The sequence below is a fragment of the Vanellus vanellus genome (assembly GCF_965231255.1).
Source record: "Vanellus vanellus genome assembly, chromosome: 12".
NCBI lineage: Eukaryota > Metazoa > Chordata > Aves > Charadriiformes > Charadriidae > Vanellus > Vanellus vanellus.
The window spans coordinates 9464022-9608200 of NC_138917.1; the positions used below are offsets into that span (position 1 = coordinate 9464022).

Here is a 144179-nt window from a genome sequence, read left to right on the forward strand (position 1 = left end):
AGACACAACGGAAGAGCTGGAGGGAATGAGCCCCTCTCTGACCTCCAGCTTGGCCCAGTAAATCACAGCTGGGATCTGGGTTACGAAACAAGCCCCAAAACACAGCAATTTGGGGCATTATTCACGCCGAGCAGAAGATGCCAGAGCACACGCTCCCCACCGCAGCTCGGCTGGGGTGATGCTCTGCCCTACCCAGGGCCACCTCACAGCTGGATCCCACATCAGGGGGACACGACGGCACCGCCAACTGCCACTTACCTCTCCACTGAGCAAAGCGGAGCTTGCCACAGGCTGTCAAAGACACACACCTCCTCGATGCTAACTTCTTTAGGGAGGAAAAAGCCTCCCCGGGGTTGTCTCGGTTAGCAAACATCTGCCACAGCACGTGCGCTCGAGGAGCTCGGCGAGGGAGGCGGGCGTCAGCGAGTTGGGACGATGGTGTTGTAATTACCCTCAGCCTCCCTGTAAGCTGCAGAGCGCCGAAAAGTTACGCCATGGGAAAAGAAAGCAGCCCAACCTATTTATAACGCCTTGCTGGGGAGATGCAGATGGCCGGGCTGACACGCGCTCCAGCACCGGGAGCGGGGGATGCTCTCCCTGCGGACGCGCCCGCACCGCGTTCGGCTCCATCAAACCCTAAATACAGCGACCCCCGGGGCCCGCGCGGGCGTTGCGTACACACCATTGCTGGCTGCGTGGCGGGACGGCCCCGGGGAAGAGCTCCCGCTGCACCTGCAGTTTAAATAATTCCCCTCAGCGCCGCTCTTCGTCCTCTCCCTTCCCGGTAAACCAGCCCACGGGAGCACGGCAAACCAGCCAGGGAGTGCCGGCAGCGGCGGAGCTGAGCAAAAGGAAGGTGGTTTTAATCCTTCCCGCCCGTGCAAGGCAGCCGGGACGGGCGAGGAGCAAACGCGGGGTTGCCGGGAGAGCAAAGGTTGCACCAGGGAGCGAGGGCTCAGCTTTCGGCTCCGGCGGTGTCACGGGGCCGGGGCGGTGGCGAGGACCTTGCCAGCATCACGGGGCGGCTCCCAAAGCGGCAGAAGGGGCCTCGGCGTGGCAGGATACGCCTCAGCCTGTGCAAACCGCCGGCTTTCCCGGGGAAAGGCGGTGCGGACAACCCGGCACTGCAGGGCAACGCTGGGCAAAACCCCGCGGTGTCCCCACCGGCCTCCCCAAAACACGCTGACACCCGCAGCGCTTGCCCTGCGCAGCTCCCATGCTTCCGTTTTCTGGCTCAGTTTCTAGAAAAGAGTGACAAGTCACAGTTATCACCTCCAACTGTGCCGTCTTACCCAGGCAGAGCGTGGTCCTCCATCGCCGCCCCACGCACGGCAAGAGAGGAGCCCGTGGCAGCTCCGTGGTCCTCGGGGCTTTCAGACATGAGCAGCTCAGGACGAGAGATGCTCGGGAGATGCTGGTGGCCACAGCACCAAAGGGAAGGTCACCAGCAAGATGGTGCAGGTGACTCAAGCCCAGCGACGGGGATGCTAAGGGCACAACACGCTGGCAGGAGACCGAATGCCATTTTCCTGCATTTATTTCCAAATCCTCATGAAGAAGCGGATTCCCGAGCAGGCCACCTCACCCACCCTCTCCTGCCTCGGTGTCACCTCCCCGCAGACCTCCCTGCTCTCCTAATCTTCTTTCCCGAGGGTTGGCTGATTTAACTTTAACATCTCCAGCATCCTCTGCAATCCTCCATGTGCAGCCTGGCACGTCGGGCATCACCACCGACCTTCCCCATCCCACGCACGGTGCCCAGCAGCGAGCGGGCAGGGACAGGGAGGACAAAAGACCCGTTGCATTTCCAGACAGGAAATCATTCCATCCCTAGGGAACCCCATCCCTAATTATTTTGCATTAAGAGCTTCCAAATTCACGAACACGATAACCAAGAAGAGAAGAAAAGCAACTAAATTAACTCCAGGAGCCATGGAAGGCAGCTTGGCCTCATGGTGCTCCTGGGATGGGATGGGATGGGATGGGATGGGATGGGATGGGATGCCAGCCAGCTGGTGCCAGTCACCCCCAGGTGACTATTTCTTAACATGTACCGAATCTAAGCAAACAAAACTCATTTTGCACACCCCCACCAAAGCTGCTTCCCCGGCAAAACCCGTCACGCTCTCTCGAAGGGCTTTGTGCAACAGAATTTCCTTTCCAGTTACAACAGCCAGCAGTGACTCTCGGCTCTCTGTTTGTGTAAAGCTCTATCACATGCCGGATAACAGCCCAACAAGGAATTTATAAATATAGTCTTTTGAGGCAGTAATTGTCACTCCAGCCATCTGTTAAAATGAAGAGAGCTCGGCGGCAGCAGCCCGGCAGAGGTAAAAATACAGGGGACAGCATCCCAGCGGTGCCGTGGATGAGCCTCCGAGGGGGAGCAGGGGAGATGCCGTGATTTGGGACCTCATGGGACTTGCCCTTGGACCACTGGCCGTTGATCCTAGGGCTCATCCTGCTCACACTCTGACAAAACGCCCCATCTCCAAACAACATCAAATTTGCCAGCTTTTGCCATTTCACGCCGCCTTCTTGCCGTGTAAGGTGCAGGCCAGCACCTACTAGACTCCAGCGGCTTTTCCAGGCAGGATCAACCTCCAGGAGCCCCGAGGGGCTGCTCCGGCCCCAGCACGCTCCCCAGGGAACCCCACAGCACCAATTTGCTTTTTACCTTCATCCGTGGGCGCCGGCACCCGGGGCTGCTCCTTCCAGCGGGCGAAAAGCGTCTGGCAGGAGGCGATGCCCTGCGTGCCCCGGCGAGCTCGGTGCCGGCGAGGACACAGCCTGGCGTTACAGGGACAGTTTTGCAAGCCTTTACCGGTGCGCGACGATTAATTAAAGCTACGGCGGTCGAAATGAAAGATAAACAAGGCGAGCCAGTGACGCACCCGGGGATTTTCCCTCTCCCCGGGTGCCGCCCCGCTGCCAATGTGCTCCGAGAGTCGGGATGGGAGCCCTGAAGGGACTGCCTGCCGAAATGCCACCCGGGGCAGGACTGGAAAGACCTGTTGCTACTCACACTGCCGGAGCCATGAGGGCACGGGGCTGGGAGGAGAGGTGGGGTGGAGGCCAGCGGAGCCGGCGTCACCGCCTCCCGCGCCGTCACCGACACCCCTGCGTGTGGCAAAGGGTCGGGGCAAACGTTAGCAGCCGGTGACGGAGGCGGCTGGATGCATCCCGCAGCCCAGAGCGTCAGCCCAAACCCAAGCAACCCCCTGCGAGGCTGCGAAGGGAATACACCCGTTTCGTTCTGCGCTTGTGTAAGGCCGGGTCCGCAGGTCCCTGACCCGCGGCCAGGATCCCCAAATGCTCGAGGAGTAACCCCCCATCCCAAATCCAGAGTCGATGGGATGCCCCGAGGCAGCCGCTCTAGTGCCCCGGTCCCCATCTCCCACTGCTCCAACTGCTGCACAAACCAGTTCAGCCAGATGGGGTGGAAAAAAAAAAAAAAAAAAAAGAAAAAAGGCAAAAAAAAGGTGGCTTTATTTCTCCCTGACATTTAATAACCTTTATTGTCCTCTAAGCGGCAGTTTCCCATCCCGAGGGCCAGCAACACGGCTGATCTTCCTCTGGGCTGGAAACGCTTTAAAGCCCAGCAGCCGCCCCCGTCTCTCTGCCCTCCGCCAACAGCGAGAAACCCCGAAAGATTCAAAAGGCACAAAACAGAAGGAAACGCCACAGGAAGCGGCAGCCCTGGATGCCGGGGTCGGGCTGGCTCCTCCGGAGCTGGCTGCAAACCTTGCATCCCTGCCGCCTCCCGGGCTCCCGGCTTCGCCCCGCGGCATTTCCCGGGCTGCTCCGGTTATTTTTCAGCACTGAGCTCGTACAAAAAGGTGCCGGGGCCGCAGCGGAGCATCCGACCCATCGGATGCCGTAGTTACAAGACGAGGAGGAGAGCTGCTGACGACTCGCAGGAGGCAAAAGGAGAAATTAATGGTGCTGCAATTCCCACTGCCTCCGTCATTAGGAAAAGCAAACGCATTCGAGCATCCTCACTCGAATGCACAATGTAATTTGTTTCAAGTTTTATATCATCCTGCTTCCTGGAGGTGGGCTGGAGCTGGGAAAAGTCTTTGGTTTTGTCAGCCGCGCTTCAGGGCAGATGCAAAGCAAAGGAGGGGATTTGCAAAGACTTGTATAAAGAGGGGAAAAAAACCATCTAAACCTCGGCGATGGTGCTGCAAGAGGCAATCGGCCACTAAACTGTTATAGACGTTATCACCCGGAGCTGCTTGCTAATAAAATAGCTAATTAGCTTAATGTTTAACTTCAGTCTTTTATGGAGGGTGTCGGTGAGGTTTTCTCCCACCCACCCACCCACCCAACTCTGCACCACCTTGGCGTCACCGTGCTCCCGCGCGAAGCGGTTGGCACCGCCTCCCCCGAAAGCACGAGTTTTGGGGCAGCGGAAGGATGGGAGAACCCCGGTCTTAGCCGGGATTTAATCCTCTCCTCGAGCCGCGGGCTTTGCACGAGGAGGTTGGGATTTTCCCCAGCCCGGCTCGCGGCGTTTCCTCCTCGGGGCCTCTTGTTTGCGCAGGCGGTGGTCACCGCCGGCGTTTCCTCCTCCTCCCGGTGCCACGGAAAGGGCCGCGCTCGCCCCTCGCAGCGCCTCCGGGGGAGCAGCCTGGCCGGGCATCGCCACCCGCGACTCCCCAAACTCACAAACCAGCTCTAATTGAGGCAGCGGATCTGCTCATCCCATCCCACCCCCCCCCCCCCCAAAAAAAAAAAAAAAAAAAGCTGCAGAGCTCCCCCCGCGCTTTCTGCTTCTGGTTTTTAATCTGAGACCACAGCCAGACCGTCACCCGTGTCACGCTACGTAATTCAAATCAGGTCTCTGGGTGCTGCCGCAATAGAAAAATAATAAAATACAGACCTGGTGGTCCCACGGTAGCAAAATCGCTGGGCTTTTTCTCCGGGGCTGGAACAAGGAAGAGATAAAACACGCTTGCTCCGGAGCACAGGCAAACAACAGCTTATCACCCCACGTTAGCAGCCTCAAGGCTATCGCACGGCTTCAGGAAAAGTATTATTCCTCTCCGCTCGCGGTAAAGTTTCTATTTTTGGCCCCTCCGTCACACCGAGCCGCTGCCTTCACCCGCACCGGGCTGGGAAACCGGCCAGCCCCGCGGCCCCCAGGGATCCCTGCAAAGCCCCTTTCCTCCGCGGCTGCCAAACTCACCGGCAAACGGCTAAACTTTCGGCAAAACGGAGGTAGTTTTTGTCAAAGCTGCAGATCCCTTGCAGTTCACCTCGGTTTGGGGTTGGGGTTTTCTTCCACCCACCCCCCCCCCTCAAAATGGGTGATTTCTTGGAAGGTCTCCCCAGCGGAGACCAAACGCGCCAGCCCGCAGTGGGCACCGCACGGCATCGCCGCCGGCAGCCCAAATTTGCAGAGGGAGTTAAATGGGGGTGGCTGGAATGCATCTGCCTGCAGATGCCGGCGGGCATCGGCCGGGGGAAGGCTGCGAGCCCGGGCGGGCTGCTGGGGAGGCTGTCCCGGGAGAGCAGGCACCAGTTTGGAGAGGTTTTGATGCTGAGGAGGGTCCAGCCAGGGCTACCAGAGGGTGTGGGGCCGGAGCCGGTATCCCAGGGGATGGCTCGCCTGGCTCGGGGGGGAGATACCCAAAGGGCAGCTGCAAGCGGGCAGAGCCAGACTTCGTGTGCTGGACTTCGCAACGACACTTTGTGGGGTTCAGGGTGGGAAACGGTGGATCCTCTGTCCTCGTGGGGCCAGAAAAAGCCACAGATGATCTGACCCAGCGCTGGTGACAGCCCTGCGTGGTGGGCAAGGGACCGCCAGGTCCTTCTGCCAACACATCTGTGATGCTCTCCTCCCAGCACCACGTCTTCTTTGGCCAGAAAGAACAAATACGTTCATTTTACCTCTTCGCTGGTTCCCTTTCCCAGACCTCATCAGCTCGCCTTGGTCGCAGAGCTGCCACCACGCCACTGCCGTGCCCACATCCAAACACTAAACGCATTGAAAAAAAAAAAAAAAGAACATTTCTGAGAATGACGTTCTGTAGAACTGCGGGATCTGTAATTGAGGGTGAAATTATGTCCGGGGTGCATTTCAGTACTGAAAATAGCATGATAAATTAGCTCAGCTTTTTCCTGGTTGACTCAGCTAATCCTTCAGACGCCGACAGACAGATTTGATTGTATCATCTCTCCTTGGGCTCAGTAAATACCAAGGCCAAGTCGTGGCAGCCGCAGCAGATATATACGGAGCTGCTGCCTGCAATGTCTAATCTGCCCTTATTTCTGAATGCGCCACAGCTCGGCAGCGGAGCTGAACAGAGGTCGCTCACGCTCCTGCTTTGATTTATGAATATGGATTTTGTTGGTTAAGCCATTAGGAGCGGTGATGAAGCAATTCAGCGTACATCCTGAACTGCAGCTCGCCTCATTTGAAGCCCGCTCTGCAGAACGTTCCCCGTGTCTTCCCCCTGCAACGCCGTTCGTGCAGAGAAGATTATATCAAGGCTTTGTCTGTAACGCTGTAATTCCACCTTGCCGCCCTGAGCCCTCTCCTATGCGAAACAACCCAGCCGCAGGCAAGGAAACGGTTGCAAAATGAGATTGCAGAGGACTCACACCCGTGACCAGCAGGAGAAGCTGATATCCCACCCAAGAAGCTTTTAAAGAGAAGCGTTAAATCCGCTGAGACCCCAGCAGGGACTCCGCTCTGGCTGTCTGCGGTGCTGCCCCAACGCCTCCATCCGCCCCGGGGGAGGCGGGGATGCTCCCGGCTGGGGTAGCTGGGGTGGGGGTCACCCACCCCGCTCTGCTCACCGACCTCCCCCCGGGGCTAAGCACTCGAGAAGAGAGTTACCATCATGGCCACGGCTCGCTGAGCAGCCGAGCATCGCTCCCCGCCGAAAGCCCAAACCGGTTAGATCCCTCTTCCAAGGTCGTATTCCCTGTTCCCGGGTCAGCACGTCCCAGCCCCATTCCACAGGGCTTTGTACCAGCACCGGGTAAGAAACAGGCTGTGCCCGGGAGGCCTCCCTGTGCAATTAGAGAAAACAAAGAGGGAGATGGGAATTGTCCGTACAGCGCGGCGAGGGCCGGAGTACAGCCTCTGCCGCCTGGCTCCCAGCTGGCTGCTGGCTCTGAGACTTGTTCCCCCCCCCCCCGGTATCTGCTTGTGTTGGAGAGGAGAAGGCTCCCCCCCGGCTGGTGATTGCCTCCAGCTGCCCCCGTGTCAGGCACCACGCGGTAGAAGGCCAATTTGGCACCTTCTCCCTAACGAACTAGCACGAGCCAACATGTGGTCGTGGATGAAACAAATGGGTTATGGATGCAGGAGCCTTTGGGAAGGGTCCCAGCGAGGGCAGGTTTCCCCTTTCCAGCAAGCAAGATGCTCAGAAAGGAGCAGGAATAATATCCTGGAGCTCTCCCTTCCAGAGTGGCAGAAAATTAAATTTCCACATTTATTTATTCGAGCAACTCACAGAACTCCTAAACGGAGTGGATCAGCCGCAGCCATCTAGCGCATCACTTGCCAGCCGTCCCCTCCTCGTTTGTTTTTAATTAGCAGCAACACGTAGGGGGGCTGAGCCAGGCAGTGCGAGCGCTGCTGATACAGTGAGAGATAACGGAGCTCGCCTTCTCCATCTGGGATTAGAGGACATCAGGCAGTTGGCTGCAAATCACCCCCTAATAGGCCGGGAGCAAGGGTGGGATAAACGCACTGGAGCAGGTAACAAGGTCACTGCCAAAAGGACACTCGCTCTGTGTCTCAGGTATTACAGTAACGAGGATTGAGGGACAGGGGGTCAAACGAGGCTCCGCGGGAAGAGAGGTGGACTGCACGAAGCAGGGTGAGCTACAAGACCTGCCCCAGCCGGTGGCTAATTTGGGTTCCCAGAGGTGAGGCGAGGGACGAGAAGGTGAGAAAAAGCCACAGGGAGAAGGCAGCCACGAGAAAACCACCCAGAAAAACACGGGGGAGAGAGGCGAGAGAGAGGAAGGCTGAAACGGGGAGAGGGAGGGGAGTGAATTTACATATAAATTTGAAGCAGTTGCGTCCTCCCGGGCTCAGGGGAAGCACAAAACAGTCACAGTGGCTAAGGTGGGTTCGGGCTGTGCCCTGGGTAGGAGCGACAGACCGCGAGAGCTGATGGGAACCGGTTCGCTTAGGACCAGGTGGAGAAGGGTGGGTGGTGGGAGCAGGAAAGATGCTCCAGTTTGCACCTCTCCCAGTGTGACCCCAGAGCAGCCCACGAGCCCCGACGGAAGACCCAGCCCCAGCGGGAACAACACTGTCCCTCCAGCCTGGACCCGGCTTGCACCGGGGGGATGCCAGGGCCACCAGCAGCCTGGAGCGACGGATGGCGAGGCAGAGCACGCGGTGACGGAGCAGGAAGCAGGGAAGGAAGTGCGTCAGGTCAGCTAACGAGCTGCTTATTGAATAATTCAGAGGGAGCTGATCACCGGTGGCCACAGACTCCCATTGCCCTCCCTGCCCTTTGCACGGGTGTTTCGTTTCACCAGCGCCTCCTTACCTGGTTCAGCCCTCCCCACTCATTTTTGGTGGGAGAAAGCACCGTCCCCCCATCTCCCTGGGCCAGGCATCCTCCAGGCGTGGCTGCTGGCAAACCCACACGCCGGGGTCCCCCCTGTCAGCCCCCCCCCCCCCCCCCACTGTGGCAGTGCCACAGGGAGGGGGCACAAGGCTGCCCGTCAGCAGGCAGCTGCAGCCACGGAGGGCAGCGGTAGAGCATCCTGGGGCTGCTGCCACCCAGTCCCCTGGGGTGCCTGGGTCCCATAGGTGCTCCCGAGGGTCCCCACCTCATCCTGGGGGATGTCCCAGGGGTCTTGAGTCCCATAGGTGCTGATCCCAAGAGTCTCAGGTTGTCGGGGTGCCAGTCCCATGTGAATGACCGCAGTGAACGACCACAAGAACGCGTGGAAGGGGAGGGCGGCGTGCAAGCCAGAGGGTGACAACTCCATGGAACCAAAGAAAGGGCTCACACCTCTGTAATTAGCCACGTTGAGAGTCCACGTCCACGGGAGTACCGGTTGTATGAGTGTCTGTGGCTCCATGAGTGCCCGTGCCCACGGGGGTGCCGGTCCCATGAGTGTCTGTGGTCCCATGAGTGCCGGTCCTACACATGCCTATGCCCATGGGGGTGCTGCTCCCACGAGCATCCATGACCATGGGGGTGCCGGTCCCACAAGTGTCCATGGTCCCCCGCCTGTCCGTGCCCGCGGGGGTGCCGGTCCCACGCGTGTCCTGCTCCCACGCGCGCGCCCGTGCCCGGTCTCCGGGCGCCCCCTGGCGGTGGCGACGCGCCACAGCACCGCCCCGCAGCGACCTCTCCCGGCAGCGGCTGCCGCGGGTCCCCCCCGGGGGCGGGGGGGGGCACATGCCGCGGAGAGAGTGACTGCCAAGAGCGGGGTTTAAAAGGGCCGTTGCGACATTAAGTCCCGGGTCCCAAAGGCACAGCCACTGGCGTCGGGGAGCGGGGAAGAGGGAGCGCACACACGTGAACGCGTGGCGGGGAGGGCAGCGCGCAAGCCGGAGGGTGACGACTCCACGGAACCAAAGAAAGAGCTCACGCCTCTTTAATTAGCCACGTTGAGCTTGCCACTAATTAACCTTCTGCCCTGGGAAGAGGAGGAAGACACAAAGCCCTGCTGGGGAGAGGGGTGAGCAAAGCACACACCCGATTACTCATCCTCCTCCCAGCAGAGGCCCCCGGGGAGGGATGCTGAGGGGACAGAGCCAAGTTTGCACAGCCCATCATTTCCCCGTTTAGGTGCCCCCAAAGGTTGGGAAACTGGGAAACACCACCCCTTGGATCAAGAATCACCCTCTCTCTTCCCCTGGTCTCCAGACTCAACACAGTGGCTCCCAGCCTCTAACGCAGCTCACGGGGGGGGTGGACCCTGGGGGTCTGTCCCCCTCCATTCCCTCCCGCACCAGGAGGGAGGGCAGGCCATGATCACCTCTCCCAGGAGGGAAAGAGCTCAGGGTAAAACAGACGGCAGACAATCAGAAAACAGTGAAAAATTCCAAACCGCCCAAGCAGCACTGAATAAAAGCCTCTGTTCCAGCCCGTTCCCGAAGGAGCACGGAGATCAGGACCGAGACGAAGTGTTTCACACGTGCCCTGAATAAGCTCACACAACGCCCGCACCACACTGGCTTCTGGGCCGGTTGGTCAGCGTGAGGCTCCAGCCGTGCCCAGCGGCACGTGTCTCCCAACAGCCAAAAATAAAGTAAGAATTAAGCAGAAAGGCCGCAGTATTGCACCGAGAGGGAATGGCAAAACCTGATGTTGCTTTCACATCCCGTCCTTACCCCAGGGTAAGGTCTCCAGCTGCTGCCAGGAGTTGGGCTCACACAGGGAACTGGTTTTCAGGCACGTAGGTGCAGCGTTAAGAAGGGAGACCCACCTTCCTTCCTGGCTGGAACCAACAGACCTCTGACTCCACGATAAGGCACCAAAACCTTGTGGATTTTAGAAACAAGTCAAGTAGGAAGAAGCAGCATCACCACAAACAGCAGCGGTGGCCTCTTTGGCAGAGCACAAACACAGCCCTGCGAGGAGACGAAGATGCAGCTGCAAACACAGTCCCTGAGCCAGTGCGGGACGTGCCTGTTCACAGCAAGTGTCTTCCCAGAGAAGGAAAAATTCCCCCTTGCACGGCCTCAGTGTCTAAGTTAACAACTGCAGGGACAACCCACTGCCTGTTCCACAGTTAACAGCCCATAACTGGCCGTGACGCTCGGGACTTTACCCCGAGCAGATGGAAAAAGCAGTTCATCCATCACCAAGCCGGCAGGAGGAACGTCTCTGCCAGGTCACAGATACCTCCTCACTCCTCGCCCAGGGGCTGCGGCAAAGGAGGTGAGCGAGGCTTAGCCCTGTGCCGCCCCGCTCCTCTCCAGGAGGCGTTCAGCTGCCCAACACCTTCTTCTCATCTCCGAGTTTCTTTGGAAGGAGAGGGAGGGTTGCAAGCCAGCGTTGGGGAGGTGCACGTGGTTGGTATTCAGAAATGCCGCCACTTGAGAAACTACATTTGTGCTCTGCAAAGGCCAAACATATGGTGAGAGTTATTGCATGCTTATTAGACATGTTTTACTATTTTCTCTTGCTAAGGCTTGAACCACTGCGTGATCGTTTATAGAACACCTCACATGAAGGAGTGGGGTCGGATATGCCTTTAGCACCAGAAAATTAATGCATGGGATTGGTGGTTAAAAAAAGGGGGAAACGGAAGAGGTCACACATTGACAGAGGACTGCCCTGGAGGAGCTGTAATAGCACACTCTGCCCTTGATTAACCACTGCCATTAAGGCAAAGGCATTTCCAGATTAAAAGTTCGTGAATGAGCTTTGGTAGTTTGGTGCTCCATGGCCAAGGTTTGTTCTCAAAAATAATAATCTGCCAAGAAACCTACTGGCAGAATTGGGTTGCACAACTGGAAGCCCAACACCCACCCCAGCAGAGGCAGGACTGGGGCCATTCATACCGAACTGGGGACTCCGCCGTACGTCCTGGCGCACGACCGGGCACAAGACCCGCTGCACAAGGATAAATGACTCCTCAGTGGCAGCTGAGCTCACGCAACAAACTCTCCCATTTCAGCATAATCGCTCTTTTGGGAAAGCTGTGAGAGCAGTTCAGCCGTGAGGCGGGTGTGAATTTGAAGGTGGAGGGGGGAACGTGAAAAAAGGCGTAAGAAATACAGACGACGTCTTTTAGCCTGATTCCATAAAGAATGATCACGCTGCTTCCCCCTCCTCATCCCTTGTGTTGGTTTTGGGCCAGCTGATCTCTTTCAGACTAAGTGGAAAGAAGAATAAAATAAAATAAAATAAAAACATCAGGATTATCATATGCTTCCTTTCAGAGAGGGAGAGCTGTGGCTGGGAGGGCAGAAAGACTTCTTCAGGGCGCAGGTTGTTACTTCTGCCAGCCCCACATCTGCGGCAGGAGGGAGCCCGGCCCCCAAAGCAGGAGCTGTGCGGGGGGAAACACCAGAAAACAGGGACAAGGGAAGAGCTGGGAGCATGAGGTGTGGGGGTGTGTGCCTCGCATCTTCAGGAAATCTGTTTAACTGCTCACCGAGTACCCAAACAAGGGAAAACGAATTCTTATCGTGGGGTGGAAGACAGGCTGCTGCATGTCAGAAGGGTGGAACTCACCTGCTGCTTTCCTGTGGAACAGAAAGGGGAAAAAAAAAAAAGAAGCAAACAGAAGTAAGTTCACAAAACTTTCCTTTTTATTATTTGAAATTGGAAAAGGCTCCTTGGGTAACAATGATCAGGTGTAAAAGTAACACACGCATTTTGCTCAGCTTTCTGATACCTGGGATGAAGGAGGCCAAGTGCTGCAAAGTCACGTCTGGCTTTTAGACAGCCCGTTCCTCTCAAACCCACCAAGAAAAGGACAAGCAAAACCCAACCCTCAGACAGGGGAGCAGACTGGGCAGGTGAGTTCTTTAAACTACATTTCTCACGTTCCACATGGATATTTGTGGCATGAAACCGAAGTGTTTTGATATCAAATGGCATTTTAGAAAGAAAAGCTCACCTTTTCCCGCTGCGTTACCCTCTGTACGAACCAGGGATCTGATGTTTCACTGTCATTTTTATTAAGTACCGCAGGACACTTTATAGAGACTTATTTACACTCAAAGCCTACAGGAGATGCCCAGATTAATCCATCGGTGTCATGTTAAAGTGGTGAGTGCAAAATACATACGGAAACAGGGTACACCTGCTTAGGGGAAGTAGGACTATTAATCAATGAAAAAAAAGTGCAGATTGCTTTAATTAAGCTAACGAACAGTCAATCCCAGTGCTCTTTTCCTCAAAAATTTCCTCAAAAACGACTGCAATCCAAACAAAAACCAGAATCATCCGTTTTAATTTAGCACACGATAAAAAGTCAGTGGCACTCACAGTTTGGTAACTTATTTTCCACTCCACCGCCCGATCACACATCTCAAATATTTCACTGCCCAACTGGTAAGTTACGCCGTCCGTCTGGCCCGCGGCGCAAAGGCCAGCGTGCCAATCCTTTGGCAGCTGAACGCAACAGAAGATTATTGGCCACGTGAGCAACCAGCTACGAGACAGAGTTAATATATTATCATTTCCTAAACTAGCAAGTTGAGATTATACAACCCATTTCCACACAACACCCAACACTCCCATTAAGTTCCACTAGTTTTAAATTAATAAAAAGCAATAAAAAGTCATCCTCGCTTAAAAGTAAACACTGAGCCAGCTGCATTTTGGGTTTTTTCCTGGTAGCTTACACCTCCAAGCACGCTTAAACAAGACTTTGCTTTCTCTCCAGTACAAATTTCCTAAACAACTGCCATCCGACCTCTGCTGTCCCATTCCAGAGTAGCCGTGGCTACTGTTCACTCCAGAGGGAAGCTGACAGCCAAAATTACCAGTAACTCCATTCTTTTTCCTCCTCCTCAATAAAAAAAAAAAAAAAGCCTGACAAGTCCACGTGGACTGCAGTGAGTCTCCTACAACCACAACGCCTGATCACAGCATATTTATAGCTATGAAATCAGGCCCAACACAAACAAACCGGCTGGATGAGGATCTTTGATGCTTCTGTTTTCCAGCTGGCCAAACCCGCGTGTTTTGACAACACTGAAAGCGTGATCCAGGAGCACAACACAGCCCGAACATGTAAGCCAGTCACTTGCTATTGCTCCCGAGCTAGAATTAAGCCCCAGTTCTTGCTGCGGCTACTGGGGCAATACTCATCTGCAACCTAATTGCAAGCGCTTTGTTTATTCCGAAAGGCTTCTGCCAAGAGAGTATTCCTGCCCTTGACGTGTTGTTTTCCATCCTCCCCAGCACTTTCCACCCATCTGGGATAAAGCAGTAAAGCCAATTGTCCCCGAGATTTTCCACAGAGCGAACAGGACGAGGACACGTCAGCACCAGAAATTTACCACCATCTGCAAAGCACCACCACACATTATCCCTGTCAACAGCTCACAGAAATATCCCAACGAGCTGGACAACCGGGGTTCCGCGAAGAAGCAGGGTACGCGCTGAGACATACTGCGCAAGGGAGTGGTACAGACCGTACCAAACATGAACAAGTACAACAAGATACTGTACTGTCAGCACCGCTTCCCACAGGTACCACGAGGGAAGATGGGACCGGCGCTGCAGTCGCATCCCCCTCGGCCACAGACGATGCTCAGATCCAAACTGCCTGCCGCTAAGTCTGGCTGTGCTTCTCTTCTTCCTCCCCCTCTCCCAAAGCTTTCAGAGCTGCAAGTTATAACTCCTCGTCGTGCTATTCTGCTTTTCTCTGAAAGCACTGATGTAGCCATGCACAAAGGAACCAGCAAAGGCGCAGGAGCGCCCAGCGCATTTCTGCCAGCCTCTCCAGATCTGCCGTCTTGACAGCTTTTCTCGCCCAAAGCCAAATCAGAGGGAATTTTCTTCTGAAATGCCACAAAAGCCTGCCAGGCTTTGAGGAGCAGAAGGTGAGAAGGCAGAGGAGGAGTATTAATACAAAATTTGATATTTTCATTGCCTTTGCTCTAGCCAGAATAAGGCCACGGTGTATCAGCACATTTTGCCTTTAATCGGGACTAGCACATTTGACATTTTGAGGCCAATCAGGTACACTACAAATAAAAAGATGCTACTACAGTGGCAAAGCTGAGCTGTGAAAAGTTCTTGCAGGGCACCAAGCCTCTGCAAAGCCTTCTCTCCAGCCAGCCAAGCAGGTCTCGCCTTCGGAAGTGAGACCCTTAGGACTGCTACTGAAAGGATTAGGAAAGGACAAGCTACAAGAAGAACTGTCTTAGCCTGGAGAAGAGCAGATGCACAACCTGTGCCAACAGCCAACCAACAGGTCCTCACCCAAGTGACAAAGCAGACCTGTATTCAGCACCGAGCACAACACTCCTGCCATCTGCTATCCGTGGGTTTGCGCTCCCCAGCAGGCTCCTGATACCATGGGGAATTTAAGCTGCAGGTAACAACTACTAAAAGCATTTTATGCCACAGCAGGGGAACATACCTACACCGCCTTCACACACTCAGCCAACCCAACACAGCAGGTTACAGGGAGGAGACCGGCGTCAGAGTCAGCATCTGGACTAAGGAGACAGTGACTCAGGTCTCGGGCCAAATGCTTGTAGTGCATTCAATGCAGTCTGGATTTTCAATCTTACTTTAAAAACAAAAAGCAAAAACTATTAAGTCAGTCATGTAAAACTTCAGAATTTTTATTTTTTTCAGGTGAGTGGGAACATTGAAGGAAGGAGTTATGGATCCATTTGCAGCTGAAGCAGAGCTGGTTTTAGGGACAAGCGATTAACACAGCTGCCCAAGGGACCTCTCTCATCCCTTTGGGCTGCTAGGGAGAATACAAAGCAGCCAACATACTGGCTGCACCAGCCTCACAGCGAGCTCCAAGACAAACTGGCTACCCAGATGTCAAACAGACTCCTCATGTCTTTAGGTATCCCAGAAATCTGCATCATCAAGCTGGAAAACTCTGTCTGTAAGATTAAGCACACGCTCTCCCTCTGCACACAGCTCAGCAGCTGCAGCAAAAGGCCGAGATGCCCGATTTTAGCTGCGGCTCACCTCTCTGCCCACACAGCAAGGCTCAGAGAACTGCCACCCTTCCCCTCTCCCAGCCCCGCGTGATGGGGTGAGATCCAAATCAACTCTTCCTTCTGCTGATGCTGACAGGAACACCTCTAACAGGCTGCTCGGAAACAACCTACTTTTTATAGCTTATTCACTAGAGCAGTAATAGCACTTCAGATGCTCACCTCTAACACCGAGGCAGGTTTTCCACTACTGACAAAGCAGTAGGAAACAAAGAAAAAAGTGCCCCAAATCACCTTCAAATTCCCAGAGGCTTGTGCAACTATATCCAAAGAGACAGGAATTAATCCTGTGAGTGACGTGACCTTCTGCTCAAAGTCTCTGCTGGAGACTCGGTTCTCACGCAGCTTGAGGGAACACTCAAGAGCCAGAAATGGCAAAAAGCCCTTGTGAGTGTGAAAATAAAAGCTGCTCGCAGTCAGGGTAAGTAGGCAGGGACCGAAACTTCTCCACTGAAGGGGTTTGAATCCTCTCACCGCAACACATGTACAGACACATTTACAAACCAAAACCTGCAGAAGATGTAAAGGCAGAGTTTTGTTAGACACCGATTCCACTGGTAGCAGAAAGAGACGAAACGTGTTTATCACAGCCAGAGAGCAACTGCAACAAAGGATGTATTTTGCCTGTAACCAAAAGCTTCCTTACAAATAGCTCTCCTCTCTGCACAAGGATCCCTATCATCTCTTCCTACACAGGATTAACATGTGCTGATGCAAATGCTGATGGTTTATAGCACTACTCACAGTCTGTGTATTCGCACTGGCCAGGATTTCCCTGCATAGGACAGACAGGGAGTCTGCTTCCCCACCTGCAGCCCATGCTTCCCAGTGGATCTCAGATCTGCCACACAGAATGCAGGTATCATGGAAAGAAATTAAGCCCAGGAGCTTTCTGTGCAAGCAGCAATCATGTGGGATGAAACAAGTGTGACAAGAAAGGGAACAGAAGGGTCCTGTGAGTGGAGCAGCAGCACCCACCTGTCAGCACCAACCGTAAAAGGCGCCAGAACAAGCCACAGCAATATTAGGAGAATCCCTCACCGCTCCTTCAGACTGCACAGGGCAACCTGATACAAGAATGACACATAACTGGGGTCACATCAGTACCAGTGACACATGGCGCCTACTGCTGCCCACCACAGACAGGAGTCAGCAGGTTGCATTTGGGTTTATTTCACAGTTAGTTTTCTTTTTTCTCCTTCCTTTACATTTTCAGGCCCACTTTAAAAGATCCAAGGTAAACCTTTCAGGTACACAACCAGTTCTGAATGCACCAGCTTCTGCAGTTTACACTTATTTCCAGTCCCGTACCCAGCTCCTATAAGAAAAAAAGAATCATCTCCTCTACGCTCGCTAACACCCAGACCTGGAGCCCCAGGGACAGCACATCCACCAAGCTCCAAAAGCCAGGGCAACACTACACACGCTGTCATTTACAGTGGGGAATCCTCCCCTTGCTGCCAAGCTGAGGGAATTTCTCAAAAAGAAACCGCCCACGCCAATTACTAAGCCAAGGATGCAGGTATTACACCAGTCTCTCTTGATGATGCTGCACCCAAAGAAAGGTTTCTGGAGAGGAGGACGTGCTTCGTTACTGCTGACGCAATTTATCATTAAGCAGCCAGATAGTCTGCGGCGGGGGACCACACAGGTTTTCAGGAGGGTAAAGCAAGTCTCCCAGGGGGACAGATGGGCCTAGAGTGCAGCAAAGGCTTAAACGAGTCCCTTCTGTGAAGAAGAGCTCTTTCCACGGGAGATTGCTAATGGTCAGAGCAGGCAGCTTGTGTCTATCCAGTCAATTAGATCTTCTTCTGATCCAGCTCTGACCTTGAGTCATTTTTGTTCCAATACATTCTTTTTGCAATAAGAAAGGTCTAATTCCTCCTCTGCAGGATCCCTTCAGCTCTACAAAGCTATGTTACAGACTGGGTAACGAGGACTGCTAAGGGAACAGTGTAGGGTGGCAGGGAGGAAAGGGCAGTCATGGATATTTTAACCGGGATGTGTACATTTGGGGTAAAAAGGCTTTATTAAAAGTGCATGCTTTGATTCAGAGGTACCGAGAGCAAGGAATCCCCATCCCAGCCCTGGTTGGGGAGTGCAGCAGCCTTTGCAACCCCTAGCCCTGTCCATCACAAATCACCCATCAAGTAGCCAGTGACTGAATGTTCTTCAGCATTTCATCAAAAGCCTCACGGGAAGGCGCTTCGGCGTTCTGGAAGGAGACCTTGATCCGGCTGTAGAGACTGAAGGACTTCAGCTCCAGCCAGATGAATCCAAAGCGATCGTCATCAAAGAGAACAAAGACACCTGGTGTTCGCTCAGGGCTGGTGAAGCCATGGCCAGCAATAAGCCCCGTCCCATAAAAACTGCAGGGAGAGAAAAATAGCAAAAAAGATGTGAGAACAGCCATAATTATCCAACGTTTAATAAAATAAAACTAAAAAAAAACCCAAACGCGCACACAAAACTACGATCAAGCCATTGTCTCACTGCCAGGTGCTACAGAACGGGGAGTTTTACAGTCAGTCAGTTCTTATCACATAGTACAAAACACTGTTGATACCATTTTAAGAAAAGAAACCCTCCATTGCTCTTTGGAGGTTGCTGCTTTTAGCTATTCTAATTAGCACCTGCACACCAAGGCTCAATTTCTCTGTAGTTCAGCCCAGTAATCCATCAGAGATTTACTGCTGCAACTCCAGGATCAACCCAGGCCCAGACAATCCTCACAGAAAAGGAGAGGCATGTTGAGAGGGTGACCAGAGAGGCAAACCTTGCGACAAAACCCAGGGGAAGAAAGAGAAAGAAAAACCTGAAAAAAGAAAAAACTAACTGGAGCTGGGGAGGAGTAAAGGTCAGCCTAACCTCCAAGCAAGCAGCAGGTGGAGCAGGGCTTTATTCAAACACAACTGGGTTGTGACAGCAGGGGCCTTCTGGGATTAACCAGCTATTGGTAGGTTTTTCCATGAGCACAGATGTTTGGCTGAAGGTCACCTTCCTAAGCCTCAGCTTTTGGGCTCTTTTTCCACACTTCATTTAGTATGCTGCTTCACTGATTCCAGGTCTCATTCAACAAGGCTCTCTCCATACTTGCACCTACTGCCTGGGGTGCTCAGCACCTTCCAGAGCTGGCCCCAAGGCACCAGAGGCCAGGGAGGGGTGGGAGAGAGCACTGTGTTCCCACAGCCAAGGAACACAAATGACACACAGAAACGGGAAGCGGTTTGAACAGATCGCCAAATATATGAGCTGGGTAGCTCTGGGAAACAAAACACAAGAAAAAGGTGGGGGGTGGAATACAGGAGAGTTGCCAGCTTCAGAAGTAGCAGGATAAAATCTAGCAAGGAAGCAGGATGGCAGATGACAGTGCAGTAAGAAAGAGAGGGAGCAAACGAGCGTGGGAGATGGGGCAGCAGCGGCAGAAAACCTGAGCACGAGGTGCTGAGAGATCCATGTGCAGGTAAAGGGCAAGGAAATGCAGAACATGCCTCTAAGGCTCCCCCTCTTCCGTTTCAAAAAGTGACTGGCACAACTAGGCTATAAAACCACTAGTCCCCGTTACCAAATTCGGCAGGTCCGGGGATAGTCTTCATTCCTCGATATGACTCCCATGGGCAGCATGAAGGGCTGGGAAGCTGGTGCCTTGTTCTGGGCAGTCCCCTCCGCCCCAGCTGCAGTCTCTTCCCCCACAGCACCTTCCCCTCCCAGGGGCTTGGCAGCAGGCTGAGAGGCAGCCTGCTGGGAGCGGTCCTCTTCCTCCTGCCGGTGTTCCTCCTCCTGCTCCTCCCGACGCACCTGCTCCTGGACCTCCAGGACAATGCGAGAGAGCTCACTGAAATCGCGAAGGTTCTCAATGTCGGGTAGCTGCAGAGGATGCGCCAGGTCAATCTCCACAGTCTGCTGCCCAGCTGGGATGTTGGGATCTCCCTAGAGACAGGAAGCCAGAGCACGGTTGCAGAGCCAGGGTGCTACAGCATTCAGACCTGTATCCTCCCCACATTCATCATCTGACTTCTACATAGTTCACCCTGTTCTACAGTCACCAAGTTGGCAACAAAAAAACCCTCCTCTGACTTTGTTCATTGTACCCTGAGCTGCCTACGCCACCTCTGCTTTCCCCCTGCCAGAAATAGTATTTTAAATAAAAAGCTGTGAGCCAGGCTGTACTTGCAAGGGTGAAGGAATGGCAAAGCTGCAGCTGCATTTTGTCAGAATCCCTGCCTGCAGAGAAGAAGGAGCTCACTAGCCTGGCTTCAGTGAAGAGCTGACAACATTTGGTACCTGCTCCTCAGATACAAGCGAGTGATCTCCAGTGACCTACTACCAGCTGCTCACAGAAAGCAGCTGGAAGGGAGAGGAAAGGAAGAGGGAACCAGGTGGTGTCGTGAGAAACTTTGCAGAGGGGGTTCTGCTACTCTGCACATGTTAAAATTCACTCGATACCACCAATCCCCGTGAGGAACAGGGTGTGGGGTGGCAACAACTGACTGCCTCCCAGACAGAGATATCTCCTATGAATCCATGGCATCAAGAAGAGAATGCTTTAACAAGCATCTGAGAGAAAGGAAAATGCACTCACGGTGATTTTAGTCCCCTTTGCTTTCTTTCCGTGAAAGCTCAACATGACAATCTCCAGCCCGTGGCTCCCATACGTTCCCTTGAAGAGACCTGGCTTTATAAGGTCATCAGGGCTGCTAGGAGGGAGGTAGATGCGTCGGTATGTCAAGCAGTTGCTGTGCAAAAAACAAAAGGTTAGAGAAGTTAAGAGAATCCTCCTTGACACAAGGAACGTGTTTGCAGTCTGCTCCTCCAGGCAGCTTTGGGCTGTCAGCAGGAAAGAGGTGGGATTTGTGTTTTCAGCAATACCAACAAGCTTAATAGATTTCACTGTAGACACATAGAAGCACTCCTTCCCTTCACCTCTCTGGTTAGCACACCAGGAGGCTCCTACAGCACGGTCACAGTAAACCTCCTCACTCGCTGGGATTTCTGGAGAACCTGAGTGTGAAGCATATTTAAACATCTACAACAGCGAGGTGGCTGCTATTAGAAGTTTGGGGTGATGGTTAAAAAACCCCCAAGTTCTCAGGGACTGTGTGATTTCTACCTAGTGCACTACAAAGCATATTGCTTACTAACATGGATAATAAGCAGATAGCTGTGATCCCAAGGAGCTATTTGCTCTGTCTTCAAATTAAGCACAGGTAAATGACTCAAAACCATCTTATTGTGAAGAACTTGGAACCTTATTATTACCACTGTCATTACACCACATCTCTGTAAAACGGGAAAGCACTGTGCTTCATATCTTTGCACAGAGCCTGCAGAGATGGAACATTGCCCCAGCTGTTAAAGCCCGTTGCAAGCACCCCATCTTCAGAACAAAGGATCCAATGTGCTCTTGAAGTTGCAGCAGCCTCAATACCTAGAAAGAGCTGGTGCCCTTACTCATATTGGCTGGTGTAGATGAACTTCATCAAGATGAGCTCTTGCATGTGTTCATGGAAGATGTCTTCCAGAGTCCGACCCCACTCTTCCCTTAGCCATGTCCGGAATTCCTGAAGCACAAAGAGAAAAGGGGGAATATAAAGGCATTCCATTTGCAACAGTGACTTACCGCAACATGACTTCACCTTGTCAGCACGATTCACTGGCGGAGCCACAGAGAGGGCACATGCTCTGCCAAAGACAGAGAATCATGGCTGGATTTGGGAACAAGTACATGTTGCTATACAGCTGGCTTGGAAATACACTTAACAAGTAGTGATAACAATAACTGCCCTATACCTGCCAGACACCACACAATAAACATGGCTCCCCTTCAAATAAATCACAGGTAGAACCAATATGCCTCCTCAGAATAAGAGCATAAGCATCATCTGTTACCATAAAGTGGTTGATCTACTACTTCTTTAAGTCCTGACTTACCTTGCAATAACTCATTTGTGTGCCCATAAGCTGACTCCTGTGCCCTATCCTGGCATGTTAAACATGAAAGGGGAAGCTTTTGAAAAGCACTGAAGATTTAGGAGGTTAAATCCTGCTGATCTAATATGATGCATCTAAATCCAAAGAGTGCTTTGAAAACATCTCCTGAAGTACCTCTACACCAGCTCTGACAAGTTAATACCCTACCATGAGTTAGCACGATAACAGCTTACACTAAGATAGCAGCCTACCAAGTGATATTCCAAACCTGCTTGCTTTATCTTCTAAAGCCAGATCCTCCAATTACCATACCACGCACACTTAACACAGTGCTTTGAAAGTATTAAAGCATTTCTCATCTGCTACAGAACCAGAAAACACTTAACTAAACCTTTCACCCAGCTGTTTCCCATTAGTAGACAGACATTTTAAAGCATTTGTTAGAAGCAAGTGAAGTATCAGATTTGTCACATTTAACTAGCTGGCAAAAACTACCTGGAACAGCTGAAGGTTTTCATCCTGACATTTATACCTGCACCTTAAAACACGTAGTTTGAGTCAGGAATCTGCCTCGCTGGGTATAGCTGGTACAGACACGGGATAAACAACCAAATGAAGCTTTTAATCCCTCAACCAAAACGACAAGCAGTAGAAAGATGCTTCACTGACAAGCAGGTATTCAAATGCAGCTGGGACTCAGTATTAGGCCTGTGTCTGAAAGATCTTATACAGAAGATTATACAGACAGCAATCGCACAGAGATCAGTGTCTGGCGAGTGCTGCATGGAGTACAGTGCACGTTGCTGCTTTTCTTTGGACAGGCCTGCTATCAAACAGGAATGGTGTCACTGCACAGGATGAAAAAGGGTGCTGGGGCTCAAAAAGCACCTTGCCACAGAGGACCACCTAAAGCAGCTTTTTGCTCAACAGGGTGAGTGTTAACAGCCTGCTCCAACACTCTGCTACACGCTGAGGTAAGGCACGGGGTCTCCAGCCAGACATTCTGCAGGTCTAACACTGAATCGATCCCATATACTGGATCCTTAAACCACACTGGTAAGCACAGAAGAGGTTCCCCAAGTTCCTGCAGTTCTTCAAATGTGGCCACTTTAAGTTTTGGTCCCAGTGACAGATCAATTCTACTCACTTCAAAAAGATAATAGTAAATCAGCCAGAGGCTACCAGCCTGGGTTTTCATGTATGTTCAGATATATAGAAAGTCAGAAGCAGAAGACCACCTCCCAGACTTGGACACTACCTAAGACCTTAGGTAAGGCAGCCATGCTTTATCTTCAGAAAAGGGACATACAGCCAGCCTTAATCCAGATTCTTGGCAAAGCACTCTTACCTCTTGCCTTCCCCCCGACATCCGATGGTGATCTGTCTGGTTGCATTTCGTGGAGAACTCATCCTTCTTTACAATCTGTAGTTACCATGGAGGAGAATTTAACAGGTTACAGGCCTGATTAGAGATGCCTAGGACGATGTAACTAAGATCGCTTAGAGTAAATGCTTTACACAACAAGTCTTGCTGAATCTGCTACAACAGAGAAATTATTAAATGATACCAAGTGCATCAGCTACACAATAGAGGAATAAAAGCAATAAACTCACAATGCATTCTAATGAAAGATACTCATTTTAAGTTGCTTCTCTATTTGAGCTTTCCTCTTCAAAGAAAAGGAATAACCTCTCAGGAAACTTTTCAAAGCATCCAATGTACCGAATAGATGCTACGTCACCTCCTCAAGGAGAGTGCGCTGTAAAACAGAATAGGTCTGTGTGTCTGCTTGGACACATTCACCAGCTGCACAAGGCCATTTTGTGTATTATTTCCCCCAGCCTGTACACATACTGCTGCTCCCACCCTGTTCCCGCCCAACAGAAGACTGTAACAGCCCTGCTGTACTATTGCCAGTGAACAAATTCTGAGTGGGGAACAGCCCACACAACTTGTCAGACACATAATGAGCATAAAGCTGGCATCCACACATACAACAAGGTGGTGAAAGCCACATCCCTTAAGTAAAATTCTCCTACAGTTAGCTGATGAATCCATTTCCAGAGCGAATGTGCATGCACGCTCGCACACACTGCACCTAGGACAGATGTTTGAAGTGCTAGAGGAGCTCACCTGGATATGGCCATTATGAGGTCCCTTATGACCATACATACACTCAACCGTTGCACATTTCCTCTCCATGAGATGAATCCTGAAGAGAGGTTTGAATCTCATGGGATCATCAACATGAGGGTCATGAGGGGGCAAGTACATCCACCCGATGATGAACAAACCGTCTACCTGCAGAAAGACGGGAGACAAAGCGTACAAGATCAGCCTTGCACACTTTCTGTTGAGTTTGCAGCAAACACCACCAGGGCCTATTCTGCAAGAGGGCAGGAGCTGTAGAACAGCTTGCTGCATTTCCAAACTGCTTTCCGGCAATTAAACCAGACCATATGCACTCACAGCACACCCTCGGTGAAGAGGAAGAGGGTTTCTTTACAAGGCTTTCTGCACCGCTGGAAAATGATCCGGCCTTTATTACTGCAAACGACTTTGTGACGGATGCTTGGTGCGCAGGATCCAGAGGGAGAGACTGCACTGAAGAGACCACACAGCTAGTCAAACTCTAATTGGTTTGAGAGCTCATGCTGGCAGATACTCGAATAGACGAATTCTGCTTCTCATGATTATCCGCGCCTTTTGGACAAGAAATTATTTGGCTCTATTACTTGCAGACAGCACAGGAAGCAACAATCTCCTCTGCTGAGAGGTACAAGTGCCAGCCCTCTTCCTGCATGCCTAACAGAATCCTTCCCCTCAAGCCCTGTAATTCCAGAGAAGGGATATTTTCTCAACAGAGAGATCTGAGACAAAAGCAGAGCAGTGCCACAGAGGCACACTTGTCTTTATAAGGTCACACTATCATGTAAGTATTGGTGCACTTGGATGCACTCTTATACCAGTTCATGGAACAGAATCTTGCAAAACCCAAAGGCCTCATAATTTGTTATGCTTCGACCTGTCAGCTATTGAACCGTGGTGCAAAGAACAAGGGCTTCTGGCTTAGCTCTCACCAATACAGAGTCAAGCGTTCTTCATTAACTGCCCTCCCCAGCAGCGTAAGACCTGCCAGACTCCCCGGGTCTTGCACCCATATCCCTACAACTGATGCATTAGTCTTGGACACAGCTAGTGAAGAGTATTGCAAACTACAGGAAGGAGAGATGCGTGAACTCCAGTGCAAAACCCTCTGCAGGCCAAGATAAAGCAGTAAAGAGATGGGCCAGTGCTGAAACCTCTGTTGTACTCGATGCACAAGGAATGGACTCCTGTGCCAGCCAGTGGAATGTCAGCATGAAACTCTAAATCAAGCCTTTCCCTGAAACATTGCTCATGTTTTCTGTGTGCTCCTGTGGCTGTCTGGCTGAAAAACAAAAGGACTGTCTGGAGAAAGGTGGTGAGGATTAAAAGATCCAAAAACGAAAAAACGATCCAAAACCAACATCATCTGGGTCCCAATTGCTTGCTTGAGGGTTGACCGTTCAGACATCTCAATAGCACGGAGATGGCAACCAGGTGTAGAAAGCAGTACACAAAAGACTCATCGGTCCTTGAAACCACAGCCCCCAGAATGAGGTACTCACTCACCACCACGTTCAGCAGTCCCCCATAGGGCCCGATGTCTGGCTGCCATAATCCCAGGATGTGTCGGTATCGGTGCAGCACTAAGGAACAGGGAGACACTGAAGTGAGCACATCAGGCTAAGGAATCGCGAAAGAAAATAAAAGGAAGACTGCTACCAGACTGCACACAACACTGACCAATACCACCCACAACTGCCTTTACTAAAGAGAACTGGTTACATCCAACCACAGCCAGGCAGTTCTGAACTGAGGCCTTCCACAAGTTCACACAGATTTATGTTTGTCTCTGCAGCCCTGCTCCTGGCCTGGTGCAGGGGGCAGGAGCTAGTTTCCAGGACTTTACACAACCAGACACCTCACCAGGAATTCTCAGAAAACTTTTGCAACACGGTCCCGTTAATGCAAATCACATGATTTACCCAGAGCTAAAACCAAATAAAGTATCTGCCATCTCCAGTTACCAAAAATGTACTTGATGCCTCAGACTGCAAAGCAACAGGAAAAAAAAAAAAAAAGGCACAAAGGCAATAAGCAAAGGGAAATTTGAATATTTTGAAATAATTTCCCCACCTTGTAGAGACCAACTTGTCTCCAGAGTTAAGCGTCCTTAAAAATAGCCACTGAGAGAGCACAGGCAAAGCGCAGACCATGCCAGCTCAGGAGATCTGGTGATGTTACCAGGTCAGTAATGGCCTTAAAAATTCTAAATAAGCGGCTACATTTCAGCAGTGCCCAAAAGCTGCTTCCAAGTCCCTCTCAAAGCCTACTGCAGCAGGCAAGGCTTCCTCATTTCTCCTCTCCGAGCTGGGTACACTGTCAATCCCACCAAAACTGAATGACAAAGTAGGAACATTTTCAGCAAGCAGGAGAAAATGCCTATTACAGAATGATCTTAACAAACCTCCTCTCTTGAGGAAAGCCGAGAGATGCTATTTGTCTCCAGTCCTTACACGTTCAGTCATGAATTCTGTCCATACAATTTCCTGACAGGACCAGTTACCTTCACGTGAAGGCATTCCACACAATCTGGCATTTTGGGCAGGAAGAACAGGACGGAGATTATTTCTAAGATGGCTCTTATGCTTGCCTTACAATGACATTCACGGCCAACTCAGAAGGCCACAGGACTACTTGAGTAATGGTTTTTGCTTTGCATCAATTTATAGGAAGAATTGTGTTTCAGTGCAGCTGTTACAACATCTTTGTTTCATTAACTACTTAAGATAGCAAGAACTATAGGAGTGTTTTTATTACACAAAAGAAGAGGACTTCCACAGAAGTTTAGGACAGCAGGGAGGGCTGTCCAGAGCTGCTGCCAACTGGCCAGGAGGAGCCTTTTTCCTGTGCAGTAAACAATTTCAGATTGATGGCCTGGTTTCACCCAGTGAACGGAGTGCAGCACAAACAGCACTAAGGCAAGCAAGCAAACCACATTCCCAGTCTTCTCATCTCAGTGCAGTAATTACATATTAATAAATGGTATGTGCATAAGCTGCTCCACCCGCCACAATCTGCCTTCTACGCTGCCTGGCATGGAGCTGATAAAACCCAGTTTTTTTTTATTTTTAGGACAGAAAACTTGATGGTAAGCTATCCAAGACTGATGAGGATGTCTCTCCTCCCCCAGCTCCTCTCTGAAGCACTCTCAGAGCTGTAGCTACAATCAATGGACTTTTCAACAGCAGGGAAAGTATCTGCTTGATGAGGCAAGCCCTTCCACACCTAGACACACACTTACTGAGGGCAGCTTTTGTGCTCACTTTGAGTAAACAGCCAGCTCCAGCTGCAGCTCAGCTCGCCAGGAGCCGTGGCGGTTCAGGAAACACGGCTGAGTCACAGACAGAGCCTGCTTCACCATCTGCCCCAACCGCCCGGGGTCCTGGGGCTGCAAAGGAGGGAGGAGGCCAAAAAAAAAATCCCATTCACCTCCAGAAGAATCCTACTCACTGGATAGCAGCTTCTGTGAGCAGCTCTTATTTTTTAATTTTTTAAAAACCCAGCTGTTTGGCACTGCCAAAGTCTCCAGATGAGCTGATGGGGAGGGAACAGGTTGCAGTGTGAGCTCTACCCATCCTGACCCCCCCTACGCACCATCACCCACAGCAGGGACACCCTTGCACACCAGTCGTCTCTCTCACTTGCTTAGGGTGCTGTGGCCTCCTTTTCCTCCTGTTCTTTCAGGAAAGGATGTTACTGGGGAAAATGCTGGTACTTGGCCAAAGGCCCAAACAAGTCTAAAACCAAAAGCACAGCTCCATTTTCAGGCCTGGGCTCTCTCTGGGCTCCAGCGAGCCAGCAGCTATATTCATTGCAGGGAAAACCTGATGAATTCCAGCTCTGGCTCTCCCTTGTGGGAGACTGGATGGATCTGACAGTTGTTTCCCTCCCTGCTCCTCGAAAGAAAACAGCACTTGGGTCTTTCTCCAAGGTTCTCCTTTGCTACGCACACTGCCTATTTTTCTCAACCCTGAAGAAGCCTCTGAATTTCTGAGCCCACATCCTGCCAAATGGAGCAAAAAATACATCCGCTGGACACTTCAGTTCAACCCACACCCGCCTGAGTATTACCCATGTTGCCACAAGCCGCCCTGCACACTCTTCCGCTGGAAAGGCGGCTTGAATCCAGCTGGGGATGGGCTAGGAAAAGCAGCGAATGCCCAAGCTCCCATCAACAGAAGGCTGCCTGGGAAAGAATGGGTTATTAAAACAGGAGGAGAGCAGATGCTTTCAGATGTTACTGTTTTAACTAAATCTCATTTCATTACCTGTGTCCAGCTTGGACAGCACAGAGAGAGAAATGCAAAAACCTAACATGGGAGTTTTCAGTGAAATCTGCATCCTTTAAAGCAGCAGTAGCTCACTTTGAGTGGAGAAAACCTGATCCACTACAACTCTCTTGGACTCTCAGGATGCAGCAAGATATCTGTAAGCAAAATGAGCTGGAACAATGTAAGCAGTTACTGCCCCCCAGCTGGTGATAACTGACCTGCTAGTGGAAAGAGCTAAGTGACAGCCAGGATAGCTTAAAACCCTGGGGAAAGTGATCTCAGCTGACCTGGCAAACACTGCATGAATATGAATTAGGGAGCACTCACAAGGTACATCCTGGCAACACAGTCTCAATACACAGGAAGGGGAAAAAGGGGGAAACGGGTAATTGTATCTTAAACCACACCGGCTTTTCCCCAAGTAATACAGCATGCCCCTAGAGAAATGGGGCACGAGACATCAGAAGTCTGGGGCTGCAGCTAAAGAATTAACAACTGAGGGAACAGCACAAAATGCCATTTCAGAGTCACCACAAATAGCACGTTTGGAGCAAACACCCAGGTAGCGACCTACAAAGGAATCCCTCCTCCTGAGGGGCAGCTTGGACATGCCTCTCCTTCCCATCCAGCTTCAGAACAAGGCTGGTGTTGACAGGCAGAACTGTGAAACCTAAAACTTTCTACCAATTCCTGCTGTAGCACTGCTGCTGCTTGTCTGTCATGACTCACATTAAAGACACCATCTTCTCTGCGTGGCCCATGCTCGATAGTGAAGTCTGCAGCATTCACTCTGCTCATTAGAATGTGCGAAAAACTACATTCCCAAGCACCAGTGAGTTAGTAACTTGAGTCTGCGAAACTCTGCAGACCCAAAGGAGCATTAGAGACAGCTTAACACCCCCACTAAATACCAAGCAGTACTGGCTTCCTTAATTGATATAAACTAATCAGTGCTTTGCCCCAACTCCTGCAGAACAGTGAGCGTTGAACTCTGATGTTTTACTATTCTTCCCTCAACACAACATCAGGAGGGAAAGAACAGTTTACCCAGAGCAGCTATTAGACTGAAGAAGGCAAATCACAATCTCTGAAACACCAGCAGAACATTTCCTAGAGAGGGTGATGGTGGTTAAAAGGATTCAATGTACAGGGAGGGAATTAGTATGGAAACCCTCGGCATTTTTCACTGGGAAAGGCTGTGGATCTGAATGCAGCTCATCTGGATCAAGACAAAGCTTTTTGCCACTCCAGAGCTTATTTAAACATGCTTTTGGGAGCCCTCACCACGGTATAGGAGTAATTCCTTCTAAGAGAGGAGCAATCCATAAAAAGCAGGGAGAGTGCTCCCCCGCTGTGAAGAGAGACCCTCCATTTTGCACCCAATCAGGACAATTTTCTAACTCAAAGCACTTCACAAGGAGACCAACACACCTCGCTGCCTGCCCTAGTCACATTCTCACTCTAAAGGGTCAGAATACTCCACTAACACACAACAGAAAGAACTAACTGGCACCCTCCGTACTGTCCCAAGGTCCACCCCAAAATAATTTGCTTAAAGCAACGTCACACTCCATGCAGCATCTTGTGTGTGCTTAGTGCAGGAAGCATCAACCAGCAGGAGGTACGTACGGCAGGTGTAAACATCTCTGTACTCCATGTGCTCGTAGTCGGGAAGGATTTTCATAAAACGCCCCGACTTCACTCGTGGGTTTATACCTGAACAGACACAGCAGGGTAAGTACCAGCGAACTCTGCTCCACTGTAACCAGCACGTAACAGTACGATGAATGTGGACTAGCCACGCAGGAAAGTCAAACTCTCTTTCGACTTTACTTCCAGTTGTGGTGCACCATTTGCTTCCATCAGCCCCAGTCTGAGGTACGCTCGGTGAGCAGGATTACTCACACCGAACTTGGCACTTTCAAGATTCCCACAGACAATATTTACAAATGGCATCCAGTGAATTCAAAGCAGAATCAGGGTCCTCCTCAAACTCTGTAGTGTGCCTGTAACGAGCACCACTGTCTCAGTAAGACCACACGGTCGGTAGCCCAGGCCTTGGATTGGTTGTGCTTTCTAGCACTTAGGCTCAGTTCCCCATTTCTCACACTACTTCGTACAAAAGCACATTCAGTGGACAGAAAAGTGCACGTGAGTCCTGCCAGTAGCCTCAAATTAACTCTTCTGCAACTAAAGACGTTCATGGGACAGTCGAGAAAATGGGGTCCCACCACCAGGAAACTGTTCCACTAAGTGTCTGTACCAGGGCACTGTTGAATCTGAGCAGGAGAGCTGAGATGGTGCATCCCTGAAAACCAGAAACAGCTGTGGAACATTCTGACTTTAGAGCAACTATTGCTCGTTAGGACTGCTGAATGGATACGGACACAGTCCTTATTCAGAAATACAATAAAGTCTATCACAGAGGTGGTTCTCACACGGCAAGTGTGACTTTGCCAATGGATGCTGTGGATGCAGAAACTACTTTGGGGCAAAGGAAGACTGGAAACATACATATAGGACACATCTACTGAGGGCTATTAAATCAACAAACTGCATTAGACTCTGGAAATCCCCCAACACGAAAACAGTCCAAAGCTGGAAGAGTACTTAGGAAAGTATCGCATAGGCTTGCCCTCTTCTTGGTCTTCCGTGGGCAACAGCCACGGCCGTGAGATACACTACTGGTCTAGAGAGAAACCATTGTTCTGAGCCAGTAAGGCCATTTTTTGCATAGAACTTGTGTATAAAAAAAGCACTAAATATCACTTTAATATATCTGAACCATAGAATTATTGTAGTGAAAAAGACTACAGGTCATGAAGAGATGTTCAGCCATCCGATATGGTATGTGCTGTATGGCTGCTACCACACCAGTGTCATACAGAGATACTGGACTGAATGGGAAGTAAGAGAGGCCCCAAGTGCTAATGAGACTTCTCTGTGGATGTCTAAGTGCTGGCTCAGCACCACTCAGGCCTCCTACCAAGGAAAATTAGGCAGTTCCAGTCCTAGTGCACAAATAGGTAAAGAGGGACACTAGGTGATTAAATGATTTTCCTGTGGATGCTCAGCAAGTCTACTGAAGATGGGATTAAGATCAATGCTTGAGGTCATCACTGCTTCAAAGTTCAGCAAATACATGTAGAAGCTGATGCAGATTTTGGGTCTGCAAAGCCTGCAGAGACCTCTCATGATTGACCTCTCTGCTTTTGTTTCATAAAGCAGGACCTTCTTTGAACAGCCACAAGCCATAGTTCAAGGGCTGCAGGTTTTTTTATCCTAAGGACCACAGGTCCTTACAAAATTTGTGGTGGGGAACTGAAACAACAATGCCTGGCAGTGCTGCTATGGGAGCTCTCCGGGGCTCTGCAAGGCTCTCGGAGCAACCAGTGCAGCTTCTGACTGCAAAGGCCAAGATTTGGTGACGGGGGAGACAGCCTCACCATGGACCCAGGCCTCCATTCAGCCCTTAGCCTGCCTGGGTTTCTCTCATCCAAGGATGCCCCCCCCCATGTAAGACAGAAGATGTGCATCTACCTTGCAGAAGGCACAGTGGGTATAACGGGCTGGGGTCCCACTCCCACAGACATTCCCAAAACGCAATGACACCTCGGCAGAGGTGCAGCCCTTCCAGGCTCTCCTCCTTCAGGAGCAGCCCGGAGGAAGGCTCATCCCTTTACCCACAGCCTTTTCCCACCGGCAGCGTATTACAGCGCCCTTTCACTGAGATTGTGACGTGGCTACATTAGGCCTATGCAAAAATATTAGTCAATTCCTTAGCAAGGTATGAAAATGACAAAACAGGAAAGGATGAAAAACCCCCAATACACTTTATTATAAAGTTAAATTACACGCTCTTTTCCCACCAAAGGATTGGGGAGCACAGACATCCCAATTCTTGGCATCTGCTTAGTATTAAATGAAACTCCAAACATGTCAACTTCACAGATGTAACCTCTGCCATTAGCAAGTAAGTCTGAATAACTTATGCCGTCAAAGTTTAATAAATATTCAACATGTATACACTTTCAAAATTGGTACTAAGCAGGGACATACAGATCTGTATCAGCTTTATCACTTACGTTTGGCATAAACATCTCGACAGGACACGCCTGTGATCTCCAATTTCCGCAAGTTTTCACAGACGCCATATTCTGCAATGACACAGATAATAATGTCAGCTCTGGCACAAAGGTGTTTGCTACCCAGGATCTTGCTATCTACTGTTTGAGCAAAAATGAGATCTTATTAGGTGCATTCTTGCAAGCTGCCACATTAGTTCAAGAATCTTATTTCTGCTTTGAAGAGAAAACAGAAAACTAGATGTAATCTCATTGCAGTTTGGGAATCTAACACATTTTACAAGCAATGCCTGCAACGAACACACCATAAGGTACACACAAACACAGCAAAGTTACAGATGCTTACTCCTAGACCAGAGAGAGTGTGAAACGTGGAAGACGTACTCGTTCCAGCTGGGGCTGTGTGCCCATTTAGATCAAATCATGATTGTGTGTAGTAATTATCTACTCCCACTGAGGTATCCAACAGGGAAAACTGCTTATTAGGATCCTAAAGAAAAGGTCACAGACTTTAAAAAGAATGAAATGGAGACATAAAACAGGCATCAGCATGTACAAATATGGTTACACTTGAAAGCAGATCAGATTGAGATGGGTCTGTTGTACACTCAAATGCCTTTGATTGCTTACAGAACACCCTGAAAACAAAGCAATCCAGAGATCTTAGAGGCACCTTTGAAGCAGAAAATGAGATTCTCTGTTTTCATTTTCAGGAAGTCAACGCTGAACTTCTAAGAAACTTTAAAAAAATAAAAGCGAGTACTAACATCTCAACGCAAGAAATCCTTAGAAGACCAGAGGGAGGAAATGAGAGGAGGGAGATCCCAACAATTCATCAGCAACAAAAACCACCCTGCTGCAATGACCCCGATAGATCTCAGTATGGAAAACTACCCTCCTTGACATCAAAGACAGCCATACCACAGATCAAACACCAGCTTTCCTTAGCAATACCAAACGCCAGCCAGATATTTGACGCAAAGGTTTATCTGTGAAGACCCTCATCCATTAAATATGACCATTAAATATGAAGCTTATCCTCAGTCGAGCTTCCTCGAATTAACAATCTACTGCGGCTGCAAAATACCACTACCTAACACTGGTAACCTGCTACAAACTGAGAATTCATTTTTTATATACGAGAAAAGCAGACGTTTCCCTGAATGAATTCAACCTCCTCCTGTCTATAAATACACTTGTGGTACACGTACATGACGATAAAGCACGCAGAAAGCTTACTGCCAGTCCACCTACAGGGAATACACGTTCCGCATAACATCACTTTGGATAAGCAGCAAGTTCAGTAAAGATAAGACTGGGCAGAAGGTACAACAAACACACTGCCCTTCATTAAAAGATGCAAAGGTCAGTGGCAAAGTTCCTGCTCAATTCTGTAGCAAAAGCCAGAGGAAGCTCTAAGCATTATCAAAACACAAGGTGCGATGAGAAAGCACAATTATCCAGAGAGCAGACAGACAAGCTTGCAGGAAAGTACATCCAGCCCAGCACAAACAAGCTATTTAGTGCTGGGCTACAGCCAGCTGACCCGTCACAGCCGTCCTGCAGATCTGTGGAACCAGAGCTCTGCCGGAGGCTGGAAATTCAGACCCACCCTGCAGGTCACCCCCCCCGTCTATCCCTCCTGGCAGAGCTTTCAAGCACTGGTCTGCATATGTACACAAGTGGGTATGTGTTTGGCAATTACAGCAAAGGGACTGAGGGAACGCTATGTTTCTTCAGCTGATCAGAAAGTTAGAGATCTGAACAAGATGACAGAAACAGTGTGGTCATAGCCTGCTGTTTGAAAACAGCCAACTCTTTCCATGTAAACAAATACTCACCTGGCCACAGAATCGGTAAGATGCACACTTTGCACAGCAGGCATTGCAGCTAGATTAAATTCAGTGTCATTGAAGATATCTATACTGCATCAGAAAGGGAGGAGACATGCAGAGGATCCTGCCCAAATGGCATTTCTCCATGGTGCTCTCTAACAGCAGTACCAGCACAGTGACGTTCTCTCTTCCTCCAGAAGGTGCTGATTTTTCGCAAAGCATTTTCCCTAGTAGATCTGTAAATCATTTCAAGTGCAGTCTCAGTGCAGTGCCACAATAGAGCCACTACCAGCAGCTATCTTGAAACAACAGGGTGGGGTGGCAAGTGATTTGATATTAAAGCTCTATCCCAGATTCATGCAAGTGCCCTTGATAACCTGCAGGGAAATTTTATGAAACCGAAACTGCTATTAAAGGTGCATTTCCTAAGTTTTGTAGTTCAAATCTTTCCTAGAAAGACTCATTTCTCCCAAGTAATCGCAAGCTCCTTTAGAAAACAAAAAAAAAAAAGACAAAAATTTAGAATTTTTCAATTGCTACACACTATTTGACATTAGGTATCCAAGGCTTATAAGCAAGTACTATCAAGAGAAAAAAATAATCTCATTTTTGTGTGCTTTAACACTCATTTTACAATAACTAGCCCTTATCCTGTTTTGTTCAGCAAACAACTACAAAGAGTCAAAATCACAGTGATGGCTGAACTCCAGGTAAGTGCATCACTTAAGCTCTTTTGACCCATGAGCTGTTAACACTGTGACAGCCGCTTGATGGGAAAAATCAGTCTCTGGTCTCACAGTGCCTACAAAAACTCCAAACATCATAAGCAAGAAAGCTGGCCATCTCTTTTTAATCCAGAGGACAAGAGGGACATAATATTAACAGTAAGTAGAGCTTCAAGATAGTTACAGAAAATTAAAACTGATAAGGTTTTCTTTACATAGAATAGAAAGCCTTTTCCAAGAAAGCTTCGAAGGGCTCAAGCTTCCTGGGAAATTCAACCTCGTTGCAATTGAGTCTATTTTAGGGAAACATATCTCAGTGCAACAGTTCACAGAGTAAAGTATTTTAAGGAGTTAATAGTCACAAAAATTCACACATGAAATTTATACCGTTAGAAAATGGCTACTTAATCCTGCTTCAAAAGCAAGGATGGAAATTGGTTTTAAAGTTCTTACTTGACCAGCTGGAAAGCCCGTTTTATTAGTTTTTTTAAGGAGCGCTTGAAAGATTTACCAAACACACAGTGACACAGTGCTGTTTCCATGGTCACATGCACTGGAATTTAAAGGACTTTGAAAATCAGTCTCCATTTATTATGAACTGCACTAATACTTTTGCAAGTGTAATGTACTCCCTGTCCTGCTCTCACCATATCCTCTTCTCAGCCTCAGGGTCCCTTCTCCTTTGTACAAGAAGCCATGCCACACACCTCCCTCTGTGCAGCCTACACAATTTATAAAACAAACAAACAAAACAAACAAGGGTCTTCAAACTCAGGTAGGGCAGAGCCCCTGTACTCATATCAAAGACCAAATTACTGTTTTTTTCTTTCTCAGCACGGCAATGCCAGTAAGCAGCTGCAAGCACTGTATGTGGACATCCGCAATTCAGAGGAAATTAGGATGGCTGGTAGAGCTTAACACCCTTGCCATTGCTAAGTTTCCACTGTGCTCTGACTAATCAAGTTCTCCAATTATTTCTGGATAAATGCATGTTTACAAAGCCGTACACAGAACAGAAAGCATAGAAACTTACTGGATTATTTCAGAGGCCACAAAAATGGGAGATTCTCAGGCTAGCATCTCCAAAATACCGGGCAGACACATTTGGAACTGCCTTCTTGTTTCCAAAGGCTGAACTATCAGATTAAGATACACCAAGTACTTTCCCCAACATTTCTCCCAGGGGAAGGCTTGTAATTACCACCAAGATATTTTGCAGCCACGGGTAAGAAGCTGAGCAAAAGGACATTTGATCTGCAACAAACGAAAGCGTTTGTGGAAACCCTAAAGCAAAAGACGGGTAGCTTCAGATCTACAGCTTACAAACAGATCTATGGAAGACCCTCTGAAGGATGGCTGTGGCTACTGAGCACCTGCCATGAGCAGTGAGAAACAGCACAGCGCTGCCAAGTTGTAGTCTAAAAGCCAAAGAACGTGGTCAGAGATGAAGAAAAGCCCATGATGGTTCACTAAAGAAACACACTATACAATTCTTTAACCTCATATAGATTAGAGTCTTGTGACTTATTAAAACCACCTTCGCATTTACTAGGGTGTGACACTACAAGGAACTGTCCCCATTGTGGGAGCAGTAATACATCGAACTCCTGCATGGATTCTCCCGAGTCTTGTAAAAGCTGAACTCCATACAACAGTCCCCTCACTGAGTGTATAAACCAAATTTCCTATTCTCCACCACAGGCATCTCTTTCTATAAAACTTGCTGAAGGTTAGCATCTTTAATACCTTGGCTGACGTTTTGCAGCAGGTCCAAAAGTTGTTGGAGGTTGTTTTCACAAACAAAAGCCTTTTCATCCAAGATCTGGTTATTCTGAATTACTGGCCTCTTTCCAGGTGTTCTGCTGCACTTGTGCCGTTTTATTTTACAATGAAAGTGGCTACCATTTAAAATGGACTATCAGGTGTTAATCAAGTTAGGTCAGGCCACCAGCCAGAGTGAAACAGGCTTTAATTCTGCTCCCACTGCAGAGATCAGCAATCTCCTATTTATAGAAAACATGGAAGTGGCTGCAATCCTCTTCTTGCCAAACAAGCAATTCAGGGACATTATTTACCCCAAACAGTTGCAATGATAAAAGGACAGCAGCCCAAACAGCCATGCCGGTGCTACACAACTACTTCTGGTTAATCCCAGTTCACAATCACCAGCAAAAGCCACTCCACTTTCAGGACAGGCCCTCTGGATGCTTGCACTAATCACAACACATTCTCAAAACTAATCTACACCTGAGTCGGCCCACAGCCGCGCAAGAGCAAGATACCAACACTCAACGGATTGAGTGCCTCATCTGACTTGGGCAATGGCTTTTGCTTACATTCAGTGCTGCTCCTGTCCCAAGATGAAAGTAGAAAATGGCTAAAACAAAGCACTGCAACAACCCGCTTCTCTCAGAGAAGAACTGTTCTGTTTAATTTTAGGATTGTCTTTCTTGTCTCTTTACTGTTGTACATTTCTGAAAACACAAAGTTTTGTGTATGCAACCAACACAAAGTTGAAGTTTACCAGTTACTTCCTCAAAGACCTCAGCTCCGGACCATCATCAGTAGGCTTCAGAGTGAATAAGCTATCTGTACAAGGAGTATGCTGGTAGAGGCACACATGTTCTTGCTCTGTTTCTAAGACATGCAGCTTCACAACAAGACTCAGGCAGATATAAGCACACACTTAAGAACCATCCTCAGGTGCGAAGTGGCTTGTTTTTGAAAAAGATTACAGAAAGTAATTATGTTTTATGTTTGACTATCATACAGTCACCAATGTACAGCTATACAGAAATACAATACAGGATATTCTAAATTTTATATGTGTATTTATATACTAAAATCTGACGTCCATACGATAAAGAGGAATGGCTTCAAACTGGAAGAAGGTAGATTTAGATTAGATATTAGGAAGAAATTTTTCACTTTGAGGGTGGTAAGACACTGGAATCTGTTGCTCAGAGAAGCTGTGGAGTGCCCATCCCTGGAGGTGTTTAAGGCCAGGCTGGATGGGGCTTTGAGCAACCTGGTCTAGTGGCAGGTGTCCCTGCCTATGGTCTATTCCAACTCTAACCATTCTATGATTCTATGTATGTGCTCAAGTAGTTGCATTCATCACATAGGTGCGTGCTCGCATTTGAACACACTCAGTAGCTGAGCATGTGCAACATGTCACTGCAATATATGCAGAGAAATTAACTGCAAAGTAGCTCCATAAAACTGTGACCAATTTTATACTCACATGTACAAATACTCAAAGTTACAGTACTACCACAATGGTAATTACTGACACTGCTGTGTAGAGCAATGCAAAACACTATAAGCAGCGCAAGAAGTCCAGATTAGGAACCGCCTGGAGGATCATGACTGGTTAAAAGACTGCAGTAACAGCCTCATAGAAGTAGTAAGTTTTTCAGCCAGGAACCTGACCTTTATCTGTTCACAGCTTGCACACCATGCCTTTGGTACAAGATCTACCTCAACCACACCAGCAGTCCACCAATACGCTGTCTAACACTGGTTGGAATGGTTACATTGGGGAAACGTAAGAAACAATGTGCAAAAAGAGAATAAAAATTTGTTTTATGCACCTCACACCTTGTAGCTAGCTAAGGGCCTTGAGACAAAATTGTAGTCTTAATACTTTCCCTTCCTGTCCTGTTTAGTTTTAGCTACACAAAGCCCACTGTTAAAATTTCAGACAAAGCAATGTTCAAAAACTTATCTACTGGCAAGAAAATCCAAGAACCAGTCATGAATTTAATAAATAGATCTACTTCCCCATCAGGCCTAGTTAAGTCGTTCCCTTACAAGACAATCTAGCCTATATTTAAAAGTTATATACATTTCTATATAAACATTTTGCCCGGATTATAACTTATCAAACTAATTAACCAGTGAAGTTTTGCAAACCATTCATGAAATACAGAAACATCCATGAGGACTCTATGTCAGTAGAAGAGTATAATGAAATAATGAATAGCATTTCATTAGCCTGTCTCCAAAAAACAATGTTAAGTTATTGGGACAATGGGATCATCCCATGCTGAACTAACACATAAGAATGCTTTGGTATACATTTTCTAGGTACAGCTTTTGTACTGTCCAAGGGTTCTTGGATAGCGCTGATAAGGCACAAATTCATTCCCGCAAGGTTTAACGCATTTGAACCGATCCCACCGCCTATGGCAGGCAGCCACTGCACCATACCGAAATTCTTCATCCCGATGCCCTCACTGGTATTAAAAACAGAAAACAAACAACAACAACAAAATATACATGACTTCATGTGCTGGCAGCAGACGCATCTGGCAGGATCACACTATTTAGAGAGATGATGAGCACAGTAAGACAGCCCTTGGAGGGTGGGACAGTCGCTGGATTAACAAACAGGACAGAGAGCCATGCTGAGGTGAGGAAAAGGACGAGAAGAGTAAGAATTGCAGCCTAACAGAACAGGGCCAGAGCAACACAGAACTGAGGCACTACTAGAAAAAAAATGCCCCCGAGCCTTTGCATTAATGCAGCACAGCATCCTTGCAACAGACACTCCCCAGGAAATGCACACGCAAACCAGGAACCCCCCTCCAAACCTGGCCCTGTTCCTCCCAAGATGGGACTGGAATGGATGACCTTACCCAGGCCTGTCCTTCTCCACCCACTCACTAGACCCCAGAGGGTTCCCTGGTCCCACTTTACCTGCTGTGCCTCCATGGCCCCAGGACCCCCAGCTACACACCCAAGGACTCCTTTCTTCCCCAGCGCAGCCCCATTCTGCTGGGACTGATCATTCCCTTTCCTCGCTGCCTGAAATACCCCATCCACAGGATTCACCCAAGGACACCCTACAAGGAGGCATCACCTGCCAGGGCCTGGGCCTCGTACCATCCCCATTCCTCCCCTCCAGCTGCCACCCCGGGGAACAACCCCAGCTTGATGCTTTCTGCTAGAGCTGCTCACACAGCGCCCCTCTTGCAGCAAGTGCCACCAAGAAGAGACTGTGCCCCAGAGGTCCCAAGATGTGCCCTCTTCTCCACCCTCCACACATGGAGCCCTGCAGGCACCCGTCGTGGCCCCACAGCCCGCAGCCCCTCAGGCCCCAACTCCTTCCTGCACCCCCAGACCCTCCACACCATCTCCTTTCTGCACCCCTTTAGGGACCCCAATCCACACCCCACCACCTACCCGCACCCTCCGGGTCCTCCCGCATCCTCGGGGACCCTGGCCTTGCACCCCCGGCCCCATCTCCTCTCTGCACCCTCCCGGGACCCCCACCCTGCACCCCCCCGGGGCCATCTCCTGAGGGCATCCCCGGCCCCCCACCTCGGGGCGGACGGTACCTTCGCGGCAGCGCCGCCGCCAGATCGTGTCGGTGCGGAGGATGCGGCGGAAGGTGGTACAGACGCGGGCCAAGCTAGGCAGGTCGGTACCGGGCAGGGAACCGAAGATCTGCACCAGGAGCTCGGGGGGCAGCTCCAGGAGGGACAGCGGGGCCCGCCCGGCCGGGCTGGCCTCGGCGGGGTGCGGCGCGGGCCGCCCGCCCTCGATTCGCTCCGCCGCCTCCTCGTCCTCCGTACCGCCGCCGCCCGCCTCCTCGGGGTCGGTATCGGTGTCGGGTTCGCTGTCGCCGGCACCACCGCGCCGCTGCTCCCGCGCTGCCCCCCGCCGGCGGCAGCCGCGGGCCGGGCCCACCCCGCACAACCGGGCGCACACCGCCATGGCCGCGGACGCTCTGCCCGACGGGGCGGTGCGAGGCGCCGCGCGACGCCGCCGGGCCCGCCCACCGCGCGGCGCCGCCAATCAGCGCCCCCTCCCGCTGCTTCGCCACGCCCCCGCGGGCGACGGACGTTCCGCTGGCGTTATCCTCTCTCTCTTATGCGAGATCGCCCCCTAGTGTGCGGGAGGACCCAGCGCCTGGCTGGTGGGCCGATGGAGGGCGAGCCATGCCCGGTAACGGCCTGCGGCCCCCGCCGCCTCGGTCCCGCCCCACCGCCGCGCCTCCCGCTGCAATTCGCTTAAAAAAAAAATAAAAATATATATACCCACATTTCCTTGGTGGAAAAGGAGGAAACCACTTTTGCCCCGTGTGAGGATCGAACTCACGACCTTCAGATTATGAGACTGACGCGCTACCTACTGCGCTAACGAGGCTCCTCGATATTTGGCCCCCAGCGCAGCGCCCTTCTCCTGAGATGGATTTTTTTCCTTTTGCCGTTCTTGCAAAGCAGCCGCATTCCTGAAGGAGATTCCTTGACATCCCCATCCGGGAATGGGCTGTGAGGGCTGCATTGACAACACGCTCGCAAGGAAATCAAGTTGTCTCCATGTCATTACAAAAATTAAAGCCAACCTCGTTTGCCTCTCTGCAGTGAAGAGTCACTGTTCAACTGGGGCTCCTGCAGTGAAATGAACTCCATGCACTCGCTGAAGAGCTTAGCAGATGAGGGTCCCCTGTGATGCCAGGAGAAGTGCTGCCCTGAATCTGAATCGATGGGCCTCACCCTCGGTGCGGGTCTCAAGGCAGCGGTCGCCATGGCAATCAAGCTACAGACATCTAAACTGGAAGAAGATGGGAAAACAGGCTTTTGATACAGAAAGTCTCCAAACCTCGCCCACAAGAATCACTGTCAGGTGGCTGTTCGCCTGCAGAGTGAGCAACTGGCAGAAGATGAAGGAGGAACAGACATCAGTCCCACCAGGCAAGAAGAGATGTTTGGGACAAGATGTTGGGACAAGAGAAGTGATGTTGGACAGCCCAAGGATTCTCCCAAGGGCCTAGCAAGCAGCTCTTCTTGTCAGGGGGACAATACCCCGATTTCCAAGGTTATCTGGCTGGCCATGCATTCGGGACGATGGGATGATGGGTCCAGGCTGCAAGGTTTGGGGTATGAACAGAGCTGCTGCAACCGCAGGACAGGTAAACGCAGGGCTGCTTACAGCCTGAGTCGCTGCATCCCTCCCTCCAACGCTGCCTGCCTGCAGAATGTCATTGAATGAGGATGTCATTTTTGATAGTGTGCTAACCCTTCGGGGCTTCAGGGATGGGTGAGTTCAGCGCCCACCATTCCAATTAAATGAAGAAAAGCTGCTCCAAGCATCTAAAACAAGGCACATGGGCAATGAGTCACCTAAACCAAACACCAGCTGTTTGGAAACATGTCTGTAGCTGTTTTCCACCTGTACTGAATCACATGGGGTTTTTTCCCACACATTACACTCAGCTGGTACTCAAAGTTTCTGACACGGCTCTAGAAGGCATTGTCACGTCTGTTTAGGAACTGATGGATTCATGGAGAGGACAGGAAAAGTACTGATGGCAAGGATTTTCGTGTGAATGAAACAAAAGCTGTCCTCGGTGACATTGCCTCGAGCAGAAACTCAGCAGTCTACAGCACACACATGCTTTTCCCTCTTTTGCATTTTCTATTTTTATCTGGATTTTCTTCTTTCTCCTTTTCCTCTGAATGCTCCTGCTGTGCCTGATCACCCCATAACCTCCTCTCCCTTTCCCTCACCCACCTGACCCCTACAACCTTGTCCCACAGCCTTGGCTTCACAGATGCTGAGCCACTGCATTCTTCTCCATCCCTCAGTGATCAGACTTTCCCCCTGGCCCACTGACCCCCTTTCCAGTCCAACCCAGCAGAAGGCAGGACAGCCCATTGTAGATCCATGCCAATTCCCATAGAGCTCCATCGCCCCACGCCCATCTCCTCCAGATTAAGAGGAAGAAGGGGAAAAGTCTGTCTGGCTGAAAGGCAGCAATGCCCCAATGCCTCCATGATGCCCCAACGTCACCTGGCAGGGAGCAAATCCCAGCAAAGTCAGAAGCAATGTGACAAGCCCCGTGGGCTCTCAGTGCTCGGGGTGACCACATTTCCCCTTCCCGTGGAGCAGGGTGGGGGAATCCCCGGCTATCATCATATTCGAGAAACTATCACCGCCGCCCCTCCAAGCCTCAAGACCCAGACAGAAAAGGTTCCCAGGGCTCTTCTTGCGGAGCATCACACAATATTTACAAGCAGACAGTTTGGAGGCTGGGCACAGCAAAGCTCCAGAAAGCAGAGAGCCGGTGCAGAACGGAGTGCTTATAACTGAATATAACTTACAACTTCAGCATTTACCACCCTGTCATCAGACTATAAAACCGGAGCTTTCTCCTCTACGTTACTGAATCCGTTATCTGAATCTACCGGCTTTATTTGTGACGATAGGGAAAGCGGGAAAATTGTGTTAGCATCATCCGCCATCCTCTGTGGTGCGACCAAGCGTCTGAGCACCTTTCTTTGTAAATGTCGCCAGAGTAATAGCCCAGAGCTTTCCAGTCCTACCGTTTCAGGCAGGGAGATTGCAGCCATTAACACAGGGCTCTTAAAAAAAGATATACCGAAAGGGGAGACTTTATTGTTTTATTTTCCTTCAGCAATTAAGGAGCTGATGCAGCTCCCACTGTAGTCAATTAGTCTTCACGCTCCCTCTAAAGGGCTTTGGATTGGTCCCAAAGTTAGTGTCCTCATTTTCTGTAATCCTGGAAGCATTTACGCCTTCCCAGCCTCTGAGCAGGGATGAGCCAGCTGATGGCGTATCCAACCAATTATAACCTGAACAGCTAGGAGAGAATTATTTATTTTCCATTTGGCAAGAGGGACAGAAAAGTATGGCAAGGCAAGCCAAGACAGATGAACAAACCCTCTTTGCGAGCCCTGTTTGCCACACAAAGTATTTGCAGCACATTTTTTTGGCATAAGCCTGCAGTGCGATTTCTGCTTTGTCATAAGCATCCTTGAACACAGGACACTTTGAAGAGAGGATATTTCAATAGAAAGACCAAAGAATTTTGCTTTGGTTTTTGTGATGTACACGTTTTCATCTCAGATATCCTTTCCTTGCTATTTTAAGCTGGAAAATAGCTCTCCTGATTTTAGTATTTCCCACCTTCCTCCTTTCTGCCTGGACATTGATATCACCAGATTTTGCAGGATAAACTAATCAGTGGACAGACTGGGCTCTTCAGGGAAAATCCAGTGCACTGCAGAAAATGCTGCTGATGACTCAGAAAGGGTTTGGCATCCTCCTGCTTTCAAGCTGAGCTCTGTGCCCTCTCTTTATGAAAGAAGGTATGGTCTTTCCTCAACATACTGGCCTTGTAATGAGGTATTTGTTGATCTGATGATCAGCTGTGGTCATGCGTGCTTGGAGTCACCGAAGACTTTACAGCACTTCTAGTAGATGCAGTTGTTGTTCTTTCTGCTTTGGCCACGCTCCAACCTGAACAATTTCATTGTGCCCAGCACCTCTGGGCAGCTCAGTTCGCAGAAGCATTATCCTGTCCAGGACAGATCACGGGACAGGCAGTCAGGTGTTCGAGATGCTATTACTGGGTCGGCTGCTGAGCAATGGTTGTGCAATCGCATGCAGCTCGCTGAAACTCTGCGCGCCTCAGTTTCTCACGACATAAATAAGGAGGGTGTTTACTGAAGCCACAGGCTACGTAGTACTCAGTTAATATTTGAATATGTGTGGAATTGCTTAAATACTAGGAGTATTAAAAATCAGAGGAAAACTTTGTTGCATGCTCTATGACTCCACAATTTCCCTGCTATGCCTCCTGCACTCACACTGTCATTACTGCTTGCCAAGGGGTTATGGATCTTTTTGAGTGAAAGGTAGTACATAAACATGTTATTGTTGCTTACACCGACTGATTTACTGTGTTTCCTTGTGAAACCAATGGCTCCCATTTAAAACTGGATCCCAAAGCCAAGAAATGTTTGCTGTAACAGCAGTAGCAGCAGTAACTGATGTCAGTGTTACAGTACACGGCAATGGTGTCTTGCAATACTTCTTGCAGGGGGAGTGCAATGAGTTTTCAGCTAAACATTCTAAGAAAATGATGGTTTTGTGACGACATTGCATACGTCTGTGTGTTAGTTTGGATTTACCATCCAGAAAAGCGTCTGTCTAATAATCTCAAAAGCGTTATATTCCAGAAGACTTGTGAAATAGGTGGCCAGATAGAAGAGAGAGATGGTGTCAGCGTTTCCACTGAGGGATAGGCACATCTGTGGGCAGACCTCAGAGAAAACCCACCCATGGAAAATGTTTCTTTAGTTTCACTTTTCTCAAATTACACTTTTATATCACCACAAAAGAGAGATATGTGGTCATTCTCATCACTTCTTGCTAGAGTTCTCCTAACTCAGAAGGTGACTTCTGCAGAGAAATTTGAAGTTTGGGCATTTGTTCATAGGGTAATGACCATCTTAAGACAAATTTAAGACTAAAACTTCTCAGAAGAGTTATTTTAAGTCATTGCAAACAATTCACTACAATCTGATTCTATCTGAAAATCTCCGATAATGGCTGCACGCTGTATTAAAAAAAATCAAGGCCCACATTGATCTTTAGCTGAGCTAGATCAATAAGAACAATTCATGATAAAATAACTGAGGGAGGGCATTTTGATTCAGGTTTAAATGCAAGTTACTCTCAACACAGTGTCCTTCCTTTTATTGTATGGGGATTTTCTCTCCATGTTTCTGGTGAATTTAATACTGCTGACAGCTGCTGAGCTAATAGCCCTAGACACTAATGTGCTGTCTTCCAGCAAGGGTGTAGCACTGCAGAGGAAGAGCTTTGTCTATATGCTGTAAAAAGCCTTTTCCGTAATGTTGTACCAAAGAAATTAGAGGACGGTTTATAATTCTGATTGTGAAATACATTCACTCAACTGTGAGGCAGCTCATATGGAAAAGATAGGAAAAGGGGGAGTTTTTCCCCAGGGAAATGCTGTAAATATCAGCTGGGGTTGGGAATCACCTTTCATACTGGGTTTTTAACAAAAAAAAAACAAACAAACAAACAAACAAACCACAACCTTCTGGAAGATACAACAGTTTGGAAAGCTTGGCTTTTCTTTACTTCAGACTCCTGCTGCATAGGGTGCAGACAGGAGGATCTGAGCTGGAATCCAAACCCAGCTTGTGCCCTAACCTGCTTTGTAAGTTTGGGCAAATCCCATCTCTTTTGCTTCATGAAAAATTAGGGCTGACAGGTATTGTAAGAGATTATTTACCCCATCCTTCTCCCTGAGAAAAGAACAATTCTCCCTAAACTGTTCAGAACAGATGTTCTATTAATTTCTTGTTAAATAAAAATATCCGATGGTGACTATTCCACTGCTTCCCTAGGAAATTTGTTGCGGTGCTCAACTATTCTTACCCTTAACCCAACCTCTAATTTCTATCTTCTTTTCCAAGATGTAAGCTCATTATTTCTTGTCCTAGACTCACTGCATGCAGAGAAGAGCTAATTCCCTCCTGCTCTGCAGCAACCTTTTGCATATTTGAAGATGATATAATGCCTCCTTTCAGTTATGTCTTCTCTTCTTCAGACTAAATGCTTTGTAAAGTATTCTAAGATGAGAATAAAAACGCTCTGCGGGCTAGATTTTTGAAGGGCTCTGTTCCAGTGTAGCCACCAAGTTTGAAGCAAAAGCATTTTCAAAAGCAGCATTTTCTCACTAGGGATGGAGAATTGTGCTTAGGCGGTGCTGGTCCCAAAGGCTATGTCCATGCTGTCATTCCAACTGCGCCTAACACCTTTCTCAAATCCAGACTCACCAACTGTCTGTGCTGTCGACACGCAGACGTCGGTGAAGGCTGAGATGAGGAGGGAAAGGTCAAGCGAGTCTCGGTGTGGATCTAAGTTTTCCTTCTCACAGTCTCTGCAGATTATTCATGAGCGGAACACGCGATAGCCCAGCCTGTCAGCAGATACTCTGATTGTGGCTCTTCCGAAGCACCATATGGATGCTTTCAGCCTGAGCTGCAGCCCTGCTAACAGTTGGTAGCGTGGATGAAAACCGCATGACGCGTCAGTGCTGGGTATTGTCGGCCCTGCCATGGGGACTGACCTGTACACCCCAAAACCAACGCTAGACGCTTTCACCGGGGCTTGTCCTCCTGCCCGCAGCCACACAGCCTGCGGCAGCCCCTGACAGACAGCTCTGAGAGCGTGGCAGGATTTCCCCAGCCCAGAAAATGGGATTTTAAAAGGCAGGCATTTAAATAAGAAAGAATTCAGTTGAAACAGAATTTTGGGCTTGCTAGTTTAAGTTTCAGATGTACCAGCCTTCTGATGATCAGCCACTATGTCTCACCTGCTCTCCCTGGACAGTGATGTGATGGATAGAACATTCATAGACCTTAGGGCTGTTTTTCTTTCCTTGGTTAGTCATATCTTTAATAGTCTCATCCTATAATTATACAGCCACCGGAACTGTATGACCCTGAATCACAAAATTAGGTAACGAACCCTCATTCCAGCGTGCGAGCGCAGCATCACTCTAACTTCAATACATCGTTCCCCCTCCAAAAAATGTAAAAACCCTGATAATCTCTAAGATGGTTAGAAAACAGTACTTTTCCCTCTACTCATAAGGACACCACTGGCTGCAACTCCCCGCTGTCCCTTCAGCCGCTGGAGTGTACAGCAAGATTGTGTAGTCCTATTGCTATAAAACCGTTTCTATATTTCAAAACACGGTGCTGGGAACATATGTGAGAGAAGGAGAAAGAAAGGCAGCTGAAAGTCCACAGCCAACAGCTTGTGTCAGAAAGCTGCTACAGGAGGAAACAGTTGGGCATTTTTAATCGCGATGCGGTGTCTGCAGGACGAATGCCAGCAAACTTGGCTTGTGACTGAAATTGTTTGCGATCTAATCAATTCCTGACAAACTGCCCCAGCCTGGGGGGTGGGCTTCAAAGTGCATTGGAACACCTGCCCCTAAAATTTTCTTCCCCAAGTGTAAACTTTGCCACGGCCTCCTCTTACTTATGTCTATCTGTGCTGAAGGCAAACGGAAGGCAAATTGCTAAAATTGCACCTCTGCATGGAGGCAAAGTCGCTTAAGAGCACATGTTGTTGAGGGGCGACGTGGTGGGCCACTCTGAGGTGGCTGTGTGTGGCTGAGAGGGAACATGGCAGGGCTCTCTGAGGCGGCCATGGCTGTGTGTTGCTGAGAGGGGGGCATGTCAGGGTGCCCCAAAATGGCCATGGTTGTGTGTCGCTGGTGGGGGACGCTGGCAAGGCACTCTGAGGCGGCCATGGCCATGTGTCCCTGAGGGAGGACAGGTTGGGGTACTCTGAGGTGGCCATGGCTGTGCGTTGCTGAGGATGGACGCTGGCAGGGTTCTCTGAGGCAGCCATGGCTGTGTGTCGCTGAGGATGGACGCTGGCAGGGTTCTCTGAGGCGGCCATGGCTGTGTGTCGCCGAGGAAGAATACAGCAGGGCACCGAGGCGGCCATGGCCGCGACCCCCGCGGGACCAGGCATCGGGGCGCGGCGGGCAGTGGCGGGGCGGAGGCGGGCGGCCCTCCCCGCCACACTCAAGATGTCGGCGCCGCCGCGGCGGTGCCCGCCCCGCCGTGACGCGCGGCGTCAGCTGACGGCGGAGCCGCCGGTGGCGGCGGCGGGGGGCGGGCGCCGGCACTCGCAGTTGTCCGCCGCCGCCGCGCAGAGCCTTCGCCGGGCCTGAGGCCGAGCCGCCGTCGCCATGCCCTCGGAGAAGAGCTTCAAGCAGCGCCGCACCTTCGGTGAGCTCCCCGGGAAGGGACGCGGCGGGGCAGGGTCGTTGACAGGGACCGGTCGCTGACGGGGCCCCGCCGGTTGCCCCGGCCCCCTCCGGGCCTCGTCGCTCGGCGGGCGGGCCGCGGGAGCGGCGGCCGGGGGATCGGCGAGGCGGGGAGGGGACAGATCTCGTTAGGAGCGGCGGAGATCCCCGGGCCGGCTAGGCTGGGGCCGGCTCCTGCTGACGGCGGGGGTCCGCGGCCGCAGCGGGCCCGGCCGCCCTGGCCCGGCCAGCGGGACGGCCGAGGGCTGCGCGGGTGTCGCCGGCTGTTGGGGCCGAAGGGGAGTCGCCGCCCGCTCGGGGCTGACATGGAAACAAACCCCGGCCCGGCCTTCGCTCCCCGGCGCGGCCGCGGGGCTCGTTCCGCCCCGGCAGGGCGGGCCCAGCCTCTCCGCGGTGGGGGGGAGAGCCTGGGAGTTTGGGCCGGGGGGTCCTTTTTAGGGTGTCTGGGGGGTCGGGGGGGTGAGCGAGGTGTGGAGGTGGGTGGCAAGTGGTGCGCTGGGCTGAGCTCTGCGCTGCCTTGGGAAGAGGGGCTTGGGGTGGGGAGATGGGCTCTCCACATCATCCATTATCGGCTGCAGAATTCCCAGGAGCCTGGAAACATCACCGCGCGTTGTGTGCCAGGAGCTGGGCCTGCCCGTCCCTCCCGACGTGTCTGCTCAGTGTCCGGCTTGGTCCATGCTATTGACAGGAGAATTAAGCTCCACTCGCAGTTTGGTACTTGGTGCGGTGTGAGGAATTCTCTACCTGAGGAGTTGTGAGCGGACTGGGATGCACACCTCCCGTCTCCATTTAGTTGTTGAAAAGTAGGAAAGGCATCGAAAAGAGCTGTGTAATGATGGCTGGGGAAATGAGATTAGTCTCTTTCTAGAAGGAACAGCCTTGATAGAGCAGTGCCAACACTTCTTTCTGTGCTTAGGATGGGACCAAAGCAATCAGAGAGTTCAGTATCTGTTCATATGTGTCGGTGAGGTAGGCTGAAATGCTCTGAGGGTAACTGGCAGCGTAACCTATTTCTGCGTGAACTATAAAATCCCATACATAAAATGGAATTGGTGGAAGTAATTGATCCAGATTTTCTTTTCCTTCTGCCTTTGGGTTAGAGTCAAGCTGCTTAAGAGAGCTTTCTGGTGTGCCCACCCTTGTCTTTGCTGTTCTGTTAAACATAAGCTGTTCTCTGCATTGAAGCGGAGAGAATTTTGATCTAACAGAGTCTGTGTTTTAGCTGCCCCTTTTCTTGGAGTCTTCCAAAACTGTTGTTGACCCCACTGCCTGTCAGCAGCCTCTGTTGCAGGTATTAAGTTCAGCTAGGATGGCAGCCAAGCAGTTGCCACTGCAACTAATGTCGTCAGAGAACAGTGTTTATCTGTGGCTGACTGAAGCCTGACTTTGAACATGCCGTATACAATAATCTCAATGATTTGTCCAGTTTATGTTCTTTCTACTCCAGGGAGTTTTGCTGAATAACATTGCTGTGAACAAACCCATTTCTGTTGAAAAGTTCGTCAAACCCCTCTTGTGCTTGCTGGGTTGACAGCTGGTCTCATTCACTCCCCGTCTCTCTTGTGTTTCTGGTTAATCTTAAAAAGTATTTTAATTAGCTAGTATCTCTTCCCTTGAAGTGTTAATGCTGGTCTGTAAGAGCGTGGCTTGGGCTGTGAGATGTGAAGCAGGATGGCTTTTGGGTTCTAGGTCTCGCAGTCAGGTGAAGGCTTTGCATACTCCTTGCCTGAGTTCTGCTTGATTCACCTCCAGCTTAAAACCGTGATTCACGTGAGTTGCATTTCCTTACTGGGCTCATAAAAAGGCGCAGAGATGTATTTCATGCATGCAAACTTAATATGGAGTAATGGAGAGCTGAGTGATGTTATTGATGAGTGACGGGACAGGTAGTATGTCCTGTGCATTAGCATACCAGCAAGGAGTTGGGTTGACGGGTGCTGATCTAAGCTCTTCCTCTCCCGTGAGCAGCACCTCTCTCTGTTAAAGCTGTGATGCAACACTAAATCTTCTCTCTGAGAGGTGTTTATAAGATGGAGATGGCCTGGAAAGCCCCGGGCCGCTGAAAAGAGCTGGAGAGGTTAAAATTGAGTTCACTGAATCTGAAAGTAGGCAGGGTATAAGCAGATGCAACTGCCTCTAAAAGCAACTGTGCCTGTTTACTTTGGCTTGGATGTGTACTTTAGCCTGGTTTATAATATCTGTGCTATTAATATTTATGTCTGAGGGAGAAGTGAACTTTATTCTGAAAACTGGCACAGAAAGTGGTGGAATGTCTAGGTACACAAGAACCTACCAACAGCTTCTGCAACAATGGGTGTGGCATAATCAAAATAGAAAACTGTAATTCGGTAACAGTAGAACGCACGGCGTAAACTGATGCTGCCAGGCTTCGGCTGGTCTTAGGTCTCAAATAATTGTTGACAACTTCCTCTTCTGGGTTCTCGCAGAAATAGTACAGGATATTTTGTCATTAACTTGGGTGGTGTAATTTGATGCCGTAAATTTATGAGATTAAATGTCTGCTTTAGTGGGCAGAAAATTAGTGGGGGGGGAGCTAGCTTCTTTAGCACTTTCTAGGAGTCCCAGGCGGTGTGCATGCAGTACTTGTCACCTTGGGTTAAAGAGCAAAGTATCATCTGTCAAAAGAGAGGTTTTACTTATGACAGTGCTGTCCTATCTGAAAACTGCTTTGCTTTTGTGGCTTTTACTAACATGCAGTCCCTCTTTTTCAGGGGTGGAGAAATAAGGTGATAACAGCATTAACTGTGGATGTTTGAACAGACTTTTTTTTAATCTTTTGCAGAGCAAAGAGTGGAAGATGTACGACTGATTCGAGATCAGCATCCAACTAAAATACCAGTAAGTCTGGTTGTTTTCACTTCAATTTCCAATCTCATGTTCTTTTTAGTAGTTAGAAACCTGTAAAAGAGCTGTCCCGATGAGACCAAATTACAGTTTGTCTGTTCAGGGTCTTTAAGCCTGGATTTCAGAAACATTCTCAAACTAGTAACGGCAGTCAGCGTGGCAGAGCAAGGTGCTAGCTGGGGACTGGAGGAAATGGGGTTTCCTGTGTACTGAAGTTGTGTGTTGTAACTTCAAAGAAAACCACACCCTGGCTGAGCTCTGAGATTCTCCTGAGTGTTGAGCTCTCCTCATCTCCGTGTTTATCTTCCCCAAAAGAAGAGTCTGCAGAGACTAACCAAGAAAAATACACAGTAACGTAAAGATGGTTATGGCTTCCATCACCAATCTGTACTGAGAAAGACCAAAATGTTTGCCTTCTGGGAAATGGGCCTTTGCTTGAGGTCTCCAGAAACCCTGTTTGGCCCTCAACCCCCTCCACCTAGTGTTGAGCCACCTCAAAGCATTCTGGAAAGCAAAAGGCATGGATGATGATCTATTACTGATGAGTTCTGCGCAGCTGGTGGGCTTTCGTGAGATGGCTGTCACTGCAGTAAGCAATAAATGCAGCTATCCTTATGGGCATTTGGTGGAACAGGGAAGGTCTCAAGAGATCTTGGGGGGCAGAAGAGAGACCTTAATGGGACACCTCAGCCTTTGGTGCTCAGTGGTGAGAGCTGGCGATCCCTGTGAGTGGAAATTCTTCTGTGAACAAACTGCTTGCAAACTGTCTGCGATTCCAGTGCAGGTTCATTAACAGAAGCAGTTGTTGCCTCCGTGTCAAATAGAAACCAAAAGGTTTTCAGTTTTCCTTTAGCTTTAAATTATTTCATCTCAAAGCTATTGCTGCTGTTTTACTGTGCTGTTGGTCATGAGAACAAGTAATATTTTATAGCAGAGATTTTCTGACTTTTCTGGAATGTGCCATTTTCCCCAAAAGGCCCTTTCCAAACAAATCTGTTTCCTGATAGAAGATTGCTTTTTCACCCACCTTTCACAGACCACTTAGCCATAGCCCCCAAGCTCTGTGACCACAGATTGAAAGCCATTGATTTATAGCAAAGCCCTCGTTTTAAGTCAGCCATGGACATATTACTAGCAAAAATTCAGAGGTACCTCAGCAAATTGCTGAAGATGCAGTGATGCAAACTCACAACTATGGCTGAGGCCTGCTGGGACCCCTGGAGGCTTGCTGTGGTTGCCTGTCCATGTCCTAGCTTGAGTCACTGCCTTGTTATTATCATTAGCAGTTCTGGATGAGATAAGATGGCAATGACACGCTAGATGGTAAATTCCTACTGTCCTGTCAACATCCTTCATTTTGCTGTTGGAAATATTATCTATTGGTTATGGTCTACCTTTTTAAAAATAATGTTGGGTTTTTTCCAGAATGAGCCAGTGTTTATTTAAACTGGTGTAAGGAAGTCTTTCTCTGATATAATTAAATTGGCTCAATATCACTTCACCTGTGCAACTTTTGAATATCAACACAGCCAGACCCCGTGAGCATGGAAGTGATCCAAGTGAATGGTGTCACATAGCTACCGTTGATTTAAAAACAACAAAACCCACATGGCTGTGGAAACGGGAGTGCACGAATTCTGAGATCATTTCTTAAAAGCAGGAGCTAAATACAGTTGCTGGGCAGGGTGCTACTTAAATTGGCAAATCTGCGATTTCCTTGTGAATTAAGTAGTTACTACATAACAATCTTGACGGAATTACTGGTTCCTAAATATGCTGCCTTCAGATTAAGGAGGAGGACATTCTCTCCTTTGAGGCTTTATACCTTTTGGAAGTACCTTTCTCTTATGCATTAGAGTAACGGTGGAAGGTGAATGGAATAGCATACTAGTCTGGAGGTGTAGTTTTTGGAAAGAGATGGCCCAAAGCTGGAGAAATTCTAATGAAAACTGGTTGTTTGCAGACTTCCATAGTAGCCCAGGCCCCTACTCAGCCACTGTAATGTGTTTGAGGGAAGTGTGCTTTATCTTTTCTTGAGTTTCCTTGTTGCTGGGTAGTTTGTTGCTAGATTAAATGATTCCGGCAAATGAACTGTTCTAAAACAGCACCGAAGCTGTGGATGTTTCCTGTTAAATCCCTGTTTGTTACCCCTTCATACAGTGACTCTTGCAAACAGAACAAGAGGGGCACGTCAAGATAATTGTTCCTTTTCAGAAGATTCGAGATACTTCATTCGCAAATGAAGGGAAATGGAGTTTAGCGTAAATGCTTGTACTTTGCTGTGTGTAAAATGGAAGGGGGAGAGGAGGGCAGCAGACACCGTTTCTGCATTTCACATCTTCTGCTCCTTTCTTTTTGTTTCTTTTTAGGTGATTATTGAACGGTACAAGGGAGAGAAGCAGCTTCCAGTTTTGGATAAGACCAAGTTCCTGGTGCCAGATCATGTCAACATGAGCGAGCTAATCAAAATTATCAGGTAGTATGCTGTGATTTCAGTGTAAGCTGCATCAACCTAAGACTATGATTCGTTGTTAATTCCCCAGCTGGTGTATGCATTTGGTAACTCTTTAAATGGAAAATTCATCTAATGAGCACTTGGTATCATCACTAGGACAGATTCATGAGAAGGTGCTTTTTCCTTTGGCTTTGCTGGGAAAAGGACTCTGAAAAGAGCTGAGCTGGTAGTCTGCTTTCAAGAGAAATAACTGGTTCCCAGAGATGTAGGAGGGAGTCTGGGGCTGTGAATCCCTGTCTAACATGGGTGCTTCTCGCCCAGGGCTCTGGTGCTTCCTGCTTGGCTATTTTAGGATGCCTTCTTGGTGTTCTGCCTGGGAGTCCCTCTCTGGAGTGCCTGCCTCTTCCCACCCACTGGAGGGGGAGTTTGGGCTCATAGCCAGAGCTCTGAGCTGTTGCTTAGGGTTGATGTTGGCATCCTTTGATTGTGAAATGATGTTTCACTCAATGACAGTGTTGAGGCCTATAAAACACACGTTCAGACCACTGTCTTTTTGTTCCAGCTGTTTGCACAGGCTGTGGCTTGAGTACTGCTCCGCTCTGGTGCTTGAGCTTTGCTTACAAGAAAAGGCAAAGGGGAAGTAGCCATGGAGTGGAAGTTGTGTGGTCTGAAATTGTGGTCAGAAATTCTGCTAGAAGTGCATTTCTCCTGGCTTAATGTCAAGAAGGAATATCTGATTAGTAAGAGTTCTCAAGCGGTAAACTTGGAAGTTAGCAGCAAACCAGAATTTGCTTTTTGTTGGTCACAGTGTAGCAGAGAGCTGCTTCTTGGAGGCCACAAGCTGTAAAAACTGAGAGTTGTCCTGCGTGTCCAAACAATTCCCTGCCTCGGAGGCTTGTACAAAACTGTCTGTCGCAAGCAAATCCCAGCTCTTCCTTGAGTAAGAAAGCGAGATAGGGTTTTGGAAGCAGGAACCAGATTGCTCAAGTCTTCCAGAATTTCTCATGAACTTTAAAGGCCCTGGGCAAAAAAGTTAACAGCAGGCTGAAGGATTTTCCCCACCTTTTTCTTTGGCATCATTGTTAATAGGTGACTTTGTACCAGCTGGACTTGATCCTCAGCCAGCTCCTCTTGTGCTTAGCAAAGCCTGTCTGTCCCAGCCCTCAGAGAGCCGCTGCCTTCTCTCGGCCTGCTGTCTCTGGAGTGATTAGAGCTTGGTTTTGGAAGGGTCCCTTTCCAGGGCTGTGGCTGGAAGGCTGAATACATCCTTTTTTTTCCAGCTGCTTCTGCCCCTCTGCAGTGAGCAGAAGCGGCAGGAAGCTTCTGATCTCTTGTTCTTTCTTTCTTTCGTTGCATCTCCACGTATCTGAGTTCCTCTTGCTTACTTGGTTTATGAAGTAGTAAGAGAGCTCCTCTTTGCAAACCTGCTTTCCAGTAGGCAGTTTAGCGGAAATACCTATTTCCCCCAACTGGAGCGAATGATCAAAGGGAAACACCAAAGTTAGATGTTTACTCTGCCGCGCATCCTGTGAAGTCTGTCGCTCTCTGCCTTTCCCATGGTGCTTCTCCTAGGAGGGAGGGGAAGAGGGGGCAAGATGCTCCAAAGGTTAAACGCAGGCTGTTACAGAGCTGGTGACAAAGTGAGTTTAAAAGCTCCAGGGCCTTCGCATGGAAGCTCTGCCCGTCCTCCCTCCCCGTCTTCACGCGGATCTCTCAAGGTCAGCCTGGGTTTACATTTCCAGCGAGAAGCTGTTGAGCGAAGCTGCAAGCCAAAGGCCCCGCAGGCCTTGCGTGTTTGCTGCTCGTACAGGGATGATGCCACTGCCCCGGCATCATTCTGGCAAGTAGTACCTCTTTCTTTTCGCTTCAGTGTAATGCCCTTCTGAAGTGTAGCTTTTCCAGTGAAATAGCGGCTTCCATCAGTAGATGTATTTGACTGGAGTTAGCAGATGAATTTAATACAACTTCGAGGTGGGAAGCGAATGCCTTCTGCAGTGGCAGGGCTGCTTTGGGTGGGGACATCTTAACTGCTGTCGTGGTGGAGGACTTTGTTTTGCCATCTGTCCTTTGTTAATGTGAGTGGAAATGCATAGTCATCACTGTCAAACTCCTTCCCCTCTCTGCTCCCCCGACCTCCCCCCAACAGGCGACGCCTGCAGCTGAACTCCAACCAGGCCTTCTTCCTCCTGGTGAACGGACACAGCATGGTGAGCGTTTCCACACCCATATCCGAGGTGTATGAGAGCGAGAAGGACGAGGATGGGTTCCTGTACATGGTGTACGCCTCTCAGGAGACTTTTGGAGTGCAATCTTCTGTCTAAGACACGCAAGCGGCTTCTAGCCTAGGATTTTGGTTTACCCTTGGCTGTCACCCCCACTCTTCCCCACACACACCCCAGGGAAAGAAACGGATGTCACCTACGCTCTCAGTACCTTAGCATAGTCTTGCTTTAGCAGGTGTCTCATCTTACCTTGCCTTGTTTGTGACTATTAAACAGTACAGACGAGCACCTCCAGCTTTGAAACCTGCTGTAATATTCCACACAGGCACATTTACATTTCTGGACTTTATGAACGGAACCCAATTGTGCATGTGACAATTGCAAATAAAGGGACACTCGATTGACTTTAACAAGCAAACAGGCACCAGAGAGGAGCTAAAGTGTTTCCTGTGACAGTTTTCTGGAAAAATCTCCCTATGATTCCTTAAATCTTTTTTTTTTTTTTTTTTTTTTTTTTTTTTTAAATGGGAAGGCTTCTCATGAGAGCAAATGTTTTAATGTTCCAAAGCGGAGCTTTGTCTTCTGCAGCAAAATGAGACTTGTGTCAGTGCTGCAGTGAGTTAAGGCAAAGGCAAGTGCTTGGGGTGAGCTGGGGGAGTACAACTCTCTTTTGTCTCTGTTTTTTATGGCACCGCCAACTTAGGAGCGGTGCCAGTTTCTGAAATACTCATACCAAACACCACAGCTTTATTGTAGTTTTAGGAAGTGTTTAACTGTAAAATACACACCTGGACAGGTAACACTGAAATAAACTCCAGTCCATTACGAATTTCCAATCCCTGTGTGTCCAGTGAAACACTGATGTTCATATGGGCTCGCTTCCAAAAGATGATTTCCCCCCTAGCCCGGAGGTTTGCCGTTCCCTTGCCCGGCACAGAGTCTGCTGGGAGAAGGTAATGGAGGGACCCGCTGCCAGCGCCCGGGGCGGTCCCGCTGCACGCAGCCGGCGGCCGAGCGGGCTAGTGCAATCTGAGACACGAGCAGCGCCCATGTCACTGGCACTCCGGGGAGCGCCGCCTGTCCTCCATGTCTCCATCTGCTCGGCAGGGTGGGTGCCCTCAAGGCCTCTGACGCAAGCAGGCCAACGGCTTTGTTGTACACACCTCCGTACCGAACATTGGACTGGGACGTGCCACTGGAGTTACCAACCCACACTGCCTAACCAGTCTGTCACTTGTTTTGCATGTTACCACTGGGGGGGGTGTCAGGGAGAACCGCTTTTTAGAAGCAGCTCACGCCCAGGAGTTGCTGAGAGTTGACGAACAAATGCGCTTTTTGTTTTCCATCACTGAAGTCTCCTGCCACTCGCATGGGGTTTGGAAGATCTCGGTGTTACTACTGTCCTGAGCAGGGAGGCAGCCTGTGCAGAGGAAAGGTATCTCGTAGGACCTGTGTTTTTCCTCTAGAGTTGTTGTCAAGTGAAGTGTAGCAGGATGAGATTACTCTTGTATATTATGTGTCTGTGAACTAACTACATCTGTTACTGGAAGCTAACTTACTATAACGGGGGGGAAAAAGAAGCAATACTACTGCGTCTTGGCACTCTAGCTCAATAAGGTGTACAATTTGTACCTACCTACACCTCTTTGCATGCATCTCGTTCACAATGCTTACTTCCGATTTTTTATTGTTCTTTGTGTTTTTACTCCAAGGTAAACTTTTAAATGCAGCTTGTTCTATGTTTAGTTTTGTTCGTGTAAGAAATTGTTTAACTCATAACTGACAACCATACTTGTAATTACGTGATTGACTGATATTCCTGTACAAATGTTGCTTTTTTAAAATTAATACAGTGCTGATATGGATGGATTACATCCCAACTTAAATATGGCTTGCGTGGTTATTTCTAGACAGCTTTCTTAAATCGAATCTCTGTAGGGAAGGGCATGGAGGGGTGTGTTCCACCTGCTTCGGGACGCGTGAGGTGGTGAACTGGGTCCTGCTGACAATGACTTGTACTGAAACTTTTGATACTGAGCATCATTAACAAGTTGGAGCGGGAGCTACCACCCACCCTCCAGGAGGAATTTCAGGTGTAATCGCCCTGTAAAAGTTCTGCTTTGTAGATGGGTATGGACCAGGGCACACGGATGGGTTTCTGTATCCCCATTGTGTTTCTGTTCCCACTCAACCAGCCTCTCACGGCCTCAGACTCCTGGTGCTTGAATCTGCTACTCAGGCACCAACCCCAGGCCCGGGCCACAAGAGGTTTAAGGACACAGCTTCCCTGCTCGTCCTCATGGTCCCACAGTTTCCCCTTCCCTGGGAAATGGGGGCTGGGCTGGGGTGGGGTAACAAGCAGCAAGCACAAACCCCTTCAGAGCCAGGAGCTGAGTGGAGCAGAGGAGAGCGAGCGCGGGTGCTGTAACAGCTGTGATTCACACGCAGATGTCTGTGGGTGGAGAGACAGCAAAAGTAATAAAGGGAATTAACCAAAGAAAAAAAAAAAAAGTCCCTGGTTACTGCCAAGCTGGAAAGCTGGAGAAGCCCCCCCACAGATGAAGCCCCTTTAAATTAAAAAAAAAATACAAAGGGATTCTGTTTAACTCTTTATTTTCCATACATTAAATTTACTCAGATAAAAACATTCTAAAAATGTACAATTTTACTTTTAACAAAGTATAATAAAACATAAAAATCCCAATACCAGAATACTTGACATTTACAATTCAAAATCAAATTAGCTGAATATTAAATATTTACAAAACTATTTAAAATATTTATAAAGTTACATGCACAATTTGTAATACTAGAATTGACCGAAGTAAAAGAAATGGCTCAAATGGGAGCAGGAGTTTCCTTCATTCCTAGTGGAAAGTTATGTCCAAGAGAAGCTGTTAATCTGCACTTGAAAACACACAGGATCTGCTTTCTGCTTCAGTACCAACACATTTCTTGCTCATGTACAACAAATTTAAGAGAGCAAAGGGGTAGTTCAAGGGTTTACTCCAAGAGATGGTGGTGGGCAGTTACCTCAACCAGCAAAAGCCGTCTCGACTCTTGCAAGTGCTCTGTTACGTGGACTCCTGTCCAGATTTGCCCACATCCATCTCATTTTAGAGGTGTTCTAGACTACCCCGAATCCACAGCTCCGAGCGTCCGTGACCTCCAATAAACAGACAGACAGCTAACCCCCACGCGGGGGTTTCAGATAACGTCATTTTTATTTTGGGGAGGAGTGTTACTCTGCCGAATACCACCTGCTACATTAAATTTTTGAGTACCTTCACCCTGAAGCTTGCCAGTAAGAAATAGTACAAAACAGAATTTTGGGTAACGGTAAAAGTTTAGTGTTAGGCCGTTATTTTTGGAAGTCTGGCGCTTAATTTGCCAAGATTTAATGACCGTGGTATGAAAAAGTTTCACAAAAAGTGGAGTGTGACGTGTTATCTTAAGGAAAAGTATTGTGGAACACTGATCGATACCTCGCTTGCTAAAATGAGGCTTCCCTCTTGGCTCTCCTGCTGTTTAGCGTTGAGCCTGGCGTATTTATTAATGCTTAATTTGCAGACTGCCAGCGCGAGGAGGAGTTTGCTGGAAATTCCATCCTATTTCGAGCGTTTCCATCACCAACACTCCCAAATGGAAAACACTGCTGCAACTGCATCGCACATCGCTCACTCCCCCGAGGGACGACTCATTGCTAACTTCTCTGTGCCCCTGCAGAGGGATGACTTGGGATTCCCTTCCGTCTTACAGTTAAAAATCATTTCTATTCCACAGTGAAATCCATTTTGAGAACTAATTCTTTTTATACTTTCAGGACAAAGATAGGAATAAATAGCATTCTTTGAAATCTCCATCTTTCAATGTATAAAAATAGGTTTAAAGAACTGGTTCTTTCAGCCAGTGAAGCTGGAACTGCTATTCTAAAAGAAGCTGCCTTACTTTTCGGGGGGGAAAGATGGATTTGTGCCTTTTAAAAACAGAGTAAGGATTATTTTATGGAACTAAAGTGCTGTGTTCGGACTTACCAACTTTGGTTGTTCTTGGTACAAAGTGGACAGCGTGCGCTAGCAGATCTGAAGCCGCGACTCACTCTGATTTAGGGGAGGCTCTGCCATTGCTGTTGGCTCATCAATCATTTCTCTGTTACACTCACGTTGCAGTACTCAAGACTTCTGAGTTTGAACTTACTCTAAAACCAGACTTCACCATTTAAAAATGTTACTTAAAAGTACACATAAGCCACTTTAAGAAACATCAACCTTAACTTTACACAAAGGAAACAATCCCAAAGAAAGCTCTAAAGAAAGGAATGAAACAGTTTGCTGGACAGAAGTTCAGTTTTACAGTCCTTTTGTTATGGTTTCGACTCTGGATGAATATTAGACGAGACTGTGTGCCCAACCCTGGGCATTCAAACAAAATGCAACTGGTACAGAAATTATTTTTTTTTTTTTTTGCTGTTGATTTTTGCTATTTTGAGAGGGTTTTTAACACTTGCATGTGTGTTGAAATACAGTTTATTTAAATACGATTCAGTTTTAAAATAGTGTTTAAAAAAAGTGGAAAAACAAAAGTTAAAGTTTGGCTTTCAGCACATGTTCCAGGCCACTGGAGAGACCCTCAAAGCTGTGAATAGTAAACATCGTCACCGAAAACTGCACGTTTCCTTCAGCATAATACAGTATGACAGATTGTTCCTACCATTGTCTCAAGCTCATTAAGGCAAAGTAAATTGCATTGTCAGTTTTCATCACTTTAGTGTTGTAGGTCTGAAGGTTGTTCATTAGAATACGGGTAACCTCCTGGAGCACGGGCAGAGCGAACAGAAGCATTTCAGCAGTGTGTGTGCAATGCTGCGGGTACTGTCAGCTGGGCTGCGAATACACAAATCGCATATTTTTTTTTTCATTGCATAGGAATAAAAATCATCTTTTTTTTTTTTTTTTTTTTTTTGTTAAACCAAAAGTTAGGCAAATTTAGATTTTGGGTTCCACGAAGCCAAATGCGCTATGAGCTGCAGATCGCTCCCTGGACCGAGTTTGGTTTCTGGCCATCTCATCGTCACCGTGCCTCTCCGGTGATGTTCCTTTACCCTGCCCGCCTTCCCGGCAAGGCTGCCGAGCGCCCGCTGAGAAGGCGGGACTGAAGGATGGCCCAGAATATTTCTTTCCTATGAAAGTGGTCCAGGAAGGTCTCAACTGTCAATCTGCTGCGTTACCCCTCACACTGATGTTCCATCGCTAAGGCCCCATCTTGGGGCAGCTCTGCACCACCACCACCACCACCATCAAACCTCCTTCTCGGGTATGACTGCCCTCACCTCCCAGCAAAAGTCAGCTGCGTCACTACAAATGCTATTATTCATCCTGGTGTGGTTTAAACTGGTGTAAGAAATACCTCCAAGTGTAAAGAAGGCTTCAGACTTTAAAGGTGTCTTCCAAATTACAGTTTGCAAATATCCCTATGTCAGACGTTTTAAAGAGAAGGCCTCACCCATTTAATGCTGTCAAGTTCCTCGGGTGAGCCATGAGGATCAGCATCTTCTTTCAACCAGACAGGACCAAACTATTTCAAATTAGCAGTTCAAAATTTGTTTGGCTTCCTCTCAAGTCCTAATTTAGATTTGTCACCCACAAATTATGTACGCTAAGTAGTTAACACCAAAGCTAGTCATCTACAATCTATTGCAACGAAGGAGGCTGACAATAAATCCTTCAAAGTCGTGATAATAATGAAGTTTACTACCTTTTACATGTTTGACTTCTACCACTTCTGAATCCTGTAGCAAAAGCCTTGGGGTAGGAGTCAAAGGGGTTTTTTTTATATAAAGTAAAGCAAAAGCTTACAAACTCTGCTGCCAGAGTTCTTTTTTTTTTTTTTTTTTTTTTAGGATGGTTTAAAATTCATTTACAAAAGCAGAATAATAAGGTTTCTGTGAAAGAGACCTATATACAGTAACAGGACGTAAAGGTTGTTTTGCGTATTACAGGAAAATATCCTTGAAGCCTTTATGACTCTGGAGTCTCTGGGACTTGGACCCTTGGAACCTAAGTTTATTCCACTGCTGGGAACCCAGCACTATCTAGCAATAAGTGAGACAATGAAGCATAAGTTTGTTTCCAGAAGGAACCGAAACTGCCGTGTGTGTTCTTTTGGAAGGGAATGGAGAGACTGACTTAAGATTTGTATTGTGTCGTTAAGTCCCATAGCCTGCTGGTGCCAATTTTTTTAAAAGTTGGAACTTCTTTGCCTCTTGCACTGGTCTCAGAGTGACACTGTCTGCTAAAAGTGCAGAAAACTTGAAGAGTTTTACATTCTTCTGTAGTGCAATCCTTAAAAATCCCAGAGATTAGTGCCTGATCACTTTTGAAAAAAAGTAGACGTTTTACCTAGCCCAGGGGTGCCAAAGTCCTTCTGGCGAATGGCCGCTCCTACCTTCAGCCTCCAGCTTCCACTTCAGAATGTAGCTGCCCTGGAGTTAGACCTTTCACCTTAGAAAGTCCACATATGGCAACATTCTCCAGCAAAATAAAAGTACATTGTGGTTGTATTTGCAACAGAAAATGCAGCTGGCCAGCTCCACCACCCATCCAGTACGCATCGGTCCTATGACACGTAGTCAGAAGTTCCAACAGCGAGATCCAAGCTTGAATTTGGCAATCAAAAATGGGTTTGATGCACCCCTAAGCTAGATTTTCTACCTAGTCTAATAAAGTAAAGCACCTTTGGATTAAAAAATACATTAAGCTTAACAGCAACTGGACGTCTCAGTTTTGTATTTCAATCTCCTTATATCTCCATGGCTTACAGTATTTTCTTGCCAGATGATAAAATATCAGTCTGTGGAGTCCAGACTTTCAGAGGGAGGAGCGTATTTCAGCCTGAACGTACCTGGGGGAGAGGAAACAGAGGAATTAAACACCACCAACCTTTTCACACCCGTTACGTCTCAGAACTTTCTAAGAGAACCTGCTGCTTATCGGGCAAGTAAGGCGATATTACAGCATACCACCAGCTTGCAGAAGAGGCTGACAAGCATGTGTCTGCAGCTAGCGGAGATGAAAATCAAAGCATAGTTTCACACAGTAAAAGTCACCGGATTAGATGTAGCTTTAGGGCTGGCAAAAACTTGTTTGGGATAGTTTAAATGGAAATTTAATTAATGAAATGAAATCATGAAATTCAGCTTAAAAAGACACCAGACTACGTTTCTGAAGTCCTCCGGATTAGTTAATTTATAGTGGTCAAATACTTCAGATCTTGTCTGCACTGTATAAAAACATATACCGATATACACTATAGACAAGACAGAATGTAAAATATAAGACCTCAGTGCTGTTTGCTCCAGTCAAAAGTTTGTAAATTTTTAAGTCCACACCATATGCAAATTATCTCAACACAATATATCAATTAAAATAAAAAAGAAAAATGGGACTAAAAGGTGCTCTTGGTAACGTAACATTTCTCTCCGAGTTGTTTCCCTCCTGGAATTAAGGATTTCAGCTCTCTCCTGGAGAAGCCCGTGCCGTAGCCACATAAGCAACATGCCCTACAAAATAAGTACAGCAGCAAACACGGGACCTTCAAAAACATTTGAACAGTAATTCTTAATTTAGGTTACTATTTTGGGGAGGAAGGGAAAGGGGGAACAGAGATGTTCAGTTTGTAGACTTCCAGGGGAACTTGCAATTATCCCCGACAATGACCTGGATGACAAGGTAAGCAGCAACAGCAATTCCTCTGTGATCTGTGCACAGAAGCTCCCTCCTTCCCGCAGTGTGTACTTCTCCCCTTCCCAGAAACCAGCACAAGCCCCACGGAGCACCCGGGTCTGCCCCAGAGCCCTGCTCGGGCCCCGTCCTCGTGTTGCGTCTGCACAGAAGTAAGTTTCAACTTCTGTAAATACAGCTCAAAAGCACCAGCTTTCAAGAAAAAGATCTTTTGTGCAAGTCAGAAATTAAAAGATACGGCACTGTCATCAGACTCCCTCCAGCCCTCGGGTACGCAGCCCTTCCCCCTGGCTAAGGTCAACGCTCTGCGTGTCAACCACGTCCCGCATCCGTCCCTCCACCTGCTTTTACCTTGGCGATTGAAATCCATCGGAGGCTGTTTGCAGTCCTGAGCTCTGTGCCCACTGGCCCCGCAGTTGTAACAGGAGAGATTCCCATTTTTTTTGTGAGTGGAACCATTGCTGTTTCCCATCATTCCCTGTGCCTGATACACCCCTGCTGTCCCTGCCATAAAGTTCTGCATTGGCGGTACCGCAAACGTCGACTGCCCAGTCATTACGGAGTCCGGTGCTATACCGCTGTTGTAGGCGGTGTGGACCACGGGGAAAGTCGTGCTGCTGTTGTACTGCTGCGTGTTGATGTAGCCGTTACTACACAAAGGGTTGAAGGGCAGAAATGGAAAAGTAAACATGGAAGGTCCTGAAAACGGGTGCTGAAAATAGTTAGCGTAGCTGACGGTCATACCGCTTGAACCACAGTTCCCGCTACACCCGCAGGAGCTGCACACCATGCAGCCAGGCGGCTGCGGTTGCTGCTGCTGGTGGTGATGGTGGTGATGGTTCTGGTTTGGTACTGGGATGCTCCCTGCGGATCCGCTGCTGCTGCTGCTGCTGCTGCTACTGCTGCTGCTGCTGCTGCTGCTGTAGAAGTTGTTCTCAGCAACAGATGAGAGCGTGGGGCTGGAGCTGGGTGCGGGGCAGCTGGGCAAATTCGCCATGGTTGCAAATGACGTGGAGGGGTGGCTGCTGGAGGAGGCTGCATTACTGTTTGCGCAGAAGCTGCCTTGCATTGGCGCCACTGGCACGCTGCTCATTGCAGAAAAGGCAACTTTGGTGTTGGCTGTGTACAGAGCAGTCCGGGGATTTATTATTGCAGGGGACACCGTTATTTGCATATTACTGGAGCAGGAAGTCTGTCCGGCAATGGCAGAATCAGTAGGAAGAGACGAAGACACCAGGAGTTTGATGGGTGGACGAGCCACGTGGAAGACTGTGCTGGATGTTACGGTGGCAGCAGTACTCGTTTCTACTATTAATCCTGGCTGCTGAGCTGTTTTTATCACTCTGTCCAGAGTCGAGGCATGTACGACTTTGGTTCGAGGACCAAAGTTAATGGTAGATGTGGGTGAGCTGTTCTCAGCAGCCCCTGACAGCACTTGCAAGGGCTGGTGGGGAGAAGAGGCAGACATCACATCCACCACGGTATTTCCAAAACTCTTTTCCATTTTTATGCTGCCCCTAGGTCCAGGAGAAACTTTATTTCTTTCTTCTAAAGATAAAAGTGAATGCATAGACGATGAAAGTAGCTTCATGTCTGCATTGCCACGGTCTGATTTATGCACTGAATTTAGCATCCGAATGGGGGTGATGTGAGTAGAGGCCGCTGACATCATTTGCATTGGCAGAGCGTGGTGGCTGGACGGATTGGAGCCTGCGTCGTTTTGCACTGGTAAGACCTGAGCCGTGGGTCTGGCAGAGCTCGAAGTGAAATGATTCAGTAACATTACTGGCTTCTCCTTTTCTGAACCGTCTAAGTGAATCTCTAAACCTACGGACAGAAACATCTATAAGTACAACTGCGTCACTACACAAAGCTGGGCAACGCGGGCACCCTCTCTGGTTGTTTGTGCTTACGTCTCTCGTTCTCCTCGGCGCTGTCTGAGCTCTCTTCCCTCGTCTGGATCCCCATGGGGCTGGAAGAAGAGCTGGAGTACTCGGAAGAGCTGCCCTCCCGGGGCAGCGGGTGGGCTGGCTGATCCACATCTACTCGCAGCTCTGCGGATAAAGGGTGTGTGAGCAATCAGGGAACGCAAACAAGAGTAGTAACACCTACTTGACGGGACCCAATTACAACCGTTTCATGACATCACCTGTCATACAGTGATGCTTGAGATTTACAGAGATTCAAGAGTCTAGAGGCGTAAGAGTCACTGACTAGCGCAGCTAGCCATTCACGTGGAAGCTGTCAAGAGGAAACTACTTTTTATTGCACTCCATATACACAGGAATAGGACTTTTTGATTGCTCCCTATTAAGCCGATGGCATTTTGGAAGATAAAGCTTATGACAGGTTGGCAGGAAAGCAGAACAAGAATGAGCCTGCTCTTGTGGCAGGACATATTCAGCTCTGAGAGCACATCAGTGTCCTCTGCTCCTCCTCCTTACCTGCAGCATGATTGCCACGAATACTCTGGATAGGTCCTACGTGCGTAGTAGGGGGAACCCTTGCCACACCGCTGCTGGTAACCGACGAAGGTGTTGTGGGGTTTAGGCACCGTTTCTCCGATTTTTCTCTACAGGGTGATGGAAAAAGGTATGAAGGAACAAAAACTGGCTAAAGCACAACAACAGATGAATCAATTTCTGAATGAAACTGAAGCAAACAAAGCCCACTAAAATGTTAGGTTAATTTCAAATGGAAACATTCGGAAATTACATCAAGCTTGACCATAGCTTCTTGCCAGCAGTTACATTTGGACTACTTGCCATCTGATTACAATACTAATGCTCTTATTTGTAAAAGGTAAAACGTTGCCAAATGGTGACTAAATTCTATCACACATTACATAAGCGTGTCCCAAACCTAGCCATGCACACCAAAACCAAAGAGAAGCCAAATGCAGTCCAAAGTTTTCATTTTGCAAACACCTTCTGGAAAAACTAAGACTGATGAAAAATCCTGTCAGGGAGCTGTGATAAATGGGTATGGATTTGGATTTTTAATTGCTTTTTAAGTAACTGCAGTAGCTTCAGAATACACATTTCCCTCTAAGTGGAGATGTAAAAAATAGGACAATCCGTTGCACCCATTTCCCCAAAGGACTATTAATATTACACAGAGCAGTGTCCTTCTTTATAGCACCTTCACCACATACAGCTGTGATCTTCCTGAGACCAGGAGGACCTGCAACAGCCCTGATTTTCAGTGGTTTGTCCCCATACAAAGTTAGAAGTCCAGATCCAGTAGGGGTATCATCGGGCAGCGCGCACCCCAGCTCCGGCAGTCAGCAGAAGCCTGAGCGGCTGCAGCTGCCACAGCTGGCTCGGGTCACCGCAGGACACCACGGAGGCTCTCAAAGTAGCTGTGCTCCATCCGCACTGACTGGAAGCCCAAAAAACTGTCAGGTCTTACGAAGAAAAAGTCCTGCTGGGCATCCTGACTTTCTGTGTTCATCAACTGAACTTGCAAACCCTACAGCTCAGCGGTTCGCTTGCCTGATCCCCTCGTACCCCATGAATCTCAGGTAGGTGGTAAGCCCAAATCCTAAATGGGCTTTTACGTTACAACTGGGTTGCCGTATCCTTTTAAAATGGAGTTCACAAATTCTTTACATTTGGTTATCCCTACCACCCCGAACAGGCAACAGTAAACCCCTAAGTACTAAATATTATCTAGTAAACCCCGTTTCAAGAGCTTTTCAAAGTAACTGACACAAGTGCAGAGGAAGGGAGATAAGCATTATCCATATCCATTCCAGGTGGGAATCCTGGTAGGTTTATGGTCTGGAAAGCAAAGACCATTGTAACACTTGCATTAAATATCTTATGACCCTAAAAAGACAGTTTTCCCCTGCCACTTACTTCTCCAACTCTAGCTGGGTCTTGAGCTTCTTCTTTGCTCCCATGGTGAGGGATTCAAACTTATTCAGATCTTCCTCAGTAAGACTCAGAAACTTGTAAAGAAAAAACGTGTGCTTAGTTTTACAGCCCGAAACATTCTTATTTACAATTTTCAGTAAAGATCAATTCTGAAAGGCAACTTTAGAGCCATTTTTTTTAACATATGTTAAGTCAAAGAAAGTCTCTACTCCAGTTTTAAATCATAGAATCAGTGTAGAATAAGTGTGGGGGACTGGCATGAAAGAACATCTGTAGATTAATTAGGTGTGTGCTTATATTAACTATTCACAATAAAGACAAAGTAATTCGTGTACATATTAAAATAGAACTTTGTGCTATAAATGAGTTTAAGGATCTGTTTTCTTAAAAAATCACTCTACTTTTCCTAGGTGTGTCATTTAACACAAATCAATGCGCAGTCATCTCATCAGTTTAACTGGAAAATATACTCCAAAATTAAATTTTATAATAAAATACAAACCTAGCATGTGAAAATAAAGTATATACATTTATACTATAATGCAATGAAAATTAAAGCCAGCAAAGTATGCATAATAATACCTGCTTTTTTAAAGCACACTATAATATGCAAGGTTTTGCTACTTCATTAAAGGAAAAAACACTATATATTTCCCCTCACATAATGAAGAAAATCAAATAGAAGACTCGGGTAACAGATTGTAATTAAATACATACAACATATTATAACCCGCACAAAGCCATCCCAATTTAGACCTGGCTCAACCTAAGCACTTAGTCCACTGGAGGGCGTTCAAGGCTAGAAGACAGTAGAGGACATGAATTTTACAGATGGAGCTGAGTAAATACTGTAGAAGTATTCTATTTAGATAAAATCCAGCACACACAGGTATCATTTGTGACTCTTACTATGCAAATACATAAGTGCAGAAATTCCACAAGAATTTCTGCAGAAAACAAAAACCTCACATGCACTTGCAGGTATGCGCACACGCAAACGTTCATGTCAGAAGTCTCTGAATCTATGTTTTTAAATAAGGATAACCAAATATTTTGGGAGAAAAGTCAATCTAGAGGCAGAAATGAAAAAAAAAAATCAACAAATTTCAGTTATCTACTGCACATCAAAGAGATGAGCAGGGAGCCAAAGAAGAGCTCCTAAGACAGCATCCAAGTTGGATCTTCAAGCATCGGATGAAGATTTCTGAAACGGGCGGCAGCTGTTGAACAGCCTGGGTGCCGGACACAACACAGATCGAAAATAGGAAGCAGGTTTTCATCAAAACGTTACTGTTTCAAGAGAGTGCAAACCTTCATAGCGTTTGCCAGTAACTTCTGCAATTCTCAATGCAGATGTTTGCAGCCTCTCTCTCCGCACCAGAGAACAGCGGGATAATTTAAAAGCCGGCTCCCTTTTCGTAATCTACTGCCCTACCTTCTCCATTGTGAGCTGTTTGAAGACAGGGTAGTATTTGTGCAACCGCAGTTTCCTGAGCCAGTCCAAGATCCCGTTTTGCTCCTGTGTCTGAGGGGTCTGTGGACTGGAAGACATTAACATGGGTGAAGAAGAGGTGTCCATCTGGGTGCGATAGGCCAGCGATGAGCCAGTACCTCCTGCGTGGGAGCAATGGGGTAGTGCAACGGGAGCAGCAGCCGAGTGCTGAACATGATTCTGAGAAGACTGAATGCCAGCCACTCCACATATAGGTCTGCAAAATAACAACAGTATTTGATTTAGCACATTGAAGCTGTCAGCCAAGTTCAGCTACTACCGCCATATAAAACTACCTCTTCCAGGAGTTCTGGTAAAACCCGCACCGATTCGTACCTGTGCTGTTCAATAGCACAATAAAAGCAGTGCCATTTATGGCAAATAGTAAGCCTTATCTTCAGCTTAAGCAGAGGTTTCCTTCTATAATCACAGATAATATATGTTCTACTACCTCTCCGTGATTAAAAAAAAGGTGTATAGAGAATGGGCATGGCTCAGCTTTGCATTATTAAAAAGAAGCCCAAACATAACCCTGTGGAGTCTTTTTTTTTTTTTTACACGTGGAAGTGGCAAAATAACCCACAATATTGGCTCCCTGGAGGGTTCTGTTTTTTGTTGGAGAAAAGGAAAATTGCCTCTTAAAGAGAATGAGTTCTGAGTTTGTTAAATCCTAACAAAAGGCAAGAGAATTTCTTTCTTTCTTTTCCCAGGGCTGACTTGTACCTCCCTTAGAAGAGGTTTCCTTCCTCCCTCTGAAAGGAAATCCCTGCTGTATAAGGAAACATTCAAATATGCTGTAGAGAGAAAAAAAAAAACTTTCAGAGACGCTCTAGTCTCCCTTTGCTCACAAAGACTAGGGATGACCAGATCTGTGCCTACAATTCGGATGATCATTATTCCTTTTAAATATGCGATTGAGACCATTACAGCTGATCACAGAGAAACCATCCATCACTGCAGCTCAACATTGAAGTGTTGATGCCAATTAGTAGTTACAGCTTTAAACATTTTGAGAAACACTGCTTAGAATGGGTGTTCATAGGTTTTACAACCAGCAGGAACACCGCAATCGTCTGATCTCATCTCCCATATAACCCTGGTCAAAAGGTTTCCCTAAATTCTTCCCTGAACATACACATTTCTTAGGACAAGAGAGCCACCGCTGATTTCATAACCGCCTATGACGACAGGTTCTGTCACAACTGTAGAAAATTTGGTCCCATCGTAGTTACATTTTATATCCTTTATTTTTGAAGCTGAAGTTGAATTCTATCTTCTACTTCCAGTAATTATATCATGTTATATTTCGACTTGCAAACTGTGTGTTACCTAAGTTTTGTTGCCTTTGAGATCAACTCACTGCAAAACTGTTCTTCAAGCCATTACCCATACTGAGCTCTTGCAGTTGTTATTATTATATGATGTGTCTTCTCAAGACATTTAAAGAACACCCAAATGAGAACGCTAGGAATGCTAGTACCTTACACCAATATTCTCACCATTTGTCTGGTTTGGGCAGACCACACACTAAGGCTAGAATTTCTTAACATCTTCTGCAGATGAATATGAAAGTGCAGACGCAAATAAATCCCCAAGGAGAGACAGATAATTACCTATGTAATGGGTTTTTACAGCTAACCAGAACAAATGTAAACAAAATAAGTATTTCACCTTCCAGATGTTCCCAGCGTAGTTCCCACTTTATAAAGGGAAGGGTTGCCAGGATCTAAACACAGGGAACAGAAGTTACAAATGGCATCAGTTTGTGAAACGTACATCAGTACAAAAAACAAATTCATTTTTATGCTTAATTTAAACTTACTTGAACTCTGAAGTTGCTGTGAAGGAGAGGAAGTGCTGAAGAACTTTCTAACATGGTCATTTTTCACCACGTGGGAAGGTAATGGTGCCAAATACCTGCATGGTCATCAAAAGCAAACAAAGCCCCCCCTTCTGTTATATCTGATTTGCAGACGCCTATGCGATCATGATTGTAGACTGCATATGAAATTTTGAAATTGGATTTGAAATTTTGAAACTAAAACATGAAAGACATAACCCCACGCAAATCTGATTCAAAGTAGAATTGAAACACATGGATATTCTTATCCTTAATACTACTTAAACACATGTTACCGTTGTGTTGCTTTCACTCTGTTTAGTGTTTCAGTAAAGATGCTTATTTTAGGAACACTGAACACTTCTAAGGCAGAACATGTTCAAATATAAACTTGAAAATTTCCTTTCAGATTCATGCACCTGAAAACCATAAAATATAGATATATCTGTTATTTAATTTTCTCCTCTTTGATATAAACAGCAGATGCAGAGTCTGGCAGCGTAGGGAAAAAGGCTGTAAAACTTACGTCACATTTTCCCTGGGATTGCTGTGCCTCTTTTGGGCGGAAAAATGGCAATCTCCTAAAACTTTGCAATGTTTAAAGTGTGTTCTATCAACATGACTAGACTTCTTGTTGTTATGCAAACTTGACTGCCTTTTGCCAAATCTGAAAAGGTATAAAAAGTTGGTAAAAAAAGAGAGCATTTTGACGATATATTTCTATTTGTCACTTTTAAAAAGTCTTTGAGTAAAAAGTAATTCAACTATACACACACATGAACTTGCTTTCCACCTTGAAAAAAATCACAGTTCCTTTCTGAATTTTTCAAATATGTGGCACTTAACAGTTTCTTTCTCTGCTCCAGAGATACAACCGTTGCTGTGTAAACGCAGATTGCTGCTCTATTAACCTAGATTTGTAGAGACTGTTGCTAGCTAAACAGCAGCAGCAGCAGCAACACGCGCTCTCTCTCACCCTCCCTAATTCTCATCAATAGGCTGTGATCCTCAAAGCACAGAAGGAACTGGTTGAAATGTTAACGCTGTTTGCCATGAAAAATAATCTAGGCACGCACCTGCTGGCTCTGACTGTGGAAAAACAGCATCCACTGTGGCTCTGCCAATGGTGGACACAAGTCTGTCTTGACTTAGGGAAAATAGGTGTTTAGCAGAAGCTCTATCAAAAGTTAATTAGTATTCTAAAATGTCATTTAATGCTTTGCATACATATAGACAGTAGTAGCTGAAAATAATTGAAGTCCCTCAAATTTTCCGAGTATATTTCAGTATTTAGAAAGTGAGAACTGACACGACCTGCCACATATGATAGTTTTTTAAATCGTGTTTTAGATTAGATAATGTCCCGGTGATTTGTGATAACGTGAGGAGGTATTATCTAAGGCTTCAAAATTTTCTTGGCTGTTAAATTTAATGGCTATACTATATACATACATACCTACCTTTTCTAAATTAAAGTAAAATAAACATCACAACAACCTAAAACAACAGAGACAAAATCCCCACAACTCATCCCTCAATACAGAAGGATGACTATTCAGGCAACTACTTTTTCCTGAGTTTGGGTTTTTTTTTTTAAATCAGTTTCGGCTATTTTTTGAGTGCAAACCAAGTTTCTGCAAAGCCAATGATCCTCTATTTGTTTTTAACAAGGAATGAGGAAATGTCAGTTCTCCAGGAAGCTTAATACAGAATATTATTACCATCTGTATTTCTGAAGAAAGAATTCCTGAAAAATTCTTATGCACTGCAATTGCTGGAACATCAAGAAATAATGCTTATGATCAGGCTCTAATTTCCTGAAGTAATTTATAATGTGACCATAATATTTTTATTTCATTTTTCTTTCTTCTGCTTGGCGAAAAAAACCCCAAGTGTCAAGACAAAAAAAACCCACAAGAACAAAAAACCCAGCATACCTAAGGTCTGATTCCAGGTCCACGTGGTTCCGTTCTAGGTAAAATGAATCTGGACCAGCTAGGCAAGGAATGAATTTCTCCAAGTTTTCTTCTGGATACAGCTGAGATAGCTAAAGGTGGATGATATTACAAATAATAAGTGAAAAGAAGGCTTGTAACTCATATGAAATGCAAGGCACAGCAATTTAAAAGTCAAAATTCTTATGAAATTCAATCCGTCTGTATTATCTCAGTACATTTTGAAAAATACATTTTTGTCATTAAACAAAATTACAGGGACAAAACTGCGCTCCATTTTCAAAGGATTTTTCATATCGCCTTTACCTTTGAAATAAATTCAGTCACTTCAGTGGAAGATTTGGTTACCAACGTCACTGAAGAATCAGACCACAGGACCTTAGGAAGTAAGAAGTATTCAGTTTAGTAACTAGCAGTCAGGGATTTAAGTTAGGTTCCAAAAGATCAATGATAGGTATCAAATATCCCCCACAGACTGCGAGAAAGTTTGTAACATGTGACATCAATAAGGAAAAACTTTTTTTGTGCACAAGTAACTATTACTCAGTCCTCCCTCGCTGCCCGGTTCTTGCTGTTATTATACTTAACGACTATCCTGAATGCTTAAAAAAGCACTTCATAGTTTACACAGCCATTGCACACTGCAGACATCCAGTATTAAGAAACAGACCGCTAAGTAATGGAAATTTTTTATTATTACTATTGTTATTCTTAAAGAAAACAGCTGGTTTGTAGAATCTGATGTACAGTATGAACAACTCGCCACAGCACAACAGTGCCTATTTATAATTAATCAACTCCACATGCCATGCAAAGTTGAAGATGGCAGCAAATCACCCCACTGCAAAAAAAGGCAAAACCTTAGAAGTGAAACCTGCGGTTACTGCTCTAGCTACGCTCTTGAGACACCATCTTGGATACGCCCTCGAAAAGGGAAATCGTTCAGTATCTCTTCCCATACGCTTTCTGCATTAAGTCATTACATTCTTAGATGCAGCGGCATTTATTGGTTGGTAGATGATTAGTTTAACTGAGCCAAAAGTCAGGATTTCTTGGCACGAAGACTATCAGCGTGAGGCTGGCCAGCTAAGTCCCTTCAGACTTGGGGCATCTATTCGAGGCGTTTGAAGGCATATGGATCTTCAGCAGTTCTAGAGGGGAAGAAGCTGGGTTTATGCGTTAAAGAATCAGGAGGCCGTCTTCTCGCCTGACACGAGTTTCAATGACAACTGAAAACATACACAAAGTTTTTCCAGCCATCAGAACACTGCCAAAAAGACTGGTGAGAGGAGAGTATTTCAAAATATATTACATAATGGAGGAATTTCCTCTCTGTAGAGCTGTTACACAAAAAGGGGAAAAAAAAAAAAAAGAAAAAAAAGAAAAGAAGAAAGAAAACTGTTTCTGGTTTTACAAAGCCTGTGGGGTTTTTTGCTTGTTTTTCAAAGTTCACGATATATTAATACTTGTTTAAATTCATGAGAAAATTCAGAAAATATAGAAGTTTCTCTCTCTTTCGAGTTTTGTAATAACCCGACATTTGCAACAACTTATGTTTTGCTAACTTGTTATAATTTTCAATGCTTATAAAACAATAATGTGAGCTGTAAACGCAGGGAACAATAGCATTGCCAAGTGATGCTGAAAACACTGAACTGCTCTATCTATTGACCTTCTATTCCCAAGCTACTAAACAAAACATTCAATAGCTGGGTTTCTAAGCCAGCAAACAGTAATTTATTAGCTCATCTAAACTATGTACTGTTCTTTCAGTTACAAGCTGTCAAGCGAAATACTGGTAAAAGTAATTTCGGGTATTTATAGAAAAATTTATAATAGGAAAAGATGTTTCACAAGCTAGTAATATGTAACTGGAGTCCAGACTACTGCATACTTCATAAAGATTTTTAAAACCCCTTGGAAAAATCCTTTCTAATACTGATGACATTTGGAAGAATCATGGGATTCAGAAAATTCAGAACATTATCCATGAATCGAGTCATGAAGAGGTTAACGCTCTCAACATCACAAGAAGATGCTGAGCTGACGCTCTATCTTGGGTGGTAGTTTTAAAGAAAAACTTTTTTTTTTTTTTTTCTGTAAAAGTTGCAGATAATTGAAATTCTACTGTCCATTTTCTTTTGGGTTCTCCTTTTCTCAGCAACTGTTTGGCTCCGTTGCCTCATTAAGCAAACCAAAGACATTTTCTGGGCTTTGCATTCTAAATGTTGGAATACGCCGTTCCAACTAGATGGGAGAAAAGCAGTTTGTCATTCTTTCTCGCCAGCACCCGGAATCCAGTCTCCGCTGTTAACACAAGGTTTCACAGAATGAAGTCATCCCTCCACTGAAATTGTGAGCAATGACTGAACCTCCAAAAGCTGCATCAAAATGGAGGGGGAAGCCACTTCTCCTAGGAGCTTGTGGCTAACCACTCTCATTCCAAAGAAACTATTCTCACTTCCAGTTTGAATTTGTCTGGCTTCAATTTTCAGACAACAGTTCCTGTTATGCCTTTTTCTGCTAGATTAACACCCCTTTTACCATAAAATATTTTCTTCCCTTTGAAAATGCTTTTATATGATACTGAAAGTCATCCTTCAGTCAAGTTCTTTTAGGTGTCTCACTACACGGCATCTTCCTCAACCTTGAATAATTTCCATACTTATTTTATGTACTCTTCAACACCCCTTTTAAAACCAGTAATGCCTGAACCCTATGCCAGTCTCACATTCCCCTCAATGCTGAATGCAAAGATAAATGACTGTCCTATACCTCTTTTCCCACATGTGCAGCACAGCCCTAAGAGCCTAAATCTCTTCTTTGTCAAGATGAAGACTTAAATTCTTCCTAGCTTCTGCTCTCCAGCACATTGAGATCCATTCTGTAAGCGTGGCATGATATTTTCCCCTAAATATATACTTTGTCACAACCTGCTGCATTAGAGTGAATATTTTTATTTTGCCTGCGTCCCGTACTGCATCATCCACAAATACTCATCAATAGCAATTTCTGACTACTTCCAAATCATTGATTAAAAAATATGACTACCACCTATCCCCAAGGAGCTCCACTAGACCCGTTTCTGGGATCTAAAAATAAGGTTTGAAAATTTAACTCCTCCTTAAATATTATCCTCCCCCTTCTTTCATAGAAGAAGAAAACCCCAATCACCAAAACTTACCTCAAAGGAATATTCAACATTTCTTTCATTTTTCTTGTGTGCCAATCCCTTTAATTCCACTTTTTCAACACTCACTGTGAAAAAAACAAAGAGATAAGAAAAATGAGGAGGATATTCTTAAATGCACGCAAAAGCCATGACTCTTCGGTAGTGCCAGGACTTGCGTCGAGAGCTTGAGGCGCACAGCTCGGGCTTGCCTGGCTCGGCAGACAGGCAGGTCGACAGCGCTGCTCCGCAAGGCTTCCAGGTCCAGCCTTACTTAGCAAGGCTTCCTTTCAACCTGTACCCAAAACAAGACCCTAAATGCAAAGTCCTTTATTTCCTCATGGCCTTATCATACCACTCAGCAGCGTAATAACGGAACGCTACACAGAGAGGCACGGATTTATCTTAATGATATCAAGAAGCAAACACCATCCCTTCGAGGGAAAACCGGCACACGGAGAAACGAAGACAGGCAAAAGGCTCCACGTTTTCAGGGGCTGATTTTGCAAGGAGTTCAGTGTGGTTTTTTTGCTGTATTGACATCACGATTCCTCCTTGACTGCAGTTTCATGGAAAATTTCAGCCTCGATCACTGCAATTTGACAAAGTTGTAAGTAAAAACGGGATCTTACTGTGGAAAGGGTTGAGTAACAGTACAGGTCACTGCTTTCATCTCCACATATGATATGCAGCCTCTAAAGACACGATCTTACGCGTCGGATATTTGATATGCTACATTCTTGGAGACTCTCATTTCCCAATGCACACAGATCAGAAATTCCACCGTGCTAAAGTTTATGAAGATTATTTTACTGACTTTCTATTGCTCTTGCAAATTTCTCCTGCCTTTTGACTGCACGCTTGGGGATACGCACAGAGAATTTTTCTTATAAACAGCCAATTTACATCACCTTAAAAATTCAAAAGCAATTATACTAAAACAAAGTCACTAGAATTTTACTTCCAAGAGACAGGTGCTTGAAGGGATGCACGCTGTGTATATTGTGTTTTCACTTAGCGGTTCTAATAAGCAAAACCCAGAGTCCTACCGCTTTGTTTCTGGGGAATCACCATTTACAAAACGATTACCTGTTTTCAAGACTATTTATACACTCTATTACCCACAAGACTCAAACCTACGTTTATCACATATAACTTCCTCGTAAGATAACTGCCTGACGAAACAACTGCAGCGCTAAAGTCTCAGCGACAACATTACACCGGGCAACCTGTTTCATCAGCCTCACGTCTATTCCCCACGGTGAGACTTCAGCCAAAGCCACCCTATTGCCTGTCTGGAGCGTAATTTTCCTCTACCTTAAAGCAATCACGACCTGAAGGCTTTATGGTGGCCATTTAAAAATTTTCCTTGTGTCCTGTTCATTTAAAAATGTTACAACCTAGGTCTAGGCTGTTTTAAAGACCTTCTCTTTGAGTCTTATTTATTTGCAGGTGAAAGTTTTAGAACTGGCAAGTTTTTAATAGATCTACAGATGTTCATGCCTGTCTTTAAAACACAGAATTAACATTCCCTTTATGACCATGTCAACTGTTCCTTCTCCATGTAATTCCCAATTACAATAACATAAATCCCTGAGCTTAGCGATAATGTCAATTCATTACTTACTACTTTCTCCTGCATATTATGCTTTTTGTAGAGACTTGCTCCTCTTAAAATTTTCAGTGGATTCCTCTCTTGCTTCTGAAATTATTTTACAGTATTACCGCGCTGCTACACCGCATGCTGAGCACCACAGGAATAATCTTCTGCATGCCAGATACTGATGAGCTACCTAGACAGTACGTAGCGGCATAAAGATTAAAACATGCACACGGTTCTGAGGTTTTCTTGCCATTTTAAGAAAAATCTACCTCAGTACGCTTATTTAAGAGAACTCAGGGCACCCCCAATTGCGATCACAGTTAAAATATACTGAATATTGATTGGAATTATATGTACTTCAGCATTATAATCAGAAAGTACTTGTGAAGTGGATATTGAGAGGGGGTATCACCGTACTGTTGGTGAAACAGCTGAAGGATGAGCAAATAACATGTAGAAAACCTACTGTCAACTGCCGCAGCATCTGTTTGTGGAGTAGGACAAAGAAAACCAGAAAGACATAGCAAGTGTTACTTAACATTTGCTGCAAATCCACTGTCACTTTACTCAAACTGTTCTTATCATTGGCATTTCTACAGTATTCAAATACCATCTCTTCTGTCTATTCCTTTACAGTAATTCAAGCAAAATAGGATCACCTATCAATATAAAATAAAGTCATTTCTGGTTTACCGTGTGGGTTAATAACAAACTTTAAATCACCTGGTGGATTTTGTTGTGCTGACAGTTACATGACCTTTTCAAGCTAAAGTTCTGATCTGAACTTGCCCAGTTAATACAGCCTGCTGCAGGGAATTTATCCTCTGGAAAATGATTGCAATTAGCAAAGTGAACCATTAGGTAGATATTTCTGCACTGACTGCAGTGATCCTAAACTGAGCCTTGTAAGATTAGGTTTGTCCTAAAGCATGAAATATAGTTCATTGTGCAGCAGCAATATGCTTCTAGGGACAATTGACTAGATAATTTCTAACATTATACAAAGTGCTCCAGGAATTTTCTCCCAGCTAGCTAATACTGTAAAAATATCATCCATCTAAAAAATTCTAGAGTTCTTGTTTAATTTGTCAAGTTGTATGTTTCTGTTACGTGGCCTCTCACATACTCTTCGTATTATTTAACTTGTGGTTTATTTTATTAGAATACCCTTCCTAAACCTACCATAAAGCTTACCTTTATTCAGAACAATCCATCATACAAAACTCAGGAAGAAGAAGGTGCCATCTACCAAGCAGGACTCAGTGGATATTAAATTTTGACTAAAAAAAGGGTTTTTTTACTGTATTTACTCTCAAAAGCATGGGAAATTGCTCAGAGCTGACTCTACCCAATATCACTATAAATGATTCTATGACCAGAAAAACCTTTGTACGGAATTAAGGACACATGATACTGTTGTCTTTTCAGGATGCTGAATTCAGCAAAACTCAAGCTTCCCAACCCAAGGGATTTAAAAAAAAAAAAAAAAAGTTAATGTTTCTAATTCAGGAGATAGCCAGAGCAAGTATATTTGCACTACTTTAAATCTGAGCTTTACACCTGGTACTAATCAATGGGAACTCATCCACAAGTAGTCCAGCTACGCTCTCCACATTAGGCTTCGTAGCTGTGCATGGGGCAGGACCCAACCAGAGCAGCTTGGCGGGGTATCAGTCATGATACGAGATCTCAGAGATGTACCTGTCTGCCTGCTCCTCTCTCCCAGCACTTCCCTGTAAAATGATCCAAGAAAAGTGCTCGTGCACGTACATGTACATGCCTCCCTCCCTGCTAGGCTTTCGAAGCTGCACTGGCAGAGGGGCACGGGGGACTTTCCGTCATGGAGATTTATCCATAATTATCTGGGAAATTACGGCAGGCAAGTGAAACAGTGGGATGAGATAAAAAATGACATATGGAACTGGTACAGAAATACAAAGGAGGTTTGTGGAACTTCAGTGCTGTAGAAGCTCCCATTGAAGCTGTGGCACCCTCTGTTACAACTGTCCCGTGGCATTATTCAGAGAAGGGCAGAGTACTGGGACATAGAATCACAGAACGGTCAGAGTTGCAAGGGACCTCATCTCCTTCCAGCCCCACTGCCATGGGCAGGGATCACCTCCCACCAGACCAGGTTGCTCAAAGACCCATCCAGCCTGGCCTTGAACACCTCCAGGGCTGGGGCAGCCACAGCTTCTCTGGGCAACACATTCCAGTGTCTCACCACCCTCAGAGTAAAGAATTTCTTCCTAATATCTCATCTAAATCTCCCTTCTTTCAGTTTAAAACTGTTACCCCTTGTCCTGTCGCTCCCCTCCCCGATCAAGAGTCCTTCGCCAGCTTTCCTGTAGCCCTTTTAGGTACTAGAAAGGGGTATAAGGTTTCCCCAGAGCCTTCTCTTCTCCAGGCTGAACAACCCCAATTCCCTCAGCCTGTCCTCATAGGAGAGGTGCTCCAGCCTTCTGCTCAGCTTCACAGCCCTCCTCTGGACCCGCTCCAACAGGTCCATGTCCTTCTTACATCGGGGGCTCTAGAGCTGGACACAGCATTCCAGGTGAGGTCTTACCAGAGTGGAGTAGAGGGGCAGAATCACCTCCCTCGACACATCCACACAACCCTAAGCATACATTCGTAGTTACTAGGTATCAGATTTTTAAATTGCTGAACCTTTGTCTTTTGCTGAACTCTACTTTGAAAGGCCACCAGACAGTACAAAGACATCTTCATTCACTCAAATTTTCTTTAATCTAATTTCCTAAGGCTTTTTTTTATTACTTTATTTGCTACTTTCCCTTAAACACAAAAGAAGCATTCTTCATGTAGTTTTCAACTGTACATAGAATTGTATTAAGCAGGGAAACTTGCATTTGAAACGCTACAGCACAGAGGCAGAATCAGTTCCTCACATGGGTGTGATTTCTAAGTTTTATTTTCTCCTTTTCAAATAGTGCTTTTTTGTTTTCCCCGCTGTTCCAAAATGATCAGGTAAGGCAGATCCAGTGAGTCTGAAGACGTTTTATTCAGTTCTGTTTTCCCATTCTATTTACCCATTTGGATAATATTAGTGCATTTGTCACCTGATCAGTAGATGTTTCTCTGAAGGCACAGACAACTCCTTTCCTCTCCTCCCAACAAGGTATTAAACCCTCTGGCTTTCTTGATGCCAGCCACTGACCAGCCTCTCCCTCTCGAAGTACAGGATCTTGGACCTCCTCCTTCTAAAACATCAGCAGCTACATAAAGCGAGAGACCAATTCAAACTCTTTAGGACTAGCTGCTCCTGTCAGGTCAAGGTCAGGGTAGAACATGCAGTGGATGTGGGCAAGAGCAGAAAAGACATCATTTTTGGAAGCCACCTTAATATCCCATTGTAGGTTGTGTTTCTTATAATTCCCATTTTTTAAACTTCTGGATCAAGCCACTGTTAACCAGTAAAAGGACTAGATAGATTAATGTCTCAATCCGCACTGCGAATGTGTGTTCCTTCTGAAAAAGTAAAGAATAAGATAATCACAAGAGTTGACTGAAGGCTAGCCCCTTTTAATAATATCCAATATTTCAGCACTAACACAAGCACTCTAGAATTAAATCAAACATCCATTGCACCAGTTGTACTGTGTTTTTCCTTTGATTTCATTAATAGCTTTATATAGTGACTTTTTTTTTTTTACTATTTTTCTTTACCAAAAGAAAACATACATGGGAGTCGAGAGCTTTTTTTGTGCAACACTAGATGAAAACTACAGATAAGACTGCAAGCCTGGAGCACATCACAAGAGCTGGGTTAAAGTGAACGACATTGAAAGTACCAGGAAAAACTTATTTACCACACAGTCTGAAAGAGTAATTTCTACTCCATGCCTAGCAAGTTATTTTCCTTTTTATTAAGTCACTGCATGTAGGTTCAGTTTGCATGGCATGTAGCAGGGAAATACTGTTCTCCAGCATTCAGGTGGTAAAATTTGAGCGTCATGAGACTGGGCCGAACCTGTGCAGCTCTTGAGACATGGAACAAAAAAAAAAGCAGAAATGCTACACTTTATTTTTAAGCAGGAAAAAGATCATAAGCAAAATTTTTTACTTTGTGTTATACAGGAGACCACGTACATAATCACAATTGATGCTTCTGGATTTAAAGATTTATTAATTTTCATTCATGAAGTTGCACCTTCATGGAAATAATCACTCAAACACAAATACAGTGATCGAGATTTTGCTGAAAAGGTCTACCTAACAAAAAAGGAACTAATAAAGTACTTTCCACATCCTTGTTTACACAGAAGTGGTAACCAGAAATGCAACACCAAGACTTTCACATGCCATCTCCTCTTGTTTTTCTAAAAGAAATACTTCAAAAGCAGCATTACTCAATTACAGTTGTCCATTAGACATCAGAAGGTAATCCCAAGTGACTGCACAAAAACTGGAAACAAAAACCCACAAAATCTCCTCACTCAACCCCCAAACCCACCAGTATTTATATTCCCATACATACGGACAAATGTCAGGGAGACCAGGGGAAAGTTTATTTGCTAGTTTCAAACCATATTTATGGCAACAAAGCACATGAAATTACAGTTTGGTGGCTGTATTTTTTTAAACAGAAAGATCAACTGAATTGAAGCTGAGAAACTGCTTGTAAGTAGCAGCTTAAGAGGGTTTTTTGCTTCCTGCTTTCACATTTCTCATCTTTTTAAAGCTTTTTATCTAGCTTATGATGGAGAACGAAAAAAAAAGAAACCTAAGCAACTAAGATGCACTCTTCTTACCAGCAAATACATTAATCCTTTTCTGCCACAAACATGCTAAGTTTTCTGATCAAGTATATCTATTTTATTTCCCTACCCTCCTACTTCTTAACTTAAATTATTCATTAACTGTAATACTGGAAGCCTGAAGAAAACTTGCAGAATCAAATATTAATTTTTCTTTTTCAAAGCACATACAGAAATGGTTGGCCGGAGTCTGTAAAATACACGGATTAGTGAGAACTGAGATCTAAACAACTCAGGTATTGATGAGCATCTTTTGGGTTGCCGAGAGCTTGGTGTTAATGATAAGTCCCAGGACCTCAAATCAAGTCAATTTCATGTTTATTTACTGCAGATCCTTTCAACAAATCAGAGAACTACAATATTAGTTTGTAATGGTTTTGTCATTAAAGCCAAAAGAGAGCTGGCACTATTGATCTGTCCCTGAGACTTCTTCAGAGGAAGACTTCACTGGAAGAGCATCTCCAAGGCCTCACTTTCATCAAAGGCTCAGACAAACTTTCAAACTTGGACCTAACAGCCTCTGAATCACTAAATACTTCGAGGATGACACAGAAACCGTTCAACTTGAACTTTGCTCTATTCAACCACCAGCCAAAGCACACCTTAGATTCTTCCATGACACATTAACTCGCACATAAACTACTCGAGCGTTACCCAATCCGCATCAAAATATTGACAGGCCAGAGTCCAAGTAATATAATAATAAGAGATCCTCACTGGTATGCAATGGTCATACTTACAGAAACTGTGCTTCTGGGGAGGGAAAGAACATGAAAAAGCGGGACATGTATTCTTAAAGTGTAAGTGTATTAAACAATTGAAAAAGTATCAGAGGTAAATTTAACTTATGTGACAAGTACATATCACTCAGCTACGAGCTTGTCTGTCTATAGCTATCCTAGAGGGGAAAAAATGCTTCCACTCGAGAGCATCAAGAACTATGTTTAGAATATCTCCTTAAAGGCGAGGGGAAATAGGGAAGGAAATAAGTGTTTCTTTTTGAAAATGTTATTTTGCTTCTTCTAGAAAAAGTCAAATAGAGGAAAGGATGAAGCCATTCTCTCTACTGTTCACTACATTGAGTTGTCATGTAAGAATGACCTTTCATTATTGTATTAGAATGAGATGTCATTTCTCTTCATTACTCAGAACTCTCCAGACACAGCAGGATAATTTATTAAGATATTAACCTGTTTTCACATAATATGGATTGAGAAAACATCCTGTGAAGAAGTGTAATTGGGACACTGAAGTGATCCCAAAACCTTTATGCAAATAGAAAGCAGCTGCCTGCTACGAAATAATTGAATTGAACCATAAGTTATACAGCATTTACTCCCTCCTTCCAAAAGAGGGCAGAAAAATTGTCATTGATATGAAAGCACAGTAAGATCTTTGCTTATTCTCCCCACGTCAAGTATCTTCAAAGTACTCCATGAAGCCTGACCCATCCAGGAATCAACATCTGCGTTCCAGGGAGAAGACTACTACCTTTACTGTATCTTTGAAACTCAGTAATGACCACAGCAATAAAAAAAAAAAAAAAAATTAAAAAATAAATCATTGAAACTCTCTTGAAGAGTTACCCATTCACTTGAGACTCCAAATGGAGCAGTCATGTTCTGATTACCAAATTCTTTAAACCAAGTATCCTGCAGGAACCAATTCTGCCTGGCTAACACAAATTCAGGAGACAGGACTAATTACCATCGCAGTTTTCATTTAGAAAAAAAAAAAACAAGAGGGAAAATTTAGCACAGGACAAGAAGAAGCCTCTATTTCTCCCCCATTCCTGCGACTGAAGCTGATGCAGCGGGGTCTGTGACAGTGCGTGACCCAAGAAGTACGGGCTAGCAGTTATTGAGCACGTCCCACCACCTGCTGCTTCCTGCATTTCCACTTTTTGGCCTTTACTTCTCTTAAGATTAAGAGTTTGTGGTTTCTCAAAAGTCAATGCTAAGGTCATCTTTTTCTCTTCATAAGACAAATGGTTTTGTGGAAAAAAAATGGAACTCAAGTTTAAAGTATGTTGGATTTGTTAGGACCCAATTCAGCCTCCTAACAGGGTCCACCGGCCAGTTTTCTGCTGGTATCTCAAGACTAAAAGTAGAAGAGCAGACAGCAGCTTTTCCATAGCGTCTGCTTAAAGAGGAAGCTACAGCTAGGAAAAAACTCATAACCAAATCTAACAGCTTTACTAGTTTGCAGGAAAGTCTTCTGGCTGGCTTATTGCCTCTACAAAAACACACAGGAAGACACTGGAAATTAAAGCTTCATGGACATAATGAAAAATTTCTTTTAGCAGCAACATCAGAAGAAGAGACATTCTAAGAACTGTCATTTTTCTTTGTAAGAAATTCTCTAAATTGGAAGAACTCTTATATTTAAGATCAAGAACAACACATACTTATAACATGAGTTTAGGCGACAAGTTAATCCTACTTTAAATTAAAAGCCAGACGACTATGAACTGCAATATTCCGCAGGAAATAATTACACAGCTTTTCTTTTTTTTTTTTTTTTTTTTTAAAATCAAGGACATTAGCTTATTTTTGGCAGCATATAGGAAGCAATAATACGCTGGGATTGTATCACTCCGCCCCAATCAAACATGCAGTTTTCATGTTCCTGCTATTTCCTCGGCTTGGCTTATTTAACTTGCCAACTAAGTGACCTTGTTTCTCTAAAAAAGACAGATATTAAAAAAATGTCTGTATATCTTAGCTTCTAAGATTTTAATTGAACTCATACATTGTTTTGAGTAATACTGAATTATACTGTCAGCACTTCAGCCAACCACAAAAGCCAATCAACCTAAAGAACGGTTTCGTAACTTCATTGGATTCAAAAGCTTAAATAAAACAAAAAGCTGGCTGTACTGAAGGCGAGAGAAGACTCCCATCTGGACAGGAAGATGTAAAACCCAGAAGAATCAGCCAGCTGCTTTCAAAATCAAGATGCAGCTTCAAACGTTAATTTGAAGGTTTTTCTTACCAAATATTTCAGGCCAAGAGTACTAACTTTGCATTACTGTTGCTGAACTGCCTGCCATTGCCACGGAATAGACAACTGCCTTAGAAGTCGCCTTTTTTCTTTTCTAATGCCAGAAAAAGCTTTTACAGAATAAATTATCCAGAAAGGGCTGCTGTATTGGACATATTTGTGTAACAGCTCCACTGCCTTACTAAATCTGAGCACCAACATATGTCACTAAACAGGTGCTGTGCCTTGAAACGTATACTTAACCAAGGATATGCTGTTGAAATATATACAATAATGCTCTGGGCAGAAATAGAGCTATGATACAGAGCCAAGAAAGGCTGCAGGAGTTTGACATTAGTTAGGGACAATTGAGCAACAGGTAAACATAGTCCTCAATTCAGTTTTGAACAAGCAGCTCTCATCAAGTGAAGACGTCTCTCTTTACCATGTCAGCCAGAACGGATCCAAAAAGGAATCCTTAGCTATGTTTTTTTAATACCATGGAAACACTTTGGCATTTTCAAGCACGATTTTAGGTAAACAATTGCAACACTGAAGGCTTAAAGGTATCCCACAACAAATTCAGAGACAGTAGTCACAGTGTTTAAGATTAAGCATGCGCTCAGATTTTGTTGCCTGGGGGCTGGGGAACTGCTTGTTTTTTAAAGCACTTTAGAATTTAATTTGTAAAATATATTTACTGCCTAATTCCCCAAGCTGGCTAATTCTACATGTAACTGCATCTAATTAACTATTTTCATACAACTGAGAAAAGCATGTGGAAGTTATGAATGCAGCTGTGTGCTTAATTTTCGTAGAAGTCTGGCCCAATGACTCATCCTCCTTCTCCGATTTAACAAGAGTAGACTTCTCAGGAGGAATGCACAACTCATTTTAAAAAGTACTCCTGCAAAAGTGACCAAAAGACCAAATGCTCAGTTTGAAAGCAGCCTCAGTAACCGCTAACATACATTGTTGTATAGGCAATTAAAATAAACAGGCTACCCGTCTCTAATTACACAGCCCATGCTAGTAAAAATATCTCTGCAATCAACAGAGATGTTCAGCTTTGTATATAAATACTTTAACTTACCCAGTAAGTAACATGCAGTTGTATATGTAGTCTAGTTTTATCCGATCAAGTGATTATTTTATTTACTGTTCTCAGATCACTTTTAAACAAAATCTTGGCTTTGTTTCTTATTTTTAAAAGAAGGTTAGCTCATCTTAGAGAAGTCTTATGCTTCCCTAGAAAGGATTTTCTCTGGCAGATAATACACTGAACCCCCGCAAACCCAAGGCGAGCCAGATTATTAGTTGTAATCTGAATGCTATATTCACCTACAAAACTAAAATAGCAAAGTCGGTTTTCCATGGAAAACACTCTTGGTAGCATAGGCCCTTTCCCTAATCACAGTTTTTGTGCTCAAGCGTACCAAAGCCCAGGAAACCCAGGCTTCACTAAACCCCAAACATCACCAGAGGAAACAAACCCCGTTCAGCTGAAGCCTTTGAAGTTCATCTGTCTGCATGGAACAGACACTTACCCTGAGCTCAGAAACAGAATAAAAACCTCGCCAATGCACCCTGAAAGGAAAGCAGATGGGGAGAGAAAACATGACACATTCAGGTAGTCAACCCAGCTGGGAATCTGAGCTGGCATTTGCTTTGAAGTTTTGAGCAATGTCCTAAATACAGATGGACAGAGTGAGTCTCACATCAACACGCCAAACCCACCACTCAAAGCAAGATGCCCCCTTCGAGTGCAGTTTGAACTAACAACAAACCACCTTTTTTTTTTGGGGGGGGGGGGGGGAGAATGAGGACAATGGAAACTGAGTTAAGGTTGCCTACCACCCGTTAGTTTTTCCTCATCACACAAGATTTTATTTAAGTCTTCTGGGTCCCACTTAGATAACCATAATCTGCTGTTACTCTTTATTAAAAAGACACAGTCCCCACTACATAAAAACAATTACAACCATAATCAATCACAACTGCATCCGATGAGGATTTGCCCAGCAACACTTTAAGCTTGAAAGTCACCGAGTCAGGACCTGAACATTACATGTATATATATTACACATAAACATATGGTTGGGTGTTTTTCCCCCCCCTACAGCACAGTCAAATACAGCTTGTGGGCTACAGCATGTAACCATATATCGGCATAGAAGGACCCCTGTCAGTGAGATTATAGGGCAGCAGCTGCTCAGCCAGCATGCCCTGGCTTGAAGGGCAATCTGGTGATAAAACACCAGAGCGCTGAGATCAGATGGCCGGCTGCTCCAGCCTTGGCCGAAGGATTTCTTCGGCCACCTAAAGGAGTTCAGAGTTTCCAACTCCGAAGCAAAAATACAACAGAAATGTGCGTTTCCAACTCAAAGGCACATGAGTACGCACAGCTAGTCTTTCAAGTAAGACAGCTACTCCAGAGCAGCATAGTTTAATGCTCATGTAAATAAGCACGTGCTGTTTTCTGCATTTTTGAGAACAGTATCAGCATCTTGAAGCTCATGACTAAGGCTGCAATAACAAGCAAGCACGAGCAACAAGGACAAAGGAATTTTATACCAGCTTAATTTTTTTTTTTTCCAAAGAATTATAGCACGAAAACCTGGTTAACAATGAAAACATATTCTGTTAGCATACTACGTAAAAACACCAGACTGAGGGACTAACGTACAATAGGCAAAACCTTGAGTACATACAGTCTTGCCAAGAGCCACAAACGCATTCAAGTGCTTAGTTCAGTGAGAAACAAATATCCCTCTGCACAACCACTTCTGTGAGGTTCTCCTTTTGTTGGCAATTACGTCCTTGTACATTTTCAGGTCTCTGGTCTCAGGCTTTAATATTCTTGTTCCCTTTTATACTTTTGTATAAATCATTGTTCCTTCGTTCTGGATGCCAGACAAGATTCGACCAGTAATTCAAAGAGACAGAAAAAAGTTCTAATTCAGCATTTAAGCTTATTTTGAGATACCGTACAACTATTAGACAACTGTTTCTGTAACACATCTATGAAACAAATACAAGAGGGAAGAGAAGACCAAAGGAGATTTTATTAGTGTTTGCCAAGGCAGTGAGAATGTCCAGGAACTGAAGTGGAAAGAACAGAAACAAAACAAAATCCCATCCACTGAAAACCTCAAAGTCTTGAGGCTTTGAATCGCCACGCTGGCCACTAGATTCTTCAGCATGCAGTACAGAAGGAAACAAACACACTTCTAGCAAAACTAGTTTAAAGCTCTAATTCCCGACCATCTTTTGCAATAGTACAATATCTAGCAAATCCCTGAACTTTTTAACAACAAGGACGGGAAGAAACACAAACTTTGACCTCCCCAAGCCACTAATGCCTGTTTCATACCTACTGTTTTTGCAGATAAAGTTCACTTACTACACTCTCCCACAGGACTGTTTACAGGAAAACAAAGTCTGAATGCTTTGCAAATATGGTGGTCCAACTGTATCTCTGCTTGAATGATACACATTGAATAATTCATCCACAGAAGTGGAAAACACAATAGAGATAATCTTGCAAAGCACTGTTGTACTCTATGCCATTTCCTTTCAGCTGTGTATATTAATGATGTAATTTTAGCAGGGCTACCCCTTTGAGTTACTGTTAAAAATAGCATCCGCACCATACCCTGATGAAATGCATCCACTCCAGGCAGTGAAGTAATGCAGCAAGTCCACTGTGGGTTTTTTTTTTCCAGGGAGATAAAAGAACAAGTCACAAAGCAAATGAAACGTTAACCTTTTAGCTTAGCATTTCCGTGCACCTGAGAAATAAAATTTACTTTAATCAAAAGCATTGTTTTGCATAATTACAGCCTATGACTTTCCAGCATAAAAGAGGAAGAGAAAATGAAATTAGAAATTAAATCTGACAAAGCCCCTCAACAATGCCAAAGCTGACTATTTGTCTCCCCCTCTACTTGTGTGGCACATGGTAACAGATACACCATATGGATCAGAGCCACAATTCCTCTATTGCAGGAACATGCCTGACAGCACTAGCATCAAATGCTTAAGGGAAGGACAAGATACCCTGCTATGTGCAGGTTTGGGGTAGTATAACCCCTTAAACTTCCCCCACTTTCCACAATCTGCAATCCCCAAATGAGATTTTATCCCAAACTTAGTTCTTAGCATCAACCCGTGAACAACTCCAGAGGCTTTCATTACCCATACAGCTGTCAAAACTCTTAATCCAGGTCTCAATATCTGCCTCTGCTCTGGCATTTTTCAACAGATGCAGTTTATGAAAACTACATTAAGCCTGCATTAAACAGAAGAATCCAGCTTTATTTATAATACACAAACTTTCACTGCTTTGACTGTTCTCAGCTTCATTCTTTCCTCATTTTGCTTCTATTTATAATGAACCCAATGTTAATAGAACCACTTTCCTGTTTGGTTATTAGCAAAAGGAGATATAAGTTAGTGAAGGCACATACAATTTAAGAAATAACAGCAAAACAAAGGAGAGGAACTTGCTTCTGTCTACAAAGAGTGTCCAAAGAGCCCTTCTGACCACCGATTAGAGAAATCCCAAACATTGACATAAACCTGAAGTTTCTTCTCAGAGATCTATACAAACATTAAGCCAGCCCTGATGTGAAGTAGGAACTACCCTAGCTTGATGGATACGTAAACAAGACTCTACAGTAAATCACAAGCAAAGCCGTATCTAGAACACAAGAATTGGTAGCTCTTGCACACTGATCCTCAAAGGATGAGGCACCAACTCCTTCCGAATTTGAACCTGCAGTCTAAAAAAAATAAACCACATAAATAAAATCACCCACTGTCTTCTGACCTGTGAATCAAGGCTGGCATCAGCTGGTAGTCAAAGTGCAGGAGAACACTGTTTAAAAAACACAACCAATTTCCTCCCCTCTAACTGCACGCCCCGCAGTTAGACTCATGAGTTACCATTTGCAAAAGGTCTCTCTTGCTAGCGTAAGTATTATTACATTCGTTGTTTCTTCTTTGCAGTCCATCTGTTCCCTTGTGCCAGATACTGAATGTGAGAAATTATGATCACTTCCATGGAAATAAAGTGTTGTCATTTACTAAATAAGGTCACTTCCAGATTAGAAAGAAGGGAAGCAGAGTAAAGAAATGTTTGCTGTAGTACTAGGGGAAGCAAAGAAAATTGCTGGCAAAGTAAACAACTTTTTTTGTGACATGTTCTCATCCTTCCTCTCCACCCACCTCCTCCTCTTGAAACCAGACCAGTATGTCACATCAGTGCTCGGCACTAAGGATAACACATCTCCTCCCGTGACCTGCTGCCCTACTTGAAACCAGAATTTATTGTTTCCAATTCCCAATATCACCAATTTCTCTAATGATATCTCAAGTCCTGCAATGTCGCGTTTCTTTTCCCTACTGTGGCCTGATTGTTTCAAAAATTGCCAGCCTCCCATGTCTGCAGAGAAAAGCCCCAGTGCGAGAATCCTAATGCTGACATCAAAAGTAAAGCAAGAAACCTAAGATTTACTTGAATTTCTCATGAATTTTCAGATCTAGACCCCAAAATCTGTAAGGGATGACAACATTTTTAACTTGTGTATGCAACCACCTGTAAAAACTCCAGCTACCTATTGATAAAATTATTGTACTTTAACCCTCTTACCTTCAGGGAGACAACTTTTGGAGAAAAAAAGTAATCTAATCTAATGTAAATGTAAAGGTATATGAAAAGAATAAATATGCTTTGGAAAATAGGGGATTTAACAAAAAAACTGATATGAAAAGAATAAATATGCTTTGGAAAATAGGGGATTTAACAAAAAAACTGATAAGGGAGGGAAAGAACATCTACCAGCTAACAACTAACCAGCTACAAAAGCTTTTTAAGCATGCGACACGCAGGAAAATTGCCATTTAGTCATTAGTACACTTATGACAGTACGTAAAAAAAAAATGGGCAAGGACATTACAGTTTTCTAGGAATACATGTGAATCACTCCTGTTTTCTTCTTGAAAGCAATATTCTTGTTTCCAATTCAGTTTAGGGGAAATGTAAATCTAGATAGGATAAGCAAGCCATTAATTTTAAATTCTTGAGTACCTCTATTTAACATGGCAGTGAAACGGGTTATTTCAAAACAGACATTTCCAGATGTTAAAGGCTGTTAAGTTCTAAAGAGATGCAATGAACAGCTGAGCATTTCTGAACATTTCACACATCCCTTACTCAATCTTCAAACTGCAGACACAGAAATGCCCAGTCCTAGTGAGCTATTTGCCATCAGCTTGCAGCAGGAATTGCCAGGAGACAAGCATCAGCAGTTAATGTTCACCTTCATTTTTTCTTGAAGTCCTGCATGACATATTTTCTATCCTTCATCAGCTTTTAAATTTCAAATTTCCTCTCACACCCACCCTGCCTTTATAAAGGATTTTCAGTATAAATGCAGGTTTAAGCATTAGTTCCAGCAAGATGTACATCATGTAAAGTTTCCGCAACTCATTTTATTCTGCTCTGCTACATTTTTTCCAGAAGATGCGCTGCATTAAGCCATTATCTAAAGATCTGAGGAAAAACTGGTTTTGCTCATTTAATGCAATTTTAATTAAAAGCTCAAGTTTCTTATGTTGTTTCCATTACTGACAGAAGGTCATGCTATTGCTTCCATAGCTGTCAATGTAATGGCTATTAATTTTGTCTGCATTAACAACTAATGTGCCATCGCAGGCACTTCCAGGACTTCATAGACGTGAACTGGCAATACAAGAGCCCTTCGAGGAACGTACATGCCTAAGTGTTGCCGCCTCTGCTTCTGAAGAGCCACGGAAAAAGCAAATAGTATTAAATTTGAGTTTATCCTCTCACATTAGACATTGACAACTACATTTTCATTATCCAAGATCAGGAATCTGCCCGAGGAATGCATTACAGCACGGTAAACTCCTTGGCATGGCTGAATTTACCAGCACAGCGTTCTTAGAATTTTTACTTTTCAGAATAGCTTGATTCTAAATCATTATAAACAGAAGTATCATCCAACTCCCACTAAAACCGAATTGAACAGGCTCCAGCGTACTCAAAATAAGTGCTTCATTGTCAACCCTTACTTTAAACAGAAAGCTGGACATTTTCTAATGTTTAATAACAAAATTACATTGCCCAGTACACAAATTCAGAACAAGTCTTTATATAACATAAGAATAAATAAAAGCAAAATTAATTAGTAAGGACCAAAATGAAGCCTTTTTCTCATAGCCCTATTCTGTATGTCTCCTCTCTTCTGCAGAGACTCCAGCCCTGCATCTCCTGTGACAAACCTACAACAATATTACTTTTTGTATCTACCACGTCTACCTTAAATTTTTCCAAATTTTCCACATATTCTCTAAACACACACACATAACTAGCTACTTTTCTTCCCCAGGCACACTTACCACTGCAAGACAGCTGCATCTTGCATACCTGTTTACTTCTGCAGGATGCCAGTTCAGTCTTGCATCCCTACAGAGACACACATAGGACTCTCAAACTGCCAGCTGGGCAACAATCAGCACATGTTGCCTCTAGACCAGAAAAAACAAACACAATGAGTGGCTGGGCAGACAAAACGGGATAAGGGATGAACTGTTCTTTCCTCTCCTCTTGGTGGAAGCATGAATGAGTCTCTTCTATCTAGACACTACTGTAAATAAAAACTCCAAATACCTCTGTCAAATTTGAATTAATTTAATCATCAGGCTCAACAGTTAATAAGGTAGGGACTGACAGCTGCCCAAACAGAGTGATTCCATCACCTTTACTCAGGAAAGACAAGCAAGAAGCCCAAACGAGACTAAAGAAAAAGAACCACTCAGCAGATTCAAGATCATGTCCTTAGGTACGTGCTTGACATAAGCATTATTTTAGGTGAATATGTGAACAAGGCATATGGTATACACACAATTAAAACTGCTTATAGTAGAGGTGCATTAGAGAGTCTTCTGTCATACAACCTCAAACAAGAGCCATGGGTAAATATATAAAGCACGACTTTCCACTGAAGCCAACTCACTGCCGCTCTTGGCCAAGGGGTAGACCTTTCAGTCTTCATGTAAAGTGCCTGCAAACCACAAAGGGCCGCCCTTGTGAAGGAACGTTGGCCATGAACTGCAAACTTCAGTAAGAAGCACTTTTAACTATTTGCACAAAGAGGTTATGACAATTATTGCATGAGTAGGCAAATCAGAAGCCTACTTTTCATTCAGGTACAGGAGTCCCCATGCTGCTCTCCCCTCTTCTTCCTTTGCATCTTGTCACAGCAAAGCCAGACCTCTCCTGACAAGCCTTGTTTTGTGGATGTAACAAGGATGACAGGGAAATACTGACTCCGACCTCTAGAGAGTACAAAAGTTAACTTATTAACAACATAAATTTGCCAGAGTCCAAGTGCAGCGCCAGGAGTGCAGATCTCTACTCGCAGCTCGGACCCAGCCCAAGCGTCCTTAACCTGGCCTCTGGCTTTGGGGACATAAAACGGGCTTCTCTGCCTGCCTACAGGAGCAGAGTACAGCTGCACAATCAGTAAAAACTTCAGATGAAATGCAATGTTTCCGAATTATTTCAATAACTAAAATAAAAACAACTCACGAGTATTGTCTTTATTGCAAAATTAAACCTCCAACCTTAATTGAACTCCAACTACAGAAGACGAAGCTGCATGATTCATGCAACATCCAGGCTTCAAGAAATTTCTTAATATACAATAATCTCCTAGCACAGGGGAAAATATGCAACATCAAAACATTTATTTTGAAGTACACTAATCCTTGGATTTGGTTGCCAGAATTAACTCTAAATACTTGATACTCATAAAACAACTAATACATTAGAGATAGTAAGTCAGGAATGCAATGCCTTGTGTGTGATCTAACAACCTACATTGCTGAAGTTTGAAGCAGAGTTCTACTTCGGAGATAAAATGAACAAAGACATATACAAACAGCTGAAAATTATATACAGATGGTAGAGGGAGATTTTTCCTGAAGGATTATCATAGCCTAAATATTTCTTTAAGCCCTACCCTAACAGTAGTTGACCCAATATTGCTGGAGATGATGCATTTACTTAAAAATAGAATAATCCAGCTACACAACTGATGCAGAACAAGGCACTATGAAGTCTGGACCCTGAACCAAAAGGATTTCAAAGCTTTTCTCCCCCTGTATTTTCTCCCTGCCTTCAACAGGCTGAACAACTGGTGTCAGACATTTCAGGAGGAAAAGACTGTTGACTGCCATTAACTAAGAGAGCTCCTGCAGTCTGATTTCTTGTGGAAAAAGGATGAGTCAAGGAAGTGGGAGATAAAAAAGGTGCAAGACCATACAAATACATTTTGCCAAGGAAAATAAATTGGGTAGGAAAAAAAGTGGTTAGAAGTTCTGGATAGCTTACATCACACATTTCTGCTGACTATTGTAATGAAACGATTTAGATACCAAAGTTTGCTGCGCATAATAATCAGCTTGACCTACCCGCAACTCATATCTTACCTGAGGTCAATGGGGTTACTGCGAACAAAGATATATTTTACACCCTAATATTAATCCAAAATTAAATCACTACATCACCGAGATGCATTTTCTCTGAAGTTTGCTTTTCCTCATGTCCACAGACCACAGCTCCTTCTGTCCAGGAAGTCACATGCTATTCTATGTATTTGTTCTAGCCTGGGACACTGTCGAGGCTTTGCAGGACCCTGTATGTGGACTAATAGCCTACCTTCAATTAAGCAAGAAGTTTTCCTGTGCTCAGCAGGAGTACTAAATGGAGTACAGATTGTAGAATAAAGCCTACTGCACTCATTTTACATCTAAAAGCTTTACTCCTCTCTGTGCATAGAAAGCAGTTTGTTCTATCATTAGACGCATGTGTTGCAAGAATTGTGATTCAGCTTCACTATATAAGGATCACATTTCAACAGTTGCTTCATTTGAAATCAGACTGGCTTAGAGACAATTTTGAGGTTTTGTGTGGCAATATTGGAAAGGCAAGATAAATATACAGGAAACACAATAGGGGAATTTTTGTCACCTCACAGAAAATGAGACTTAAGTTGAAGAGACTTCTTCCAGGCTGCTTTGTGGAGGAACACGGTGGTAAGTGCCACCTGGAAAGCCTCAAAGCAGTAATGAACATCTTACAAAATACTAACACAGATCTTCCACTGCAGAAAATTTAAAACAGAGGCTGTGACAAATCAAAATTTTACTCAGTATTATGAGAAATTACAGTATGAAGACTGCACAGTCTCCGTACTATAATGTTTTGCAACTTACATTGCCTTTATAATAAAGATTCTTTTGTTCTGCACTTCAACATCTGGTCTAATGTACTTTATTCCACTGCGCTTTTGGAAAATATGCTGTGGTCACTGACCATGTTTAATACATTGCTAAAATGTCACATGCAGAGTAGTACTTGCCTACAGCGCTATCCACCTAATGGCCAAATCGTTCTGCTTGGAACCTTACTGTAAGAGTAATTAATAACATCTCTGGTGTACGGGAAATTCCTATTGCTTAAAAAAAATACAAAATAAGCCGAATTTTTCATTCAGCGTTGATAACCATAATTACTTTCTTTTGGGAATTGCCACACAAGGTCAGAACAACTCTACGGCCATAGGTTTGTTACAAATAAGCTCTGTGAATGGGACTTCCCGTAGGTCAGATAGCTAAGGGAAATTCAGTTATTATGCCAAAAAGTCCAGGAGGAGCTACCAGCACAGGATTGCCTGTAAAACAAGTTGCTAGCAAATAACACTACTTTTAACCAGTGACCTTCTTTACTCACCTGGGTCACTTCCTACTGGAAGAAGGTTCTGAGGTGGCTCCCCAGAAAATTTAGGGTAAAATCCTAAATTTAAGACAATCAGCCTCAGTGCCTTTATCAGAATCCCTCCAAGTAAGGTTGCTGACTGTCATGGTTTAGGCTGGGCACTAAACAAATGACAGATGCTCTCTTTAAGCCTTCTCCCTTCCCAGAAGAGAAGGGAAAGAGAATAAGGGAGAGAGACTTATGGGTTGAAAAGAAAACCAAGCCCGCTTTAATGAAGTACTACTAATAAAAAGAAAAGATAATAATAAGAAAATAATGAAATGTATACAATATATACAAAACCAGCATTAAGCTCCCAGGATGATGATCATGTCACTGGGAGGCTCTGGGAAAGTCCCAGACTGGATTCAGTGATGGATGGGAATTGGATTCTGGATCTGGATTCAGAAATACACGGATTGGGATCAAAGGCAGAAGAATGAACAGAGTCCTCCTTGGACACTGGCCACCGAAGAAGAGGCTGACCCCTTCGATCCCTCAGCTTTTATACTGAGCATGATGCAGATGGAATGGAATACCCCCTGTTGGTCAGTTTTGGGTCACCTGTCCCGTCTGCTTGTCCCTGCAGGTGCGACCCCTCTACACTTTTCACTTCCGACCCTCCAATGGGGCACATAAAGTTAGCTGACCTTGGTTGTTATATCAGTAAGTATAAGCAAGTGCCTTTCTGCATACCATTCCTTGGCATTAACTATAAACAGCAGGCCTTACCCCTGCTAGAAGCAAACACCGCCTGAAAAACATACCCTTAATTTCAGAGAGAAGAGTTAGTTAGAAAAGACTTAACCAAAAAGTAAAATTACTGAAAAGGAAATTGGTTCTGTTCTACCTCAAACCAGGACACTGACTGTGCTGGCATTGTGCTGGGAAACGCAAACCTGTCTATAGAAGGGACCATCACTACCAAGCTGCACCGTTGCCCATCAGGCAAGTATTTGCAAGCATGAAATCTCATCTCTGAAACTGGAATCAACATTTCTGATGCCGACACCTTCTGCAGCTCTATTTGCACTGGGTTCAGTTCTTGGAGTATTGCGGAAAAAAGCCTAGGACAACACCAGGGAGACAGTGTGGCACTCAACCCACCCAGTATGCCAAAAACGTCCAACCTTCATTTGAATTTGATTGTTTTGTTTGGATCAGTGTTAAAATTATAGTTAAAACCTGACTACATTCTAGAAACTGTGGAAAGAGAGACAAAGATCTAGCAACACATCCCTCTTGGAATGTCAGTTACATGCAACACAAGAATATATCTGTATTTGCCTCTGTTCTCCTTGACCAGTGAGATCTGGCAATACCTTAAAAACCTGTAGATATGCCTGTCTGCAGCTTATAAGCACAACAATAGCCAGTCCCTGAAAAGTCTCCCCTTCCCAAAGTTACCTCCAGTTAAAATAACTTCCCAGGTTTGAACAACCCTAAATCACCAATGAAAAAATATGAGTAAAAAGCACAATTTATACTGCATGTTACAGCTATTAGACTTCACAGGATGTTCCACATCCTTCTATGTCAATACCCGCCTGTATTTTTTCCTACACTTGCATGGGACAAATTTTTGAACTATATTTTACAAAAGAAGAGTCCAGATAAAGCAGATACCTGAAATGCTTATGTCAACAAGTACAGGATCTTCCCAGTGTCACAACTTTTACTTTGCGGAAATGTCCATCTGGTTTACCCTGCACTGATACATGCAGAAGGGAGAACAGGCTTTAGCTGGGACACTGGCACTGGAACAGGTTGCCCAGAGAGGTTGTTGAGGCCCCATCCCTGGAGGTGTTCAAGGCCAGGCTGGACGTGGCCTTGGGCAACCTGGTCTAGTGGGAGGTATCCCCCTGAGGGGAGTTGGAACTCTACAATCTTCAAGGTCCTTTCCAACCTAAACCATTCTATGATTCTATCAAGACTGAAGGACCAGCATAGAAGAATTGGTTAATTTTGTTAAATAACCATATGATTGCCCCCAGCTGGTCACCACTCCCAACAACTTGGGCATTATAGCATGCATCCGTTACCCCAGTGCCTGATGGTGTTCCCACAGTTAGCTGGGCCTCTCAGATAAAAGGAAATGTTTATGGATTTCTCAGACTGACACTCATTTCATAAATTCATTTCTCAAGGCAGCAATATGCTGTGCAGATAGGATGGTGAAATCATTCAGAAGTTATGTATTTGACAAGTCTCTACATGAAGCATGTATGAATGTTACCATCTAAGCACTTAATGCAAACACAAGTGCATACAGACTTCCACCACAGTTTGTTAGAGTATTCAGCAATGTACTCCACTCTTCTCCTCTCCCTCCCATGTAGAAACTTGAAACGTTTTATGCTAAATGCCAGTTTCAAAGTGTGGATTAGGGAAAAATACAACCACTGAGAGCTTTCGGGTCCAAGCCTACTACAAACCCATTCACTGTTCAACTATATACAGAGTATGTTCTATTACTGACATTTCTACAAATCAGGATTAAAACCATTCACTGGATTAATACAAACTGTCTCTAATCCAACTAAGCACAACGGATACTGCACCTTTCGTGAGCTTTCTCATTTTGCGTCTGTTTCAGCTACAGCCTTTTTAACTGAGACACTTCCAGCTCCGGTACTTTGCCAAGAAAAGCATGATGAACTTAGGCAGCTCCCTGTTTCTGACCACAAGGGAGAAGAAATCCTGTCCCCCCGAGCTGGCTGAAACGCAACTCACTAGAAAATATCAACACAAGAATTACACAACTGGTCAAGCAACCTGTCCATCCCATACTCTCATGACTGAATTTCATGCACTGTAGGTTAAAAAGTTATCTGGTCCTGCTAAGTTAACCAACATGTCTGCTTGCTATGAGAATTAGAAATCTGTAAGCAAACAATGGTGGCTCCAGGCCGGCAAATAATCTTCAGTTGTACTCCAGCCTTAAGAGGCAGAACTCCATACCAGACAGATCATCAGATATCAAGGAGAACTCAACACAATCGTTGCTGCTGGTGAACCAGAAAGCAGAATATCAGTTAGTAAGAAAACTGTATTTGTTCCACAACATCTTTTACCAACTATCACTAAGGCAATCTATAAATTAAAAAGCTACATTCTCTGAAAACTAAGCAGGTATTCTATAAGAGAAAAACAGATCAGAGGAAAACCTAATTAATTTTCACAGTGTACCATGACTAATCTTGGCATATATGGTACTGGAATAGCAATCACCGACTACAAATGAGAAAACAGTGTTGAACCCTGTCCTATTTTTCATCAGATGGAAGCCACAAACCTAGCCATGCTTCTGCTTAGTGTTGCATTTTCTTCTACCCTGATAGCTTTTCCAGCTGGAGAAATAGCTACTTACAGCACTATTCTGCTGTAAAAAATTATTGCTACTTGCAGCTACTGGGATTATAGTTGAGTATGTCACAGAAAAAGTCTGGTGGAGGCAAGCTAAGAACATTTCCTTGGGACATTTAACCCTTTGCAATCTGTATCAGTCCTTCTGAGTGAAGATGTGCTCCAAAATCCTTGATCACAATTTACGTGGTATTGAACTATATTTGCAAGCATATGCAGCAAGCCAGTGGCAGAGAAGTAAACACAACTCTGAAGACCAAGTCCAAACAAAAAAAAAAAACCCACCACAAACAATTCATATGGTCCATGACAGTATTTTTAATGATATTTGAAGGCAATATACTAGTGCTGGTAATGTGATGGTATATTTCCCCCGCGTTACTTCTGCCATACAGAGCTATTTTTATTATTACCACAAAGAGTTCACAAAAGCTGCTCTACACAAATAGCAGCTCACAGTTCAAAGACTTTCCTCGCTTAACAGTGCTTTTTGTATGCATTAAACAAAAATACCGCTAGCCACATTTTAACCTAGATGTTTTAATATTTGTAATCATAGCCTGGAGTGTGGAAATGGAATGCATGCTTATTAACTCATATTTGCTAAGCCCAGTTTTTAGCTAGGTCAGCATGCAATACAACATTACAAAAATAAGACTTATTTTGTGACAACATTCAGGGTGCACACATGTACTATAAAAGGTGCAAGCTCTCTCTCTTATCCTCCACTCCGCTTCCCTCAGCTTCTCACTTACACATTCTTGGGAACCAAGAGAAAGGTGGAAGTGGAAGCCTAACTGCTGTTTTAAATGCCTTCTCTTCTCCCCGGTAAAGCACCACTCATCACCATATGCTTCATCCAAGAAATAACCTGCTACTATAAGGATGAGAGGTGGAGTGCCAGAGATATTCACTCTTTGAGAACATAATATTTCGTGAGAGCTAAGTGGGTATTTTAACTCATAAGGAACTTTCTTGCTTAGTTCCCAACAGAAGAATAAGCATACTTGTCTCTCTTTTCACTGATGCACTAATGCTTCCTACGAAAACTCTTCCATGACTTCCTTTCCTCAACCCGATCCAGAGGTAAAGAAGCAAAATTCCAGCCTTCAATCAATTAAAATAACGTTAATCGCTATTAAGAGACATGAATTCATTCCTCCATTGGAAATACGCATGCGGAAAAGGACACACCTTTGGAGTGTTTCCCCGAAGGCCTCTTGGGTAATGACTCCTCAATGGAATGTGTTGATGTATGTAGTACATTTTCCAAACTGTTACTGACACTGTTGATGGGGGTCTCAGACCTTGGAGTGACCTGGGAAGAAAAAAAAAAAACACAAAAATCTAATAAAATAAACTGAGGGAATGCACAAACATCACATCACACCTTCCTCCAGAGTGAGCAGAACCACTTCTAAGGCAGCTAGGAGATGGTTGCTGCTTTTAAAACCAAGGGATGTTACTATTGATACTCCACAAGTAACAGTTGAGGGAAGTTGTTTTAGTCAGCAGCTATTCAGAAATCTAGATTATCTTAGCTAATCTATAAAGCTACTTAAAGTATAATTCTTTTTTAAACAATAGTCACACAGCAGTCAATTGTAGAGATATTGCAAGACCCTTAACCTCTCCACACTGCAGTTCTTAACTTTTCAACAAGAAAACTAGGGGAAAAGCGCTCTTGGAAAATATCCTTTTTATGGTATGTCACCTATCTACACAGATGCAGACACAAGGCATTTCAAAGTATTTCCACACAGATTACAAGGAATGAATTCCAATTTAGCAAAAATGTAATTTTCTTGTCTTTACCATGTAAAAGCCTGCTATGATAATCATATTTCAATGAAAAATTGCACACTAAAAGCGTGCCATGCAGAAGGCTGCATCATCAAAACAGACTTCATAGCCTAATATGTACCTTCTAAGCTGCATTCAGCATAAGAAAACATTTTCACCGTTACTTAAAACTACAGAAACAAACATAAGTCATTAGAAAAAGCAGACTTGAACACTGCCCACTTCAGCTGCTGTCCACAAGAGCATTCATAATTATGTAGCAACACATAAAAACATCTATTACCTGTAGTACAAGATTCAGTGCCTGCCTCATAAGCAAGGCAATTACTCTCTTGTTTTCTAGGTAATGAGAAGCAGAAGTGGATGAACAGTTACATTAGCAGTACTGAACAAGGGCTTAAGTATCTTAAAGAGGAAAGTGTGCTTTAAGAGGTAGTTAAGACTAACAAAAGCACTCATACTAACTAGTGCATTACTTGAATTTCAATCTCCACATTTTGAATCAATTCAAAATCCTGGTATGGAGATCTGTAATTAGAACTTAACATGGATTTTAGCTTTTCACAAGACACGGGAAAAAAAGTGCATCACAACATAACAAAAGAAGCTATCCTTTATTCACAGTAATTAATACCAGCAACTACAGGTCCTTGTAAGGAAAAAGGCTCTCTCAGATCCTGATTACTTGAGACAGTGCCACGAGTTAGGACAATTTACGCTTAAAACAATGCTTTGCTCAGCCTACCTTTAGCCTCCATATTGACATCAACTGGAATACACAGTCCAAGTCAAAAATAGCACATCCCTACCCTCTATACAATATACAATAAACCTATTGAAAGCTCTATTTTAAGACTGATGTTTATAGCTTTATATGCAGTTTAAGGCAGTAGCACAAGTGAAATACTTGGTATACTTGACATGCATGAAAAAGCTTATATATGCAAAGAAATCAATCCAGGAAGATGAGCGTCAGAAGAAAGCAGGATCACAGTACCTGCTTTCCTTTTGAGTAGTTACTCTACTTTTTGATCAAAAATAAAGTTTATTTGTAGGCTTCTTCAGCACAGCTTTCCACCAATAACAAAAACTTAGTATCAAGGTTTCACATTAGAAAGACTAGCCATTAAACTTCAAGCTTGGAGGGTGGAGAATAGTTTAAACCTCCTTGCCAAAGTCAGTCTTTACCAAATCTTATCTCACAGCGTCTCTTTCCTAGAGCTCGTTAAACTCTCACTCCAGTGGATTGCTGCTGAGAGGAAGTTCCAGTGGACTGAGCAATGATACCACCATCCTCCTGGCAATGGGAGATTTCAGAAGAGCAACTGAGTAACAGAGCAAGCCAGAAAATTAGATTCAGGCAAGACTATGTTATCCTAAACAACCAGGTTCCAAATATTCAGAACAATCAGCAAATATAAACACTTACAGTACTTGAAACTGAGGAGGAACAGAGCCACATGGTTTCAGAAAAATCTCTAAACAAGCAGTTTGTTACAATATATTGCCTCCTATCTTGTATTCCCTTCTCTCCTCTATCCTCACAATAAGCATTGCGTGCAGTTTAAAATTTGCATTTTGTTTATATATAACCTCCAATTCTTTCCATAAAGATTTAATTTCTATATACTTGGTAAAGATTAATTTAGCCCATATGTCTTGACTGACTGGGCTCATATACTATCTGATTCAGTCACACATCAAAGCAAAGCAGTTTCAAATTGGCCTAGAAAAAAATCACAAAGCTCTGATTAGTTCCAAATGGAGCGCTTTGTTAGTGAGCTGAATGGTGTTATAACCAGTGAATCTGACTGTTTAAAGCCTTCATTCCAAATTTTAAATAATTTTTTCCACTGACTTAAGCATACCAATACTGCAAAGGTTTGGATTTGTTTAGAAAAAGTAAAATAATGAAAAATGTTTTGCAAATCAAAGTTTTATTTCTAAAAGGGTAACAGCTTTTTTTTTTTTTTTTCTTTTAAAATTGAGGCCAAGGAAAACACAGAGGAACAATAACCCATCAGCTATGAACTGGAGGAGATATCGATCTGGGAGAAACACTGGCAAAAGCTTAACAGTAGATGCCCAGAAAGGACTTGTCCGAATTCAGGTGTAAAAAGTCAGTGTCAGGTAAATTCTGGGAGGAACGTTCACCATATCTGAACACTACTGCAACCCCTAGTTTGAGCTCAGCACAAAAAACAACTAAGTAGTCTACTAGATTCTGAATAAAGAACACAGCATTCCAGCAAGATAAAGATTCTGAGAAATGCTAAGCAAATTGCTTTGGACCTTTTAGGATCTGTACCATTTCTGAAGAAAGCCAAGATGCCATTAAAGAATAAGCATCTGCTATTCAAGAACTGTTAAAGGCTTGTTTTCTAAAGCAGCAAGAGCCCACAGTGAAGGTGGATAAGCTGGCATCACAGAAGCCAGAAATGTTCAGGCTATACATCATAACAAACCACAGGAGTAACATTTTATAAATGCAGAAAAATTCACGAATCATTCAAGGTCTCAGAGGGCACAGCATCAGACATTTGAACAGAAGACTTTGGATTTTTCAACTTAAATTATTCAAGAACATCAGCAGAAACAGTCCATGAAGACTAATCAAATACAACAGCAACCCCAGAGACTTAAAGCAATAGAAATATTCTTCACTATACCTAATCTTACCCTTAGCACAGCATTTGGTAGAGGGCCAGAGAGAAGGAAAACCCTCAGTTACACCTATCCACAGTTTAATTAGGTTACTCGTAAACTGTTTTAACTTCACAGTGGCCTGTAGGCTTATTCAATGACTCTAGAAGATGCATTACTCAAGTGGGTGCAAAAGAGATTCTTAAACTATTTTTAATCAACTATAATGTTGTGTCTATTCCCTCCATGGCAAAGCATCTGGCTCACAGATGAACTTCTCATTTTCTAGATTAAAACCTAGCTTGTCTCTTAAATTCCAAGTTCAAGTAGCAGCCATAACTGAAAATAACAAAGAAAATTCATCATTACCTAACGACTAACTGAGGCTCAGCCTGAATTTTTCTGTGCCTCGTTCTCCATAGCAATAAAGACAGTATCAAAACTGGTATCAGTCACTGAAAAGTGCATCCTTCCCAACATGTGCTAGACAGAAGGATCCCAGAATGCCACCCTGAAGCCCTCCACCCCCAGCAGTTAACCAGGAAGAGAAACAACTGCTTTGACTCAGCGCGCAAGGACAAACATGTCAAGGTATCAGAAGTCATTGCTAGAATTTTAGCTATTACCACATTTTTCTCTTTTCACCTGCCAGCAAACAATAAAACTTTTTCAGCATAGTGCAGTGATTTTCTTCTCAGCATTATAGATGTACTAACAGGCATAGATCTTCTCGGGTCACCAAGAGTTCTATAAAGCTCTCCAAAACCCTTGATCCACCAAGAAGCACACATTAAAAACAAAAACAAACAAAAAAAAACACACAACACAACAAAACCCACCAGGAGCAGTTACTTCAACAAGTAGCGTTTCTCTTTTGGCCATTGCTACCTGAAGTGGCTCTGCCACTATCCAAGACAATGGAAGTCAATATGGAAAACGGTAAATCTGTGAAACCAGACTCAGTAACTGTTAGCTTTGCTCCCCTGGGACAATGCCTAACATTTAATATAGCAAAGTCTTTCATAAAAATAACAGGACTGATAGAAGTCAAACTTAATGTGGTAAGAATTTTACCAAAACAGCAATCATATGTTCCTTCTAAAAATAACTAAACAGAACACAGAAAATACATGGTTTAATAGCGAAGTATTTGCTGACTTAGTTTGAAGTGGAGCCAACACTAAAAATCAACACATCTTACTACCTAAAGCATAACATTACTTATAATTTAAAGAAACAATGATACAGGATCTGAGGGAATAAAATACTGATTCAATACCTAGTTAGGTATGAAGTTTAGGTCATGCATTACCCAGGAAAAGTGAACAAAATACAAAAGCAATGTGTCAGTTAAGTGAGATCCTAGGGCTGCAGCTAAAAGCCACCGGAACACATTCTCCATTGATCATGCAGGAAGACTTTTTCACATGATGTTCAATTTTCAAAAGTGGCCAATGATATACTGGGAAAGTCCCACAGACAAATGCTTCTGCCAATACTTGCTTTGGAAGTCTCCATTAAAAAAAGTTTTTTCATAATCATAAACTGGCCTCCATGCTTGAGGCTGACACAGATAACATGTAAGAGTGCACTCAGGAATTGCAGTACTGAAGTTCAGGGAGGGAAACAGTCAACTCCATTCACTCCTGCCAGTTTCATATTAGTGAGTATTAACAGCAGCTTATTTTGAGGTTAACACCAAGGTCTTTAACACAGTGCAATCCTGTTTGCAAAAATGCCCCAGCAGAAGCATTATTGCAAGGATACAGCCCTTGCACGCTCAGGCAGATAAGCTGCTCTTTCCCAACACAGGTACATAACTCAGGTTCCCAAATAATTTGAAAAAACGCATTGCTAACACTCAGGTGTCAGTCTAGCGATGCGTGAGATTGTTCAGTAGGCTAAATCTGAGCCAGAAACCAGTGCAACCAATGCAAGGACCTGAAACTCAAAATCTACTGAGACCACAAAACCTGGAGGAGCAAGACTGAGCAAACATCTTCCTCTTCGCAGCAACAAGCCATTAGTCTGCCCAGCTGCTTGTGAAACCGTAGCCTCAGGCACCAGTTCTGCATTCACTTACATATGCAAATACCTGAGTGTTCTCCCACTAGAACAAAATTAAAAACTACTCCTTTTGAAGATTTGAGCCCTTCCACAAGGGTGTTTAAGGAACACTCACAAACACACCAAATATTTCACATACCTAGTGAAGTCCTCAACACCACCTAACACTCAAATTTACACGTTCAGTTGTTTTGTTGGACTGGGACATAAATACAACTGAAAGTGTTTGGTTTGTACTAGAAATTCATGCTTTTCCAACAGCCACGGTCTGCCATAAAAGAGGTAAGAACCAGGTGCAATCGGGTCAGGTGTGTCCATGTCCTCAACAGCTATAAAAGGTCCCACACCTATTTTTGAAAGAAGTTGGTAAAAAGGCATCCATCTTTGAACACAATGGGTGAACAGGCAATTAACGGTGAAATGGGATAACAGATCAGATGCTTTTGTCCTGTGAGACTAGTACTGGAATGAAGTGAGGCATGAAGTACTTAAACGCTCTGGGACAATCACATACCTACTACAAAGCTCCATTATAAATTCAGTAGAGCGGATGGACCAAAAAAGTCTGGGTTATATTTTACAGACTAAGTCATTTCCACTAAAAAAACCCCAAAACTTTACTTAAAGAATTGTGAATACTTTGTTAATACTAGGAACATAAATCTACCATAGAGTAACTAGACTTTAATTACATTGTGTTGCATGTTTGTCATTCAAGACAGACAGTCAAAAGCAGCATTTGAAAACACCTGGCAACTCTCGTTTGTGCAAAGATGTGCGCTCACCCCATAAGCCAAACAAGTGAAGCTGCACTCTGCAAAGAAGCTTTACGATTATTTACTATTAGCTAATGCAATGTTTTTTGCCACCACAACAGTCTCCAACAGTTAACTGCATGAGCTTGCCAAACTGGCAGAATATGTTGGATTTCCCGCTGAAAAGTTACACTAAGTTTGAACTCCAAAGGGAAAAACTCTCTATAAAAGGCAACAGAAAAAAAACGCCAGTATTAATACAATAAGCCACAAAACAACAGCCTGTTTCATCTACCTGATCTTCCATGATTTGTTATAGCATATTGGACAGGCTGCAAGTGCAACCAGTTCACTCACACTGTGCTAATTCAAGACACTTTCATTCCAGACGCCTGGTGCATCAGGCATATTTCAAAAAAGACAAATGACACAAAAGATATTTTATTTTTCCTTCAAAACAAAGAAATCAAATCTGAATTTTACAAACCAATCATTAAAAACATCTCAAAATCAAAACAGATAACTGGTTATAACCAGACCTTGAAAGAGATATTACTGCTCTATATCCCAGCACTGATGTATAACTACGTCCCTGTTTCTTCACCTGAATGCTACCAAAAGCTAAAAGCACAGCCACCAGAAGGGAAGATTACCTTAAACTTCCCAAGAGAATTCAAAGTGTAGCATGCTCCTATCTGCTGTACAAGCCTTTAGCCCTTAATGACATCTGCCTTTAAAACATTAATATTACGCTGACTTTAGAGCTACCATATTTATGTTGCCAGCACATGGGTGGGAAATTGCCCCCACAGGGCCAGTACATACATTTGGGAGGTAAAAGACAGTCAAAGCAGCAATTCTAAAGTCTGCTGAAGTATAATCCAAGCAATGATACCATAAGCCTTTCCTTGGTGGAATGGTTCATTGCCACTCCTGTCTCTTCTGCAACAATTCACAAATTAACAAGTTTGGCAGAAGTAATTCGACAAGTCACAAATTCACTGAATGCAATTTCGCCCTCCTTCTTCTCCTCAATATCCACTTAAGTAATAGCTTGAGTATAATAAAACTACTTAGGGTAGAAAAAATAAGACACTGGAAAATAATTTATAATATGCATGAAAAATGCTCACTTTCAGTATTTATCACCATGACTTAGCAGGTCTTTAATTAAAATTAAGATCTACCCTTAAGTAATTGATCTTATTATTTCTGATCATTTCAGCTATTTACAAAAATCCTGAAACCCTATATTGGCCAGAACACCCGGCAAAAAAGTTTATCCCTTCCAATGCTTGTTATTAGATACTCATACCAATAGGACTAAAGGAAAAATTCTATTTTAGCACAAAGCAAGAGCAAGGAATTTAGATGTTTGCTCATTACAAAACCTCTGCAAAGAAATACAGATCTTAACCATATCAACATCTCTTTGCTAGATTTAATAACTATTTTAATCTAAATAGGGAACAACTTCAATTCAACTTGCTCCAATTCTTTTGCCAAAGAGTAAAGTAAAATTCTAGTTTAACCGTGACAATGGTTTTCATTTCAACAGACAAACTAGATCTAGCATTTCTATAATAAGTTTCTGCGGATTCACAGAAACTCTTATCTGCATTCTCAGGAATAACATACTTTTTTTTTTTTTTGAGAAAAAGGGCTCAAGAGCAAGTAGTAAAACACAGTCGTTGCAGTATTTGAATATAGAAGATGACTATACATGTTCCTTTACCAGAACACAATTAAAAGTGTCACCGGTACTGCCGCACTGAAGTCCACAGAAGAATGAGAGCTCTGCCCTGCTAAAAAGAGGCAGTGCTGTATCTAATAACCAGCTAAAATATCACAGGATCTCAGTTTTAGCAATTCAAACATTTTAAAAAAACACACTAAACCAAATGGCTAAATACTTCCAAACAAGGATGCTGTTCAGTAGCTTTGAAGTTAGACACTGGAATGCTTGTTAGGTGTGGTTAACTACTGCTGGCTCTGCTTTTCCAAGGAGGATCTGCATACAGCTTGTACACTGATTCAATTAAAACAGTTTGAAGTCTGGTACAGTTCAAAATGTCCAACACCTTACATTGCACATTTTTTTATTCCGGAATAACACACATGCATTTTGATTCCAGAAGAGATGACGCCTACTTTAATGCTGCTTAACTGACAACTAACAGTTACAAGGTAATTAGCAGAAAGAAAAAGTAAATTAAAAAAGTGCAGCAGAACACACTCTTAAAACAAAAACTTTATTCAGCCTGCACAAAAAATGGGAAAACAGTTCACGGAAAAACCAACATTGTTATTAGCTCAACACAAATTTTTTGGCTACTCTGTCCCCGATGTTCAGATGTATAGTGCATTTCCCAAGAAAACTAATTTAGGTTCTTAAATTCAAGTTCATCACATAACACATGATTAGACAAAGTGAATTTGGTGGTAATTAATACTGTAACTACATGAGACCGTTGTCTTCCAAGGATCCCTTTATATGTTGAGCTCATTTCTGAAAATCTTGCAGGTTTGAGGCTAAACCATTTCATCAGAAAAACTTTTAAACAAGAATACAAGTAAGAAATGAGCCAGAACTGGAAGCCTCGCATTTCTTAACTGGAACATCAAGAGGCATGTGCAATCCATGTTGCCTCAAGTAGCCCAAATACTAAAACAACATGCAAGTATTAGCACATATCACCAGCTGGAAGCTACAAGACCTGCCCCTGTAGCTCCTGAGATAGTTTCATGTGTTTTTGAAAATGAGATCATTCCCGAGATAGCAACTACTGATATTGGCGAGTAAACACCTCTTAATCCTAGCTAGCAACTGCTATTAACATGGTAATCTACCAAGGCTACGAAATACCTTCAGTGGGTTAGAAGGCTAAAAATTAGGTTTTTCATCATTTATTCTATCTCTACAAAGCTAGCATAAAAGCCATAAATGCATCTGACATTGATCACTTAATAGCTAGATTGCTTAACTCTGTGAGGACTTAAGGACTCGGTTTGTACCCAACAAATAGTAGTTTTTTCCAACTCATTGTTCCACAGATGAAATAAAAATCTCTGAATATTTCTGAAGATGGCATATGTAACTTCAATCACCAGTAGCAAACCGTGCAGAAAGGTGAAGGTATTTGAAATGGACCCCTCAGAACATCAGCTCTACGCAGCTCCCAATGCATAGTCTTTAGTTATTTCTAAGTTTTAGATGAGCCTAGGGAATTAGCACGGGTGAAAAATAGCATCTTATGCTATAAACTTGAAATAGCCATTGGTGCAGTATTTGGAAGCTGACTAGGCAAGAGCCCTTTTTCCCATTCACAAGATATCAACCTGAAATGGCCACATAACTACAGCGTCACAGCCTTATTTCCTCTCAGCTGCAAACAAACTGTAGTCAGACTTACTATTTATGACCCCGGTTCTGCAGCTGAAGCCACAACCAGATCATTGCACTAACTGCACTGAAGAGTTCTTGTCAGTCAGCGAGCAGAGCAGGCGCTAAACAGCCAAAGCATTATCTTATTTCCCTGTTTTTTACAGAATGATCTCAAGGAGTAAATGAAACAACTCCAAGAAATACAAGGTGACAGACTCACAAATAATTTTCCTAGTTCTGGAAGTTACTAATGCATGTAGACTTCTTGAGAGAAAAAGTTCGCCCATGCAGAGATTCATATTATTATGGCTAGAAAAGTGCCAGTATCCAAATAGGTCCTGGTATATCATTATCTTCAAGACAAAAGCCTAAGGGGTTCTGTAAAGACAGCATCACTACAGCCTCAAAGCAACCAAGAATGAATAAAAACATCAAGTTTTCACCTACAGCAAAAAGAGATGTTCATTGTCACAAGTCAAACGCAACAGAAGTCTGAATGGGTGGTTCAAGATGTTGGGAGACAGTTTTGAGACATTTCTCCCTTCTCTGTGGCTCGCAAATTCAGCAGTGACAACTTCCTATCAAAATACCTGGATGCATACATGAAAACCAGTAGCCAAATGTGTCCTGCTGTGCATGTGCTCTGATGCTTCCAGCTTCCCCTTCTCTAGCAAGAGAGCAGCAGATTGCAGCTCTAAGCGCTGTACCTCAGCACATAAATAAGCCTTCAGATGCTAGGCTCTATGTGCTGGCCAGAAAACCATTCTATCTCCATTGTGACAAAGGTATAAAATACAGCTGAATAGGCATCTTAAGGTGCAAAACCAGTCTGAAAATTGAGTTGCATCATTTCCAGATCAAAATAATCCCATTACGGCTAATTCCAGGAATAAAAGTTTTTAAAGACCCAATTCTTTAGATAAACGCCTGGGCTTCATTGGAAGACAATTTGCACTGTTTCAATTTTCAAAAAACATACAACCACCTAATCACCTTTGATTTTATGCCTACAAGCAAAAAGTTTGAAGAATCTATAACTCAATTCCTGCGAGCATTGGCACCACTCAAAACCAGAAGAAACTACAGGACAAAACAAGGGGCAGAAATGATCATCTTGACAGAGACTAAAGCAATAGCCTGCTGTAGAGAGGACAGTGTTCTCCCTACTTAGAGCAAGGAAACTTAGTGTTCATTTTGTACTATCGAGTAGAGAGCATGGATCTAATAATTACTGACCTACTTAAAGCCAGCCACAGCCACCTTTTCCTGTAAAGTTAAGATTCATATAATCCAAGAATAATCTCAAAAAGCACAAATTAAAGCAAAAAGATACTGGCAGCTGTTTTGAGCCTCCTTGTCAGCAATTGCAGCAGACAGTAAAAAACAGCAAAAAGCATCACTAACCAACTTCAAATGTGTCCACCTACACCAACGCAACTTTAAGAATCATGAAACGTAATTACAACAGTAATTTTGTATCAACTGTTCGGTCTCTTCACTATTATACACAAGTTACTTTTGAGATATTTCGCTGTAAGATGTGAAAGAGATAGGAGATGGAAAGAGGACTGCAAGCTCCAATTCTCTAGAAAAAAGCTGCAGCTAATACCAAGTTGGATCATATTTTAATAGGACTGAGTAAGCAGAAGCAGCATATTTCCATTTGTTTCTGCAAAAAGCACCATTCAACTTTTTTGTTGCATCTCCCTGAATAAACAAGTTAAACATAAATCCCCAGGAATTGTAACGGACCTCTAGTTATACAGAAAAAAAGCCAGTTGCACAAGTGTTAGTCCCTATTCCCACACTCGGCACAAGGGAAGCGCTGAAGGATAACTCAAAGTTCACAAAATGCTCCCTATTTGCGTGCCATTTACACATCCAGTCCATTCCAGCTTCCAAAAGTTTCTCAGGACCTCAAGTGGTGACCACTTCTCCAGCTCATTTTCAAAGGATGAGCTCAAAGAGGTTTGCGCTTGAGAATTTAGGAGCAGCATTCATACAATTTAACACATGGTGCTGACTTCAAGTACCAGCTTAGCGTAGCTCAAGCTGTAGTAAAGCAACAAGAGTGGTGAGAAAGTGCTGGCTCCGGGGAATAAATTCTCCTCCAATTCTGAAGAGGACGAAGCGCGCAGGACTCTTGGCAGGCAGAAGCCCAGTGCAGCTCACTTTCTCTTGACATCTGCATTGTTTTTTTTCTAGGTGATGTTACAACACAAGTATTGTTACAACATAACTTGGTAACATCACAAGATCTAAGTCCACAGCGTTGGAATTTATTTGTGCATATTTAAACAGGGCTGAATGGAGAAAGACAGTGTTTTTTCCACTTGCTTCATCCAACTCCTGTTTTAAGCCAACTGCTTACTCTAAAAGTAGCAAAAATTACCCAGCTATCAACATTAAAAAAAACTTAACAAACTTAAAAGAGGAAATCTGCATCTGTTCAAACAAAACACACATTCCAGAGACTGTGAATGCAAAGTCACCTTTTTTCCCTCCCTCTCAACAATTCCTTACTTAGCCACCAGTATTCTTCAACATCAATTTCTTTAAAAAAAAAAAAAAAAAAGTATTTTTGAAGAGAACACCTTCAATGAGTTCAGAAGGAAAAAAAATAAAACCTACCAATGACTGTCCTGTATGCCTTACTGCTGGCACGAAAAATGGTAGGATGGATTCTCCGTCCATCTTAGATTGACATAAATAGTGCCGGAATTTTTCAGCTACATAAATCGCGCACTATTTGCAAAGCTTTGAAAGCACACTCTGAAAAATGTTCCTGCCCGCATAATTTTATCTTTTTTTGCTCATCTTATTTTGGGAAAACTTGTATATGATTTACAGTCTTTCCTTTCAAACCTAGAGTCCGTGCATCTTTTGAATAAGGGAAGTGGCAAGTAGTTAAGTATCTGAAAGGAAGCTTTTTCTGGTTTTAATTATACTCTTCTACATTCCACGTGAAATATTCTTTCCATCTATATTTTATTCACGTAGAGGTTTAAACTGAATAAAGAGGCATTCCCATACCCTGTTCCTTCTCCTTAAAACAAAAGGTCAGGAATGTCACTGCTTAAAGACATAGGAAAGGAAGATTAAGACAAATAAGAAGTTTAATAATACCCATCCAAACTTTATAGCTAAAGCAGCGGTATTCAAAGAAACACAAAATTGGAAGGAAATTTGTATTCAGGAGAAGACCAAGAATACATTTCTGTCTCAATCTGAATTTCAATGCTCAACTTAATGGAATCTCTACTGAGCCCTCAGAAACAGCTTTATTTATGACACTACTACAAAATAGGGATTTTCACAGGCTTTAGACATACACCATATTTCCCAATGGAAGGGTAACGTACTTATTTGCTGACTGAGATTTGAACATCCTCAGAAGCTACAGCCTGTTAACTGATCACATGCACCCACTTAGCTGGTACTTCGTTGGAACTTTAAAGCAGGTTAGACTCAGTCAAGAAGACAGTTTGACTCCCTAATTTGTACCAGGCTAAGAGTACTTTAAGCAGTCAGTAACAAATCTAATTACTAACAGCACCTCTTAAAATGTTACTGCCTAGCTTAATTGCTGGCAATTGAATAAACGAACAGCAAGTTAATGACAGTGAACCACTGACACAAGGATCAATACCCAAGAGATTCAGGGTGACAGGCAACCACATTTCTTTAAGTTTAGTATCAGAAACTCAAAATATTTGCTGTAACATTCCTCTAAACAAAATCCAAGCTCACCAAGACACCTTTGCCACTGGACAGCTACTCCCAAAGCTGATCCTCCTTTCCAACTTCTTCCAGGGAAACTTTTAAACAGATGCTTGCTCGCAAATCCAGAGACACTATTTGTTTGTTTCCTCTACTAAATCAGCGGTCTTCCATGGAACTGGCAGGACTGTCCCCTCAGCAGATGTACTGCCAGAAGCAATCACTTAAGGTTTATAGTGCTGCCTGTTGATCGCCTTGTGAACCCCTTCTCATTTAAATGTCATGAGCCCATAAAAACTCCATGCATCCCCTCTTTGACTGTACCCATCATCAACCAAGCAAGCAATCTCTGCCAGTCTCTTAGGCTGCCATTTACCACTAGAACGCCTGTACTAAAAGAAAGGTTTAAAATCACAGCTGAAGACACAACCCAGTGCCCTGCAACGGTACCATTACGGTGTGCAAAAGCAGGATACTCACCTTATGGCAGCCAGGATAGGTTGCCATGGTGTTGAGGGTAGAGGTGCTGGGATTCTTGCTGGTGCTGGCCATGATGTTCTGGATCTGGGTGAGCTCTTGCCTCAGCACCTGTTTCTGGTGGAAGCTGAAAGCAGGGTGGTTGGACGCCATCGTGAAGAGCAACAGGAACTCATCCCCCGTGCGGCCCTCATTGAGTTGTAGTCCATAGTTGTTGATGACCGAATCGATGTGGGTGAGGGTACGGAAGAGGACCCCGGCCGCCTCTCGGTGGGCAGACCCGAGCAGGGCGAGAGAGACCAAAAGTTTGCTGCGTACCACCTCGTCCGTCAGGTTGGTGAGGCTCCCCAGGTCGGCGGGGTTGTTGGCCTTGATTTCGGAGTCGCGTAGGGAGTGGTAGTCCTTGCGGGCCAGGTCCTCCAGGCAGGCGCCCAGGAAGCGCAGCTCCAGCGGGATGCAGAGGTCCAGGAGGCCGCAGAGGAACTCCACACGCTGCGGGGAAGGCAGCTCGGAGAACCAGCGGTACACGCCGTCCCGCTGCAGCCGCGGGCACCGCTTCTCCACCATGGTGCTTCGCCTACCCCCGGCCCGGAGGGAGCACACCCTGCTGGGGGCAGCGCCGGCGAGGGCGGGCGGCAGCGCCCCGAGGGGGGCCCGCAAGGCCGGCGCCCCGACACCCCCCGAGCGGCCCCCTCCGCGCTCCCGCCCCCCCGGCAAACCCGCCCCCCGGGGGGCGAGGGGGCAGCCCCCGGCGGCGGGCAGGGCCGGGCCGGGCCCCCCCGAGGGTGGCCGCCGGCGGCGGCGCCGGGGGAGCAGGCCCGAGCGCTGAAGCGCGGCCTGGCCGCGGGGTCCCCGCCCGGTAGGGCCCGGCGGCCCCGAGCAGGCCTCTGCGCTCCCGCGTCCTTCCTCACGGGGCGGCTCCTTCTCTCAGCCGGGCGCCGGCTGCCTCCATCCTCCGCGCAAGCCCGTCCCGCCGCGCTGGGCCCCGCCGCCGCCGCTGGAGCCGCCCCGCCGCCGCCACAACCGCGGGAAATAATCCCTCGCTAGAAGGCAGCGAGCAGGCGGAGGGGGACGGGGGCCGCGCGCGCACCGCCGGTCCGCGGCGGAGGGATCCCGCGGTGAGAAGTCCCAGCCGGGAGCGGAGCGGGGGGGAAGCGCGAGAAAGAGAGAGAGAGAGAGAAGAAGAAGCGATGGAGCGCCTTCACTCCCGGCCTGACCCCGCGGCAGGCCCCGCCCACCTCCCTGCCGATTGGCGGAGGCGCCTACTCGCACCTGGGGATTGGCTGCCAGAACGCTATTCCCCGCCCCCTTCCTCACGTAGAGGAGATGGGTCTGGGGGGGTTGTCAATCGCCAGCCTTTAGCCCCCTTTGATCCCTCCCCCGGCGCTGATTGGACGAAAGGACCCTTAAATAGGAGAGGGGCGGGAACAACCGCCTTTTGTCTGCGGCCGGCCGCCGCTGGAGGGGTGGAGCGGCGGACCCGGGCCTTCCTTTTGGCGTGGGGGTGGGGGGTGGTCTTTAGGTCTCGGTCCTGCCACCGCCTACGAGACCAGGTCTGAGGCTGTGACCGCCCTCAGGGCAGAGCTGTGCCTTGCCCTGCTCTGGGCTGGCCCCTCAGAGGAGCTGTGGTGACTCGCTTGGGCCTGGGGCTCCTGTGTTCCCCCCGCCCCAGGGCAAGGGTTGTCCCTGCGGCCTGGCCAGCGCCTGCCTGGAGAGGTGCCTCGGAGCACTACCCTGACTGACTTCTGGGTCATGTTTGACCAACTTGATTCTCTTCTCTGTGGTAGCAGCATTTGCAATCTGGCCGCTGACTGGGAGCGCTCCCTGTGCTCTTTGCAAACTCCAGGGTGGTACATGCCTTTTCCCTCACATGTCTGTCAAAAGCATCATTGAGGAGCCTCAGGGCGTAGAACAGGGAATGGCTACCATGCCCTCTCTCCTTAGCTGTTTGAGGATGGTGAAGAGCCTCAAGGGTGGAGTGGAGGGGTGCAGTGTGGTGTGAGCAGCTGATGGGCGCGTGATCCCAAAACCCCCATGAAGCCTTTGGCACCAGCGTTTGCCTGAGCGGTTTCGCCGAACCAAGCCGCGCTCTGCAGTCAAAGCCATTTTGGCAGTTGACTTCAGATTGTCTCTAAATACAGTGTGGGAACTAAGAGACACTAAAGGCCTCTTAAAATGGTATATTTTTTTCCCCCCACATTCCCACTCTCCATTCTAAACCGGGATTCTGGCTGACAGCAGTGTAGCGGTGCACGTTTTGAAGCAGTTCTATCATCTTCAGATTTGCCTACGGATTGCACGGGCGGCATCCAGCAACTGAGAGGCAGACACATAATTTCTTCCTTTCATAATGTTTTTCCATGGGACTCGGCTGTATGTCTGTTGTAGCCCAGTAGCCAGCCTGCGCATCAGCTAGATAAATGGTACGGGTGGAAATCTTTAAGTGGAGCAGGCCAGGAATAACATTTTTAAATGCAGCCCTAGGCAGACAAAGGATGATTCCAGACTTGATTTTTATATGCTTGTAATCTTCTTGGAGGACGGACTGCGTGTTTTATTTTAGCAAGTGCAATATTGCTGCAACACAGATAAACAAAAGAGCTAAGGCTGATGTTTTTATAAGCCCAATTGCATTTTGTCTTGAGTTGATCTTTATGGGATGCACACAATGCCCAAATGCGGGCTGCTTGCTGTCACATGAGTTGTGTGAACACTTCTGTTGGTATTGCATAAGAGAAAAAGGCTTATTCCGTTGGGTGGTGGTTTATTGGAAATCTCATTATACACCTTGCTAAGATGAACTGCTGCACCACAAAAATTCCAAATGCTGGTAGTTTATCCTTTTTTATTTCCCTGTGGAATATCATAGGCTATCAACTGCATTTATTGAAATCCTACTGAAATGCAAGAGTAAGCAGTCAAAGGACACTTACTGGGGTTGCATAATGTCATATATTGTAAGGCCACACAACTCTGCTTCTGTGTTGCAAACTCCTGCTGTGAGAGGGTCCTTGAAAATCCCACAGCCTCTCTGTGTCCTTTCCTTGTAGAGATCCGTCGCTGAGTGCAAACCATATGTGCTTCCTTTTCCTGCCGTGCCCAGTATTGTCCACCAGAGGAAGGGATGTGCGGAAAACAGAGGAAGGGCTCTCAGTCCCTTAGGAAAGGTTTGCATTGAATTGCAGCACAGGCCAGGCAGTAGCCATAAAGAAACCGAGTTCTTTTGTGGTCTTTCTGCTTACATTGGTTTCTTTAGCCCAGCATTAATCCATCCTGAAAGCACTACGCTGTGCTCAAAGTCAGGTATCTTGATGATTGCCTGGTCTATAGCAAGCTGAAGGTTTAAACTTTTCCGCTTGTGAACCAGGTCTATGCCTAAGCCCAAACGAAAATTTGAATGAGAATTTTGCTGCTAAAGAGTGAGTCTGTGGTTTACAGCTAGAGCAGACAGTAAGACAAACTCTGATCTGAAGTGTTGTATATGAAGTGGAAGCCTTTTCCCTGATGAGAATTGGCTTTAAGTGAAACCTGAGGAAGCCAAAAGGAGTATGACATATAATTCTGTCACAAGCCACCAAGAATTCCTGGCTAGCCGGCGGGCAAAGCAAGGAACCACCCTCAGCAAGATAAATCAACTTTGTAAGAGTTCGTGTTACCGCTTGCTCAAGGCAGCGTGTTGTGGGTGAGGGTTATTCTGGGGTGCCTGTACAGGCCTGTTACCCATAAGAGCACAGCTCTGGACACCAAAACTGGCTCCTTGTTTCAACCCCAGATCGTTTTATTTTCTGCATCTTCTCTCTCCCTGTAAAGTCTCCGTGTGTGCATTTGAGAAAAACTGCTGAGGAAGATTCCTTGTCAGAGTAATCAGTAAACAATAACACATAGTGCAGTTATTTTCTGTTTTCATATTTTCAGCACATGCAGAAGCTGTCTCGGTCAGGCGAGGGGAGGGTTTCAGTTCTTCAACACTGGATATATCTACTTTAGTTCTCACCTGCCATCTTCAAGGTCTGAACTCTTGTACTTCGGTTTGCTCAATCCTGTTTAACCAAGGAGCATGGCTGAAGTCCTCCTTTTCCTTTATGTCAGAGTAAACATAGCCAAATCCATGAAGGTAATTTCATCTTCATGAGCGTTTGACTCCGTGCAACATGGAAAGTGAAAAAGCATATAAAATTTAACTGAAAAAAAAAAAATCAGTGTGAGGTGTGTAACTGAGTCCGGCATAAAAGGAGCTATTTCAGTTTTTCATCTACAGAGTCAACAGGAGATGAATATCTCTACCTGTTGAAATGGGAGGGGGAGCTTTGTTTAGGAGGCTGCTGGTTAACAGGGCAGTTGAGTTACTCAGACCTATCTTGTGTCCAGTGTCCCAGCCTACCGAACTCCTCCAGAGGAACCTTTTCAGAGCTTTTGTCTATCACCTTTTAAAAGTTTTCCAGTTCCTTTAGGAGGCTGTTCAACGCTTGTCATTAAATGGGCAGAAGTTTTTGCATGTTTGGCATTTTTGGACCTCCTAAATGTGGCTTAAATCTTAACCCTTCTGCCAGGAGTTCAACCTGGAAATGCAAAGTGTCCCCAAATTACCTGCAAAGCCATAGATGAACCTGCTGCTGTCTTGGACTCACTGGGTATCAGTTCGCTATAACGGGCATCCTTCCCTCACGTGGGTTCCACCCAAAGCCAGCTTTCCCCGCTTTTGGGATTGAATGCTATCCCGGGACAATGTGCTGAGAGAAAGCATGCTTCTGTACATTGATGTACATAAAACCTGGCAGATCAACTCTGTATTATTTTGAGTGGGACCGCTGTGTACTTTCACCTGCTGGTTCCTTTGTGGTACTCAGCACTACCTCCTTGCGTTTCCTCTGCATGATCCCACTTTCCACAAAGTTTCCACTGCCGATCACCCCCTGCCTCTCCCCACATGCCCTTCCCAGCTCCTCTTTTCCAAAACCTCACTCCCCATTGCCAAATAAAACTGCCTATTCTGACCTGCCCGACATCCACCACCTCTCCCATTCCTCTTCCCCACAGCCTCAGTGAAGGCTTTTGATCCTGCAGTTCCACCCTAAACTCCCCCGTCTCCTTTTCTGCTGGGATGCGGTGAGTGACAGGAGCAATAGCGTTGCGTGCCCTCTGCGCCGTTACAGGGAAGGGAAAGATAAATATTGCCATTGCATGTTCGCTCAACTACTTCTGCGCACAGGGGTTATTTCCTGTAAGGTTTTTCGCAGATGCTGGAATTGGAGCTCTCGGTTTTGAAAAAACAAACAAACCCCAGCTTTGAAGCACATAGAAAAATATCACGTGGGCTTTGGGAAAAGGGAGGAAAAAAAAAGAAAAAAAAAACCCGAGGCCAGATGTCGGGCCTGCAGCATCCCCTGCTGTACGCCTTTCAAGGAATAAAACTTGCGTTTGGTTTGGGCAGGGGTGGTGGAAGGTGTCCTTGCTGTGACAGCAGCAGAAGCAGGGTGGATTAAAGCTGGCAGTGATGTGCCGGGGATGTGCGTGTGGGTGTGCACGAGTGTGTGTGCGAGTGTCACTGCCCTCTGCTGATAGACTCTGGCAGGCACAGACGTGTCTTTAAATAGGGATTTTTCAGTTTTTTTTCCAGCTGAAGGCATAAGATTTTCCTCTCCCTGAGTAAAGGTCCCCCCCCCTCGATCACCACCCTGTCTCATCTGTCACCTTTTGAAATTCAAAGCACGAGTCAGCCCTGAACTTCCCTCGCCCTGTGTCCCCTGTGTCCCTTCCCCTGCAGGATAGCCCTGGCACGTCCCTTCTTGGCCCCAGAAGCCAGGCAGACCTTCTGGCTCTGCGCAGTTCCCCGTGGGGCTTGCCTCAGCGTGAAAATCCACAGTCCCTGGCTGCCAAAAACGCTTTCCCCAGCTCCCTTCCTTTACTCCTTGCATCCATCCCGGAAACCGCCGCAAAAGAAACATTCTTGGTTTTCCCTGTCTTTGGCCTGTCCCTCCCTCTCCTGCTCTGCATGGCTGGAAGGACAGGGATGTCTCAGCCTCTGCTGAAGCTACAGCCTCCTTGTCCCCACCATCCCCATCACAGGGCAGCTATTTCCTTTTGATTCCTGCCTGAAGTCTTCTGTACTTTAATCTCACCCCAGTAAAGTCCCATTTTGGGTGACTACAAAACAAGCGTGTGTTGCAATCGTTTTCCTTTTACTCGAGCTAGCACAGCTGCTTGCCACATTGGGGTCCAGGTTGCCAGACCCAACATTCGCCCCATGCGCAGGGTGCTGCTTCGGCAGCTCAGGAGGGACATGCACCAACCTGGAGTGGAGTCGTCCTCTCCTATCTGCAGGCTGATTCCAACTCTCGTCCATTACACAATGTTAATTTACTCTCAGCTACAGCCAAATCACTTTACAGCTGGAAAGGAAAGTCTGGAATTATTTACTTGACTATTCCAGTGACATTCCTTGGGGTGTTTGCACATCATATTCCTCTGCCTTTGGTCCACATTCCGTTAACCAGCTAGATCCGTTTAAAGTATTCAAGGAGAAGGCACGAGGAAGAAAAGGAACATGCAGAAGTATTTACTGAATATGAATCTAAAGTTCAGCGTTTCTTTGCAACATTGGAAATTCATGGTACACTTGGTTACAGAAATCTCAGCTCGGGCAAGAGAGATAATGTCATCTGCCCTACCTGTTAGCCCCTTCTGTGCAACCGTCTCATATTTACATGGTGTGATGCGCACTGGGATTGCACGCTGGGGATGATTTCCTGAAGAAACCCACAAATAACTTCTGAATGACAACCAAAATGAGAAAATTGGGATTGGTTCACGGGCAAATCATGAATAGAAAAAGAGATGAAATTAGCTGAATGAACTGTTCATTATGCATTATTCAGCCAGCTGTACTAATTAGTGCCTTAAGGACTGTTCCTGTTCCCACTGCAACCAACTCCAAAACTCCTTTTGATTTCAGTGGGAGCAGGACAGAGCCCTCAGAGAATGGGCCTGGTGCCTGCTTCCTCTGCAATCCCTTTTTTTTTTTTTTCCTTTTACTATTGCTTATTGATTCCAACTTTTTGTGTCTTCTATTAAAAGGACTACTTCTAAAATGTCCTACATGATGATCAATTAATCGTAGGAAAAGAACCACACCGTCAGTCCCAGAGCGTGTGTGCCAATGTGTTCTCTGAAGGGGAAGGTTTTTCATATGTCTTCTTTTTCTTTGCTTTTGTCCAGACTAGGTGGGACCGAGGAGCACAGAAGCTTGAAAGCCCTTTGAAAAACACGAATCGATCCAGAAATGTCACTAGGGCAGAAGGTGCAGGAATTAAATGTTTGCACTCTGAGCCCAGAACTTGCAGCTGGGTATTTAATTTTTTTGTGTGTGTGTGTTAGGATAATGTTTATGATATTTTTTTTTCCAAAAAGTTCCTACAGCACAGGTTTGCTCGGAATGTGGCAATGTTAGAAAAAGACGTCAGTTCAAACTGGTATATGTGCCTTTGTCAGAGCTGCCTCGTATAAGACCTTCCTCAACAGCGGGCTGCTTTGTCCTGCTCTCAGATTTATAGCACGCGGTATTGTCTGCCTCAGTCTCTCCATCTGTTAGTGACCAGAATAACATGCTTTTTGTCTTGCTTTTCTTACCATGGGCAAACCAACACCTTCAGGAGAAGCAAAACCCGATTCTGGTGTTGCTCGTGGGAGACCGCAATGTCATTCTGCTTCCTGTTTTATTCTGGGTTGCAAAGTCAATTAATTTGGAGAGGCACAACTGCAGACCATCGTCCACGTAACCTTTCCTGCTGGTGATGAGGCCGGGGAGAACCCAGCCTGACGTTCAGATCCCAGGTTGAACTCGAAGGGATCCCAGTCTTGCTGCAGAGCCCTTCTGTCCCCCCAGCCCAAGGCAGAGGTGTCTTCACTGAGGACTGCGTAGAGAATCGCTGGCCAGGTAGCAGCTTCCCATTTACGTGTAGATACACGCGAGTTTTGCCTCCATTTTGCCCAACTCTATCCATGTCATAACACATCTTTTTTCTCCCACTTCTTTTGATCCCTCGGTGAGCAGCAGCGATGCAGCTCCATGGTGCTGCTGGTGGGTTTCTGCCCCAACCTGACCCAAACCAAGGTGGGACTGCTAGTGGGTTTCCTTCCCAGCAATTCGGTAAAATTGCATGCTGGGGAGAGAGCAGAGGATGTCCCACCAGCTCAGCCCGGAGGAATCTCCCCAGCCCCACTCTTTGGGCTTCTCTCCCCAGACTGCCTAAAATGGATATCAAAGAGCCTTAGAGTGGAATTTATTTTCTTCCTAAGACCATCCTTAAAATAACAAACACCAGAAAACTGGTGACATGCGGTACATCTGTTAGAATAACAGGGACCTTCTGCCTGTAATAGAGGAAACTCCAAATAACTCTTTGATTTGTGTTTCCTTTCTTCTCCTTCCTCGTCTCCTCCTCCTCACTACTGTATACAAATCTGTTCTGCAAGCTCAAAACCACCAGTTCTCTCTCCCCTGACAAGCTTGTTTTTATGCCATGTGGTAGTTATTTAATTTCCTCTTTGCTTCTAACACAGCTAATATTTATCTTTCCTTATGGGATTGCGTCTTTGTTTATACGCTGATGTCAAGGGGTAAGGACAGCACTTCTTTAGATCCAGCAGACCAAATTCCTGCCCTCTGACTGCGTCTCATGGAATAGCATCTTCCCCTGCAGGCGGTCCCGCAGCAGCCAACGGTCCCAGTTCCGAAAAGCAATTAGGATTAAAATACGTGTTTAAAGTTAGCACACGTAGAAGTCCTTTTCTAAATCGGGACGCTGTCTAAAGCGGAGCCAGTGGAGTCACTGGCATGGCAGGCAAGGTGCAATATGCATAAGGCTATTAAAATCTGGCCCGGTGTTTGCTGCTTAATTGCTTCCCCAGAAAGAGCAAGGCTGTGAAAACAATGGCTAATGGCCATCTCTCCTTCTTTTTGGAGGCGACCGCTTAAACGCAGAGTTTAAACATATGTAAAACGAAGATTGCAAGGCGCCGATTCGATTGAAATCAATACGGCCCTGAGAAAAGGCAGGATCTTCCCAGGCGGCGTGTTTTGTCAGTTTTCCTTTGTTCAAAGCTTCGCTCTAAACCGAGATAGGAACCATCTTTTCCTCATTAAATTTGTTTCCTTTCAGCACTGATCCTTTCACTTCATTACCACATGCCATTTTTTAAAGCCCTCATAGCTAATATCACAACTATAGATCTAGGGTTTATTTATAGCCCTAAACTCCGCAGAGAGCTGTGTGTCTTGTTGCTGTGGAAACTGGGATTCTAAAAGTAAAAGGATTTTAAAGGGATTTTAGAAGAGACCTGCTGAATTTGAGTACTAGCTTTCACTTCCAGAGGTCTGTGTTCAACTGTGCCTTAAACTTACCAGTAAAATACATCCGACGGTCTCAGCTAGCCCTCAGGGCATACTGGTCCTTTACTCTTTTTTTTTTTTTTTTTTTTTTATGATCTGGCACTTTGCAGCCTGGTTTTTGCTCTGGTGTGAGACAAAAGATGCGCAGGTAGATATGGGGGTGTTTTAAACTCTTGGTGTCAGCAGTGGCACATATAGCAGGCTCAGGGCAGTTTGCTTTTTTCTTTTGCTTTCATTGTTTTGGGGGAGTTTTTTGCCAAGGGAAATACCACCTCACGCAACTAAGTTTGCAAACCTCCTGCGTGCTGCAGTAAATTCAGAGCTTTGAGACCGGCATGGATCAGTGTTTCCTGGAAATTAGATTTTACTGTATTAAACAGTTATTGAAATTATTTTATTTATCTCCGGGTAGAGCGTGCAGAGGACAAGAGCGTGATTGATGGGCTGGGTCCTACTTACACGCTGCATCCTCTATTGGCAAGTCAGCAACGGGCAGACTCGCAGTTGGCAGAAGTGCCGTGCTTTACCTGGGGCAGGGACCTCGCTGAGCCACCCGAGGAAAAGCCAGTCCTCCCCCGTGGTCCATCTAGGGATCCTCTGCATGAGATGCCAAACGCCGGCAGCGTGACGTCCCCTCCGCCCGGCCGTGGGCTGCACAAGGCTGCCGGATCGTCGCAGGAACGCTGTGCTTGCCACCGCCCAGGCTTTTTCCGTGCCTCTAAATGTCAGGTGTCCCCCACCCCCCGGGGACAAATCTTTGGAAGAGCTCTGCCAAAGGGCTGCGCGCAGAACTTCTCTGGCTATGGGTGTCACTTTCTAGCAAGAGCTAAGCTTTAAAAAACCCTTATAGTTCAAGCAGTAATTCTGTTTACGAACCAGCTCCAGAGCCCGGTTTAACCTGGGCAGAGATTTGAGATGCTTCCAGGCTGCTGAGCTTGGAAAAATATCCTGGAAAATGCCACCCTATCGATGTGGCCAAGGGAGAGGAGGGGGAAAGGGAAGGACAGGCAATGTAACAGGACTAGCCCAGTAGCATGTGTCTTAAATTCACGAACAAGGCACAAATGTCAGAGCTGATTAGCTATTGCCTTGCATTTCCATAAGTAAAGCGGCAATCCCGGTGCGCGCTGGCTTCCAGGGCTCGGGGGGCGATCGCCAGGCAGCCTCTCCTTTCCCAGAGCAGCCTTGACATTTGCTCAGCGCGTTCTCCGTGCCCGTGCTGGCACGGGCTGTATCGTGCCTGGCTAGAAGTTATTACCGTTATATTAGATTAAAAATAGAAATACAGGAGCCAAGACTCGCAGGCTGGGGGAACGGTAATTCAGTGACTTATCTTTTCCATTAGAGGGTGCCAGGAACCTACTGTTGCTGCAGACCCCAGAAATCATGGAAAACGTGACTTTGTGCTGTACATGTTGTGACCAGGCAAGTCCATGCCCATTTTGGGCACCAATCCTCGTACTGCCCAACCAGGCCAACTAAAGTAACATGAAATGTGGATGGGGAAGGGTTGATGTGGCAGCTGTAAATCAAAAGCACGGCGGCAGGTGACAGCCAGCAGCAAACTCAGTGAGATAAAGCCCTCCTCACACCGCTGTGTGTGAGCAGGAGCATCAGCTGGGAATGGGAGAGGTCTTCACTGGGCTTCATGTGGCGCTGGCGAGACTCAGGTGCAGTCCAGCGTTCCCCAGTTTAGGTTGTCCCTATACAGGAGGTAATGACAACAGGACGGATGTGCAAAGAGCTGGCTTTGCCTGCAAACCAGGGTTGTTAGTCCCAAAACATATATATGCGGGCTTGTGGCATCCTTTTGGACGCTTGTAAGAAAAAGGGGTGACTGGCACTTGCCAGGGATGGCCCCTGTGTTGTCAGTCCCTTCTCAGAAAAGGAAAACCTTCCTGCAGTGCTTCCCAGCCCTTCAACTGTGAAACGTCAGGGGTCTCTCCTGGATCTCATCTGCACAGTGGGTGTTTTACGGGGCAGAGATGTGTTTTGAAGAAGTGAATGTGGAGAGCACGGGATCTCCATGCTGCCAAGGGAGTCTGGGCACTATTTGAATATGAGGAGGAAATCCTCATAAAAAACCCCAAGTGTTAGCCACAAAAAAAAATGAAGGAACAGGTGGTAGCTCTAGTGGGAAAAAATAGTTTGTATGGCTATCACTGTGCTCTGGGTCTAGTGGTGAGGACAGACAGTAAAGGATGGGACCCCCATCTTCTAGTGTGAGTCTGCCAAAAATCACCCAACCTCAGGTATGACACGAACCGACCAGTTATCAAATGGATCCGCTTCTCCACCCCAGAGATGCCACTTCAGAGGAGCAGAGTAGCCTCAAGTCTGTGCTGTACACAGCACACACACAGCCATATTTCAACCCTTCCTTGGGTGGAGGGCTGTGCACAGCTCTCCAGCTCTAAAAACGCAGCACGTTCGACCACCGAAACAACCAACAGGACTTGGTCTCCCCTTCCCAACACAGGTGTTGATGAATTATTAGCAACAATCATTCCGGGGGTTAAAAAATGTCAATCCAAAGAAATTAGGAGATCAGTCTTAATAGCATGAGATTAAAAAAAAAAAAAAAAAGAGGAATTTTTAAAAGGGGAAAGCAACCCAGTCCTCCCAATTTAGGCTTTTGAAAAGAAATGCAGACTTTGGGAGGGAGCACGGGCAGAGCAGGATGAAAGTCTCCTCTTTGGTTTTGAACCTTTGGGAAAACAATGTGAAGAACTATAGTTTTGTGGCAGAAGTGTTAGTGAAACTATTCAGATCAGTCAGTCGCTCCCAGCAGCGTGGAGACTCCGGCTCTTCTTCCTGCCCCCAAGGCGGCCGAGGCAAAGAGCTGAGACGGCTACACATGGGGCACTGGTTCCTCTTTACGGTGCAGTGCAGGGCGGCACACTGCTGCTAACACATGGGAAAAGCAAGACGAAGCCTTGGGCTAGGAGATACCTTCATCCTTGACCTGCCTCTGCAGTGATTCATGGTGCAACGCTGGGCAGATCCGTCCCCGCGACTCGCTTTCCCCATCGGCCTGTCCAGCACAGTGCTCTTCTGGAGCATGTGGCTTCCTGGTGGGCAAGTTAACAAGGGGGTGTGAAGCTTTTTGGGGTTGGCGGCTGGAAAGTGATAGGTAAGAGCAGTGACGGGAAGGCAAGGCTAGCGTGTCTAGATGCCAAAGCCCAGCGCTGCTTGGCTCTGCGTCACACGCTGACAGCTTTTCCTGTGGACTTCAGCCAACACGGCTCAGGGTTTGGAGCCGTCTGTTCCCGTCCCAGCTACAGTGGGTGATTCAGAGCAGATGGGATGAAGGGCTGACCCTGAGCCCCACCGGCAAGCCTCAGCTGTGCTGTCCTGCTCGGGATTTCAGCGCAAAGCAGGAGCAGCAGTGCCTTGACCAGGTGGGTGAGGGCCATGTCAGCAGCCAGCACACAGCCTGTTTTTTTCCCCGGCTCTGGGAGGAAACTGATTCTTCTGGACCCAAAAGTTAGCGTTGTGCGCTGGCAGTTATTTCTAGCTGACAGATGAAAAAACAGGGGTGCTAAAGGAGCAAGTGACTGTCTGAGACAGCAGTTTTGCCATAAAACTGTGCTTGGCCGAGTGCTGGTGTTTGCTGAGGCCATCCTTTTGGTCGCAGTGGCTTCCTTGGTGTCACAAGGATGGAAACTGTGGTTCACACACAGTCAATGTCCAGCTCAGATGGGCCTCCATGGTCAGCCCATCTCCAGCTGCTCCCTTGCTGCTGCGGCCAAGGGGGCAAGAAGAAACCCCGCACTCAAGTCTCCAGTCCCTCTCATACCTCTGAAGCGCTCTGATTTCATGGGACGGGAATAGCAAATTGCCAGGCTGCAGTTACATCCTCATGGAAAGAGCCACTGAAAGATGGGGTCATCTTACATTGCCGGGGCGTCTTTCTTCCCCAAATGATCCCGAAGCATTTTGTGGAGTAACTATAAACCAGAGGTATTTGGGGAGGAGCATGGGGTGGGATTCGTGGCTGAGAGCGGTGCAGCTCAGCAGTTTAGGATAGGAAGGGAAAATGCTCACGACATCTGACTACGTCGTACGGCAGAGCGTGCAGTACAGCAATTGGCAAATCTGGGGCTTGGCCAAGAAAATAAACATAGGAAATACTTGAGCCTGATGAAAACCATGGGCAGCCTGCTCTTGTTTAAAGAGGTCTTTTTGGGACACCAGAACAGACGCCTGTTGCAGACGGAGCGAGATCCCAGCCTTGTTCAAACTCATGACGAAACCTTCATTGACTTCAGCTGGGCCAGGATTTCATTTCAGATGGTTCTGTTTTTTCCCCAGGATGTGACTTCCCCTTTTTAGGACATGCCCCTCTGCCACCCTCTGCCCAGCAGGGAAAGCAGGCTGTTGCAATTTTGGAGGTTTGTACACAGATTTGTACACGGGAGGTTTGTACACAGATTTGGAGGTTTGTACACAGATTTTGGAGGTTTGTACACAAATTGTACACGGGAGTCCTGGTGGACAACAGGATGACCATGAGCCAGCAATGTGCCCTGGTGGCCAAGAAGGCCAATGGCATCCTGGGGTGCATCAAGAAGAGTGTGGCCAGCAGGTCAAGGGAGCTCATCCTCCCCCTCTACTCTGCCTTGGTGAGGCTGCACCTGGAGTACTGTGTCCAGTTCAGGGCTCCCCAGCTCAAGAAGGACAGGGAACTGCTGGACAGGGTGCAGCAAAGGGCTACCAAGATGATTAGGGGACTGGAACACCTCTCTTATGAAGAAAGACTGAGTGAATTGGGTCTCTTTAGTCTGGAAAAAAGACGGTTGAGGGGGGACCTGATCCATGCTTATAAATACTTAAAGGGTGGGTGTCAGGAGGATGGGGCCAGGCTCTTTTCGGTGGTGCCCAGTGACAGGACAAGAGGTAACGGGCACAAACTTGAGTATAGGAAGTTCCACCTAAACATGAGGAGGAACTTCTTTACCTTGAGGGTGGTAGAGCACTGGAACAGGCTGCCCAGGAAGGTGGTGGAGTCTCCATCTCTGGAGACATTCAAAACCCACCTGGATGCGTTCCTGTGCAACCTGCTCTAAGGTGTCCCTGCTCTGGCAGGGGGGTTGGACTAGATGATCTCCAGAGGTCCCTTCCAACCCTATGATTCTATGATTCTATGATTTAGGGACGGATCCTGTATGAGGCCGAGTGCTGCCAGCATGTCAGTAGGAGCAAAGGATGCTCTGCAGTGCTCCAGAGCTATGTGCAAGCATGTAGGATGAATACATTCAGAGCTCAAGACCAAAACTGAGCGCTCAGCAGCTCTGGTAATCAGTTGGGTGCCTGCATGTGGCTTGGAAGGCAGTTTCTTCCAAATTTTCACTTTCAACAAATAACTTGAAGGCTTCTCACTCCAGAGTTTGACTCGGGCCCCTTACTTTAAAACTTCAGACCCCTGTATGTTCTTCAGTTTCCTGATGAAGATGGCAGGCCCTGGGGCATTCAAGGTGAGTGAGAAATTGAATCAATTTTGCGCTTTCAGTCTGAGACCTTCTCCAGAATTAACCATCCAAAATTCACAGGCTCTTGAAAATCATAGAATCATAGAATGGTTTAGGTTGGAAGAGACCTTAAAGACCATCTAGTTCCAACCCCCCTGCCATGGGCAGGGACACCTCCCACTAGACCGGGTTGCCCAAAGCTCCATCCAACCTGGTGACTTTCATCACAAAGGAAGTTTGGAGGGAAAGATCGAGTAATACTGGTAAATATGAGCAGAGGGTAAAGGAGGAGCTTGGGGTGGTTGTGAGAAGAACCATCCCATTGCGTCTGGGACGAGCACTGGAGTTTCAGTCCAAATCCAAATTTTCCCCAACTTCAGAAGAGTTCCCAGCTGGGATTTATCAGCACCGCGTGCTCTGGTTCGGCAGGACCAAGGTGTGCGTTTCATCACAGTGAGAATTCAAATACCCTTTTCTTCTTCATCCCTGCTGCCTCCCGTGCTTTGTGCCTGGGGTGTCTCTTGACAGTGACAGCTGAGTTAATCTGGTGGTTTAGAATTCTCGTGGCTTGATTTCTAAATGTCTCACTGTTCTAGGGTGATGTTCCTTTATCCCTCGCCCTTTCTTTTCCTCCTGGATTATCCCATGTTAATAGGTACCATGTAATACATTCTGTTGTTAACTGCTCCTGAATCCTGCTTGCTGATTCCTTAAGCAGATCCTGAAACCCCGTGAATCCGGCTTTGAGTTTTGTGGAGGTTTGTTTTGCGTTTTGCGTTTTGCTTTTTTTTTTTTTTTTTTTTTTTTAACAGAACGCATGAAATGTGTAGGATAGCTTTCTACTCCGGCTTTTGGGAAGCAAAGGAGTTTCATGTGTTTAGACAGTCTAGATACACTACTCCAGACTGCAGAGTGCATCTGCTTAAATCCTCTGCAAAACAGGCCGTAAGAAAGAAACCTTGTTTGAAAAACTACATCAAATACGGAATAAATCCTTCCATAGCTGTTTATCTGCTCAGAAAAAAAAAGATCCTTGAACACCCTTGCATGACGGTATTTCATAAGAAAAAAATATGAGCAATGTCAACTTTTTTACATTGCTGTGTCTTCTTGCTTCAATGAAAGACATTTCTTCTTTGTTATGAATTATAAATCTATTGCTACAGTCCAAACAATTCTGGGAACTACTGCCACCGGCTTTCTGAACACAGGAAAACACGCTGTCCTTACCATTTGCAATGCTCAAAGCGTTTCCAAACATTCATTATTTACATAAAAATTCGTACATCAGCATCTCCGTTAAACTGAAAACGTAATCCCTTCTTTCTAATCAGCTGCCAAACTACTTCTTTACTCGGTTGATGCCTGAGCGTCCACAGTTTTAAGCTTAAGGTTTGGCTTTGCCGAGGCTGGCGAGTGGCAGGCGAGCCTGTGGAGAGGAAAACCCTGCCTAAAAATCCGATGGTCCGTGCTAGCAACAGGAGCGGCTGCACCGATGCACGATGCGCTGCCGAGCACCGATAACCTTCTGTTCTACTGCAAACCAGGAAAGGGACTTATTTCTCCCATCAAAAGGGAATCTGATCCCGGGATTCGGAAGCGGCACCTTTTCCAAAGGGGCAGACCGGAGGAGCGAGCGTTTCTTTCTGACCAGGAGTGTGTGAGAACAGCGGTACTGCCGTTCTGTGTGACCGTCGCCAAAACCTGTCGTAGGTCTCTGCCTGCCTCAGTTTCCCCACTGGCAAAATCAGATATTGGTGTTCAGTCCATCAGGAGCTTGAGGGAGAAAAAAAAAAAAAAAAAAGGAAAGCCATTTTGGCCAATACTCGCAGCCCTCAGCTCTGGAAGTCCTGAAGTTCTCAGGAGAGCTTTCCAAATTACGAAAAAGTGACTTTCTGTGGCTGTGAAGACAAGCTGGAAAAAACCAAGCTCTTTCCAGAAAACCCTCCAAAGCAAAACAAAAGAACCCCCTCGGAGTTGTTTGTTTTTTTAAACCTCAGGCAGGCTGAAGCCTGTCTCGAGCCTGAGGTGGGACAGAGAGAGCAGACGTGGCTTTTCCTGCTGGCTTTGGCAAAGCTTTGGGATGTAACCCGTGGCGGGTGGGCAGGCCGAGGAGCCCCGCGTTAGCTCCTCCGGCCCTTTCCACCATGGGCGGGCAGGAGCAGCCTTTGCACATGGCAGCGATGAAGATGGAAGCCAGCGTGCCAAGTCGCTCTCCGAAGCAGGTTTCTTCTCTTCACATTATGTCAGCCGCATTTCCTGACAAAACCAGCAGGAACGCGCGGGTGACAGATGTCCCTTAATTATCGGCAGCGTGCCCGCTCCTTGCTCTCAGACATAAAATTCAGAGGCTTGAAATGAAGGCCGTGTTTCGTTTGGTTAAGACTGGCTACCTTGGTTTTATTTACAGGCGTCTTCCAGCTATGGAAAATTAGTCCCCTTGTTTTTTCTGGCATGCCAAGGGGTATTCCAGCCCTCCGCGAGAGCGGCGGGCAGAGGAGCAGGGTGGAAAATAGGGGGAGATGTGGGTGGCTGAGGAAGCTTAGTCCCCCCCAAATAAATTACGTTGTTGTATTGCCGATTGCAGAGGGTTGTCACCTGGGATGAGAAGGATCTGGGGTTTATCATGAGCAAACAGCTCGACGTGCGTTTACTGTAGGGCGAGCCAGTAAACTAAAAGGGGAAATGAGACATCTCGGGGGGAAATCACGTTGGTTTTCCTTGGCTTTATTTTTGGGCTTCCAAGATCACCGTGGGCAAAAGCTACCTCCGTCCTTCAGCAAACATCACAGAGGGATGGAAGGAGGGAAGGAGGAGAAGATGCCACCACCTACGGAGCCACACACCGCTCCTTTTCTCCTTGTGTGGTATTCGCTTCGTGGGCCTGTACACAGGATAGCAGGTTGGTTTTACCAAAACCACTTGCTGGGTGTGTTCCACAACACATAGGAACCCAAATCTGGTCATCATCCAAATTTAACCCATTTATCTAGACCTGCAGCGACATGGTTTTTCCCCCAGCCTGAGTGCCAAACAACCCCTATCACCTGCCCTTATTTACTGCAAAATACCTCTTGCACGCCTCTGCATCAGTCTCGACTCGTTTATCCCTTCCAGCTGATTGCAGCCCTGTTCCTCCGCTCCTGAAACATCAGTGCGCGGAGGAGGTCCCTGCCTGCCTGCGGTTCCCGCGCCCCGCAGCTCCCTCCTTCAGGCTGCCTGACGGATGCCGGGGAGGATGCGGGCCTGGGGGAAAGATCCATCTGGCCACAAGGAAGAAAGCATCACAACACATTTCACGCTCCCAGCATTGCGAATCTCCCCTCCCATGTGCTCAGTTGATCAGGATCAGCTTCTTTGCTGCTGTTTTTGTGCCTCTTGATTTCCACACGGAAACTGGCTCTATTTTTACCCAGCTAAAGCTGATTAGATTTGCAGTAATTGGCAGGATAAACAGACACATACTGTATGCAGCAGGTTAATGCGATACATTCAGTGACCAGTAAATGCACTTAGCCCATGCCCAGCACAAAGACGACAATCAAGGTAATTTATTGTCCACATGCCTGTAACATGCCCATTAGCCATCCCTGTCCTTCCTCTCTCGGCAAATCCATTTCCCCTCTGAGACAATGAGTGGTATTGCAGAACGCAAAACGTTTCATCCTTTTCTCCTAAGCTCTTCGCAAACCGGTATTAAACCCAAGGACACGCAGGAGTTTCTCTTTCTGGTTAACCCAGGTCTTGACTTTTGTTGACCTGTGAGAGATTATTAGCATTGAAGCAGCCACATATTAAAAAAGAAAAATGCTACTTACAACTCGAAGGCCGACCTCCTTCAAGTAATGTAATTTCCAACCATTTCAATCACTTTCCCAAGCTACAATCTACCGGAAGATTAGCAGTAGTCCTGCTTGCTGCAATATCATTCTGTTCTTTAATTGGTTTTGGGGGTAATTTAGCTGGAGACCAAGTAGATAAGAGAAAACTTGGGGGCAACATCAGGTGATTGTATACGCCTGGAATTCGATTAACTGGGGGAGGAAATGAGCGGGAAGCGAAAATGAAAATCATTCCAGTTTCCGAAGCTGTATATTTCAATCTAATGTCGTTAGACCTCGGCGATACCCCGGCAGCGGTGCTTGGTCTTTGCAAGGTGGTGGCTGTACCCCTGGCTCAAGCCCAGCACAGACACGCAAGGCGAGCAAGCCTCAAAAAAGTTACGCGCCAGGGTCAGAGGTGCCCTCTTCATTTAAAAACATCCGTATCAAGTCTGATCCCATCCCAGAGGGCGTCACCATCCTTCCGGCTGCTGTGGGACCCCACAGTAGCCCTGGGGGTTTTGAGCCACTGACCCCGGCCCCTGCTGTTGGAGATGTGTTTTCTGGAGGGTCCCACCATGCAGGGCACTGAGCTGGATATAGAGAAGCATAGAATCAGAGAATGGTTTGGGTTGGAAGGGACCTTAAAGATCACATATTTCCAGCCCCCCTGCCATGGGCAGGGACACCTCCCACCAGACCAGGCTGCTCAAAGCCCCATCCAGCCTGGCCTTGGACACCTCCAGGGATGGGGCAGCCACAGCTCCTCTGGGCAACCTGAGCCAGTGCCTCACCACCCTCAGAGTGAAAAATTTCTTCCTAATAGGTAATCTAAATCTCCCCTCTTCCAGTTTGAAGCCATTACCCCTCATCCTGTCACTACATGCCTTTGTAAAAAGTCCTTCTCCAGCTTTCTTGTAGGCCTTCTTCAGATACTGGAAAGCTGCTATAAAGTCTCCCCGGAGCCTTCTCTTCTCCAGGCTGAACAACCCCAACTCTCTCAGCCTGTCCTCATAGGAGAGGTGCTCCAGCCCTCGGCTCAGCTTCGTGGCCCTCCTCTGGACCCGCTCCAACAGGTCCGTGTCCTTCTTATGTTGGGCTCCTCTTCTTTCTTCTCCCCAGGTTGCTCTGATCCCCACTGTTTAGCTCCTGTGCATATGCTGGTGCCGCAGGCGGGACATTCAGATCACCTTGGTCCTTACCTTACCCGGGCATGCTGCAGCCCAAAGCCGCTCACCGGCCATGCCTCTGGACCCACACTGACTCGATGCTCCCTCACTGTTTGCAACTCTACTTTGAGCCTTCTCAGTTATGCGGTTTTAATCTATTTAATGCAGGCCCTGTTGATTTTGTACTGTTTCCCGATCAATCCGTCGCGTGGGCCCAAGCCAAGGGCTGTGCGGAAAGCTAAGGATACTGCATCGCCATGATTATCTCTACCTAACACCCTTGCAGCCTCGTCGGTGAAAGACAGTGAGCTCACCGCTGCCTATTTCCCTCAGACTCCCGTTTGCAATTCATTACATCACCCTCTTTTAATTCTTCATTTCAGCATTAGTGGTTCCATTAATTGTCCAAGATCCCTCCCAGCCTTAAAGGCTTAAAATCGGCGGTGTCCTGTTCACCCCTTCAAGCGTGGGCACGGCGCTGGCTTTTTCCCAGTCCTCTAGTACTTTCACTGACTGTTCCAAGACCTATTGAAAATCACCATTAACTATCCAGACAGCTCCTTGGCCACCTCCTTTACAACTCTCACAAGTTATTCAGATCTCCTGGTTTAAAAATATTGAGCTCCGTCAGCTTGCTGTTCAGCGTACCCGCTACGTAGGTACTCTTGGAAAGTATTTCATTAGCACATTGTCTTTTTGCCACCAGACACCAGGAAGAAGCCTGCACTGAGCATTTCTGCCTTTTCGATGTGATTGATAAATCTCCTATTTCTGTGTAGTACCGGCCCACTGCTAACGCAAGGCTCCTTTTCTTGAAAATCTTGGAAAATATCCTTGTCTTTAATTTTCCCAGCTTCTGAGGTCTATTAATTACTACCACTTTCCCTTCTTTTCATGTGTTTATATTTTATGTGTTAGTCTTGGTGGCTCTTTCACTTCATTTCCAAGCCATATTGGGGTTTTTTGACAAAGATTTCTGTCTGCCTTGCTGCTTTTTGGGTAAAATATTCTTCAAGGCTTCTCCCTTTTCGACACATTTTTCATTTAAAGTCTTTCTCCAAATTGATCTGACTCGTAATTATTTTCTGCTTTGGGAAACGGGACCTTTTAAAGCGGCAAGTGTATATATATATCTCTATGTCTATTACTGCTTTGAGCTTTACTTCGTTTGCACATAACAAATGTAATCAAGCCATGCATGCTTGTGCCTAGTACAGTGAGAAATTCATCTTCACCTGCCAGGGCGACGTCGAATGTGGAATTCCTTCATGTTGGAGGCAATATTTTTTGCATTAGGAAATTATCTTCCCCCTCTTCCCCCTGAAATTCTAAGGATATTTTAATCCTGGCAGCTGGAGACCTCCAGCATCCATCACTCTGTCTGAAGTCTCCGGTGATCACAAGATTTTTATTAGATATTATGGACGTGGCTGCTTAAAGAAGCAGATTGTGTCGAGTCCCTGCTGCAGCATAGCGGTTTATTTCCTGGGATATTGATCCAGAAACACTCTGGAATCATCTATTTCCATGTTGCTAATGACTTGAATCCAGCCTGGGACCACTGGTGCTTGGGAGAAGGAGATATCTGCTCCCAAACCTGTCCCACAGCGCGATGTGGATCAGGACCGGCAGATCAAGACCTCCAAGTACCAGTGGAAATCAAATGGAGAAGGTGGTTTATAACACAGGGCTGCAATACTCCGGCCAGAGAAATCTCCCCGCTGCCTGGCAGCGTTAGGAGAGGGGTTGTGATGTGTATTCAGCAATTCCACTTTGTCCCAACAGTTTTTGCTGCTGCTGTTCATTCTCTTTGCATCCTGTGATTTCCCAATTGTTTTTTTTTTTTTTTTTTTGGAGTGAGTGTGGACCAGTGCCATCGTTCCTCCTCCGTATGTTATCAGACTAAGGTGCCCCCGGCTTGGCAGACAGAGTACCCCCCCAGGAGCTTTCCCCTTTGAGATGGAGGTCAGCTGAGCTCTACAGCTCCACCACGGACAGACTCATCCTGGGAAAACACAAACCTCCCTACGCCGCTTAAGCAACCTGGTATTTAACTCCACATTTAGCTGCCTTTTTCCTTTCTTTCCCTGTGAAACAGAGGCGATTTTTTTTTAATATCACTTTGATGTGCTTCCCCTTCAGCATCATTTGGGCATCCCCAGGAGCTGCCTGCTGTTTGTGAGGTCCTGCAAAGCTCTGCTGCTAGTGCCAAAAAACCATCCTCCCCCGTGGGTGGTGGCCCACTGAATTGAGAAGCCTTCGAATCGCACCTCGTGGCTGGGCTGGGGGAGGCCAGCACGCCGTCCCTCCTCCTCCTCCTCTCCCCATCCTCTGTCGTGCTTGGCAGGATCAAATTCCCAGAAAAAAAAAAAAAAAACTGCCCACCTTCCTGGGATGCTGGAGATGTTTTTCTGGGCAGCTGGACTTTCAGAAATACACCCTGCTGCTCTCACGCTGAGGATGCAGTAGCAGCATGGGTTCCTCCAGCTAATCCTCCCTCTCCCTTTGCTCTGTGGCAGTTTTTTTCTTTTCTTTTTTTTTTTTTTTTTCCCTTTCTTAAGGATAGCCAAACTTCCCAGCGGGTTTGCTGCGAAGGCTGGGTCTACTCGATGCCCTGCGCTTGTCTTTCTGGACCACACCATCCGTGCAAACCGGTTGCCTGTCTCCATTCCCATCCTTCCCCGAGGGGCTCCGCTGGGCTCTGCCCCACTCTATGTGGGGCCAGGCGGGTTCCTGCACCCAGGGATGGAGATCTGTGCCTTTCCACCAGCGTTTTTTGCCTGCAAGGCACACCGGGAATAGGCAGGTGCTAATTTCCTTCTCTGTATTTTGCATCGCTCCCGCTGCCCATTGCGATTTTGTCTTCCCCCATCCACGCTCGGCTACTTATCATAAGCTGATTTGCTTTATATTGTATTTTTTCATCATTATTCTTTTATCCCAAACGTTGTCTCACTCCCCTCATCCACACCTGCACCTGATTATTAAAAAATAACTTGACAGCCCTATCTAACGCCGTCTGTAGCCTTTGGGGAAATGTCTCCAGAGTTAGCCAGATGTACTGGAGAAATCCCTCTGTGGTTTAAGGGCAGCCCAGCTCCGGCCCCGGCATGGCAGCGTCTGCGGAGGTCAACCTGGCGCTCGCCGGTGGCAAAAGCATCTTCCAGAGGGAAATTCAGGGCTGGTGTGAAATCTTATCTGCGATTTCCTCTCCCTCAGCCTCCCGCACATCATCAGCACCGGGGAAATACAAACTGGTCTGGAAAGGACTCCCTGAGGCAGTAAGGACTGCAGATGATCAGGGCATGAGTTTTTATTTTAAACTAAATCCTGACCTTTCAATAAAGTCTGGGAAAACCGGATTTACTTGGGGATAGGCTGAGGGACAGCAGCGTGGCTGTGTCATGGTCAACCACCACGCCACGATCGCCTCGGTGTCTGTAATCGTCCATCCAGCCCCTTCATCTGGTATTCCCACAGTCTTCTTTATTTGGCTGCCAACATGGCTTTTGGCAATTTTTGGAGCCTCCTGAAGCCCATTTTAAACGCTTTAATAACCAAGATGGCTCTTTCTGACCAAAACCTCCACTCCAGCCACTGGGCAGCAAGACAGGCTACGGGCACACCATGAAACCTAAATCAGGTCACGAACAGAAGAAGATGTAGCATGTGGCTGCAACTTTAGTGTAGAAACTTCCCACTCATCAGCCACAAAGGTGCTGTTCCCAAAATAATACTCATTTTAAAACCACACACCGTCCCGATAGCCCTGCACTAGTGCCTGTCACCAGTAAATCTCATTCCTCTCTCTGCTGCCTCAGCAGATTGTTATTAGAGATTTCTTTTTCACCAGGTACCATTAGACGTGCTATTATTTTAAATACCTATTTTATTAGGAGCAGCATCCTGCATTGGTCGGAGGGGGGTCGCACCTTGGTGCACGCACAAGCATTAGCCTCTGGTCTCTATACCACATTGAACTCCACAGAAGGAATAGCTGGCCGTTAATTAACATGCCAATTAACATGTAAAACTACTATAACCGTGTAAAACTACCAAGAAAACAACAGAAGGGGGCTGTTTTTTTTTTTATTTTCTCTCCCCAAATTTTTATATGTGTTTAAGCAACTTCAGTTGTAGTGTTTTTCTTGGAAAGGTTGGGGGTTCCCTCCCAAAGTCTCTCTCCATGAAAAAAATGGGAATTTGCAGTTGCCAAAAAATGCAGTACCTGAAGCGTGGGACTTTTGGGGGGGGACGACACCCAACAAAACCCCCCAATGTATAATGAATGCAGTTCTTGCATTCATAAAGAATTCATAAAGACATTTTCAACTGAAAAGAATGCTTCAGTGGGAAAATTTCCACCCACTCTGGTCGCATCTCTTCCTTCCTGGCTCCGGCAGAGAGGAAGGTTTGCTTCCCGGCGAGGGTGGAGATGTGTTTCAATGGATGGACGGGAAAACGCATCGACAAAGAAAAACCAACCTGAGTGGGAAGAGTCAGGAAACTTCCTACTAGGCAGGCAATGGAGGCAGGTGCTGAGGGTAACCGTCCCTTCCAGTGGGGACACGTGTGCCTAAATCCCGTGGGTTTCCATCGACAGGGTTTATACAGCTCATTTTTCTCCTTGGAGTCCTGGCCGAACCGGGTCTCAAATGCGAGTCGATAGTCTTGGCTCAAAACTAGCGCTCCAGTAACGCCGGCAGTGATGGCAGGATGCGAATACGAGCTGGTGCGCCTGGCAGTCCCACTGGAGATTTTCTGGAAGAACTGTGTTTTCATACATTGCCCAGATTTTGCTTTATAGGCACTTGTGAGCATCTTTGAAAATTTTCTTGAACAGAGCTCTCTCTTTAATATTTGTGTATCAATACACTTGTGTATTAATACAAATATATATCTATGAATGCACACAGACCCACACAGCCACCTCGATGCCGCAAATATTTGGCACGCTTATAAACAAGGGGGTACGTCGCAGGACCAGGACCCCGCGTGCTCCAGAGGCACGAAGCGAGCTGTCGCCGCTTCCCCAGGGAGGATTTCACATCTTCGGCAATCCCAGGAACAAAACAGAATCTGCGGACAGAATCCTGCTGTTCTGCATCTTCCCGATGGATAAGGAAGGACCCTGCTGAGATGCTCTGTGATGAAGGGAGGGGACCAAGGCGCAGCCAGGAGGGGATACAGCCCCGACTGCTGCCATAAACCCCGAGCGACAGCACGGCCTTTTCATGAATAAATAATTTATGTTGCAGTTGCAGCATGCTGGACCCGGCACGGAGCAAAGTCTGCCCAGAGACTTGGCGTTGGCGGTGCAGAACCGGGCGTTTGGCTCTTTTCCCATCGTGTGTCCCCCACCCACCCACCTGAAAATGGGGACACACTCCACCTTCCGCCCCCCCGGGTCTGGCCGGGGACGGCTGCCCCTCGTCGCATTGAAGAAGCAGCGGGAGAGCGGCGGGAGCGGGGCAGGGGAGAGATGAAGGGATAAATAAAAATCGGGGAGCATCCCGGATCCCGCGGCGAGGCGGTGGGGGGCTGCGGGGGGCTGCGGCCCAGCCGGGGCGGGAGGCGAAGGAGACGCAGTTCCTGTCTCTTTAAATCCACCCTGATCCAGGAGCCGGGAGATGAGGCAGAGCAGAAAGCTCAGGATCCCTGCTCATTAATAAGCAGGATTTATCCCCGTAGGGAGCCGGGAAGGAAGGGGGGGGGGAGGAAGAGGAGGAGGAGGAGGCCGTGGGGAGGCCCTCTGCACGTCGTGTGTGTGTGTGTGTGTGTGTGTGTGTGTGTGTAGTGTGTGTGTCCCCGGACCCCCAGCCCCTCACCCCGGCATCCAACCTCGCTCCGAGCATCCTCCGGCCGAGATGCGGGATCCGCCGGGCGAGGCGAGCGGGTACCCCCGGGAGTGAGGTTTGCGGGCGGGGACCGGAGGAGCGTGTGTGCGTGTGAGTGTGAGAGTGTGTGTGTGTGATCGTGTGTGTCTGTGATTGTGTGTGTGTGTGTGTGTGTGTGCGCGCTAAGGGCGGCGATGGCGGGTTTTTAGGACGCGGGCTGCGTGCGCGTTGCCAGGGCCGGCGCGGGAGAAGCCGGGGGAGCCGAGCCGGGAGGGCGGCGGAGCCACCGCATTGCTGCTGTCCGCCGCCGCCGCCGCCGCCGCCGCCGCCGCGCCCGGCCCCGCCATGCCGCCGCTGCCGCCGCTCCCCCCGGCCCCGCGGCGGAGCCAGGCTGGGCGGGCGGGCAGCCCCGGCGGGCGGGCACCGCGGGGGCTCTGAGCCCTGCGAGCGCTGGGGCTGCGGAGCGCAGGTTTGGGGTTATTATTTTTCCTTCTCTTGGCATTTGGCCTTTTTTTTTTTTTTTTTTTTTCTTTTTCTCCCCCCCCCCCCCCCCCCCCCGTCTCCCCCACCCCCGTTCCTTGCCTTGGATGGTTTTTAGGTGGAGTCGTTTGCACCAAAACCCAATAGCTGCTGCTGTTCTTGCTGCTATTTTTTTTTTTTTTTTTAATGATACTGTTTCCACAGCAGGGGAAGAGAGAACTGATCCTGAACATACTCCCAGAGAATGAATAATCACAAGAAACTGGCTTAAGCAAGCAGCTCCCTGGATCTGGTGCATGATTTTGATTGAGTTTGCTTTGCTTTGATTTTTTTAATTATTTTTTTATTTTTTTTTCCCAAGTCATCGTTCGCATTTTATTTTCTGCGTTTCTTTTTTTTTTTTTTTTTTTTTTTTTTCTTTTCACCTTTTGGGGGATTTGCAAACCGAATTACATGCATGTCCAGTGGGGGAAGGTTTAATTTTGACGATGGAGGGTCGTACTGTGGAGGCTGGGAGGACGGAAAGGCTCATGGCCACGGAATCTGTACCGGCCCGAAGGGTCAAGGTGAATATTCGGGCTCCTGGAGTCACGGCTTTGAGGTGCTGGGGGTCTACACTTGGCCCAGCGGCAACACTTACCAGGGCACCTGGGCGCAGGGCAAGCGCCATGGCATTGGTATGGAGAGCAAGGGGAAGTGGGTGTACAAAGGAGAGTGGACCCATGGATTTAAGGGACGGTACGGGGTCCGAGAATGCACTGGAAATGGGGCCAAGTACGAAGGCACCTGGAGCAATGGATTACAGGATGGCTACGGGACAGAGACCTACTCGGATGGAGGTAGGTGCTGCATTGATACCTTCCCGGCCGGGGCGGGCGGTGGCACGGGGGTATAATTCTCCGAACGGGGACCCTGGTTTTAGGCTGGAGTCTGTGAGTTTGCAACCTGCTGGCCTGGCGTGAGGGATGCTCATACCCCGCAGGAGGTGAGGAACCAGCCCAGCGTGGCATCAGCCCAGCTCTTTGCCACAGGTAGCCCCATATGTTCAGCGGGTCTCTGGGCACCGAGTCCTCCCCCCCCTCCCCCCCACCTCTCCTCGACCGGGCGTTTTGGGGAGGGGAGCTGGCTGCGTCGGTGGGGGGGACGCCCAGCTCTCGCCCAGGCTGGGTGGGAGGATGGGGTGGGCCAAGCCGTCGGGAGACGACCCAAGTTGCACATGGGATTTGCAGTTCTGCACCACTGGAACCTGTAGGATTTGCGTCGGAGCAACCCGGGGCAGAGGGCAGGCGAGCGTGCGAGGGGATCCAGGGGCAGATGGGGGCAGCTCTGGTGCTGCAAATGCTCCCAGCGAGGGGCTGGGGTCTTTGCGCGCCCCGCAGCCCCTCCAAACGCTTGGTAATATCAGGCAAAAGACTTTAATTCAGACAAGAGTCTTACATTCCTAGTTTACGGCTTAATGCTTAGCGTAGGGGCTCAGAGGGATCACCAAAGCTATTCTCTGCCATCAACACAGCTTAACGAGATGTGGAGGGGAAACTAGGATTAAATAAAAAACAAGAAAACCCAATTGGAGCGATCAGAAAAAAAAAAAATAAAAAAAATTGCTGGACTAACAAGCTTTAAGGCCGAACTAGGAGAAACAGCTGGTGCTGCGCTGTAAGTGGCTGTATCATCCTCTCTCAGGTTTTTTGTGGCTACTTCCATCTAAATTGCCACCATCATACGAGGCGGGCCTACCTGCCGGCAGCCGGGGGCATTCGGCAGCGCTGCCCCGTTGTTTTGCTGGTGAATGTGGCCATCTAAAGCAAGCTAATTTCTTTTAAGACGTTATCGTTTTCCCGGGGCTGCTCCGTTAAGGGAATTGCAGCGTTGCTGAGCTCCATCACAGCCTTCCTGAAAGGTGCTGCAAAGACCTTTCTCTGGAAAACCCAGTTTGCTGCTTTGTGATTATACAGGGAGGCAAGATGAAACGTTACCTGCGGCTGCTCTTTTGTGCTCCGGGAGGGAGAGGTGGAGCGATCTCTCGATTTTTAATGACAATTTCGTGCTGGTGGCTTTCTCCTGAAGGAAAATAATAGCTGCAACCTTTTGTTTCGGCTGCCTGGAATAACGCTGGGGTTTGAGCTGGAATCTGCCGAGTGTGTGTTTGCAAGCCATCGATAAATCCCAGCAGTCCTTCGGTTGAGCATAAAGCTTGCTCAGAGAATAATCGCGGTCTCCCACCTTCAAAGCGGTCAGGAGGGGGATGAGATGAGGGGAGGGTGGGGGGTGGTTTCTGCGTCCTCCCAACGCGAGTGCCCGTCGCCCCGCTCCCCTCTTGGCACCCAGCCCCTGCCGGGGAGGTTTGCAGGAGGAAGAAGTCTCGACAAACTACAGGTCTCCGAGGGCCGAGTGTTGCAGGGCTGGCCCCGGCCACGCACGCGCCCCCAACCCCGGCACGCTGTCCCCATCGACCGCAGCGCAGGCGCTCTTTGGGAAGCCTGGAGAGCATCTCCAAATTGGGGTGGCTCACCATCGGTTTCACCGTTTCTGAGAACCTACCAGAAGCAAAGAGCTTTTTCTTCCATCTTGTCAGGCCAGCCCGGCTTCTCGGTGTTTTGGGGATCTCTGTTGCGTGCTTATCATTTTAGGAGGAGGTGAGAGGATCAGGAGGAGACAAGGGCAAGGTCTGTAGCACAGCGCTCCCGCCCAGGGACTCTGCAAACTGTCCTGGGAGGAAAAGACAGCTGTGCTGGGAAAACACGGAGTGATGGTACCTGTGGCCAAGCCCGGGAGCAGGGACGGGCCACGCACACCCCAACCGGGCTCTTCCACACCAGCTTTCCCCCCATTTGGGTTGGGCAGTCACCGCGGAGTGACTCAACCCAGCTGAAATTGCACTTTCGCCAACTCGGTTGCGAGCACCTGGAGGCCACGGCCCTTTCCCAGTTGCCTGTCTCCATTCTGGGTGGAGAAACGCCGAAGCTGGGCATCTCCAGCCTTTTGGACACCGAACCTTAATGAACTTTGTGCGTTTGGGTACAAGGAGGTGGTGTGTGCTGGAGCTCTGCTGGAAGGGTGGCTGCGTAGCTATGGCACAGGGGAGGCAACTGTTGGGAAGGATGTTTCTCATTAATCTATTCAAGTTATTACCTTCATCAAACTGAAGTATCCTAGAATCCTCGCCCCAGCATCTGTCACTTGCCACCCACAGATAAATATTCATCCCTTGCATATATTTTTTTTTAGTACATCAACCATGGCTAGGGGATGGGTCCCTAAATGCGCAGCGAGGCTCAGGAAGCGAGATGCCCCAGAATTCGTGGTTTTCACTCCAATTTTACCATTTCCTTGCACAACAGTGGGTGAGGGCACATCTCGACACTCCACCAACCGTTGCCAGCGCTATCTTGGGGAGCGATGTTTTGCGTGACTGATGCACGCGTGTTGATGCGTTGGGCTTGGACGTGGGGTATGGCATGCGGTGGCCCGAGCCGCGTTGCCACCACCGCCCCCCCGTCCCCAACCCCTCCGTCCTGGCTCTGCTCGCCACCCCGGGTACCGTGTGTCCCCCCCCCCCAACGCCGGGTGCTCACGCCTGCCACGCGCACACCCATGCACGCTTCCCCCACATGCAGCTTGCAGATCTCGCACCTCCCACGCGGACACACTCATCGCCATGCACACACGCCTCTCCTCCCCACGCCGAGACGCCGCTTCGC

General features: G+C 46.1%; 4 protein-coding genes across 4 annotated transcripts in view; 2 read left to right on the top strand and 2 right to left on the bottom strand.

Moving 5' to 3' along the window:
• Positions 1-12231: 12231 nt before the first annotated feature.
• FBXO31 (F-box protein 31) lies at positions 12232-40360 on the bottom strand (the record flags this gene model as incomplete). The annotated part of the gene is made up of 10 exons (XM_082489660.1): positions 12232-18012; positions 19209-19573; positions 20226-20379; positions 21095-21204; positions 22923-22997; positions 23709-23876; positions 25230-25306; positions 29624-29710; positions 32080-32151; positions 39982-40360. The coding sequence occupies 10 exons, from the start codon at positions 40358-40360 to the stop codon at positions 17790-17792; spliced, it is 1710 nt and encodes a 569-aa protein (XP_082345786.1). The 3' UTR covers positions 12232-17789.
• A 7741-nt stretch (positions 40361-48101) lies between these two features.
• On the top strand, positions 48102-57703 carry MAP1LC3B (microtubule associated protein 1 light chain 3 beta). The gene is made up of 4 exons (XM_082489351.1): positions 48102-48237; positions 51079-51134; positions 53510-53616; positions 55742-57703. The coding sequence occupies exons 1-4, from the start codon at positions 48198-48200 to the stop codon at positions 55914-55916; spliced, it is 378 nt and encodes a 125-aa protein (XP_082345477.1). The 5' UTR covers positions 48102-48197; the 3' UTR covers positions 55917-57703.
• Positions 57704-58423: 720 nt separating this feature from the next.
• ZCCHC14 (zinc finger CCHC-type containing 14) lies at positions 58424-114879 on the bottom strand (the record flags this gene model as incomplete). Its single annotated transcript, XM_082489323.1, has 13 exons — positions 58424-62717; positions 63908-65383; positions 65470-65610; positions 66001-66128; positions 67417-67508; positions 68870-69143; positions 70598-70652; positions 70749-70843; positions 72704-72813; positions 73028-73099; positions 75906-75979; positions 100657-100780; positions 114316-114879. The coding sequence occupies 13 exons, from the start codon at positions 114877-114879 to the stop codon at positions 62662-62664; spliced, it is 3261 nt and encodes a 1086-aa protein (XP_082345449.1). The 3' UTR covers positions 58424-62661.
• Positions 114880-140935: 26056 nt separating this feature from the next.
• Positions 140936-144179, top strand: part of JPH3 (junctophilin 3) — a gene marked incomplete at its 5' end in the record, with an annotated part of 57222 nt that continues 53978 nt past the window's right edge. The window contains one exon of the mRNA XM_082489601.1: positions 140936-141317. Within this exon, the coding sequence (XP_082345727.1) occupies positions 140936-141317 (382 nt within the window). The remainder of the gene's footprint in view (positions 141318-144179) is intronic.

Excerpts from the sequence above, each read along its gene's own strand:
- MAP1LC3B (XM_082489351.1), top strand. The coding sequence starts at position 48,198 with ATGCCCTCGGAGAAGAGCTTCAAGCAGCGCCGCACCTTCG. Across the intron at positions 48,238-51,078 it reads CAAGCAGCGCCGCACCTTCG|AGCAAAGAGTGGAAGATGTA; the intron begins GTGAGCTCCCCG and ends AATCTTTTGCAG. Across the intron at positions 51,135-53,509 it reads AGCATCCAACTAAAATACCA|GTGATTATTGAACGGTACAA; the intron begins GTAAGTCTGGTT and ends GTTTCTTTTTAG.